Source organism: Tasmannia lanceolata, unplaced genomic scaffold (assembly GCF_043159265.1).
Source record: "Tasmannia lanceolata isolate RefF3 unplaced genomic scaffold, GAP_Taslan_0.1 ptg000003l, whole genome shotgun sequence".
Classification (NCBI taxonomy): domain Eukaryota; kingdom Viridiplantae; phylum Streptophyta; class Magnoliopsida; order Canellales; family Winteraceae; genus Tasmannia; species Tasmannia lanceolata.
Genome location: NW_027518680.1, coordinates 2,672,711 through 2,788,700, shown reverse-complemented (window position 1 = coordinate 2,788,700; position 115,990 = coordinate 2,672,711). Strand labels below are relative to the sequence as shown.

Genomic DNA, 115,990 nt, shown 5'->3' with positions numbered 1-115,990 from the left:
GACTCAACAAGTTCACTCAGAGGGCAAATACTCTGTGAAACTGGGAACAATGTCTCCATTTGTGCTGTTATGTATAAATTGATATCTTCAAACAGATGAGATGGAACTGTAATATATTGACAAGAAAAGGAGGTCCTGATGAAACTATTATTAGCAATAAGCAAGAATTACAGGTGTTAAGTATTTAACCACCACAAAAACAAACCATGGAACCAAATAAAACAGAGCTGTGATAAAACATAAAAATGCATCAATCTTCAGAGGAGCATACCATTCAAAAAAAAAAAAAAAATCTTCAGAGAAACATGAATGAATGACTCAAATCAAATCAATGAATATGGCATAAGTTACTGGGTACCCAGTTTTGATAATATAGATTTGGTCATGAAAGTATTAGTCCCCTCAGCCACTTTCATAAGTGTAATCTTATGGATCTTTGATAAAGGAGCACATTTGTTCACCAAACATAACAAGAAATTCCCAAACTTCAACGATTTTGAAAATCTACTGGCCATTTCATCAAGCATAGATATGAGACGATCAACTGAATCCGAAGTCAAATAAACATTCTGATTCAAGATATTCTGAAGCAACGTAAACAATGCTTCAGTCCATACCAACACTTCAGATACTAAGCATCGGTGGCATGGAAGGCACATGACTCTCCTTGCCCTTTCTTCCCCACAGAGAAGCTTCTGACAGAATGCCGAAATGTGAGCCGGATGCAAGCATTCCCTAACTATCCTAGTGAGCACATCACACAGTGGGGTGTTGATCCCTTCCTTGTGAAGGACCAAAGGAAACAAGAGCGAGTCCACTGCCGCTCTCTTATGGACATTGCAGTACTCAATTATCGCAGTCACCAGCACTCGAGACGCTGGTTCGTGAAGAATCAACAACTTGGGCAGTATGACTGAGCACAGAACCTCACCTGACCATGGAAATTCTTTAGTCCCACCTGAAAGATGAGTTAACAGAATTGATGCATTCTCATCGTCTGTTTCCCAAGGTTCAGTGAGACCCAGAACTGCTAACCGATCACCCACTTCCAAGTCACGGCAGAGATGGTGTATTTCATTAGCCAGTGATATAGTTTTAGTTGCAGAATCAAATGTCAAGAGCTGGGTTTTAAAAGCAACTGCTCTGTTTTCAATTTCAGGGTCAAGAGTAGCAACACAATTTGATTCAAACCCAATTGGGACAGTCTCAATTTCAGCTGATTGGGTCAAATCTTCTTCTTCATTGTCACTTTTAATGACAGGGATTTCCACTATGCTACCGTCTAAAACATTACTGCATTGGAAATTTGTGCGTAAATCTCTGGGGGAGAGAGGGAGCCAAGGTAGTAGGGAATCCGTGGGGGTAAGACTAGGGAGCCAATTGGGTAATGCCTCAAATTCTTCTTCTTTTTCTTCCTCTTCTTCTTCAGAAGAAGAACTGAGATTGAAATTAAGGATTGAATTGGACTTAGAATTGGATTTCTGGAGCGGGTTTTCGGGAGAGACAGCATCGAGCAGGTTGTGGGCGGCTTTCTGGACCCAGAAATCATGTTGTTCCGATTTCAAAATGTTGGTGGCGAGCAATTGGAGGGTTTGGGAGCAGAATCTCCGGTTCTCGATGGTGAGGAAGGAGATGATGCGAGACTGAATGGAATGTGGGAGTGTCTCTATCAACATGCATCTGGATTAAATAATAATGAGGGTCATGAATGAAAGCAAGGAATGTAGAGAAAGGAAAGAGGAGAGTGATAGTGTTGGTGGTTTACCTCTTCATAACTTGTTTGGGTGATGATGAAGGCGAAGAAGAGGAGAGAGCAATGTTTGAAGGTTTGATGAGGTGAGAGAGGAAAGAGGAAGATTGGTGCTTCTGCTTCTGCAACCAGAGGGAAGCCTCTCCTTCTGGACATGGGGAGTTGAGAAAAATTTCTAGGAGGGAAACCCAATCTTCCATGATTCTGTCCCGCCCTTTCTCTCCAAAACAGATGTGCCCAATTTTGTTGGTGCCCAATTTTGTTTTTTCATATACAAAGAAAGACACAAACGAGATAGGCGTTTTTGTTCGCGGTGACTTCTTAATTTTTTATGTTATGTGCTCATGGAGTCTAGTAACAACTTCACTTCATAGGGTAATCCAAACCGTTCATTTGTTGTGGCACAATGGAAATAGGCCGTACCCAGTAAATCATAATCCTCGGTGCATATATATAGAATTTATAAAGTTTTTTTTTTTTTTTTTTTTTGAGATTTAACCGATTGTATTTATATTCCAACCATATATACATAAAGGCGGGACCAGGAGTCCCAGATAGCTAAAACATAAGATGGCCTAGGAAGTGACATCAGGCCCCCAAAATATTCCTCTATCCCATAACATTACCCATTCCAACCATTAAGTACCTTCTTCATTATCTACCTCGTATGCTATTCGTAAAGAGACCACCAAAAAATTCCTATGTTCTTAAAAATCTGAAAACTAAGCAAGACCACCCTTTTTCCACATAAAAGTTCCTGAGAAAACCACAAGGAGTTTCTCCTCTAGGAAGGGCACTTCTCCAACTCCTCCAAAAGGTGCTGGATTTGATAGTCCGGCATGTCTGTGCGGGGGTCATCTGGTTCCATTTCCTTAAGGCCATGACTCTTTCTACTGGCAATCGTTTCTTCCACCAGTCGAATTCCCACCACCTTATAAAATTGAACAATGTTTTACCTCAAAGTATCGATACGTCCTCTCCTTTGTCTCCATCGTAACACTTGAAACCATGCGACAATTCCTAATCCTACTCCATATCCCAATCCCATTGATAATAATGGCCATTCCCTCTCTGATCGCGAAGCCACTTCTTCAGAAGATGGCGATGGTGGAGGCTGTAGCACTTTGCTATTTTCACATTTCCTTGACAACGGAGTCTCACATAATCAGGGGTTTCCTCGAGGTATTCTTCCCACAAGGAAGTTATGCGAGAGGTCCAACACTGAGAGGAATGTTAGACTTGTCAGTTGTTGAGGAATTTTCCTTGAAAGCTTGTTCCTAGATAGGTCTAATGACTCGAGCTACGATAAATTCGCAAGTGATTTAGAAATCTGTCCCGCAAAATTGTTGCCTGACATGTTGAGCACGTGGAGAAAGTTTAGCTCCCCAATTGCTTCAGGAATGTCCCCATGGAATTGGTTGTGGGAGAGATCCAGGGATCTGAAGACCATTAGGATCTTCGGTAGTTTCATATTTTGCACCTTTGTTAGTCACCATGGCCGTAACTTGATAGTAATGGTTGGATTCTATAAATGAAAATCCAAAGTTGTATTCTAGAAATCCAAATCCAAGGATTTGGTTATCGTCCTCATTTACCATTGTAGTCATTGATTTCCAGCTCTTGAAGACTTCCGAAGGTAAATTCCCCATGAAACCGTTGGAAGATTTGCGGCATTTGGAAGGCGTAATTGGTTTTGTCATCTCCAATAAGGCCATAGAATCTATTGTTTCGTAGAACATGAACAGCCAAGTTGGATATATTCCATAACCAGGAAGGGAAGGTATCACTTATCATACTGTTTCCGAGGTCTAAAACCTGTAGCTCCCTACACTTGCCCAAAGATCCTGGCACCTGCCCTTCTAATTGGTTTTCATTAAGGTTGAGTATTCGTAGATTACATCTGTCTGCAAAAGTCTGAGGAATTGTGTCACTGAAGAAGTTTCCCCTTAGATTCAGTACATCGAGGTAAACAGAGGTTTCAACCAAACACTGCGGAATTGAGCCATTCAAGCTGTTGTTAGAAAGATCAAGGCCTTCCAAATACAAGGTATCGCAGAAGGATGGAGGGATTTCTCCTGTAAGATTATTTCGTGAGAGTGAAAAGAAGATCATGGAGGTGAGGTAAGAGCCAATGTTAGATGGGATGACAGATGTGAAATTGTTGTTCGAGTGATCGAGAATGTAAGTGTTGGGTGGTGGCAATGGAATTGACCCTTGTAGCATGTTGGAATGGAGGTCGAGAAAGTTCAACTGAGTTGAGGATGTAAGTGTTCGATAGAATATGAACACCGGCAACGGATCTTAGCGATTCAACATTGAGAAAATCACATGTAACAATATGGAATAAATTGAAATGAGAAAAAGACATACCGGAAGCCATGAATCTTATTTTTCTTTCTCTTAAGGTTTCTCTTTGCTACACAATAGTCGGTGATGGGGACCGGTTTCCTTTCTCTTCAAGCGTGGATTCTCAAAGTTTGGAAACAAATTCGTTGTGTGCAAATAGGACTCAAGAGTACTTTTTATAAGCGTTTGTGGGAAGAGATGCGACTCCTCATCGCGCCGATCCCTCTCCCCAAACGTCTCTTTACGTTTATACATTTTCACATAAAGTCTTTTCATTAATGACTTTTCATAAAAGTAATTAACTAACCAAATGATCTTGACTGTCGATCTTGCAAAAGCCACATCCACCATTAGGATTATTTCCTAACATTCTCCCACTTGGCTAGCAAGATCTTTGAGCCAAACATAAGGATCATAACTTAAAATTAGTTAGATAATAAAGTCAACATTCCGTTTAGCAAAAACTACCAACAATAAACCATGTAACCATTGGGTCACCAACTCTACCCAATAGCCTACCCCATGATTATATTATTAGTAATTCTTACTAACATGAATGTAAAAGCATACATGCATAAGATGTAAACATGGTCCAAAATAGTCTACAGACATTCTATCTCTTACTCACAATCCATTTACGTAATGTGCACAAAATGGAGCGGTAGAAAATAATATATATCAGAATCATAAAATAAAATGTGATCACAACAGTGTATCTCAATACCTAATGCAGACTCCCACTGTCATAGGCTATCAAAAGTGTCAACCAACCTTATGCGCGCTACATGCTCTCTGAAGAGCTTTGGTGACAAGCCCTCAGTCAAAGGATTTGCCAACATAAGTGCGGTGCTTATGTAATCTTCAGATACACACTGATTCTGAACTTCCTCACGACAATATGTCAATACATTGACCACATTACTTGATTTGTCGTTCTTGGAATTGTAAAACCGCAGCGGAATTATCACAATACATTCTCAGTAACTTGTCGACTATCAACAAGATAAAACCCTGAGATAAAATTCTGCGACTTCAAGGCATAGTACAAGGCCTTGAAGTACACAATAAACTCCGTACCCAAGGTGGAAGCAACTGAGTGTCAATTTGACATTCTTCCACGATTTAGGACTTTCTGCAAAATATATTATAGCAGAACTCTAGGTGTTCCGACAACAGTCGGAATTAGATTAACCAATCACACTAGGGTTATCTCATTTACTTTATGTGAGCATTAAACCTTTAGTCCCTTACAGACAATATATAACATTTTGGCAAATTTCCAATGATCCATACACAAATAACATTGGTACTTTCTAAATTTGCCCACCATATAGGTTATACACAGATAGGTGCAGATTTAATTATTCAATAGACCCCAATTGCGGAACTATTATGGAACCTCTTTATCTACTCCTATAATGAATCGATCCTGGGACCTTGGAACTGACTGAATATATCACCCTTAACTATAGGAACACTACAAATTGAGTAATTTATCCATGTTCAATACTTAGGACTTTACCAAGATAGACTTTCTGCAATCTCAGCAATCCTCGAGTCCCAACTAGGTGAATCTAAACTCCTATTATGTAGGATGCTTCACCTGAATTCTTTTGTATGAATATCATTGAACATGGCTAAGTACTACTAGCAAGTAGTATACCATCAACACATAACACGAGGAAAATAATATTACTCCTCCGACCTTAAGATATATCCATTATCTTGTGACAATTCCTTAAAACTTAACATAGAGAATACTTGATGAAACTTTATGTACAATTGTCGAGAAGTCTGCTCTAAACCTTAAGCAGAATCTCTAAGTCTACAGACTATGTGCCTCTTTCCTTAGCCTCAAGGATTGTTCGGTAGTTGTCACCACCAAAACATCTATAATGTGGGTTGTTAACTTATATGTGTCTTTTAATGTTCCAATGAGCATTGGTACCACCTTATCTTGGATCACCAGTACCGGTACTACAATCTGGTTCTCCTTAAAGGTGATTTTACTAAAGACACTACACTCCCACTAAGGTCACCATCCTTTAGAAGTCTTGGCACATTTAATCCCGACAATATACGTACTATGGGTCAATCAACAGAACCTAAAACCCTTAAATACTTTAACATAATCTATGAAATTGCAACTTATGGTCATAGAGCTTAATCACTATATTCGTGGGTTATAAACTTTTGCCTCATGTAAACAACCCAAAGTTGCATGTTTCCCAATTTCAGCTTCCTTATGACCTATAAATCTTAAAGGGTCTTAGGCACAGCCTTACTTGGATCACAAAATACATGGGTGTTTTAAGAGTTTTAACCCACAATCTTAGGCAACAGAGAGTTGCATAAATGACCCTTATTGTTTTGATCGTTTATGTCAAGTTAATTCTCGACTCTTACCTTATAGATCACAAACAAAGATAGGGCCTCTACTTTTGATTAGAGAGACACATTTAAATATGGCTAGAAAATTTAACCAAAAGGGTAACACCTTCCGGCACCAACTGTCAGAGTCCAAAGATCCAAGATGTCATTGTGAATGACCTTTAGTAGATCAATACTCTTGGTAACACCCTAAACCGATTAATCTTTGTATATTTCTCCTTCAATGTACCCCGTATCATTGTTTAAATCGGTAAAATCAAGTGAATCTAGAATTCTTCTTTCACCCAACTATCCTCAGATATGTGGTTAAAAAACTTAACCTACTGATTGGATAAGTTCTTGTTCACGCGATTTCATTTATTTCTAACAATACTGATTATCTTATTCTAATGCAAGGTAGGCCAAGTCTGACCTTGAGAGAAGTGCAATCCAAGTCAATAAGGATTGCCCTGAAGAGAACCAAAATCACTAAATGGGAAATGAAAAACTAGAGAGAATCCATTATACTTCCAAACCTTGATTCATAGCCAAAGGAATCAAGTTTTTCTAGAATAAGATTTCTAGTTCATATGAAACCAAAATTTCAGAAAAGAGTGGCGAGTAATAATGGATTCAACAGCCACCTTTATTCTATTTTCCGATATAATGGTATACTCTCCTCTACTAAGCACCTAACTCGCACCAAGACCTCACATAGAATTCTAAATGTACAATAAGGTTCTGAATCTAAAGCCTTTCAAAGTGTGCTCAAAACTACAACTTTGGTAAATATACTTTAAGGTTATCAAAACACATCATAAGGGTATTTACAAGTGCTTCCAATGATCCTCTAAAATATTCACTAACTACATTCAAGAATTCAAGAACTCCTTTGCATTTTCGAGTCTTAAAAATATCTCGAATTGCATAAAAAATGGAGGTCTACCATTACTAATAGAGTGATACTAACATTGAACTCCCACTATTCATAAGCATCTTTTAGATGTGGGTTTAGTGAGCCTGTCATTCAATGATACATAGTCTAGCCTTTTGTAGTCTTGAATTATGCAGAACTATTCCATCACTTGCTAAGGTTTCTGACCCACTAAAGTACTCAACATAATCGGTATCTAGAAAAGACACTAAGATACCAACAACTTCAATGTCACAGACACAGACTTGCAGTTCCAAACATGCTCACTTCTTATAACACATATTCAGTCCAGAAATGGAGTTTAATTAACTCAATCCACGATTTTAATCAATCCAACTGAAAAGAATGACTAAAATGTATAAAATCATGATGATACATAAGTGTGCTTCTAATTAGATACCATATGTGCCATCGTGGGTCGTCCATTGGACCGTGCCATGATGCAGAATTGGTTTCTAGTTTAGAAAACACAATACCATGATTATGAAAAGACACCGGTGTATCACCGTGGTCGTCCGTTGGGCCGTGCCACGGCACACAATTGGTTCTCACATACAATACTCAATCAATCTATCTTAAGGGAAAATTAGTTAGATTGCCCAGAATCACAAAAAAAAACACAAAAATGTGACCCCGACGAAACATCAGACGTGTCATTGTGCGTCGTCCGTTGGGCCGTGCCACAACACACAAACGATTTTCAATTCAGGAAATCACAATACTGTGATTCTGGAGAGACACCAGGCGTGTCACCGTGGGCCGTCCGTTGGGCCGTGCCACAGCACACAATTGGCTCTCCCATGAGACCAACTAGGGCATGATAACCCTATACTTGAGGCGCACATCACCGTTGGGCAGAAGTATAACCCCAAACCAGGTTGCCCAGGCCTAGCCCTCTCACACCGCCTATTTGTGCAAAACAACAGTCATCCGTTGGGCTAAGTGTTGCTCTTGGACAAATAGTCGCAATTGAAAGTGGTTCATAGTCCATAAATGTGTCATTGTATGCGACACTGTTCTCAAAATTAACCACGTAACCTTAAGCGATTTCGTTTCCCAGTTGGAATCGCAGTTCTTTGTTCATTCATTTAGTGACCAATCATAACAAGATATAGTTCAATTTCAACTAAAAATAATGAACAACGTAATAAACTTGTGTATACAAAACCAACTTTCAAGTTCCATGATCAAACATAATTCAATGTTTTAGGATTTGAAAATACACACTATCAGTTTATTATAACCATACGTTTGGGTTTTAAGCATATCTGGCATGAACTAATGTAGTCACATATATGATTTCAACTAATCATTTTAACCCTTAAGTTATATGCAAAACATAAAGCATATAAACAACATATAGGGGTGCTTAAGTTAAGAATTAGAAACCAAAGGTGTTCATTGACTGAGTTTTAATCATTAAATAACATCAAAACTTTACATAACTGGTTCTCCATGGCATTTAGTTAATTCTTCAAGAGTTTGAAATCAAAATTAAACTCAAGGCCCACTTTAAAAAACTCAAAAGTTATAAAATTACACTGGAATTTTAAAATCCAGACTCCAAACACCAAAACAGACCTTGGAAACGGGTTCATAATGGTCTAAAATCATAGGAATGGTCTAACCCAAGTCCAAAACCCCAAAATATTTGACTTAAAATCAAACTTACAAAACCAAAAGTCTTGATTTTACACTGTAACTATATCATACAGTGCTTAAATACCAAAAATGACCTCAAAAATAGGTCCAAAACGATCTGTAACCTTAGGAACCAATCTAATCCGAGCCCAAAACTCCAAAACTTTTGACTCAAAACCAAATTTATAAAGTCAAAAATGTTAAAAATACACTATAAGTGTATTATACAGTGCTCAAATGGCAAAATGGATAGCAAAAATGATTTCAAAGGGTTGCAAAACGTTCGGAACCAGTTTTACTTGGGCTAAAACCCTAAAATATTTGACTCAAAAACCAAGTTGAAAAATCAAAAGTTTTTGAATTTACACTATACCTATATGATACAGATGCCAAATGCCAAAACTGACCCAAAAAATGGATTCAAAATGGTGCAAAACCTCCAGAACCACTATAATCTGGCCAAAAATCTCACAAAAATGGGCCAAACCGAGTCAAACACAGATTTGGGCCGTTTAGGCCTATGGGCCGGTTCAGGTCAGGTTGGGCCATGCGGTCTGGTGGGCTTAGAGGGTCTTCTGGGCCCTTTTTAATTGAAAAGCCCGTCGCGGATCCTTTAAGGGCCCGCGCGGCCCGGTTCGGCCCGCCAAGCCCGACACTATTCATCGTCTTCTTCATTAAAATAGTGAAAATTCCAGCAAAATCCGAAAAAACACTCAAAGTTCGATTTATTATTGCGGCTTCGTTTGAAGTCCGATTGAAGCTCACAATACGCCGTTGGACTCGTCTCTCAACAAACTTCGCAACCATGCCGGAAAATCTCCGGTTGGACAAGACGGTCGCCGGCGGCACACTATTTTCCGGCAAGGTCCAAAACTTCCCCAAAAGTTAAAATTTTCATCTTTAAATCACCGCCAAACGCAATCCAGGCATCGGATCGACGAACCGTTTGTTGCGTTGGATTCATGGGAACACAAGCAACGTTTCACTGCCATTTAATCATCGATCCGACTCCAAAATTGATGGCGGCACTCAAAATACAAGTTTTTACAAACCCTATTTCAATTACTTTTAATGCGATTTTCTCGCCATTTTCTCGCCGGAACCGTGGCTCTGATACCACGTGTTAGTGTTCGATAGAATATGAACACCGGCAACGGATCTTAGCGATTCAACATTGAGAAAATCACATGTAACAATATGGAATAAATTGAAATGAGAAAAAGACATACCGGAAGCCATGAATCTTATTTTTCTTTCTCTTAAGGTTTCTCTTTGCTACACAATAGTCGGTGATGGGGACCGGTTTCCTTTCTCTTCAAGCGTGGATTCTCAAAGTTTGGAAACAAATTCGTTGTGTGCAAATAGGACTCAAGAGTACTTTTTATAAGCGTTTGTGGGAAGAGATGCGACTCCTCATCGCGCCGATCCCTCTCCCCAAACGTCTCTTTACGTTTATACCTTTTCACATAAAGTCTTTTCATTAATGACTTTTCATAAAAGTAATTAACTAACCAAATGATCTTGACTGTCGATCTTGCAAAAGCCACATCCACCATTAGGATTATTTCCTAACAGAGGAAATATTGTACGGCTCAATACCTGTCAGCATGTTGTGAGAGAGATTCAAAGACGAATCTGGTATATTCCATATCCATGTGGGTATTTCACCACAGATTTTGTTGTTTGAAAGGTCTAGATGATCCAAATGATTTTGGTTTCTCAGGAAATACGGGAATTCGCTTAGGTTGCAAGAACCCAACCCCAATTCTTGAAACTGTGGAAAGAAGGAAGAATTGTCCACGCCAATGTCGACTGACAGGCTATTTCCTGAAAGATCAAGACTCAAAAGGTTCTTGAGATTCCTGAACATGGTGAATTGGATGGTGCCGTTGAAGTTGTGGGAAGAAAGGCTGAGGGCTTTAAGCCTTGGGAGTTGGAGGAATGACCTTGGAATAGGGCCTTGAAGCTTATTGTTGCTCAAATCGACTTCCTCCAGCAATGAAGAGGATGCATTAGGGAATTCACTGAGTTGTCCATAGAGTTGGTTGTCTCTGAGTTGTAACTTATGTATTGATGGAAGCGTGAACAGAGATGGCGGGATCACCCCATTGAGTGAATTGCCCGATAAGGAGAGGATTGAAAGACTCGGAAGCCCATCACCATAAGACCAAGGGATTGCACCAATGAAATGATTATATGCAAGGTACACCTCCATGATTTTCTCCGACTGATGTAGAGACGGGACCTTGCCGCTAAAATCATTTGCTGAAAGATCCAAAACAGCAAGTTGTGTAAGGTTTGCCAGCCATGCAGGAGAACCCCTGAAATTATTGAAGGAGAGGTCCAAGCAAACGAGTTGGGTATGCTTTGCCAGTGTATATGAGAACTCGCCGCTGAAACTATTTAATGATAGGTCAATATAAACAAGTTGGGTAAGGCTTGTTAGTGATGGAAGAGAACCTCTAAAATTGTTCCAGGAGAGGTCCAAGTAAAGGAGTTGTGTAAGATTCTCCAGTGTATATGGGATTGATCCAGAGAGATTGCACTCACTTAGCTGCAATTTGACCAACGACTTGAGATTTCCAATCGAAACAGGTAATCCCCAGATAATTTTGTTTTTTTAAGCACCAAAACTTGAAAAGCTAAGTCCTTAGAAAATTCTGGCAAATAGACTGAGAGGAGTAGATTGTACGATATGTCAAGGGTCTGTAACTTGTGCAGATTGAAAATATTTGCTGGGAATTCTCCCTGCAATCCGCAACCACTGAGATTGAGGGTGACCAAAGAAGAAAAGTTTGCCAAGAAAGAAAGGTCACGACGTTGCGCCGAGGTGTTTACGCCAGAGAGAGAGAGAGAGAGAGAGTTCCTTTAAATTTGACAGGTTTTGAATGAGCTGTTTTAGGTTTGGGTTTTGGAGTTTGACTAAAGGAGAGGTAGTGAGGTCGTAATCCTCTGGGTCGATAGAGATGAAATCCCTCGAAAGATCAAGAGAAATCAAGCTCTTCATACGTGACATTTCCATTGGAATTTGGCCTGTGAAACCCGAATATGAAAGATTGAGATGGGTCAGTTTCGAGAGTTGGTCTTTTGACCAACTCTTTTTTCATGTCGGTGACATGAAAAGAAGTAATCTTTTGACTCATGAAAAGAAATAATACTTGTAACCTCTTCTGACTCGTGCATGATAGTGCTGACTAGGGTGCATTGTCATGCAATGCGGTTATTAGAGAAATGATCGATGCAAATCTTTTCGTGAAAGAAATGATCCCGCCCACCCTGGTGCATTGTATTATCATGTAGCAGACCTAAGGTGGAACAACGCTTCTAAGCCATTCAATGACCAACAATGCTTCTAACCTATTATCATGTACACACTGACATGTAAATTGATCTAAGCCATTCATGTAGTAGACCTTGCGTTTTTTATAATTCAATGACCAACAATGCTTCTAATTGAGTGACACTAAGCTAAGTATTCCATCAAAATTCATAAAAAAAAATACAAAATATGTATGTATAAGTTCAGTGACCTATATAGACACTTGAGGCATGCTTAAAATGATTGATTTTTAGGGCTATAAGCAACCTAATGTGGAACCTACCTAGTGAATAGTTCATCGCAGCAATCGAGCTATATGCCCCACGTGCATGATAGGAGTATAGGACTAGGGTGCATTGTATTACCATGCATCTTGGTCCCTATCATGACAAATAAGGCTGACCATGATTGATCTAAGTCATTCCTGTACACCTCACCTTAGATGATTCAATGACAAAAATCGTTCTAATTGGGTGATCCTAACCATTACCTTCATATAATTTTTGGAGGTATCCAAATAGGGCCCAAGACTCTTAAGGTCCTATTTGGGTATGCTGTCCTGGCTTTATTGGCCGGGTCATGTCTCCAGTGCGGTTAGCTCAAAGCAAACCCAAGCTCAGAATACACTAGCATAAGTTAATATCAAAGGCTTTTGGTCTTATTATGTTGGCATTCGTATGGATTGCCCCATGTTCAATCGGAGCTGTTTATGAATTTATAGCTCCAATTTACAAATAGGATGGCCTTCTCTTCACAGGAAATTACGCCCCCATTTGTGAATTGGATAAGAACAAGCCAAAGATGTTCTTATCCCGGGCATTTGGCATCCTACACCTGCGCTAACTGAACTCATCATCATAACAAGGCAAGGCATGCAAACACAGTACAGAAGCTTTAATTTACATGAGTAGAAAATCAAGCTTCAAGCCTCTGTAGTAAAACTAGTAGCCACTTCTAGGTATGACTTCATTTATTTGTCACTATATAACTAACCAACTGCTATTACATCATGCTTGGTGTATGTATGTCTTGGTGAAGACCATCCCTAATGAAATCCAAAACGATAGAAGCTAATTCAATTTGATGCGAAGAGTAGCCATGGTTGGCTCCTTCTATAATATGCAGTTTATGGTTCGCTATGCGCTTGGCAAACTCTGAAGCATCTTCCACTGGTACAATTTCATCTACTGAGCCATGAACAGTCAAGACCCTGCTCCACATAATGTCAGTTAAAAAAAACATGGAAAAATCAAACAAAACCACAATGAGAAACATAAACGCCAGTTGGTTAACTAGGAGCCTGATGAGTAGGCCAACTTAACAATGAATATAAAAACTTGCAACCTTTGGCCATTAATCAATTGAAGTAGAATCTCGTATCTTGAAGACAGAAAATAATCATGGCACAGTCATACAAAATAATCTACGCAAGAGGAAAAAGAAAGATGCATATAGGCATGAACAGAGGACTAATATGTGCACCAGAATTTCTGTCCAGACATGAGAAATGAGAATCAAACAGCAAGAGTTTGCTTACCACTACTGAGTTCATAATTACACTTACTGTAGTTATATATGGACATAAAGAGGAGATAGGGACATTGATGCAATTACAGACCAGCAGTTGGAAACTGAGTTAAAAAAAGAGCCGTGGGAATTCCGTCAAACATGAAAGAAACTCATCAAGTAACATAGGATTCTAGTTTAGGCGAACTGAATTTTAAGAAACAGCTTTCTACTTCTATATGAGATCTTTTTTTTGAAAACTGACAATTTTATTGAATATTGGCTGGGACAAATTGTCCCCTCCATATTACAAAAATGGATCCAAGATCCAAGAACACTCCTTTAAGGAATTACAAAGGTCTAACAACTATCATTTCCTCCCTTAAGACTCCTACTTTAGCTAATCCATCCGCCTCCTCATTTGCCGATTTCCGCCGGTGCTCAATTCTAGTGTTCAGCAACCTTATAAGATCAAGAATTTTCGCTATCACATCCTAAAGGCGCTAGGGCCCTTTTAAAGTACCCGAAGCCCAGCCCACCGCATTTGTCGAGTCCCCTTCTACTATTAAAGGTCCCAGATTATTCTCGTATGCCCATCGCAAACCAAAAAGAAGAGCCTTGATTTCCCCTCATTTGCATCACAAATCCCGGCTGGACCCGAGAAAGACATAATAGTAATTTGTTTATCGTCCCTGATTAAGCCCCCAATTCCTACCCTCCCCGGGTTTCCTATCGAGCTCCCGTCGAAATTGAGTTTGAACCACCCACTTGGTGGAGCCATCCATTTTGGTGTAGTTTTAATTCGGATCGCTCTATCCCAAATGATAGCCCACCAATTTCTTATCAAGTCCCCCACCCCATTGGGTAATTTCTTTTTATTCTTGGCCCATGCAATAAGTTCTACCTTGATATTCGTCACCAATCGCCCCAAAGATACACTATGATCTTCAAAGATGCGCCTGCTTCGTTCCTTCCATATGTTCCAGACAATAGCGTAGGGGAAGGTGGCCCATAATAAGTTACCTATTTCCCCAAATGGCCCGCCTCGCCAGTAGATCAGGAGCGAACTAATTGAACTTGGGCAGACCCAGTTCATTCCAAAAGCGCCAATTGCCCTCACCCATAATTGATAAGAGAAGGGTCAGTGCAGCATCAGATGATCCAAAGTTTCTTCGTCTTGGTAACAGAGGACACAAATGTTGTGCATGCCTGGGCATCATGCCTCGTGTAAACAAATCATAGTTAAAACATTTAGGCATGCACAGCATCAAAAGAGGGAAAAGAAGAAAACAAATCAGGGATCATGGACGTTTTTATTTTTTCTTTTAATATGAGAGTGTGAAGTTTGAACCTCTGACCTAGTTATACCCTTGGATATATCATCACTGGGGGGAATGCTCAATTTCAAGGAACAAATCTTTGATTCTTCAACAAATGCTGTGAACCTCCATAGAAAATCATCTTTTTTATTTCACTCATTACAATGTGTGAAGAAGCATAAAAATACCATGTCAACTGTAAGAAATTAAGGCATAATAATATGCTATGGTGTAACACCAAAAGAGTTATCTGCAAGAAAATAATAGATGTCTGTGTAACTTTGTAAAAATACCAACCATATCCACTATAAAACGAACCAAGATAGACTAGTACAGGTTTGACATAAAAGAGGTCTCAGAATATTGTTGTACACCATTTTCAACGGGCCTTTGCAAAGCATCATGAAAGTCACAACCCAAGGTTTTGTCCATTTTTCTTGTGCTTCACTGTGTAATGTTGTAGCAATGAGGCTTTATTAATATGTTACACAGAGAGTCAACAACTGGGTCAGATACCCTTGTTAGATCCATGAAAGGGAGAGATGGTTGCAATGGACAATTGGGACTTGAGATACCATGGAGACTCAACTACTGGGTAACATAATCCATGGAAGGGAGAAATTGGTCGCAAGAAACACCAGGGATTTGACACAATATTGGTATGATTTCTTGTGTAAAGACCAAAATACAAGAGAAATTTCTCCACAATGATGACTCAATGTGAAGCTATTTTGCTTGACATCCCAAGTCTCACCAGTAACAACTGTGTAAACGGGAAATATTGAATGGAGACGTTTTCCAGATGATGGGCTATGGATTGTCATAGGGTTGGAGAAGACTCCCAAGGCTACTCCAGAGAACAAGTTGTGAGAACCACTGATTATTTGCCTTGGCGGATAAAAGTATTAAAGAAAATGTATTCTAACCTGCAGTCTTTGTCAATTGAATGGCAAGCTGCATGAATATCAGTAGTTAGGCGATCCATCAGACTTTCTTCAGTCACACGATACTCAACTTTTCCTACAATACAATCAGATGTTAATAATACAAAAAGAAAAAAGAAAGCTGCAACAGGTAATTATGAAGGAAACAAGAGTCTCTTCAAGTGCAAATCAGCCAAGAAATAAAAACAAATCTAGGAAAGATAAGGCAATGCATACTTACTGAAATACACCTTAAGAGAACTTTGTGCAAAAACTAAATCAATTTAGAGACCTAAGAAAACAAACAGAAGACTGCAGAGGATGCATATAATTTGTTGCTGGTTCGTTGAGGGATACTACTGATCAGAGATCTTGTAAGCAAATAACAGGAAAAACGAAGGCTGTACAGTAGCATGCAAGGGCATTACAATGATGACCGTGATATTAAAACCTGAATAAAAAACACCTATAAAGAAGCTGATTGCTGCATTGCCATTTAAAAAAAAAACTTATTGCTGCATATGAAGGTAGGAATCACGACATAAAAGGTTGACACTATTGAATAAAATTATGAGTCTATATGAAGAGGCCAAGCCCTTAGTTGCAGGATTCTTCAACCCAAGGCCGCTCTTGCTATGGGACCTGCACCCACTTCCTAACCTCTATAAATTTTACAAATTAAGCAGCCTTTTTAACTCTATAATTTTACAAATTAAAATATTCCAAGTTTCTACAAATGCAACCATTAAATTAGTCAAATTCTACAACAAATCACAACTAGACACTGATTAGAACACAATACAAGGCTGACTCATTCCCTAATAACTGTAGAAGAATGAAGAATAGAGGGGTTTTCTGGGATGGGGCCATGGGGACCATATCTTTGTAATGTCACAAGATAGAGAGTGAGTGTTTTTTTTTTTATTATTCTATGAAAGGACATGGGGACCATCTCGTTGTAATGTCACAAGATAAAGAGTGAGTGTTTTTTCTATTCTATTCTATGAAAGGGGCAAAGTTTTCATTGTGTTCATTCTGAACACTTAAGTCACATAAGTCGCATCACTCAAGTTTGGGACTAAAGTGACATGCCCCATCTTCGTGATTTGGGTTTTTGTGGGTTTTTACCACGAAAGAAATACAATAAGATTCGTGTGTTGGGTTTCTTTCAACCATACACACACTTTTTCCTCTATCCTTCCCTTCTCTATCTTCTTCCCTCCTTTTGCATATCTTGCCTTCTCTCTTCTAATCTTGTGTTCTCTTATTTTGATTAATTAACCTTGAATTATTGAATTTATAAATCTCCCTCTCAAGGTGGAGCATAAAATCACACATGCCTGACTTGCTAATAATATCATGCAGACAAGCTTGAACTGTATCCTTAATGAATATATCAACCAACTAAGATGCAGATTGAACAAATGGAGTGGAGATGGTCTGGGAAGACACTTTCTCATGAACAAAGTGACAGTCCACCTCTAAGTGCTTAGTCCTCTCATAGAAAACATGATTACATGCAATATGTATAACTGACTTGATAATCACAATGAAGCTTCATAGGAGAAACATCAACACCCATATCTGTGAGGAGAACGGAGACACATTAGCTCATATATAGCGTGATGCATTGGCCGATATTCATCTTAAGTTGAAGAATGAGGAATAAAAAATTGTTTCTTATTCTTCCACACCACCAAATTACCAACAACAATCATGCAATATCCACTGGTAGATCTCCTATCATCTGATGAGATGGACCAATCAGCATCACAGTACTCTCGAACATTCAATGGCCATGATTCTGATGCATAATTCCTTTACTTGGTGATCCTTTCAAATACTTTAGAATGTGAATAACAGCCTCATAATGATGAGTACATGGTTTATGCATGAATTGACTTACCCCACAGCATAAGTAATGTCTGGATGTGTGATAGTCAATAAATAAGTTTTCCAACCAATCGTTGATAGCATGTAATGTCTCAAACGATTTGAAATCTATCCATGATCCTGATGATTCAGCATGTGGCTCCTTTCCTATTTCAACACACTATCGTGACTTGCACAATCATCATCTGTAAGAAAGTTATCTAAATATATTCAAACCTAAAAAAAACTGACTGGGATCCTTATTGAAGAGAAAACAGAGCTCTCATGTCAAAAGCGACTCGCACGAGACCACTGACTAGTAGACATGTGACATCATGTGGTTAGGCTAATAATAAGAAGATAAAGTCATAATGACAGGCTTGTTTTCCTCATCCTTTTTAGGATGTATCCAGGTTGATAATTGGGAGGAATGTGTGAGCCCTTATTTGCTACATCATATATTACTTAGACCCCCATATCCGCTAGATTGGACCAGCCCAAACTCATATATTACATATGCAACCAATTGGGGACCAAGACGATGGACACATCCAATAAATCCAAGTCATGAATTGATAACAACGTGGAAGAGACTACAATGGGTACATGGTATACCGGTCAAACCCATCGAAATACGAAGAGCACAGAAGGGTCAGTCTAGCCAACATCTAGGTTGTAAACTTGTAATGCAATGCAAAAGGCTAAATCATGCACATGTTGGATACAAGAAAAGTACTACCTGTTTTGTCCTTGACATCAATAAATCCATCTTTCTTAATTCTTTTCATAAAGTCTTTACCCAAACGATCTTCAATTCCTCTTTCTAGATCAAAGCGGCCAGAGATATTGACAACAGTATGAATATCATGATATACAGAAGCATAAAGAATCACCACATCTCCTCCTGCAATAACCTTTTTCAGTAATAAAAGTACTTCACAAATCACAAGAACATACATTTCACTAGCAAAATGAAATTTCTAAACTAGAACCGCCAAATAAAGGCATATGATGCTTGGAAAATAGAAGCAATGTGGCATAAAACAAATGCCATAACGAAATATAACACTAGATCTACCATTAGACAAGCAAATTGCAAACAAAATAAATGACCAAAACTAGAACTAAAAGTGAAGGAAAATAATTTATTATAGGCCGAAATACACATGAAAAACGCAAGCATACTGCCTGCGTATCAGAAATCATTTAGCTTCAGTAACCTACAATATAACGGTTGTGTTCCTCACATGGGAAGAAGCTTCAGTCGTTGGTGCAGGAACAATGCCTCAAGAAGTCCATTAGCAAGGTATAATTAGAGAGGTCTAACACTAATAAATCAAGGTCATTCTACCAGCTTCAATCCTTCCCTAAAAAAAACTTAAAAGAAACGAAATTGAGTGCCATAATGCCATCTGATTATCAAAGCCATATACTGAATATTTCAGATAAATATGATTTAAACAATGCTGTCTCCCTTCTGTCCAGTTGCTAGCCTCTTGTCCATATACATGGCATGCGTACGATGATCAGGGCTGCTGATCTTGTGGAATACGCTATGTCCTTGGTGACTGGCAAGCATATTGAAACTGATATTTAAAACCTTGCCTAATACATGGCCCAGGAGGCCAAGTACAGGATTTGAAAAGAAAAAAACTCGTTTCATTCACAGATATATATGATACACCAAGTTCCAATCTAATTTCTAAAAAATTAAACTCATTTTAATATATTTGACCAAATAATTTTGACCCAGAGACCTTATTCATGTCTTATTGATATACATGAATTTTTTCTATACCATGCTACTTTCTAGGACTAACCCTCAATTCTAGATCATTTTTTAAGGGCAAAAGCTTGATGGAGGTTTTAGATTGCCGAGTAAATTATGATTTTGACCATAAAATTGTCAATAAAGTCATTGCATTGTCAATCCAAAATGTAGATCGTGGATGAACCTGAAGACCATAGAAGGCTTTGTTTCATTTGACCAGCTGGCCTCAAAATCTTAAACATCTTCAAAGGTAAATTTATATAAATTCAAATAAAAACTGTCCCACCTTTACTATGCCCAACAATAGCACTTATTTCACGCTTCCCCTCTGAATAATATTGGACCACAGCACGTAAATCACCAACCTCTCTTTTATAGTTACCATACTCAAATGAACCTTCACTTTCCCTGGAAAGCACAAGATTGTCACTTCCAACATATTTAGTTGAATCCCAATTCAAGGAAAAAAAAAAAATTTAGCTGAATCAATATAGAATGAAATGCAGTCTCAAATGCCGACAATTACCTAATCTATAAAGAAAGTTGAAAGAAATAATAAACTATTGCACATGAAGGCGAACCATAGAAAAGATCCATGCTATCATGCGCTTGTAGCCTAATAGCAGCATGTCAGACACTGTTGGCATTGTCTTGGACACTTCTGAAACAATTGTAATATCATAAATGAACTCATTGACTGTAGGGAAAATTGAAAATATCTACTACCTACCAAATTATAGAAGGACAATGGCAGTTCAACGTCAGAGCATATATGATGCTTTTAACTTTAAGGCATGACTCTTTGTTATTTGATGCAAATGGGATCTGAACAAGTAATTGATAATATTCTCAAATTTTCCAAACAAGAAAATGGCCAAATTTTTGCTGAAGCCCTAAGAACATTTACTTAAATTGATAGATTAAGGGTGTCCAGATTAGGAGAGAGAGAGAGAGAAAGGAAGGGCTTGATGTGGTTCTCAAACCTAAGACTTGGAAAATGTGAGGAATCCTAATAGTGAAACTTGGATTCAACTCAGGATTTTCATCAAAAGATTCTCAAACAGTTTACGTTGTAAAAATTCAAGTGAGTTTATTGGGTGTCGCCAAGATTTTCAACTACCTAATTTTTCTAGGGTTTCAAAAAAATAGCGACCAAAAAATTCATACGGGCTCTCAATCGAGTCATTGACTGCTAAGTACTCCAAGTAATCATATTTTTAGACTTTGACCCTATCTTTGTAAGTTGGTGCCAAATAGAAATAATGAGTCTTAATTCTTAAATGATAGTGTGTTATAGTCAACTCACTCATAAAGAACAGAAACAGCTCACTTCGAGTCATTTAACATAGGAAATACTGAGGTCAAGTGTTTTTACAATGCAAATATATGATATTAAAAAGTGGACTTTCTCAAATTGCACGTACCAACTGTTCTGAAACTTCCATAGCCTTATCACCAGGACAGTGAAAGGCATGTAGGCCACCCACAGGCATAAGAGATCACAAATGATTTTGGCAAACAGAGTATCAAATGCCAACTTTTATTGGAGATTAACAAATGACACCGAGGAATCTTTCTACTTGAAGATGAGATGGAAAACCTCTTTATACACATAGGACAGACGCCAATGTGAAGGCAGATTTCCTCATTCAAGGTGGTGTTGGGCGTCGAAGTTTGATTGTTAACAAACATTATCTATTGGTCAGCGAACATTATCTTTCTTTGTATCTATGTTTGTTTTGCATATTTTCCTGCCCCATAACTATCTCGATCATGTATTCCTGTATCTTTTGTGATGTCTTTAATAATATTCAATTTGACGTCATTCAAAATAAAAGAAGCAAGATATGCAGTCCAAACTAAATAAAGAATTTTGAAAGTTTTATATCCAAATGACCCCGCAATGGCGGGAGCCTCGTGCACTGGGCCGCCCTTTTTTTATATCCAAATGACCAAAAGATAAAGTGATAACCACACAAAACGTTTTCTGAAGAAACAAGTGATAAGCATAGAAAATGTATTCTGAAGAAACCTTTACTATTATTTTCCATCTTCCATTAAAATTTAGCTTACCCATTTCCAGCAAAATCGAAGCGAATGGCACTGATTCCTTCTGTAGCTAAAGCAGTGGCAAGATTCACCATAGTTTTCTGCTCCTGGAGATAGAAACATATATGGTTGATATATCATTTGTACACAAACCCAATACCATAAAAAAACATTTTACAGATGGAAGGGATATGAAATGATTTAAAGTGATAATTAAAATCAAACTGCCACTAATGAAATATCTAAAGAACTCAAAATAAAAAAGGGGGACATTTTAAACATTAAAAAACTTCTATGATAGATGCTAAAGCATGTCTTTATTTCCATTAAATTTGATCATAGAGGCAAACCACAAATATCATAGACTGTGGGCAGGGATAGGCTACTCTAGCAAGAACTGGATCAACTTGAAATGGCCAATAAATCACATCATAGAATGGAACTCTTTGAGATTGACTAGACTTGGACAAAGAATGACAACTGATATATGATTTTGGATGTTCCTGTTTTTGTTTTTGTTTTTTTGAGTGGCAAAGAAGAGTATTTTTTTTTTTTGAAGGTAAGCTGGGATTGAAATCTTGAAGTTCCGACCTCTATGTGGAAGAACAAAGACTTAACCATTGAGCTAGAGGCTCAATCCTTTGGATGTTCCTGGTTTATATACTGACTAACATGCATAATAAATAAGACTCCCAACAACAATGAGAATGACATCCTACTGTAGACACCTCATTTTGTCTTGACTGACCTGACATTAGTCAGAGGTTGTGTGGCAATGATGATCAGCGGTGTTTCCTTGAATGAGTCAAAGCATCTCCTGAACAGAGTCAAAAAACCAAAGGAATAACCATTTTGAAAGCAACCCTAGAGATAACTCCCAAAATAACTTGTATTGTCCCAGGCTTCACGAATTCTTTTATAGCCAAAATTGTCAATTGACAGCATGGACCATCGATATATAGGCTTGCCAATGATTAATGATATGGACCTCTTTATTGACGCCAGAGCCTGTAAGTTGAAGAACTTCAAATATAGAAACCCTCCAAAAAGCCCCTAAAGCCATTCTTTCCACTTGGGATCCTTTCTAAACTTCATTATTGCTAAAATAAACATCTAGGAAGGTTTAAATTCATGCAAAACCCTAGCTTTGATTCCCACCTATTCAAACTTACTAAAAATACAATCTTTTTGTCTAAAATTATTCAAGCCTTTCCAAACCAATTCCAAGCTTGTTTAAACTAGCCTATGCACGAAATTTGGTCCCACATTGCTTCTTCAATTCAATTCTCCAAGCCCTAGACTTTATAAAATGGTTACCAAAACTCAATGGAAGAGAGATTCAAATAACATGAACATCTCCATAGAGATACATGAATGTTCTCCCAAGGAAGGCTATAGAGCTTTGAAGGGACTTCTCTAAGTTCAAATTAGTATTCAAAGGCTTCTCCAGATTGGAAGACTAGGGCAAGCACACGACCTAACACCCTTCTCCTTTCTCCCTTCTCCCTCTGAGTATTTTCACACTTTAAGTCTTTCTTTTCCTAGTTTAGTTTCTTTGCTCTTGTATGTTTTGATCTCAGGTAGTTTACTTTTGTTCCAGTTTAGAGTTCTCTTCTAGATTAGTTTACTTCAATCATGCATTAGTCTTGAGCATTCTAATCTAGTCTTATTTTCATAAATTATGCATGCATGTAGTATGGTTCAGTTTTTGAGTTCGATCATGATTTCATTCTTGTTAATTGCATGTCATATAGCATTGTAGCCAAATTAATCAAATATGCTCGAAGATCACATATACAAGCTTATGGACATTAGAAGATGACTTATTTTGGAGGAGGTTGGTGATTAACACCTTCCAATACTGTAACCTGATTTTGATCCCCTCTGCTGTTGAAGATTGATGCATTGAGATAAGAGTTAAACTTTGGGTCCTACTTCTATGTCCTAACCTAGGTGGTAACTCTTCAGGAAGAATAGGTTAATTCAACTCCCAACCACACAACCAAAAAAGTAAGAAATGCTACACCTACTAAGCTAGATGGGGAGGCCATCGTAGCCCATTTGGTCCAAATTGAGCAAGATCATAATGCTCAAGGAAAATAGGAGAAAACATGCAAACCTAAAACTTAATGCACCAGTTGGCTAGATTATATCTAGGTAGCAAAAATGGAGCTCACCTGATAAAATGGAACCTTATCCAGTTAAGGAGGCAATGTAGGTTCTATGTTCTAGAGAGAATTCCTAGCAATGAAAGCCACAATTTGCTCACAAGGCACGAGTAAATATATGAGGAGGTGGATAAAGTTCAATTGTATCATAAATCAACAAAACATAACAACTGACAAAAAAAGAGAGAAGGAAACAATCAGATTAGAAGAGGTGCATCTAAAGAACAGTGAGCACTGATTAAATATAAAAGAAATAACCTTCAGATGCAACTACCTACCTTTGAAGACCGAAATCCATGGCACAAGATTACAAGCTCCTTAGAACCAGTTTCATGTAGAACTCCGATAAGCTTCTCTCCGTGACTGTTTGATATTGCAACTTTTTGTTGTTGGGTTCCTGGAAACAGATTGATACAAGATTGTAACTTACATGATGAATATGAGAATGTGGCAACGATGGAAGAAAAAGTAGCGTGCGTGAACGATACCCATGTGCCAATGATAAAATACAGCAAGATGGCATTCAAAAGACTATGAAAATGAACACCCCAAACATTTTACATCAACTACAAGAGCTAAAAGACATGGGAAGACTTAGTCTCCAGAGTCAACAGATGACAGCATCAGCATCTCTCCCTACAATGTCATCGTCAGGTTCGTTTGTTAAAATTCCGTTCACCCATTTCAAAATTAGGTTTTTGGTACTCGACCCTATTTAGGAACTGATCCAAATGTTGAAATTGAGACAAAGAAATCATTTGGGGAAAGATGGAATCAAACATAAAATGGACTAATGATCTGGGAAGCACGGGTACTCTCCCGGGGGTCCCGTACCCGTACCCCACACATATGGGATGCGGGTACGTTCGGGTACGCCCCGGGTACGTCCCGGGTCGCACCCCTCATTTTTTTTTTTAAAAAAAACATATTTTTCTGTTTTGGGTGCGTGTCGGGTGCATCGTGGGTGCGCACCCACTCGTGCCCGACACGTTTGGGTGGGTTTTAATTAAGAAGGGGGGTGTTTCAGCTACTTAAGGGGTGGCTTTATAACATATTGGGGGGGTGTTTAGAAAACAAATAAAAGGGGAAAAAAAACCCTCGATTCTCTCTTATACCCAAATCTATTCTCTCTCCCTCTCTCAAAACCCTACTTTCCTAAACCTAAACCCATCTTCTCCGATGAGATCCCTCTACTCCGGCGACATCCCTCCCCTCCGACGGCCATTAAAGGTAACCCTCTCTCTCTCTCTCTCTTTGTGTGTGATTATCTCTCTCTCTCTCTCCCCGTGCTCTCTCTCTCTCTCTCTCAGCCTCTATCTCTCTCTCTCTGTTACTCTCTCTCTCTCTCTCAGCCTCTCTCTCTCTGTGTTTCCCTCTCTCTCTGTGCCTCTATCTCTCTCTCTCTCTCTCAGCCTCTCAGCCTCTCTCTCTCTGTGTTTCTCTCTCTCTCTCTCTTTGTATCTCTTTCTCTCTCTGTTTTTTTTTTGGATTTTGTCAATCGATTTTGAGTCCAAAACAAATTATTGGGCCCTGTTTGTTTTGGATTTTGAGAACATTTTTTGGATTTTGTCAATCGATTTTGAGTCCAAAACAGATTATTGGGCCCTGTTTGTTTTGGATTTTGAGAACAGATTGTGAATCCAAAGCAGATTTTTGGCCTCACAATCTGTTGAATCTAATTTTGAGTCCAAGAATCAGCTTCGGACTGACAATCTGTTCTCAAAATCCAAATCTGATTTTTGGGTGCAATACATGTTGGCTGTTGAGAGTCCAAAACTGAGTTTTGGGTGCAATACCTATTGGCTGTTGAGAGTCCAAAACTGAGTTTTGGGTGCAATACCTATTGGCTGTTGGTTGTTGGCTGTTGAGAGTCCAAAACTGATTTTTGGGTGCAATACCTGTTGGCTGTTGAGAGTCCAAAACTGATTTTTGGGTGCAATACCTGTTGGTTGTTGAGAGTTCAAAACATATTTTTGGGTGTAATACCTGTTGGGCTATTGAGAGTCCAAAACTGATTTTTGGGTGCAATACGCCAATACCTGTTGAGACTTGAGAGTCTAAAATTGCTTCATTATAAATTTATAATTGCATTGCATTGGATTGCCATTTGCCATTTGCCATTTGCCACTTGCCTTTTGAATTTACATGGGTATGTTTGGTTGTGTATACAAATTTACAATTGGTGTTGCCTTGTAACCTTGTTTATTTCAATTTGTGTAATTGAGAATTAGAGTCCCTTGTTTTGTTGGGTTGCAACGTTGCGTACTAAAATTGTTTTTGTTGTTTAATAGATTTTAGAATGTCTTCATCTGATGCTAGTGCCGCCCAAGCCGCACATACGTCTTCTACTGATGAAGATTTGTCGAAGCCTTTGTGGAAGCATATCTCTAGATTTGATAAAGATCCTAAGGGTGGAGGGAATGTGAGGTGGCAATGTAATTTTTGTAGTAAGAGTTTCAGTAGCTCGTACACAAGGGTTATGGCGCACTTGTTGAAGATAACGGGACAAGGAATCGGACCATGTGCTAAAGTGAAAGCAAGTGATCTACTTACAATGCAAAGGTTTGAGGAAGAATGCAAAGAGCTTATGAAGCAAAATGCTCCCAAGAGAGTGTCATTGTCGCCATCATCAAGTAGTGGATCATTGAGTTGCCCAAGTAATATGTTTGTCCCTCCAAGTTTTGATCTAAAGAGGAGAAAGACAAGTGGTCCAAGTGGAAGTGTAAGTGCTATTGAAAAGGCATTCAACATGGCGGCCCGTGATCACCTACATGGCAAGATTGCTAGGATGTTTTACTCCGGTGGCTTGCCATTTCACCTAGCAAGGAACCCACACTATGCGAGTTCATACTCTTATGCGGCCAACAATCCAATTTCCAGTTTTTTGCCTCCGGGGTACAACTTGCTAAGGATGACTCTACTACAAAAAGAGAGGGCAAATGTTGATATGTTGTTGCAACCCCTTAGAGATACATGGAAGGATAAAAGGGTGAGCATTGTTAGTGATGGATGGAGTGACTCACAAAGGAAGCCTCTCATTAACTTCATGGCGGTAACCGAGGGTAGCCCTATGTTTCTCAAGGCGGTAGATTGTTCGGGGGAAACAAATGACAAACATTTCATTGTCAACTTGTTGAAGGAGGTAATTATGGAAGTTGGGCATGGAAATGTTGTCCAAGTAATTACCGACAACGCCGCAAATTGTAAGGCAGCCGGACAACTTATTGAGGCACAATTTTCTTCCATCTTTTGGACCCCATGTGTGGTGCACACCCTCAACCTTGCTTTGAAGAACATATGTGCGGCGAAGAATGTGGAAGCAAATCAAGTTACATATGACGAATGTAGTTGGATAACGGATGTTTCGGGAGATGCTAGCATCATTAAGAATTTCATAATGAATCATTCCATGAGACTAGCCATATTCAACGAGTTCAACACTTTGAAGTTGCTTTCCGTGGCGGAGACTCGATTCGGGAGTGTTATTGTTATGCTTAAGAGATTGAAACTCTTAAAGCAAGGTCTTCAAGCAATGGTTATTAGCGACAAATGGACTTGTTATAGAGAGGATGACGTGGGGAAAGCGAGGTTTGTAAAAGTGAAGGTGTTAGATGACGTATGGTGGGATTCTATTGACTACATACTCGCATTTACATCCCCATCTATGACATGCTTAGAGAGTGTGATACGGATACGCCTTGCCTTCACTTGGTTTATGATTTGTGGGATACCATGATAGAGAAAGTAAGGACGGCGATATATAGGAAGGAAGGAAAGAGGAAAGAAGAGGAGTCCAAATTTTTTGAAATGGTGCACGAGATTCTTGTTGCTCGTTGGAACAAGAGCAACACTTCACTTCATTGCTTGGCTCATTCATTTAATCCAAGGTTAGGTGACCTTAAATTTATTTAGATTATTAGCTATTTATATTTATTTCAAAGTTATAACTTTTGACTTGAAGTTTGAAGCTAAATTAGTTTTTTCTTTCTTAAAGGTATTATAGTGAGCAATGGCTCAGTGAAGATTCGAGTCGGGTGCCTCCACATAAGGATGCGAAAATTTATACCGAGAGGATAAAGTGCTTCAAGAGGTACTTCACCAATTCCGAAAACCGCACGAGAGCTAATGTGGAGTTCGCCAAATTCTCCATGAAGTCCAGATTATTCAATGATGTTGATTCCATCAATGAACGGTTCACTATCAAGCCTCATGAGTGGTGGGCCATCCATGGTACATGTGCCCCTATGCTTCAAAGCATAGCTTTGAAGATTCTTATGCAACCTTCATCGTCATCTTGTGCCGAGAGGAATTGCATCACTGACTCTTTTGTGCATTCTCTCAAGAGGAACAAGATAACTCCACAACGAGCTCAAGATTTAGTTTTCGTTCATAGCAATCTTCGGCTTCTCTCAAGACAAACTCCACAATATAAGCAAGGAGAGACAAAGATGTGGGACATAGGTGACGATACATTTGATTCCTTCGAGGATGTAGGGGTACTTGAAGTTGCTAGTCTTTCTTTGGATGAGCCAGAGTTGGAGTCCATTGTTTTTACCGACGATGTTGTCGATATTGGAGATGAGGCGACGGACTTCTAGGAATAAGGATTGATGATGCATTGATGCTTTATGTTATTTTGGTGCTTTATGTTATTTTGGTGCTTTAATGATGAACTTAATCACGTATGAAATGAAGAGTAATCTTAGAATTTTCCATTTTGGTGATGTTATTATTATTTGATTGCTCTCCTTTTTCTTTTCTTTTTTATAAATATATAATAAAATAATAAAAATATTATTATATTCAAAGCACACCCGCACCCGAGTTTTTTGGAAAATCACGTACCTGTGTCGTGTCGTGTCGCACCCGCACCCGCACCGTGCTTCTTAGCTAAAGATACACATGTACCAAAACTAGGATCCAACATAGATAACATTTAAAACACTATGAAAATAAACTATTCAATCCTCTTGCATCAAGTTCAAGAACTAAAAGACATGGGAAATTTAGTACCCAAACTTCAGAGCCAACATATGACGACAACTCTCCCTATAATGTAATCGACAGGTTCTTTCGTAAAAATTCCGCTCACCCATTTCGAAATTTTAGTTTTTGGTACTTAACCCAGTTTAGGAACTGATCTAAATGTTGAGATTTGAGATTAAAAAAAATCAAGGGCATAAAGCGAGCTGAGAGTTAGAGCAATACATAAAAAATCAAATTTAAAAGGGGGTGTATATTTCTTTACCTATGGAGTCTCCTTGCTGAGACGAGATGGATTGAGCCATTGTTGGGTGTTTCCTACAGAGATGAGAGGCAGAGAAGAGGAGGACTGATCTGCAAAAGCGGATCCTGAAAGGAGATGGTTTGGTTAATTGGGCGGAGAATGGGCCCACTGGATATGGAGCACAACCAATGGATGACATTCTTCTCTTTCTATTTTAAGTTATGGCCTTATGGGCATGCTAACAAGGAGGAACCACATGATGGGCTCCACCTTTGCTTTATTGGATATATTCGTCCATTTTCTTTACTTGGGACAGCCCCCCTAGTCTTTGATACTTGGTGGGGATACTCCAAGTGGGGGTTCAACCCGGAAAAAAGACGGATCGGGATGGGTTGAGTTCGAGTTTGGGTTCGGGTTGAGTTTTCCCACCCTAGGTTGAGTTTGGGTTCGGGTTCGGGTTGAGGGTTTGGGCAATCCGACCAGAGTACAACCTGACATTTTTTTATGGAAATTTGTTTTTCTAGGCTTAAATATTCGGGTTGTGTTGGATTGGGTTAGGTTGAACTTGGGTCGCGTCGGGTTCGGGTTGGACTTGGGTCGGGTTGGGTTGAACCCCGTCGGGTTGGAAATTGGGCCGGGTTCAGTTGGAAAAAGGGTTCCTAGGACCCGACCCGACCCGAGTTGCACTCCTCAACTAAATACACTAAACGGGGTGTCCTGAGGAAGAAAAGGGGGCACATATATATCACTAGCTTAAAGAATTTATAACGCTACCGCTTTGGTTCTCCACTTTCCAGTTGCTTCTTTTGGCTCTTTCTTCCTATTCACTATAAATTACGGGCGCTGATATCCCCACCCCACACCCTCTCTCTTGACGACTTCCTAACGTTTTCCCACCATTTGACCGGTCTCTCTCTCTCTCTCCACACGCAACAGGAACAGTTGGTGGGCCCAACAGAAAATGGTGGGCCCATCTTTGAACAACGTAGGCCCCGCCCATACCACACCATAGGATAATCCAAACCGTCCATTTGATGGGTCATAAACATAAATAGGTTGCATCCCAAAATACCATAGGCTGATCCTAGCCCTCCGATCTAAATAGAAACTACATCTTATGCAACCTCTATAGATTGTAGGGTTGTGATCATCCTACAGAAATGATTTTGGGGCACAACCTATTTACATTGTGGCCCATCAAATGGATGGCTCGGATCATCCTATGGTCTGGATAGTACACTTCATTTTCAAAAATATGGGTGGGGCCTAAATTGGTACGAACCACACCATAGGATGATTCAAGATCATCCTATGTTGTGGACAGTACGTTTCAATTTGAAAAATATCGGTGGGGCCTACGATTGGGCCTTACTGTTAGTGTACGACCAACTCCATAGGATTATCCAAACCATGGACGGCTTGGATCATCCTATGTTGTGGACGGGCCTTAATGTTACTGTACGACCACAGGATGATCCAAACCATTCATTTGATGGGCCAACCCTTTTGGGGGCACAACCCATTTACATTATGGCCCATCAAATGGACGGTTCGGATCATCCTATGGTCTGGACGGTACACTTCATTTTCAAAAATATGGGTGGGGCCTAAATTGGGTCTTAATGTTACTGTATGAACCACACCATAGGATGATCCAAACCATGGACGGCTTGGATCATCCTATGTTGTGGACGGTATGCTTCAATTTGAAAAAATATCAATGGGGCCTACGATTGGGCCTTAATGTTACTATACGACCAACTCCATAGGATTATCCAAACCATGGACAGCTTGGATTGTCCTATGTTGTGGACGGGCCTTAATGTTACTTTACGACCAACTCCATAGAATGATCCAAACCTTTCATTTGGTGGGCCACAGTGTAAATAGGTTGTGCCCCAAAAATCATTTCCATAGGATGATCACAACCCTACAATCTATAGAGGTTGCATAAGATGTAGTTTCTATTTAGATCGGAGGGCTAGGATCAGCCTATGGAAATGATATTTTGGGATGCAACCTATTTACGTTTATGGCCCATCAAATGGACGGTTTGGATTATCTTATGGTGTGGTATGGGCGGGGCCTACGTTGTTCAAAGATGGGCCCACCATTCCACCAAGTGTTTCTGTTGGGCCCACCAACTGTTCCTGTTGTGTGTGTGTGTGTGGAGAGAGAGAGAGAGGAGCGGTCAAAATGCTGGAAAGTGACATATACGTTAGATCCACGTTTAACGTTAGGAAGCCGTCGCGGGGGAGGGGCGGGGGGAGGGAATATCAGCGCCCCAAATTACCCATAAAAAAAAATTAAAAAATCATCTCTCTCTCTCCATAGAAAACCCTAATAGTTCTGTCTTTCTTCGTCCTGTCTGTAGATAACTCTCAGACAACTTTTCTGAGTGGAGGCGATTACACAACGGCCATACGTCATTGGAGATATTGGTAAGCTGTATTTTTTGGGATTAGATTTTGGTTTAAACACTGTTTCTTGCTAGGCTGTTTAAATAGACTTGATTGGTTTCTTTATAAAGATATATAGTGTTGGCTTAATGTTGGACTGAATTAGATAAGAATCTGAGTAGTAGCAAATATCTGATATTTTCATTGATTGTTATCTGTTGGAATCGAATCTATTAACTAACCAACTTCTCCAAAAGCTTAAGCTGTTGAGGTTTGAACTCAGAGACCTTTGGCTCTGATACCATGTTAACTTACCAACTTCTCCAAAAGCTTAAGTTGTCGGAGAAAGGCAGTATTTATCTTTTATACTTTAACAGAATCGATCTTCCAATTGATTTGTCTCTCAACACCTCTAGAGTAGAATTGTAGATTGATATGTTACGAAAGCGGGGATGAGAATTGAATTGATATGATTTAATCATCCTGTTCTTGGGTTTATTTTATCATCCTATCTATATTCAGAAAAAATGCTAGGCACATTGCCAATCTTGCCTCTACGGGCGCCTCCATTAGATGGAAATCTCGGCCCTCTTCCGGAATCACAAGTAACAGAAGAGAATGAAAAAGAATTCCTCAATCAGAATGCAGCAAGCCCAGCTCCTGTTTCTGTTGCGGTTCACACCACAACAATTGGAATCATTCACCCCCCTCCCGACATTCGAACCATTGTAGACAAGACTGCCCAATTCGTCGCAAAAAAGGGGCCTAAATTCGAGAAACGGATCCTTGCACATAACACTGGCAATGCCAAGTTCAATTTCTTGAGCAGCTCAGATCTTTACCACGCTTACTACCAACACCGCATCACTGAGTTCCGTACTCAGCTCCAATCTTCCTCTCAGCCTCCTCCTCCTTCACATCCCGGCGATTCTGCTCCTGAATCAGAAACTGCGTCTCCAGCTGCTGATGGCATTGAAGTAGCTAAAATGGATAGCATTTCTCACTTTAGGCCTGTCCACAAAGTTCTTGCACCACCAGAGCCTGATCGGTATACTGTTCAGCTTCCTGAAGGGATTACGGGGGAGGAATTGGATATTATTAAGCTTACCGCGCAATTTGTTGCTCGAAGTGGGAAGAATTTCCTGGATGGTCTGATGATTAGGGAGGGAAACAATCCCCAATTCCATTTCCTGAAGCAAACTCATAGTATGTTCAAAATTTTCACCACACTTGCAGATGCATACTCATTGGTATTGATGCCGAAGGATTTGACTGATAAGCTGCGGAAGAGTGCTACAGATATGACCACTGTTCTTGAGCGGTGCTTGCATCGGCTAGAGTGGGAGTGGTCGTAAGAACAGGTGAGGCGGAAAGCGGAGGATGAAATCGAGCAGGAACGAATGCAGATGGCAATGATTGATTGGCATGATTTTGTTGTTGTGGAAACAATTGAATTTGTGGATGACGAAGATGATGAATTGCCCCAGCCAATGACCTTAGAGGAGGTTATAAGGAGAAGCAAGGTGTCTGCCATGGAAGAAGAAGAAATTGTTGAGCCTGGAAAAGAGATGGAAATGGAAACGGATGAAGAAGAGGTTCAGCTTGTTGAAGAAGGGATGAGAGCCGCCAGTCTTGAAGAGTATGATGATGATAATAAGAAGAACGAGATGAAGGTTCCTGGCGAGCCGGACCCACTGATGAGAATTGTGAAAAACTGGAAGAGACCTGAAGAGAGAGCCCCTGCCGAAAATGACCCGACAAAGTTTGTTGTTTCTCCCATCACCGGCAAGCTTATCCCCATCAATGAGATGGCGGAGCACACGAGAATTTCTCTTATAGATCCCAAGTACAGAGAGCAAAAAGAGAGAATGATGGCTAAGATCCGTGAAACAACCCTCGCTCAAGATGATGAGATTTCAAGGAACATTGTGGGCCTCGCACGGACGCATCCCGATATCTTTGGAACTACGGAGGAAGAAGTATCCAGTGCTGTTAAGGCAGAGATTGAGAAGAAGAAAGTGGAGCAACCAAAGAAGGTCATATGGGATGGTCACTCATGAAGCATTGGGCGGACAGCAAATCAAGCCTTGTCACAGAACCTTTCGGGGGAGGAGCAAACCGATATTAATAGTAACGAGGCAAGAGCTCTACCAGGTCCTGTGCCTCCACCAAACCCGGTGTACCATCACTCCGTTCTCTCCCTCCACCACCTGGACTTGCCCTGAATATGCCTCATATGCCCCCAAATGCAATTCAGTATTCCACTCCAACCAGTTCTGGACTCCTTGTACCTCCACCACTGAGGCCACCTGTTATCCCCATGATTTCATCAATAAGGCCACCACCTCCATCTCTGCAATATCCTCTGCTCAACAACCCCATATGATCAACCGACCACCACCACTGCCTTCTTCAGTTTCTATTACTGTGAATCCCCCCATGCCACCTCCACCTGGGTCACAGTTCACACCTTTAGCAATTCCGCGGCCTTTCATGCCTATGCAAATCCTGTTAAGAGAGCACCGACTCTCTCTCTCTCTCTTTCTAGATTTCTCTCTAGATTTCTAGAATCCTCTCTCTAGAATTCTCTTCTTCTTCTTTTTAGACAATCCTCTTTCTAGAGATTTCCCTCTTTCTAGAGATTTCTCCACTCTTCCTTTTTCCTTTATTTTAAAACATTATTCTATATGTTTCTTTCTAGAAATATCTAATGCTAGAAGAGTGTAGCCACCATTTTAGAATAATGGGGAAACATCTCTAGCAAGTATACAAAGGAGGCATCCCCTTCCATTTGGGCATGTAGAGTTCAAAGCTTCTCCTTAGATTGTGCAAAGGAGTAATTGAGTGTGTGTGATGAGAGCAAAGTGATTGTGGGTGAGAAACTCTTGAGTGCATTGAGTGTATACAAGTTGTGTACTTTTGAGCTTTTACATTGAACAAAAGTTGTTCTTCCACAGCTCAAATTTCAACAAGTGGTATCAGAGCAGGCGATCAGGGATCGTTCTATCCGGAAGTTCTGCAACTATACAGTTAGGGACTGTGAAGCTTATTGGTCTGGGACCAGGCTTACTTGGTAGAGTGCAGGGCATCACCAAGTCACGTGGCAGATATTTCTGGTTCGGCTAACGGCGTGGAGAAGCTCAATGACAACAACTACAACAATTGGAGTGTTCGCGTACAATTTTACCTGCCCGGACAGGACTTGTGGGATATTGTCGGCGTCGAAAACACCACACCACCCACTAATGCTGACGAGTTGAAGAAATGGAAGATTAAGGCTGGTAAGGCTATGTACGTCCTTGCAGTAACTATTCAAGATGAATTATTGCAACACATTAAAAGCGCAAAAACGCCAAAGGAGGTGTGTGTAGACACCCCATTTTGACCGAACCCTAACAGAGTCGTTAGGGTAGAAACCCTGTTAAATTAGTGTTTTAATGTCCCAAATTTGTTCCTAGAATAGGTTAAGGTCTCATTTAGGTCCCCGTAAATTTTCGTCCGAATCCGTCGCGGTTTGCCTAGCAAACGGACGATGTTTGTAGAGTAGTGTAGTGTAGGAATAAGGGTGGCGATTCAGCCAGGAGCGGGGGTGTGCAGGAATTTAGGAAACCAGTTCAAATTTTCTATAAGGGGTTGTCCAGGCAGAAGCAGGGGTATGCGGATTAGTGTGTAGCATAATTAGGGGGTGTTTTATCCTGAAGCAGGGCAATTTCGTAATTTGCAAAGATGCTTTTCTTCCCCTCCAAGTCACCATTAAGGCCTAAGCTAGGTTAGTGAGAGCTTTAGGACTAGAATTAGCCAGGGGGGAATCCTATGTAGATTAGGCTTCCTTTGATCCCAGCCCTTAAACAAAAGCTGATTTGAAGGGCTAGGATCAAGGGGAGGGAGATATTTTCCATAAAATTTTCCCCCTCCGCCATTGCCCGAGGCCCCCCCCCCCCCTGTAAGTTAGAAGATGTACAAAATGCATTGATGGGGGCTGTCCAAGGGAGAGGAAAGGGGGGGCAGAATATATCACCTTTTCTGGACCATTTCTTTCCTGGGCCCCCCCTGAGGGAGAAAGGAGTAGTCATAAATATGCATAGAGGGGGGTTGTCCCGGGGGAAAAGGGATCGAATTTATCATTACCCTATATAGGCTTAACGAATTAGGGTTGAGAGGAGGATTTTCTTTTTTCGTTCGGAAGCAAAAAAAAAAAACCAGAGAGAAAAGAGAGAGAGAGAGAGAGGAAGAGGAAGAAGGAGGCAACCACTCCCATCCCCACTTCCCCTAATATCCAAACCCGCCTCCGACCACCATCTCCGGCCTCCTCATCCTCGCACCCACCACCACTCTCACCGTCCTCCTCCCCCTCTGCAAACCCCTAATCCGAACCCCATCTCCGGCCGGAGCTCCACCCTCATCCCATCACCATTTTCTTCTTTTTCTTCCTCCACCGGTCAGCACCACCACCCTTTTCTTCTCTTCTTCAGCCACTTCTTTCTCTCTAGACCCACCACTGTGTTTTTGACGCAAACCCTTTTTTTTCAGTTTCAATCCCCCATTGATTCCGGCTAGAATCTCGCCGGAATCCGACAGACCCGCCTAAACCTTCTTCCCATCTATCATTATCAAACCCTCTCAAGCTTCTTATCCACCATCTTCTCCAAACCCACCTCGTTCGACCAAATCCGCGCCACCATCTCCTCCTCCTCCTTCTTCTTCTTCTTCCCCACCTCCGACCGCCGGCCATCTCCTCTTTTTCCGCCTCCAATCACTATTCATCCCCTCTGCACCTCCCATCTTCACAGCCCCTCTTCTCATTTCTTATAACCCCGATTTTGCTCCTTTCCCTCTTATTCTCCGGTGGGATTTTCGTCGGAATCCAGCCATAACCATTAAATCCGGTCCTCCATCCTCCAAACACCCGAACCCATCTCAGCCACCTCCCATCTTCTCCTTCATTTTTCCCTTTTCTCCTCTGCAAAACCCTAACCCCTCTTCAAACCCATCTCATTTTCTACCCAAAATCCCCATTTGAAACCCACCACCACCTCCATTGAAGCCCCTTTAAAACCCACGTAGAAACCCCATTTCCACACCACCCGTAGCCATCAAAACCCACCTCTGCAATTTCCTTCTCCGGCAACTCTGCCGGAATCCAGCACCGGCACTTTTTCTTCACCCAATCTAACCCCTTCTCCTAACAGCCACCTCCTCCCACCACCATTACCACCACTGCCATCATCAAACCCCCATTTTCACTTGCAGAGAAGAGATAGAACAGTTCAGATCCATCATCTGCTTGTAAATTGAGACAGAATTCTAACTCGGAATTTCACGTTGGAGGAAGCTTGGCGTAGAATCACAAAGGTCCGAACCAAAATTGTCATGTAAGCGAGACTCAGGTAACATCTCTAACTATTCTTTACATCATTGAATTGTATGTGACTGTGCTATAATTTTCTTTTTCTTCTTAAATGGCAAGTAGTTCCCTGATGAGATAAATGCTTATTTTATAGGTTCGATCGAGATGACATATGTCATTAAAGTAATGGAGTTTTGATATTTACAGATTCATTAACCTGCTACTCTGTGATTAGCTCATGAGTGTTGAGGATAGTACCATATTTTGAGTTGAAAATATCTCTGGTACAGATTGTTTGGCATATATATATATATTTTTTAAGATGTAGTCTGTTGAAGTCTAGCATAAGCTAGTAAGATGTCGAGACAAAATTTTTTTTTTTTATGAATCCCCTTTCTATCTGTGTTGATTGTGACTAATACAAATTGATTATATTTGAGGTGTTCACCTGCAATGTCCATAGAAATATAATCTCGTGATTTTTTTTTATGATGTCTGTTAGCTGTTGAGAGATTATGATTTTTGCTTTGGTGTAAAATAGAATGAGGTGTTATATGTAGTTTTTCTTAAACGTAAGGAGCTAGAAGTTCTAGTTGTGTGGTTATTTGGATTGGTACGTGATTGTGTGACCTGGAATGAGTGTAGAACAGGAAGGTCATTTCGAATTATTAGGAGCATTGATCAAGCAGTGTTAGCATAAGGGTTTTCAAATCCATCAACTGTTGGAAAGGAGTTTAGATAAATGAATAATCTTTGTCATATTTCTAAAGTTGAAGGGAATCTGTTCCTTCCATTGGACCTTGATGTCCGAAAGATTATTGTGTGCTGATGACAATTCTTCTATATTAGCTCTTACTATCTTGAGAGGCTACTCTTCTCATCGAAGAATCACTTCGAGCAAGAGTCCCCGCTTGATCAATGAAGCGCAGAAAGTTTATATCTCTTTGTCATAAGTCGAAATGCTATTTGTTGGGGTTATAATGTGATCATTCTTTGGATAATTGCATGAGTTTATGTTCCCTACCAATGAGAATCTGTATAAAATTGATGCAATAATTCGAGTGGGATATCATCTGATGATAATAATCGTGGTTGTCTCAATTGTTTAACTATTGTCTTAGTAGTTTGGAGGGTGAAGATGAATTTGTGGATGATAATCATATAGTTGCTGTTCTATAGTATGCAGCTGATGTTTTGCAGATTATATCCTTTGTAGTTGTGATTTTTTTTATTTTTTTATTTTATTATTTTTTTTATTTTTTTTAAGAACCCTTCTCTGGGCAATGATAAGGTTACTTGGAGCCCGTCTTTATATTTTGTGGCTCACCGCTTCGCACTTGGATCTGCACAAGTTGATGTCCCCTGTAGGCACTAAAAATTTTACTAATTGGAATTATCATAATCTTTTGATATTTCTAATACTCTTCTTATCTTAAGCATTGAGTTAGGTTCTGTAGACAATAATGAATGGACTGTTCAGGTAAGACTATCTTGAGGCCTATCATACTTGTATTTATTTAAATAAATTGTTTAAGTGGAGAAGGAAATCAGATGACTACTCTATTCGATGTTATCGACATGAGTACTGTCTGATTTCAAGGCGGTTTGTAGAAATATTATGTGTATTGAAATCAGATGATTACTTTGGCATCATCTGATTTCGTTGGAGTCCCCGTATTGGGGTTTGTGGTTGGCTTTGAAGTGTTTAATATCATTTTTTTTTTACTTCATTAGGCTACCCAGCGGCTGGTCTGGGCTAATTAATGTTGTTTACCATTTTATGATTGATATTCTTACAGATTGTGCACTCTTTAGTTGTAAATCATACTTTGCGGATATTTGTTTTGTTTTTATATCAATTGATTGGAAATTTGAGATTATCTGGTATCCTTTTTCCTCTCTCTTTGGGTAGACTAGCACAGTCTTTTAGATTTTTGTTAGATTTCTTTAGATACTATAACCGGTACTAGGAGACATACTCTGTCTCGTTAGGCAATCCTCCTTTTGAGGCAAGCCTCTTTTTTTTAGTTTAACCTCAGGGAGGTTGCTTTGATTTTGATAAATGGTGTACCTATAGGAGGCATGCCTTGCCTCATTTAGAGAGCCTTTGAATCATTCGTTTGTGTGGTGATATTATCGGGGGAGTCTTTGACTCATTTGATCTTTATTGATGTTATTAGGGAGTCATCTGTCTTGGCTTTGTAAGTAGTTAGCCTTTGGAAGGCCTGCTTGGCCTTATTTGTAGATTCCTCTCAATTAGTTGTCTTAGCCTCGCTTCCCCCTTGCAAGGGCAATGATAATGTTACTTGGAGCCCATCTTTGTGTGTGTTTGGGAGACCCGCTCGGTCTCATTCTCTCGTTAGTCCTCCTCTCTGTGCGTCGTTTGGTTTCGGGAGAACACCATACTCGGCTTGGCAGCATACCCCTACCCTTATGGGTATTGGGTTGCACATTTGTTGCACCCTAGGGCTAGGTAGCTGTCCGGCCCGGCTGAGTGTTTTACCTCTGCCAAATGTGCAAATTCGTGTTTCATTCTCTTTTAGAAAGTCTTTGACTCGTCTATCCTTTAGTTGGTATTAGTGGAGTCTTTGACTCGTGTTTCATTCTCTTTTAGAGAGTCTTTGACTCGTCTATTCTTTAGTTGGTGTTAGTGGAGTCTTTGACTCGTGTTTCCATTTCTTTTAGAGAGTCTTTGACTCATTTATCCTTTAGTTGGTGTTTTTGGAGTCTTTGACTCGTGTTTTCATTTCTTTAAGAGAGTCTTTGACTCATTTATTTTTGTGATGTTGTTATCAGTGGAGTCTTTGACTTGTGTTGTTGTCAGTGGAGTCTTTGACTCGTGTTTCCATCTCTTTTGAAGAGTCTTTGACTCTTGTCTCCCTCAGTTGCTCTTTTTGAAGAGTCTTTGACTCTTGTATCTCTCAGTTGCTCCTTTTGAAGAGTCTTTGACTCTTGTATCCCTTAGTTGCTCTCTTTGAAGAGTCTTTGACTCTTGTACCCCTCATTTTGCTCTTTTTGGAGAGTCTTTAACTCTTTTATCCTTCAGTTGCTTTTATTAGAGAGTCTTTGACTCATTTATTCGTCAGTTACTGCTATTAGAGAGTCTTGGACTCATTTGCTCTTATAATGGTATTATTAGAGCCTAGTTTCTCCTTTTAACTCTAGGGTTCGTCCCTAGGATGTTGTTTTGTATTTTCCCTCCGGTCTTTGACCAAAAGGGTGAAAACATCAGAAACCTATAATCCAAAAATATTGAAACATTTGAATTGTTTTAAAATGTTCTGAGTGTAGTTAGAGAGTTCGTTTCGAACTACGTTGGCTTGATCCTCTTCCGAGGTACGTAGTGCAGCTTGGGATTTATATCCCAAGTCCAGCCAAACTTTGTAAATAAATGCTTTAACCCTTCTTTCTTCAAAACCTTGTTTTCAACAAGATCTTCCTCTAGAGTTAGGAGTTTGTCCTAGATAGAGAGTTTTAGAGTTAGGAGTTTGTCTTGGATTTGTTGTGTGCTTGTTTGTGTTTGTTTTAGAGTTAGGAGTTTGTCCTAGAGTCATAGGAGCGCCTCCGTCCGGTCAGTTGGCGATTCGCATCGCCGACTGATGACTAGGTCTAGGATGTGTTAGTGATCCCATTGTTTTCCTTAGGATGCACAGCCTAGTTACACATAGGTTGTAGGAACCACCTACATTAGCCTAGGGCTAATCTGCATTTAGCTAGGACATATAGGGTGTCCTAAAATTCACAATTCACTGGAATTTAAATAATCGTACAATAAACTTTAATAACTAGTCCGGTCTTTTAGATCGAGTCTAGGATAGAGGTCTAGGTGTCTTAGGCATCCTATAGCTTAGAATAGGTGCGAAGAACTACGTTGCCTTGATTCTCGTGGAGGCGGGGATACGTAGGCTTCTTTGGATGAATACCAGACCATCCGAGGACTCGGGCTAATAATTTAGAGTCTTAGGATTTGTTGTGTAGTTATTGTATTTCTTTTGATGTGTTTTCTTACATTCTTGTACTGATCTTATACATTTAGCTATAGCTTGCATGTGTTTGCACATCAGAATTTAGACACCCATTAGGTATGTCACTCATAACCTAGCTATGCTTATGTGACACCTCTTTCATTTATTTTTTGTGTGCTTATTATTTCTATTCTCAGGAAATGCATGCTTAGATAGACGATTCCTGAGGATCGTTCCCATTTCACATGATTTTTGCCCAAAACTCTTCGAGGTTAATAATAAATGGCATAAGAGACCAAGTGTTCGCACTCGGGCGAATTGGGGGCGCTCTTCGGACCTTCTCCATTCGTCATCAGGCACGGACCTTTTGTATCTCTGGTTATCCATTGCAAACAGAGCATTTGTTTTGGTTCCATGGCTTGTCCATGGATGGCGACTCTGAGTTATTTTTCAGATATATCTTGGTTTCGAGCCCTGGCTCCGGATCAGGATGTATCTCTTTCTTTTATATCGCCACTCATGCTATGCTGTGAGGGTGGCATCCGTTTCGAGAGTTCCTTGGCAGAGCTCTCTTCCGTTGTGGAGATCTTAGAGGATTGCTGTGGGGGCCTCGTGTCCCCCGCCGCACTCGTCCTCTCAGGATCGGGGTCCACAGCGTGGGACACACTAGCAGCTCTTTTTGCACGAACGAATGATGCTAAGCTCCAGCGGCTGGAGAACGAGCTCCTATCATCTTCACAAAAGGATACGACAGTGAGTGAATATTTCACAAAAATTAAATCTATTTGTGAAGAACTTTCAAAATTAGATCCTACAAATGCCATCTCCGAAGCACGAATGAGGAGAATAATTATTCACAGGTTGAGGCCGGAATATAACGGGCTTATTACGGCGACCCGTGGATGGGCCAAAGAGCCAACTCTTATAGAGTTGGAAAATATACTAGCCAATCAGGAGGCCTTAGACAAACAAATGTCTACAGCCTCAGTAAATGATGACAAGGCGTTGTTCAGCAAGAGAAAATGATTCAATGACAAAAATGCTGCGAGATCAAAAACTGGCGGTGATCGAAAATATCAAGAAGGATCGAAAAAGAGACCAGAAGGAAAGGGCTCGCAGCAAGGGGGAGCTCGACAAGGACGAGGCAACGAAGATAAGAAATATCATCGCCAAAACAACCAATGTTACAACTGCGGAAAAAGAGGACACTTTGCACGTGACTGTTGGTCCAAGCGAGTGGAGGGTAATGCAGCAACCTCCACCCAAAAATGAGAATGACAGTGAAAATGAGTGGGATTTTCAAGCATCACTTGCCGTTGAAGACCCCACAGAGTTGGCGGCCTCATGCGTCATAGAACCAGAGGAGGAGTCTACACTTGTTACGGTGAGTGATAAATTAATTAATTATGATGATGATTGAATTGTAGATTCTGGATGCTCCAATCATATGACTGGAGATATGGAGAAGTTCAGGGGCGATGCCACATGAGAGGAAAAGGGGGCAATTGCCCCCCTTAATTTTTTGGAAAAAAAAAATATACCTTCATGTTTTAATATTTTTTTATCTTTACCCCTTTTTTAAAAAAATATGCCCCCCTTTCCAATCATCCCTAAGATAGAAAATAAGTTTAAAATTTTAATTTTACCATTTTTATCTCCCTTTTTTGTGCAAAATTTACTATAATTTTTGCCCCCTTGTGCAAAATTTCAGATAGAAATTTTTTCTATCTTAATTTTAAGATAGATAAAAAAATTACTATAATTTTTGCCCCCCTTGTGCAAAATTTTTGGCATCGCCCCTGGAGAAGTTGACTGATATGACGGAATATAAGAAAGGACGAATGGTCGTCACGGCAAAAAACTCTAGCTTGCCTATAACTCACGTCGGCAAGCTCACAGCATCTGGAAATTATGTGGTGTTCGATGAAGCGTCTTCGTGGTGGTCATCACAAGAGGTGTTGCTGCCGAATATGAAAGAAATTGAAGAAAAGCTACAAGAAAGAATCGAAGATCAATCAAAGCCTGGTGAGGTTCCAGAAGTTGAACCCCAAGAAGAACATGAAGAGGCTGGATCAAAGACTCCTAAAAAACAAAGAGTCCTTGGCGAACAGGAGCATTGCAAAAGACACCTGAAGATGAAAGACCAAGACAACTTGAAGAGTTCGAGGAGGAAATAGATCCTCAACTAATTCCGAGAAAATCCTCGAGACAAAGAAAACCAAATCCCAAATATGCGAATGCTGCACTCACAGAAGAAGAGATAAATAAGGAGCCAGCCTTATATGAGGAAGCAGCACATATGCCAGAATGGAGAAAGGCTATGGATGAAGAAATTCAAGCTTTGCGGCAGAATGAGACTTGGGAATTGGTACCGAGGTCTGGAAATATACACCCTATATCCTGCAAATGGGTGTACAAAGTGAAGACTCGACCTGATGGGTCGATAGAAAGATATAAGACTCGACTTGTGGCTCGGGGATTCTTATAAAAATATCGTATAGACTACGATGAGACTTTCAGCCCGGTGGCGAAGATGACAACAGTACGTGTCTTAATAGCACTCGCTGCAAGTAAGTCTTGGAAGCTCTGGCAAATGGATGTGAAGAACGCGTTTCTGCATGGCAAGCTAGATCATGACATATACATGGAGCAGCTCCAAGGTTTTCAGAGCAAGAAATATCCAAGCTACATATGCAAGCTGAAGAAAGCGTTATATGGATTGAAGCAGGCACCAAGAGCCTGGTATGGTAAAATTGGAGAGTTCCTAATACAAAGTGGTTATTCTCTAGCACCGTCAGATTCTAGCTTGTTCGTGAAAGCCGGAGGGGGAAAGCACATCAACTACCGTAAGAGGAATCAAACTACAGAAGCTGAGTATAGAGCAGCAGCGATGGCAGCTCAAGAAAGCAGGTGGCTAATGCAGCTGATGAAAGACCTACATCAACCAATTGACTACTTGGTGGAGATCTATTGCCACAATCAATCAGCCATAATGTTGGCAGAGAACCCAGTCTTTCACGCAAGGACTAAGCACGTGGAAGTACCCTATCACTTTATTCGAGAGAAGGTGCTACAAGGACAAATTAAAATGAAGCACATCAAGACTGGAGGCCAGGTTGCAGACATATTTACTAAAGGACTAAGTGGCACAAAGTTTGAGGAGTTCAGAAGACAACTCGGGATGGTCACTAGATCGGAAATAAGGGAGAGTAGCCGGTAAAGAGAGAGTTGTCGTTGAGGGGGAGTGTTAAGAGAGCACCGACTCTCTCTCTCTTTCTTTCTCTCTCTAGATTTCTAGAATCCTCTCTCTAGAATTCTCTTCTTCTTTTTAGACAATCCTCTTTCTGGAGATTTCTCCACTCTTCCTTTTTCCTTTATTTTAAAACATTGTTCTAGATGTTTCTTTCTAGAAATATCTAATGCTAGAAGAGTGTAGCCACCATTTTAGAATAATGGGGAAACATCTCTAACAAGTATAAAAAGGAGGCATCCCCTTCCATTTGGGCATGTAGAGTTCAAAGCTTCTCCTTAGAGTGTGCAAAGGAGTAATTGAGTGTGTGTGATGAGAGCAAAGTGATTGTGGGTGAGAAACTCTTGAGTGCATTGAGTGTGTACAAGTTGTGTACTTTTGAGCTTTTACATTGAACAAAAGTTGTTCTTCCACAGCTCAAATTTCAACAAATCCCACCGCCTGCCATGCCTATTATGCCACCTCCACTGTTGCCTCAAGGAATGCCTCCACCACCGCCCCCTGAGGAAGCTCCTCCACCACTGCCAGAGGAGCCAGAGCCAAAGAGGCGGAGAGTTGATGATGCTTCACTTATTCCCGAAGACCAGTTCCTTGCTCAACATCGGGTAATGATCTGTACTTTACTTTCTTGTTTTTCTCACATTCGATCTTGTTTGACATTGCTACCGTTTCATATCTCTCTAGCTGATTTCTGAAGCAACGGACTGTCTAATGCTATCAAGACACCTGATTTTTAATATATTTTTTTAAATCTATGCTTGTATTTGCAGGGATCTGTTCGTGTTACTGTATCAATGCCCAACGTTGATGAAGGAAACTTGAGAGGGCAGATTCTAGAGATCACAGTACAGTCCTTGTCTGAATCAATTGGCAGTCTGAAAGAGAAGATTGCAGGAGATGTTCAACTCCCTGCAAATAAACAGAAACTGAGCAGCCGGGCAGGTTTTTTTAAGGACAATCATTCACTTGCATACTACAACATTGGACCAGGAGAACACTTGCTCTCGCTTTAAGGGAACGTGGTGGCCAAAAGAGATAAACTCTTTTTCCAGCTAGCACTGGAAGGTTTACTTTGGAAATTCAGTATGAATAAACTGGACTTGTTTTCCAAGATTATATCTCTGTGACTCCTGGTTTTGAAACTGATGGAAAGTGTGGTATTTACTGCAGATGTTATTGGCTATCATTTTCTTAAGTGCTTCTATGGGGAACAAGTCTACAATGGCTTCCTTTCTTTCTCTACAATTCTTTGTATTCATATGTCCATTTAGTTGTTTCATTATCATTAAAAAGTTTAACAGATGTTTAGAAATTTATTCTACAGAGGGCTTCCTCTAACAAGCTTGATTTATGCTAGCAACTTCTTGGGTAGTTTCTCGTCTCCCTTATGTTCCGCAGGTTTTGCTTTCCAATGATGTTAGTGGGCTTGAAGGTCTGTACTAAAATAACCAATTGTGTAAGTTTATGTTTCTGAGAGGCTGATGTTACCTCTTTAAATCTGCAGTTCCTTTTGCAGCATGCTCTCCAGGACTTGTTTGTGCTCCAGACAAAGAGGGCAGACTTTACCTGAATGTTTCATGGAAGTTAAGTAGCAGCTTTCGAGAAGTTTATGCTAGTAATTCTTGAGTAATTTCTATACAAATTATCATGTTCTTTTTCACATTTGTGTTCGGTTTGGGGGTCCAATGCAACCCAATTGCATTTTAGGTGCAACTTGTGTTCATCACACTCTAGAAGGGTACAAGGTGGAAAGGTTTTTTAGGTTGGAGTTTACACACAAATTGCACCCAAATGCATGTAGTTGCACCCAAAAACTGAACTTATATTTAGCCATCTTGTGATTACAAATTTTCAATCTTCCTTTTTGTTCTCTTTGCAGACTTCCAATTTGCAACTGTATATATTAAATCATATATCCTCTCCCATGAGAAATTTCAATGCTTTTTTATGTTTAAGTTAGGTTGGATTCTCAGTTGAGCAAAGCTGTTTGTTTCTTTTGACTGCCTCTACTTGGAACTGCAGGTATTCTTGCTGCTTCGCACCTGGAAGGCGTTTTAGGCTTTTTTTTCTTTTTCTTTGTTGCAGCTGGCTTAAGTAAATATATTCCCTTCTTTATCTTGATATTTTCAGATGAAAGAGAGGGCATTCTCCCTATTAAATGATGATCTACTGGATTTTACATATGTTAAATTGGATGTCATCTTCCTAGCTTCTATGTTGTTCTCTTTCTAGATTATTTTGCTGGAAGGAAATAAAAAAGGGTATTAAGGGGCAGGTATTCAGGATTGAGGAATGATTTAATTGCTATCAAATCTTTATAGTTTATGCTATGCCATCAAGAGTAGGAACCTTTTTTTTTTTTCTGTTTCTTTACCTCATCTGCCTTTTAAGAAGGGTATCATTCCTTGTCATGTCAAATGCACTTGGCACTTACCACATATTTCCAACACAACAAGATGGGTTGGAGTGATACGAGTCATTCGTGGTGTTTGGTGACTTTCTTATTATGGAAATATGGGAAATAATTGTCTCAAAATATTAAGTTAAGCCAGCTGGGCTATGTAACTTTGGGTTTGGCCCACAATTTTGTGGAGTTCCGTCTCATGAGTCATGACTATGGGGATGTGATCATTCTTTTGTTCTTCGTAGTTGGCAATGCAGGAAAGTGGACGCATCATTTATCTGGGGAAATGTTATCCGCAATACGGTATTTTGATGAGGGCACTCCTCACTTTATTAAAAGTACTGTATGGCCCGCACCATAGGATGATCCAAACCATCCATTAGATGGGCCACAGCCTAAATGGGTTGTGCCCCAAAAATCATTTCCATAGGTTGATCCTAACCCTCCAATTCTGAATGTTAGAGGGTTTATCCTAACCTTCTATAAATCGGAGGGTTAGGATTAACATATGGAAATGCTTTTTGGGGCACAACCTATTTAGGTTGTGGCCCATCTAATGGACGGTTTGGATCATCCTATGGTGCGGGCCATACCGTACTTTTAACAAAGTGAGGAGTGCCCTCAGCAAAATACACTAGTGTGGATAACATTCCCTTTATCTATAGGATCAATTACCAAAGGGGGACAAAAATTAGGCAAAATTATCAACTGGACCCAGGCTTTTCAGAAATTAACCAATGGGGGACAAAATATGTCTTGTCATTAAAAGCTGGATGAAAATGCCCTTTTCTTAAGCAACAAGTTTTGCTTTTCCACTTTTCCCTCTTCTCTCTTCTTTCCCTCTTTTTTTTTTTTCACTTTTCCATTTTCAACTTGTTTTTTTTGCCCTACCAGTCATCTTCTTCATCATTTTAGCCACCATTGGAGGAGGGAAAGCTCGAAAACTTGAAACGTGAGTTCATTCCCATCTCTCTCTATATCTAGGTTTTGTTTTTCATTTGTTTTAGGGTTTTGTATTTCTCCTTCTCCCTTTCAATGGAGGATGAGGAAGATGAATCGTACGGTAGAAAGAAAAAAAACGTGAAAATGAACGAGTGAAAAAAAACATGAAGTAAAAACATGTTCATAAGGCACTTGATAAGCCCATTCGGAATTTGGTAACCCCATTTTGATACTGGATAACCCTAACTCTAGAGACGTGAAAACCCCCTTCCAAAACTCCAGTACCCTTGGGCAATTTTAAGGGACTTGATAAGCCCATTCGTAAATTGGTAACCCCATTTTGATACTAGATCCCAATCCCAATCCCAAATACTTGAAAACCCCTTTCCAAAACTCTAGTGCCCTCGGCCAATTTTTAGGGACTTGATATGCCCATTCGGAAATTGGTAACCCCATTTTGATACTTGATAACCCCAATCCTAGAGATTTGAAAACCCCATTCCAAAACTCCAGTACCCTCGGCCAATTTTCAAGGACTTGATAAGCCCATTCAGAAATTGGTAATCCCATTTTTTATATTAGATAACCCCAATCCCAGAGACTTGAAAACCCCCTTCCAAACTCTAGTATCCTTGGCCAATTTTTAAGGACTTGATCACCCCATTCGGAAATTAGTAACCCCATTTTTTATACTAGATAACCCCATTCCTAGAGACTTGAAAACCCTCTTCCAAAACTCCAGAACTCTCGGCCAATTTTCAAGCACTTGATAAGCCCATTTTGATACTAGATAACCCCAATCCCAAATACTTGAAAACCCCATTCCAAAACTCTAGTACCCTCGGCCAATTTTCAGGGACTTGATAAGCCCATTCTGAAATTGGTAATCCCATTTTGATACCTGATAACCCCAATCGTAGAGACTTGAAAACCCCCTTTCAAAGTCAAAACGTGTTGTATATGCCAAAGGGTATTTTTTGTCCAGCTTTTACTGACAAGACCTCTTTTGTCCCCCGTTGATAATTTTTGAAAAGCATGGGTCTGTTGATAATTTTGCCTAATGTTTGTCCCCCATTGGTAATTGGTCCTTATATAAGGAAATGGTATTTCAACTACTTTTGTTGTCTTTTACAAATAGTAACGTGCATTCTACCTCCTTTCGTGTCTCTTTCCTAGAAAACAAAGTTATTCAGGAAAATAATTGTGTTTGCTACTGGTATTTGACCTACCATGTTTTGATGATGAGAACTTTTTTGATAATGGTACGAATAACCTCACACACTTTTTAACCAGCTGTTAAAAGCAATTACAATTCTCAAAAAGCTCTCAGCAGCCGATTAGAAAAGTGTAAAATAAGGTTATTCGTCCCCTTATGAAAACATGGTCATGAAGATACCAGTCTCCTAAGCTAAACTGCTAAAGGGCACCCTTTCAAAAACCCAGCTCCTAGGGTGCCCCTATTGGATCCAAGTCAACCAACCACATTTTTCATTCCTTTAATTTTCTATTTTCTTACTGTTGCTTAGACCCTATTGTTGCTGGCATTATTTGTAGGCCCTCGTTTAGAAAAGTATGATTGCCCAATCACTGCAATTTTTTAGGCCATGAAGCATATACAAGAGAAGCCTGATTAGGAAATGAAACCAAGTCATAACTCACAAAGTCACAAGCAACCCCTGTAAAAAGGTATTCAATCCCTTCACGGAAAGTGCGAATCCAATGCCATCATATGGGTTGGAAAGCATATATGGCATGTTAAAACTTGCCCATCATGTTACTAAGTAAAGCAAGGCATACAGACATCTCTAATATTCCTTCATCAAATGGACATGATTCTGTCTGTTTGGATGAAAGAGATAAAATATGGGAGGAATTCCATAGTCTAGTTAGTTAAAAAATTTCCAAGAAAATTAGAAAAAAAATAAAAAAAATTTGATTTATAAAATAATCTTTCATTGAAAATGAGTTACCTGGAAAACCCATTTTTCCACAAAAATTTAGCCCTCTAGCCGTGAGAAAATTTTTACATGGAAAACCCATTTTCCAAGTTAATTTTTTCCCTGTTTTTTGGGAAAATTGTAACCCTACTTGAGCCTGAAATTTTCTTGTCGTTACACCAAACTGACCACATGTACAAACCTAGGGTTGTTCTATACAAGGAAGAAAAGGTAAGAAAAAGAGAATCCAGACAAGTAAAAAGGGCATAAGAAAATAGAAAAAATGATCCTTTAATTTGGCTGCATTCAACCCAGAATCCCATCCACATGGCTTTGACCCATCTGTTGCAATTAAATATAAATATTACCGTTCCAAGCCATCTTCCTTCCCGAGTTGCAAGGAAGGCAAGTTCCTCACACCATTAAAAGCCCAGGGAAAGCCCCCCCAAAAAAAAAACCAACCCAAATCTTACAAAGAGAGAACCAAAGAAATGGCAAAGGCGAGTCGGGCGAGTCAATTCGTGATGGAATCGGACGAGGTTGAGTCGATGGCTAGGGAATCGGGCGTGTCGGTGCTTGAGCTCCTCCCCTCACTAGTGAAATCGGCAAAAATGCTAGCAAGACCCCCAATTTCAAATTACCAAGTGGGTGCCGTCGGATTAGGATCCGACGGCAGGATCTTCTTCGGCGTAAACCTCGAGTTCCCGGGCCTTCCTCTCAACCATTCGGTCCACGCAGAACAGTTCCTAATAACCAACGCAGGCCTAAACGGGTCGGCCCGAATCGAATACATCGCGGTCTCATCGGCCCCTTGCGGCCATTGCAGACAGTTCCTTCAAGAGATCCGGGGAGGATCCGAAATCAAGATCCGCATCACATCCGAAGAGAACCAAAACCCGAGTCAAACGAGTCAACTCGGTGAACTCGCCTTCAGCCCGCTCTCTCATTTCCTCCCTCACCGGTTCGGTCCGGACGATCTCCTAGACAAGGACGTACCTCTCCTCCTCGAACCGCATCATTACGGTTTGTTTCTCGCCGAAACCGATAAGAACCGGCATTGTTGTAACGGGTTTGGTGCCGGTTCTTTCGAAGAGCTGAAGAGGGCCGCTTTAGAGGCCGCGAATCGGGCCCACGCCCCGTATAGTGGGTGTCCTTCGGGGGTGTCGATAGTAGATTCGAGGGGTAGGATTTTTTCTGGGTCTTATGCCGAATCTGCGGCGTATAACCCTAGCCTGGGCCCACTACAAGCTGCGCTTGTGGCTTACGTGGCAGGTGGGGGATCGTACGATCAGATCGTGGGGGCGGTGTTGGTTGAGAAGGAAGCAGCGGTGGTGGGCCAGGAGAGCACGGCACGGCTCTTGTTGGAGTCTATCTCGCCTGGTTGTGATTTTATTGTGTTTCGTTGCCCCACGAAAGAGGAGTGTTAGATAAATAGATGGAAAAGGAGGTGATATTGATGGATTGGAAACATTAGAAGAAATAAAGTTTATAAGATTGTTGATAATAAAAACATGGTCTTTGAATCTTTTCCTTCATTTCAATATATCTAATGTAGAATCACTGATTAAAAAAATAAAATCTACTGTAGAATCTATTTTCTTTGTTTTGAGGTTTTTGCTATGTTTTACTTGTTGGATTAGATTAATGGGTATTGTTTTTTAGGGTTCTAATAAACTTGGATTGTTTAAGGGCTAATCTATTACAGAGGCAATTATTAGATCATTAGAAATTCTGCTGTCACTATTAATACTGTAAGTGAAGCTAATGATGAGTTGGGATTGAACCTCCCACCTCATGGTTGAAGAACAAGGCCATGATCAATTGAAATAGGGACTCTACCCATTTTTCTAATCTGAGTTTATTAAAAAGGCAGCTTGGTTCTATTCATCTCTTGTGAAAATGGGGAAGATTGTAAGAATTTTTGTGGACTTGCATATCACATGTTTTGGCTTTTCTAAAAACTGAACTGTTGATCAGTTAGTTTTTGAGCTGTGAACACTATAGCCACATGTGTTCACATTAGAAGGGGTATGGTAATGGGTTAATAATATGTGTGAGCATGTTGTATGCCAAATAATGTTAGTGGGCTTATTTGAGGAGCAAGAGTCGATAATGGGTGGACCCTAGACTTTCCTTTGAAGTTGTTATAAATACGGGATTGGTCTCTGCTCTCACAAATAAGGCTGTCTTTTCTTCCCATTGGAATACACATAAGGAAGTGGAGAGAGTTAAAGACCGCCTAGATTGTTCTTTGTATTGTAGAGGATCGGAATCATACCAAGTTTGTGAAACAGAGGTATTTATGCCTGATCTCTTCTTTCATTTAGTTTCTTGATTCATGAGCTTCTGATTTCATCACGCAATATTAATCTTACAAGATGGCTGAAAGCCACACTCCCTCCTTTTATTACTGCACTCTAATTATACATTTTTCCTTATTAATGATAGAAATTAAAAATAATCCGATTCCTCATATTTCTAAGTTTCTTCTTCTCCTCCTCCCTCAGCCATCAGCCCTGTTACAAGATGGCTGATGTTGTAGACAAAAGCAGGGAAACCGAGCAGTCAATCATCTCAAGGTCATTGGTATGGATATACATTCCAGGGCAATGGGTGAGTTGAAACGTTGCTGAGTACATTCTTAGCATGGAGTTGCCGATGAGGAAAAAGTGTCGAGCACTTGTATGGCGGCCCTAGTACTAGGCATCGTGGATGAATAAATGCATAACAGGGCTGATTGCTAGAATTGTGAGGAACAACAAACATGCCATCTCAACATCAGCATTAGGAAAGGGAATGAGATTATAGTACTTGTTAAGTCTTTTAGAAACAAAACTTGCACAATGATTAATGTGATTTGTTGAAGCTACTTCTTTAAGATAGTTGGAGCCTCCCAATTGTACCAAGGATTTGGGCAAGATTATCTCTGGGATTCAATTGGTCAAGCCAAACTCAACATGTATCTTTGATTCAATTTATTAAACCATTCTTTAAATTTACAACTAATTTAGGGACATAAAAAGTTACCTCTATAACTCCAGCTCATTGATTAGTTAACTCTAAACCACTCAACTCAACTCAACTCAACTAAGCCTTTGTCCCAAACTAGTTGGGGTCGGCTAATGAATCCTTTAGAAAAATTTCATGACGAAACTGAGAGGGTCTACCCGGCTCAAATTGACTAAGTATAATCCTAACACTAGTTGGGTTCGTCTACATGGATCATTTCTTCCATTCTCTCCTATTCAAGGTCATGTTCTCTGTTATGTTCCTAACCCTGAAGTCTTTCCTCACTGTTATTACCCAAGTTATTTTCGGTCTGCCCCTGCCTCTTTTTACTCCATCAACTTGGCACGAGTCAATTCTTCTCACTAGAGCATCCAAAGGCCTACGTTGGATACTGTAGGGAATTTAATCGGGTAGAACTCACCCCTAAAAGCTAGCTATTAGAGGGAGGGTGCCCATTCCCTTATAACCCATCCCCGTCCACTTCACTTTATCCGATGTGGGACTATTTGCTTTTGCGTGGAACCCCAACAATCTTCCCCTCCACGCGGAAGCAACGTGGGCAATCTCCCCCCTCCACGCGACGGCAACGTGGGAACCACGAGATACTACACCAGGGTTTTCGAGATCTTCCCTGAGGGACATTCCCGCCCTCGGAGGCAAGCCGGAGTTACCACGCCTGAGCTCTGATACCATTTGTTGGGAATTCAACCGGGTAGAACTCACCCCTAAAAGTTAGGGGTTAGGGGGAGGCTGCTCATTCTCTTATAACCCATCCCCATCCATCTCACTTTACCGATGCGGGACTATTTTGCTTTTACGTGGAACCCCAACAATCCCCCCTCCACGCGGAGGCAACGTGGGAACCACGAGAGACTACACCAAGGTTTTCGAGATCTTCCCAAAGGGACATTCCCACCCTTGGAGGCAAACCGGGGTTACCACGCCCTGAGCTCTGATACCATTTGTAGGGAATTTAACTGGGTAGAACTCACCCCTAAAAGCTAGCAATTAGAGGGAGGGTGCCCATTCCCTTATAACCCATCCCCATCCACTTCACTTTATCCGATGTGGGACTATTTGCTTTTGAGTCACTTATTCTCACTGGAGCATCCAAAGGCCTATATTGGATACCCGAACCATCTTAAGCAGTGCTCTCTCATCTTCTCCTCAAGTGGTGCCACCCTCACCTTTTACGGATATCTTCATTTTTAATTCGATCTAACCTTGTGTGGCCGAACATCCATCTAAGCACTCGCATCTCCTCTACACTCATCTTATGCACATGCTGCTTCTTGGTGGCCCAACATTCTAAGCCGTACAAGTAAGAAGTTAGTTAGAGCCTAAGATTAAGTCTCAATCAAATCACTAATCGAACTCGTAAATAATGAAGATTAAAATCTATAGACTCCATCAAACACACAAGTTTTAGTAAAAGTCATTTTATTGAAAATAATCCAACGAACATTGTAAGTATAGAGGGTTTTTATCTACTCGATTGGTAGACTTTGATACTGTAAGTAGTGAAATAGGATAAACAGTGAAGTAGGACAAACCAAATAAGAAAAGTATTTAATTAAAAAATAGTAGTCTTGGTCCTTAAAGTTAAACCCTACTAAGTTAATCACTTGTTTAACTCTTCTCTTGCGGAACTCTTAAAGCTACTAGAATTTTTTTTATATCCTTTACACTATCTTATTGTAGGCCTTATATCAACATCTCGGAGCTAGGGCAAGTTAGTTGGAAAGGGTACACCCCCTAAAGGAATGGACAGAATTTTCTGCACCCAAGAAGAGTGGAGCACGAACTATGAGGACCACTAAAATCTCGGTGTTGCTTATCGTGTTGCTCATGGTTTAGAGTAGAATCCTTATATGGATCATGTGCACCTAGTACTTTGGTCCTATGATTCCTTGGTTTTACCAGTCTTAAAATTTAAAAGTTTGCCTTTGAGTCTTGGGTCAAACTAAGTTAAACCAATTTGGACTTTAAAATGCATACAAAATATAAAGGAGATTGAATTTTATGTATTTCTTCTTACATTTTTACAGCTACTTCTACCTAGAATTCCACTTGGCTGGGAATGCAATAATGCAAATCCGAAACATTTACACAGAAGATATTCCAACCCCCAATCCCAACTTTATTATACATATAAAAGGAAAATTACAACGGGAAGATTTACAGAGATTACAAAAAGGAGATAGAAAAGAAAAGAAAACACAAACAGAAAGAAAGCAAAGACAAAAATGTTAATTAAGAGAGTTGTTTCTAGACATACCCTTGCTTATAGCGACGGAAGAGATCTTCGGTCTGTGCATTCTTGAAAGCACTACAACCAATTAAGTAGACCCAGATGAGGACCACGAGAGCCACGATTAGAATAATGTTGGCCCTCCTCCATTCCTTCCTCAGATTCCCCAATAACCCAGCCTTGCATGAGGTGCACCCATAGCACAGCTGGCTCGGATCGTTGTTCCACGCATAACAGTCCGGGTCCGCACCTGGGTTCACCGGGTTTGTCCACACCGTTGGGTTTACATACCCGTACCCGCATGCCGTTGGAGGCTTACAACAACCCGACTGAAAAACCAAGGGGGAAGAAGTGCAAAATCAGTCCAAGGGGTGTTTTTATCAAAAACAAGGGGTATTCTTTAGCAGCTCCGCAAACCTACGGTTGCTAAAAGTTGAGAAAAAAGGTTTAAGGGAGATTTTTGCAAAAGAAGCCCTCCAATTTGCTTTATTTGCAAAAAAAATAAAAAATAAACAGTGTTTTAGTTTGACAATTTACAAATAGATTATCATGTTTGAGTGAATTCTGCAAATGGAGTCATGCCATCAATTTATTAACAAATACCCATCATAGATTTTTTTTTCGTACATAGAAAAAGACCAAAATGTCCTTATATGTGAAAAGAAAATTACCTCAGCACAAAAAGGCTCGCATAAAGGCCAAATAACCTTGATGCTAACAACATGTTTTGATTGAAGGAAAATGGTGGCTCCACCTTACATATGGGCTCAGGTGGAGATCATGGCCCCTACCCAATTAAAACCCCCTCCCCCCGCGGAAAACATGAGGTAAGATGGTGGGACTCACCCAATGCATCAGTTAGAGTTTTTTGTGCTTCCTGCTCGGGGAAAGTGGGAAGGCAAGGTTGCAGCAATGGCGAGGGTGAGGGCAATGGGTAGCGAGTTAATGTGTTGATGTCATTGGAATGGCTGGGTTAGGGTTACCGAAAGGAAGATGAGATGTGATGTTTGTTCGGACAATGAGGAAGGGTTACTTGCACAGGAAGGAAGAGGAGATTTATTTCGAAAAGGAAAGAGGAGATTTCGTAAGTTCAATAATGATGGAAAGTTGGAAACCGAAAACTATTAGAAAGATTTGAGCTATTTTGATGAGAATACACCCACTTATTAACATTGATGTTATAATGATTTTGACTTTTGAGGGTATTTTTGTAAGATGATTTCGGATCGTGACTGTCCCTAAGGACTTTTGAAGCATGTCCGGATCCGATCCGAAAATTTTCGGATCGTATGATTGGGAATCCGAGATATGCCCATGGACCCTCTTGGTATGCTTATATCCCGTTCATTAAAGTTCAGATTCGGATGGTCCGATACCGTCTGGATCCATTGACACCCCTAGATTTGAGCAGGGAAGGAGAAGGGGATTTAAAAAATTCCCCGGTGCGGGGAAGGGGAGGAGAAGGGGATGGAGTTGGCCCCGCCCCGCCCTGCCCTCATTAATGCCATTTTTTTCTTGTATTTTTTTAAGTTTTTTTTTTTTTTTTTGGAAAACTACTAGAAACCGCTTGGATCGAAACATATTTACAAGATTCTCCCAAAATTTTCATAATTTCCATTAGTACAGTTTTGTCTCTGAAATAATTTTTTATGTTTTCTTTTACCCATAATTCATTGGGCATTGTCCCTCATTATATTAGTATATTACCTTTAGAAATCCCTAAAATCTCTCCATCGAACCATCACTGTAAGGCAACATTAAATTATTCGAAAATCTTCCTCCCCCAAATAAAGGCAACATCTCTCTGATAAGTGATGAGATGTTATATGGTGTGCGCTCGTATAGTACATTATTTTTTCAAAAAGTAATGTTTGGGCTACGCCATAGGATGATTCAAACCGTCCATTTGATAGGCTATAATTTAAAAGTACTTTACAGGCCACATCATAGATATCCAAACCATCCATTTGTTGGGCCACAATGTAAATAGATTGCAGCCCAAAAATCATTTCCATAGGATGATTGCAACCCTCCGATCTATAGAAGGTACCATAATATGCAATTCCTCTATAGATCAGAGGGTTGGGATTATCCTATGGAAATGATTTTTGGGCCACAACCTATTTACGTTGTGGCCCATCAAATGGACAGTTTGGATCATCCTACAATGTGCCCATCAAGTGGAAGGTTTGGATCATCCTATGCCTATGGTAGTATTGTGTGCCCATCAAATGGACGGTTTGGATCTTCCTATGGTGTGGCACGTACAAAACATTTTGGCAAGTGGGATTGGGAATTAGGGATCTGCTAGGGACTATTGATCAATTAAATGAATCTGAGAGCAACCACCTTTGTCCCCAGGTTAATAAAATGAATAAGACAAAATTTTAGCCTGTGTGAGTTGTGTGGCTACTCTCACATGCAACAGCCAAGCCGCAACATGCCTGAAGTGATTGTCCCTAGCAAATCTTTAGTTTTAAACCTAATATTTAACAAAGTAAAGTGACTGTCCCGAAGGATGCAGGGCGGGGAAAGGAAGGGGAGGGGATTCCCCGTGGGGAGGGGAGGGGGATTCCCCATGATCCCCGCAGTGGGGAGGGGAAGGCGAGGGGGAAAATTCCTCGCAGAGAGAAAGGGGTAGGCGACCCCAACATCCGACCCGACCCGCCCGTTGCCAGCCCTAAGACTACTCCTAGTGCAAAATTGCAAATACCCTTTGATTCAAAAGTATTAGTAATTTCCTTGTCGGGTACGTCATTCCCACGTCAGTTTCCACTATTTTCAATGGCACAAGAGTAATTCAGTTAAAAAACAAGGCGATTTGATTAAAGTGAAGAAAAAAGGACAAAACGCACGCTGTGCCTTACCTGCAGAGGAGAAATATCGGCCCGGAAAAACTGGTCCGGAGTAAGAAAATCCCTACTGAGCTTCTCACAAGTATCGGACTCCACAAGACAGTTTCGGATCCTAGCCCAATTCCCCGCCTTTCCAACATAATTTCTCAGCCAAGACGAAAAACCCTCAAGCCGGTATTCTCTATACACTCTTCCAGCCACGGAATAAGAACCGTCCGATCGAGTAACAACAAAAGCAAAGATCAGAAGAGCCAAGAGCAGAACAATGAGAACGGCCATAGAGAAGAGGTAAATTATGAGCAGACCCTGTCGATTCCAAAAGGCTCCGACAAAGCCCGCGAGAGAGACAAGGAGGAGAAGAATTCCGAGGAGAATTACCGGCCACCGGAGAAGATGAACACACTCGTTGTCCTGTTTTCCGGCAAGCCAAATTCCGGCACCGATGATCGGAATCGAGCAGAGTAAGGCGAGGAAATTCACGATCGCTGTTATGCTGTTGCTCACCGCCATGGTTAGTGAAAGTGAGAGAAAGGGGATCTCAATCCGCGTTTAGAAAATAGAAAAGGAAAACAGTTTGGAAACGGGATTCCGTTTGGAAAATAAAACGGGAGTGATCTGACTGTTGATTTGAACTTTTCAAGATGTAATTATTCTCTTTTGAGGTTTTGAGTTCTCTTTTAGTTGACGTGGCTCCAATGAATGGTGCTAGTTTTTTTTTCACAAAACGAATTCCCGTTTTCCTGGCAGATAAAAATAAGAGAGCGGTTGAGATGAGGTCTAGAAGGATTTGGTTTAGGTGGCACGCGGTTATACAGAATTAGTGTGTACCCTATTTGTAAGACACGTGTATGGTGATCGTGTGTTGAGAACCGCATATCGGTTAATCTCAGCTGTCTGTAAGAAGATGGCTAGCATTATGTGCTGCAGCCGCGAGTCTCATTCTTTTTTAGTCTTTTGATTATTTTTCGCCCCCCCCCCCCCCCACTGTAGGATAATACACCCCCTGTGTCGATGATTTGGCAAGTCAGACCACCACACAGGCCAACAGTTCACGTTAAAAGGGGGGTGTATTATCCTACAGTGGGGCGAAAAAATCATCTACCCTTCTTAATGGAACAGGGACAATAAATTCCTGGTTCGGTTTGCACTTTTCTCTGAGAAATATGGAAAAGTAAATTTCTGAAAAAAAAAAAAATGAAAAATGATTTACCAAACACCGGAAAACAACTTTCTATTAAAAAATTTTCAAGAAATTTTTTTTCCCTTAAATCCCAACAGCACCTAGGCTAATTGCTAGAATTTTGTTTTCCCTTAAATCCCAACATGGAATATGAAAAGTAGCATATATATGGTCCAACCATGATTCTCATTGTGTATGATTAATAAGAGCAGAGTTTTTAAAGGTTTGATAGAGATTCTAACGAGAGGGAGTTTCATGGGGGTTAATCATAAATTAACATTCATTTCACATCTCTATGTAATTTAGCTTTGATTTCATCATAAGGTCACAATTTGATCGATTGTTCGTCCCCTAGCCGATTGACTCATTGGTACTCTAATAGGATGTTTAGAGACAATCAATTTACTGATTACCCTAATCAGACCGTATGTTTTAGATGATCAACGACAAAATTTAACGGTTTGCTTGATATGAAATGTCTAATTTGAGACTGACAAATTTAATAAAAAAATTAGTTTGCCTCCATGCGAAAGGAAAGTGAACAATAAAAAAAGGGCAGTGATAAATCGTGTCTATCTCTATCCTCTTTCTCTCCCTAACCTAGAGGAGAGAGAAAGATACATGGGAGTCGATTTATCAATTTGGGGAGTCGATTTATCACTCTCCTAAAAAAAATAGTTTGCCTCCATGTTCAATAGGGTACTAGTAAGCATGGTTTTAAATTTCGACGGCGAAATCACCTAAAACCGAAACGGTCATTTATTTCAGCCGAAATTTAGGAATTTCGGTCGAAATTTCGGTTTTTCAGAAATTTTTCTCAAAAAATCTGTTTTTTTAATATTAATTTAATATTTCACCGAAATTTCGGTAATTTCGGCCAAAATTTAATATTGAATAAAATAATAATTTCGGGTTTTGTACCAGATTTCGACCGAAATTTCAAATTTTCAAGGTCCAAAACCGGTACCGAAACCGAAATTTTAAACCATGCTAGTAATCAACCTGTGACAAATGAAGAGGGGACAATGGACAGGGGTGTACCGAGTAGAGATATTGAAGTTGAAGAGGGGACAAGGTGCACAAACAACCGATGGAATTTCTTTTAGCAAAAGAAAAAAAATGGACTTAGACGTTGAGAAATCCACACATGTTTCTCCATGAATGCCTTTTCTCTTCTTTATTGCTCCCAAATAAATTACCCGACAAATCATCCTTGCAAAACCTTCAAAACTCCCTTTCGGTAGAACTCTATTCCTCAACTCCTAATCAAAACGCTAAAATCAAACCCTGCTTTGCAAAACGTTAACACCTTACCATGAAAGGTTTCTTAAGAGAAGCCTTTCATAACCTTGTTTTGAAAAAGTGTACTCTAATTAGGTGTCTATTTTGCACATGAAAAAAATGAAATTCCACAACATCTATGTATTTAAGGTGGATTAGAATGCCCTAGTTTATAATGATACTACCATTCGTGGGCCATGCATAACATGAGAAAAGAATTGTGGGCCCCACTTCAACGAAACATGAGGTCAGGTTTAGGTGGAGATGGTGGAACCCATCCATCAAAATATGAGGTGTAAAATGGTGGTCCCCACACTATGAATGGGCTTTGGTGGAAATGGTGGCCCCAACTATGGGTGTAAAATGGTGGCCCTCCATGCACCCATCGAAACACGAGGTGTAAATGCTGAGCAGTATGGATGCATGGGTTTGGGTGGAGATAGTGGGCCCCACCCCATTAAAACAGTGTGTAAATGGTGGGCCAAGTTTACCTTTCCATTTAGCCTATTCCCGAGAACTTCCACTACTTTATTTTCCCTCTCTCTTAGCATAAGATAGGATAATAGCAAAAGATGGCGAAGGTGGTGATTCACAAAGGCCATTTTCCCCCCTGTGTCTTTCTCTCTCCTCTAGGTTAGAGAGAGAAAGAGGAGAGAGATAGACAGATGGGGAGTCGATTTATCCATTAGGGGAGTCGATTTATCACTGCCCTATATTTAGTGGGATGATCCGTGCAATGGACGGGTTGTTGAAATATACCCTTCCGATCATGTCAATTTTTCCCTTATGAACTCGTTGAATTCGGTGGGTCAATCGAGCAAGGAGATTTCCTTAGAGATGTAATAGGATGAGTTTCTTCTATTTTAATGATTTTGCTAAAGTCATGATTTTAGTAAGTTTAAGGCCCTGTTCGTATAAGATTATTGCAATTGATTATGAGTCCAAAACCAATTATTGGACTCAATTAGGATTTTACCTATTTTTTAGGAAGTGGGAATTTTTGCCGGGAGTTTTTATAGGGTGTAAGCCATATATCCTGAAATTTTCGGCCTCATGTGTCCCACCCCGGATATGTTGCAGTGCAATAACCTTATGGATGTATGTATTTTCACGATGGCCCAATGGATCAACGATCTTGATTATACACATCCCATGTGGGACCCACGAATATCTTTGAATTCAATACTGAGTGATCTTCATATTAATCAGACAATGCATAAATTCAATTAATTTGCTATTCTCCCATACATGCATGTATGTATAATTGGAGCTTTTATATGGTGTAAGCTCGTATTGTCCAGTATTTTTCAAAAAAGTATTGTACGGCTTACACCATAGGCTGATCCAAATCGTCCATTTGATGTGCCCCAATGTAAATACGTTGTGCCCGAAAAATCATTTCAAAAATATGATCCCATCCCTTCACTCTATAGTGGTTCCAATATATGAAGTTCTTCGATCTATGGAAATGATCTTTGGGCACAACCTATTTATGTTTTGGCCCATCAAATGGACGGTTTGGATCAGCCTATGGTGAAATCCGTACAATACTTTTGAAAAATAATAGGGGTTTACACCATATAAAACATTGTGTGAGATAAGTGGGAAGACATTGAAATAAGGACCACTAACGCTCTTTGATTTTGTCTTATAGCTAAAAAATGTTTTGAGAGAAGAAGAATCTCTGAAAACATTTTTATAGGCACCAAAAGTGGAGAGAATTCCGTGTATATTTTGTGGGAATTTTTTTTTAAATTTAGAATTGCAATCTAGATGTTACGATCGTAAGGCTCAAAGGCTACGATTTTGGCAACAATTTTTGATTGTAAGTAATACCAGCGTAATGCAAGTTGAAGTAGTTTTGGGTATTTGCTGGTTTATGAGAGGAGTATGTATATGTGTTCTGGAGTTAGCAGATGCTGAGCTAAGTTTGGGTAAGTTTCTAGGCCAGAGAGTAGTATGGGAATTCTTTCACTTTTCTCTTCTACAAAAGACAGACAATCAATTTATCCGGACTCCGGAGTACCAAAGCATTCCGGACTCCTCATTGGAAGCATCCTCACTGCGACCTATTGTTAGTCCGAACTTGGAAAATGGGGTGTCTATAATTATCTTAACCGTTGTCTGATATGTGACCATAGTTAGCAAAACTCCATTTTATTGGCATGGGTGCCGTTTAAAACTTTTACAACCAATAAAACTCTGTTTTTTAGGCAAACGTTTTAAACATGTTTAAAATGCGTTTTAAACATCTTAAACACGTTTTTTGGGGCCAACTATCTAATTTTACCCCCACCATATTTTGTAAATGATAAAATTCTAAACTCATTTTCTTGTGTTTCCCTTTTTTTTTTACTATGGTTTTTTGAACCAGTACCGTATTAAACTCGAATTTTTGCCATCCCGTTTTTTTGGCGAATCACGTTTTGCTAACTATGTCGATTCAAACTTTCTAGGCTTGCATGGGCCTATCTTCTTTAATGGAGACTTACCTGTCCTGACTACCCTTCTGCACTACAAGCAGGTGGCAAGAAAGAAGAGGGAATAGATTTCCCCGTTTAGAAATAAGACATGCATTGTCATCATGCTTATCTTTGAAAAAGCTAAAAATAAATGCCCAAAAATCGTTTCAGAACCAGAAAGATTTCCCTCGATCAGAAAGATACCACCTTCTCTATAAATAACCCGGCCTATCTCTCTTTCTCCCTCTCTCTTTCTCTCTACAATGGGTAGGAGATGTTCCTTGTCATCCTTCTTCATTTCTACCTTTGTCATAACCCCTTTGATCACAACAATAGGGCAGCAAATGCCATGGACCACCATGTTGCCACAAGAGTTGCTGGGGCTTGACCTAGCAGCGAGGCTCCGGGTCGATCAGAATGCCATGACCATGGCCTCAACCGACTACGGTGGGTTCACCCATGTCCTCCCAGCAGCTGTTCTCTACCCATCATCAGTCCAGGACATCATCACCCTCGTAAAATCCTCTTTCTCTTCTTCTCGTCCATTCTCCATCGCCGCAAGGGGTAATGGTCACTCTACTCACGGCCAGGCAATGGCTCACAACGGCGTTGTTATAGAGATGGGATCCTTAAAACATAACCATGAAATCCGAATCAATGTTTCTTCTAGCCCACCCGATTTTTACGCTGATGTGGGTGGAGAGCAGCTCTGGATTGATGTACAAAAGGCCACCCTTAGATATGGGCTTGCACCCGCATCTTGGCCCGACTACTTGTACCTAACCGTTGGTGGTATACTCTCTCATGCTGGAATTGGTGGTCAAACCTTTCGTCATGGACCTCTGATAAGCAATGTCTACGAAATGGATGTTGTAACCGGTATAAATTTCATCCCTTCATCTATAATGCGAGTCTCAAACATTTATTGATCCTTACCGTTCATTTGATAGGCATTACTTTGGATCTCCTATGGCACAAAAATCCCACCATTAACATCGAATAATCTTTTTTTTTTTCTTAGTGGATTTACAGTTTTAGTGACATTGAATTCATCCATGTACTGTAACAGGAAAAGGAAAGATTGTGACATGCTCCAAACACCACAAGCCAGAGCTATTCTATGCTGTTCTTGGTGGTTTTGGCCAGTTTGGTATTATCACTAGAGCAAGAATTGCCCTCCAGCCAGCTCCACAAAGGGTAATGAACTGTAAAGAAAGATTAAAAAAATTAGCTGATTGAGTGTGGATTGTCATTACAAAAATCATGGTTTTAAATTTCGGTTTCGGCTAAAATTTTGGTCTTATCCAAAACTGGAATTTTAGCCGAAATCCCTAAATTTCGAGTGAAATTTGTTACTTACGCAAGAAACGACGGTTTTGTAGGGACGAAATTTCGGCAATTTCGTTCGAAATTCTTTAACCGAATAAAAAATATATTATTTTATCACAAATTTGACCAATGTCCGAAAATTCTGAAATTTTGAATGAAATTTGGTAAATTTCGGGGATTTCGGTTTCGGTACGTTTCGGTTTCTGTCCTCACCGAAATCGGAAATTCGGGACTGAAATTTTGGATTTCGGTCGAAATTTAAAACCGTGACCAAAAAAAAAAAATCATTTCTCTTTTGTCAATAAATGCATCTCATTAACCAATAAAAAAAATGCGTCTCATTACATAAGTGCATCTCATATTATTACCCCCCATTAAATATGAACTTAATGATATAGCTATGCATAAATTCAGCTACATATATATAGATGTTGAATTAATGCATGGAATCGAATGGCAGGTGAAGTGGACCCGTTTGCTGTACACAGACTTTTCGGCTTACACGAGAGATCAGGAATATCTCATATCCTTGAATAATGGGGAAGGATTTGATTATCTGGAAGGGACTATTTTGAGAGATGAGAATGACATAAATAATTGGATATTTTCTAGCTCAAAGAAGGCCAAAGGGAAAATACGTTCTCTTTTAGACAAACATCACTTGATTTATCATTTAGAAGTCGCAAAGTACTACGACAATGTCACAGCACCTATTGTTGATCAGGTATTTGATATTTCTTCAATAGTATTGATATGTACACCCGCCTCTAATTCCTTCCTTTGGGCAGTAGATACACCTTCTCTCTTTATTTAAAACCTATTTAGCTCATTGGGAATTGTAATAACTGATTAAAAGTAATAAAATAAGTATAGGGCTTCCTATAATAATAATAATAATAATATTAGGGATTTGTTAGGACCATCGTAGAAGGCATTTCACAAATTGTTTGTCGCATGTCAGACCAGCCACAGAAGCTCACTTTTCAGCAGATTTCGTGATCATTCATAAGGTGGCAGGCTCACTTTTAGCAGATCTTGTCATCATTCACGAGGTGGCGGCACACTTTTCAGCATATTTTGTCATCACGGTGGCTCGCTCACTTTTTGTTGGTGGTAATGTCCTTCAGTCAAGGATATGAGAAAGAAGAAGATAAGCTTCAAGGCGCGTAATCGCTTTCCTTAAGACAATATTCGCCCCCAACAATTGTGTGCAAAGGGGATTTGAGAATTGCCTCCAAGATTCAGTGAAGCCTTGTAAAACAATTCTACAAATGTTTGATGATGCTTTGCACAAACAAAATCAAACCAAAAACACTTTTTTTAGAACTTCAAACCTTAGAGAAACTTACTAAAACTATTTCTGCAGAAAACAGATTTTAGTACACTGTTTTATGAACAAAACTATCATGAAAATACAAGTGAGAGAGAGAGAGAGAGAGATTCCTAGAGAGAGGAAAAACTACAGCGATAACTGTTTTTTCTCATTATTTAAAAGACAGGTTTTTGCTTCGTTTATAGAATCCTTGATGTCTTTTCACTAAAAGGCACGTCTCTTAAAAACATCCCTTTGATTGGTTTGAATAATGACCATTTGATCACAACTCTTGGTGATTTAAGTGTCTTGGATCACCCACAAAGTGTCCTTTGTGTTTGAAAAACATCCATGACTCTTGGGAAGCAAAAGACATGAAAAAATGATGAAAAACGGAAGTGAAAAGTCATGTCTAATTTCTCCCAACGGATAGTTTTTCGAACAGCCGTAGTTGACCGAGCTACCGCGGTCGCACGCTGGCATGCGCCTGTCTATTTTTTTTTTTAAGATCCAAAGAACCGCGGTCGACCGGTCTTCCGTAGTCCACCTCCGACACCTCCCTGGAAATCAATTACGTTTCCAGTAACCAATCCGTGGTCGCTCGGGAAACCCCGGTCGACCGGCCCTGTCTTAAAATTCTTTTTATATTTAAAATTAAAATCTTGTAAAAACATTTTAATTTTCAAATACTACTTTGCATTTTGAAAATTCTCTAACACTTTTCAGCATATTTTGTCATTATTCATAAGGGGCACACTCACTTTTCAGCATATTTTGTCATCATTCGCTAGGTGGCTGGTCTGACATTCGTCAAACTATCTTTGAAATGCCTTCTGCGAAAGGATTTGCTAGAGACCATCGCAGGCATTTTGCAGTCTGTCGCATGTCAGACCGGCCACAGAGGCTCAATTTTCAGCAAATTTTGTCATCATTCATGAGGTGCCAGGCTCACTTTTCAGCAGATTTTGTCATCATTCACGAGCTGGCAGGCTTCACTTTTCAGCAGATTTTATCATCATTCTCGAGGTGGCAGGCTTTATTTTTAGTAGATTTTGTCATCATTCCCGAGGTGGCAGGCTCACTTTTCAGCAGATTTTGTCATCATTCATGAGGTGGTTGGTCTGACATGCGACATACCATATGTGAAATGATATTTTTACCCTCTTTTCCAGCATTTCCACTCTTTTGTTTGTCTCTTTCTTAAAATGACTTTATTTGAGGTGGTTGGTCTGACATGCGACATACCATATGTGAAATGATATTTTTACCCTCTTTTCCAACATTTCCACTCTTTTGTTCGTCTCTTTCTTAAAATGACTTTATTTGAAGGAAAAGCCAAACAAAAGAGGGTGGAAGTGCAGCTATTTTCAATAAATTAAAAAAAAAGAAACAAAATGGGGGTGGCAAAGGGCGTCTCTATTGGTCAAATCCCATTTGAGATGGCATAGAAAATTTGCAAGGGATTTGACCAATGGGGGCACCCTTTGCCCCTTTATTTGCAAGGGCGCCTGTGAATCTAGCATACCCCCGTAAATGTATGTGTGTGTATATGCAAGATATATTATTATTATTATTAGGGATTTGCTAGGTAATTTTGCAAAATGCCATTGGACGACTCACTTATTCAGGTCAGCACAACCCCCTAAGAGCAGATTTTCTCTTATTCATTTGTTTTTCATCTCAGGTGGCTGTGCTCTCCTTAAAAACTGAGCAGCCGAATGGCATTTTGTGAAATTGCTTAGCAAATCCATTATTACTGTTATTATTATTATTATTATTATTTGAATATGATTATTTAGTAGTACATTTTCAGAAGTTTACGATTGAACTATTAGGAGCCATTAAGAAAAACTGTAAAAGGGGATGATAATCAAAACACTAGTTTTGATACGGTATCGCTTTCTCTATTTCAAACCTTTCCTTAGTGTAATTTTCATTATATTCTTTAGTTGTAATGCCTTAATATTTGTAAGGATAATTTGCATTAGACTACCCAGTAAATAAAATTGGAAGGTATTGAAGAGTCATTTGAGTAAAATTTTAGCAATTTTACAGGAAGTTGAGTTGCTGCTCGAAGAATTAAGCTTCATTCCTGGGTTTGCTTTCACGGACGACGTCTCGTATGTAGGTTTCCTCAATCGAGTACACAATGGAGAGCTAAAGCTTCGCCGCAAGGGCCTTTGGGATGTTCCCCATCCATGGATGAATATCTTTATACCCAAATCTAGAATTTCAGACTTTAATGAAGTAGTTTTCAAGAAAATCCTCAAGGGAAACTTGACGATGCGACCAATTCTCTTCTACCCCTTGAACCGAAACAAGTAAGTTTATATGACTTAATATACCTAATAATGGAGAAGTCATCAGAAAACTCTAAGGAGCTTTTCGTTTCAGATTGTGAGCTCCCCATCCGATTGTGAGCTTTTCGTTTCAACTTGTAAATTTTGAGCCAATAATCGGATGGGGAGCTCACAACTGGCTGCCACAATCTGAAACGAAAAGGGCTTAAGGCTGCGTCTGGATTGTTGGAATCAGGAATCGAAATTGGCATCCGATTTTGATTATCCTATAAACGGAATGGAAAAAATTAAAATAAAAGTTAATTCAGTAAAATTCTAATAAACATTGCATACCGATAGGGGTGGAATTTAAGGGTGCAACTCGAGTCAAATTTTCTAATTCAGGTTGAGCTTTTACCATAAAATTGGTTGGGTTCGGATTGATTCAAATTCATTTTTTAGCAATAGCTCAACCCAACATGACCCAAGTTGCACCCCAAACAAAATTAGAATACCACTTCTTCGGGCCAAAATTTAATTTCGGCACATTAGCCTTTTAATTCTGCCCCAACGTCAATTCTGTCCGTATTTTGTTCTTTTTTTTTAACCAAACGCCAAAAACGTGTAGAACCACCTATTCATATACCCTTTTAGGTAGGTAAGTTGGATTGAACCTGTGACCACAAGGTTGAGATACAAAGCCTCGACCATTGAGCTACATGCCTATTCTGATACTTGATTCCAGCAATCCCAAGGCACCATGAGGGCTTATAGGGATTACGTCTAAAAACTATTTGCATATAATTTTAATTGCAACTGGTTTTGTAGTTAAATACTACTATTTGCAAGCTAATATTTAAAGAAGATATAGTTAATGGCTTAAGAAGATACAAAAATACCAATTTTTGTGGTATTTTATATAATCAGGGGCCATAAATTTTAAGAAATATGTATTGCAGGTGGGATGACAGGATGTCGGCCGTTACCGCCGACGAAGATGTTTTCTACAAGATAGGATTCTTGAGATCAGCTATGAACGATTGGGAGTACCTTGAGGATCAAAATAAAGAGATAGTTAGCTTTTGTTTTAATGCTGGGATCAAGGCTAAGCAGCATTTTCCTCCTTACAAAACCAACACAGAGTGGAAAGATCATTTTGGACCAAAATGGAACAAATTTCTAGAGAGGAAAAAGAGGTTTGATCCAAAAGGACTCTTGTCTCCAGGGCCGAAGATTTTCACTCCCATGCTTTTGCAAGGAAGTAATTAACTAAACTCTACCATACAATGAGATTAGTAAATATAGAGAAAGAATATAAAGGAGTGGCATAGAAATATGCGTTTGAAATGAATGATGCATGAACTTAACTATTTTAAGTAAGCTATGGAATGTTTCGATGATTTCACTGGTAGTAATTAAGGGACCATTAGGGGCAAATTTATCAGCTCGCTATGTATAGAGTGTGCATTGTCAATTTCACAAAATTAATTTTGTGGCCCCTCGATCTTTTCCAGGCTAGAAGTGTCACGACATATGAATGAAATGAATAAGACAAATTCAGCTATTAGGTGGCTATCCTCTCTTGAAACAGAGGGGCCCGAAGAGCCAGTGTGCAAACTTGCCTAGACAATCCCATATAAAAAACTGAAATAAACAAACAAAAATGTTGTGAAAGTTGCCCTGTTTCCCACGATTCAGTGGAAAGGCAAAACGGAAAGAGTTTCTAACTTCTGTTTTTAGAAATCTTAGGTATAAATGTTCTTAGCCTACACAAATAGTGTGTGGGCTGTCGGGAGTGAGAAAAAGAGAAGGAAAGAGAAGAAGAAGAAGAGTGTTTTTTCTTGGGGTTTTCTCTTTGGGTTCTTCCTCCGGCTTATCTTGTGTACGATCTTGGTTAAAAAGCAAGAAAATGGTTGCAGGTTTGTGGGATTGCGTTAATCCATTGTAATCCTTATATATTGTTTTTCTCATAGTGAAAGATTGTGTTATCGTCCGTAGAGGTAGGCATCTTGGCCGAACCACTTAAAGTCAAAGAAGCAACCCCTAACCATATTGTGAAACATCCAATTACTCTAACAACTTAAGCTTTTGGAGTAATTGGTTGGTTCACAAGGTATCAAAGCTATTTCCCCATGGTAGGTCCTAGGTTCAAAACCTAACAACTCATTGATATTAAAAATCCACGTGTATGGCCAGCCCAAAAGAGAGGATAAGATTGCCACGTGTACGACCAACCCAAAAAAGAGGAGTCATACAAGAGGGGGAGTGTTTAAGCATAAATGATTAAATAACATCAACTCTAACAACTTAAGCTTTAGGAGTAATTGGTTGTTTCAAACATAAATTTTTTAAAAAGTACTTAGTTTGTATTCTACCGTGGGTGTGTTTACATTTCACTTGGGATAGAAAAAAATCTTAAATTATGGGATTTCTTTACGTCGATTTTTCCTGATTTGTGTCCCTCTTTTTAGTTATTGTTGAGTAGCATTTCTCTCTCTGTCTCTGTCTCTGTCTCTCTCTCTTTCTACTAACCTTGTAAGTCAAAGAAGCAACCCCTAACCACTTAAGTCATCCACATTACTGACATGAGAAAGCTCCACTGACCCCTTTATTCAAAGAGCAACCCCTAACCATACAAGTCATTCATGAGAGAGAGAAAGAGAGCCCATAAGTCGTTCACATTCAATGACAACTTATGTAAAACAACAAATACCATGTGATGATCGATACATCATTATTCCTTCATTGATTGTTGTTTGTATTGATTGTTGTTTGTAAGCCTGTTGTGGTTAGGCCCTGTTGTACTTCAATAATTTTAAAGGGTGAGGTTATCCGAGAGAGAAAGAGAGCCCATAAGTCGTTCACATTTAATGACAACTTATGTAAAACAAATACCATGTGACGATACATCGTTATTCCTTCATTGATTGTTGTTTGTCTTGATTGTTGTTTGTAAGCCTGTTGTGGTTAGCCCCTGTTGTACTTCAATAATTTTAAAGGGTGAAGTTATCCGAGGGGACCAGCTTCGCAATATATTTGACATTGTTGTTTGTAAGCCTGTTGTGGTTAGCCCCTGTTGTACTTCAATAATTTTAAAGGGTGAAGTTATCCGAGGGGACCAGCTTCGCAATATATTTGACATTATCCGAATGCCAAGCTCGTGTACTAAAGCCTATATCTAAATTAGTTGAGCTGTAGCATTAGCTAATTTGTGATATATGGCTTCTTTTGAGAGGTTTATGAAACTAAATTGCGACCATGAAAGATACCAAACCGACTGGTGGATTTCCTACTATTAATTAGGAAAATCAGCCCAAACTGTATTGGAAAATGCAAGCAAATGAAGATTGAGATGGCAAGTGTATGGATCTCCATTTGGGATCTACATATCATGTTGTAATTCTCTTCTTAACATTATAAAAACTACTAGAATAAAAGATTCCTTTTTGCGGTGAAAAACCAATTTCTTGTCTTTACCAATGTAAGTTGTAACACACTGTTAAACTACAAGTAACTCCAAAAGCTTAAGCTGTTGGAGAAACGTGTTATTTAATCTTTTATAATTTAACACTCCCCAACACATGTGGTCCACTTGGCAAACACGTGGCACATGTGGTCGCACTTTGGGCCTACCATCGCATGTGGATTTTTGCTATCCAAGAGGTTTGAACTTGAGACCTTTGGCTCTGATACCCTGTTAAACTACCAGTAACTCCAAAAGCTTAAGCTGTTGGAGAAAGGCGTTATTTAATCTTTTATACTTTAACAAGGCATATATCTCTTCCTTTACACTTCCTTTTGTGATAAATTACTTTCGTTTCGTGCTTTACCCCTTATTTCTATTATACTTTATTTAAGGTTTGACCTGAGTTTGTTTTCACACTTCTCTTGGTTGCTCATTTTGGGGAGATTATCAGAAGATCATCTTATAAAGATCTCCCCAAAGCATGTTTGGTTGCCTAAACTCCCTTTGACCGCCAGATATGTTCCAAACATCATTATTAGCTTTTTCTTACTTGGCTCCGACGTGGCGGCAATGTTCCCCCCTCTAATCTTCTCCCCATCTTCCATCATTTTGGGTTAGGAGAAGATTTGTCTTAGTCTCTTTTCTCTCTTTCTCTCTCTTCCACCCTGTATTTTGGTAATACATCTTCCGCTAATCTTACTGCGCAACCAAAGACTACTCACCACTCTTCTTCTAATCTCCTGCCCATCTTCCATACTTGTCTAATTTCCTTTTACTTCTTCTTCTGCTAATCTCCAAGCCAACTTCATGCAACCAAACAGAAGAGTCGACGAGAAGAGAAATCTAAGAAGATGATCTTAGGACTGCATGTCAGGTTTTAGGCAGACTTTTAGGAAAAAAAGAAGGATAGTTAGACAGCTACGTAGAGATGTACGACTTCATCCACTGATTGATGGATGTTGAGGTGTAAAGGTAGAAGTGTAAAGATCTTCATTTGAAGTGTAAAAGAGAATGAATACAGAAAGGTGGAAGAGGAGCAGAAGCAGACAAAAGGAGAAGTTGAAGAGGGAGGGATTTCTCGAACTCCAGGCTGACTCTGAAACCCATGTGCTGCCGGTTGCTACGGCCGGGTTTTTTTTAAATGCACTTCTAGACATGAAAAATCAGCAACCACGTGAAAATTTTGAATAAAATAAAATAAAGCATCGTTTTGTTCTCACAAGTCACAATAGTCTTTGGACCACAGTACAGCGTGGGCCCGGATCCCCTCACAGATCTTCTGGTCGGGATCCCTACCGAGATCAACCCTATCTTAATTAAGTAATAAGTAGTGCTCTCTCTCTCTCTCTCTCTCTCTCTCTCTCTCTCTCTCTCTCTCTCTCTCTCTCTCTCTCTCTCTCTCTCTCTCTCTCTCTCTCTCTCCAACAGGCAAAACAACAACAAAATTAATGATGTTTTTGAGGGTGGGCCTTACACCACAAAAGCCTAGATAGCCTAGGGGTTTTGCCTGGCCGGCATTTGGGTACCATGTCATCAAAACTAGCTTGGTTGCCAATTTAGCATTGACATCCCAGGAGGCTACCAGGGATGTCTCTGGTTAATCATTACATGTGCTGATGTGTCACCCTTGTCCCCTCCATTTGAAATCCATGCCAAAATCCACAAAAAAGGTGGAATTTTGCATTGATTTATCGACAACGACGCTTTTCCTCTCTTTCTCTAACGCAGCGGATCAAATGGGAATCGCAGCCGAAGCCTACAATCCGAAGATTGCCCTAAAATCTACTAGGAAGAAGAAGAAAAACCCTAGAATCCACTGGGAAAGAAGAGATAAATATATAGAAACGAATTTGATTATTCCATTGTTGTCATAATTGACTATTTACATCCTTTTCTATAAAAGAAAGTGGTAAAAAGAAAAGAAAGAAACTATGATTGGAATAGTAATCATGCCAATTTTTAAAAAAATCGATACCAAAAGAAAATTAAAAAAATACTATTCCTATTGAAGAAAAAAATAGAAAGCTGCTAATCATAGTATCCTACATCATTCTCTCTCTTGGTAATGGCACTCCATAGTCCATACCACCACTCTACAAGGTTGACAACCAAACACTACTTACCATTATTCTACAAGGTAGGTTCTAGGTAAATCCAATGCTTGTCTCCTCCTTTATTGAGTATTTACACCATTAATCTACCTAGGTAAATACTTGCAACCAAACAGCATGTTTGGACACAGGAGAAAATATTTTATGAAAATTTTCAGTGTTTCGTAAACTAATTTTCCATGGATTTTTTTTCCAAAAATTGAAACTTTTACATGTTTTTAAGGGAAACAGCAAACCTGACTACATCTTGGAATTTTATTTTTATTATTGGAAAATCTTATATTTCCCAATTTATTTTCACTAGATTGAAACACCCCCCTGGATGTCAATGCATGTGGTATAGGTTCTGATTTGCCTTTATAAGTTGTCAATTATTAAAGTTTTATTTGAGTGGGGCCCAGTTGGCACCATTAAGAGTCTATTTTTAATTTTTGAATAGAAGTCTAACCATATCATTTCTCATGTAGTAATTAGTAATGCAGTGCAAATTGGGCATTGTTGTTGTGCATCATTTAAGTTACACTGCACAGCATGGGGCCCACCTTGATTAGATAATTGTTAAATTCCCAATGTTTCTCTACTTGGACAAGTCTAACCAGCTGATCAACAGCCAAGAGCTAAGACATAGACTGCGAAAAAGTACATTGGTGATAACCCACATCTACTAGTCAAAGAAAAATGATACGCACTCTCTAGCTAGAATGGGCTCATTTCGAGCAACCCAAACCCAATCAGATCCAACACGATCGACTCAACCCGATCCAATTTTGGAAATGGGGTTTTGCAAGTTGGGTTAGGATTGATATATTTAAAGATGGGCTGGATTAATTAGGGTTGGCCCACAGCAACTTGACGCTCGATCAAGTTCGTTCAAACTAGGGTTACGGTTTTGGATCCTGGGATTGAGGTAGAGTTGGCCTCAAACCGACCCAACCCAGCCCATGTTGCACCCTAGATGTTTGAGACAATCCTAAGGCAAGCGGAATCCCTTTCCTAAATTAATGATCGATATCATTTTCCTTTACAGCAGTATGCCCAATCATATTCCATGTTATGGTTCGAAGGTGTGAAAGATTGAGGGGAGGTTGGAAGCATTTTACGACCCAATCTCTAATATTTCAAATAACACTAAGGGCCTGTTTGGATGCTGAGAAGATTTGGATTTGGATTTCTCACACTTGCAGCCCTTTTTGCATTGTAATTTGGATCCGAACAAATTCTTGGATTTCTAATTCAGCAGCTGACAGTGAAAAAAATCAGATTCATAAATATGTTGTGGAAATAAGAAATTGGAAATCCACAGATCTAGCAGTTTCCTTCGCCCTCTTTACTCCTCAACCTCTCCCCTCCTCTAGGAAGTACCCCCTTCCCTCCCTTTCCCTCAACATCAGCTGCCGGATCTACTCATTTTGTATTCAAAACTCAATTCCAAATCCAAATACAAAATGGGAGGTATCCAAATGGGCCCTAATTGAAACATTGACGAAATTCCTTCACTCCAGTTGGCTTCATAGCATAGTGGGGACAGGATATTGACCTAGAGCTCTTCATATCTTGACCGTCGGCTAATATGGACAGCCCAGATTCAATTTAAACGTTCTTGATTTGCATGGGCCCTGTCTTAGTCAATACAGACCTAGGCTACGTCGTCGTCCTCTTCCCTAACGTTTAGAAAACATGTGAAATATTTGGCCCCTTCATCTTCCCTGGCCAGCTCCACTAGTGTAATACTAGTGTATTACGACTACCCTTTTATATTACAAGCATATGGCCCATGTAAGAAAAAAGGTGCGAATATATCATCTCCACATTTAAAATACGATAGGGACTCACACCCTACGTAGCTTTGAAAAAGCAAATAAATAAAGGCCCCAAAAACCTTTCCAAATCAGAAAGTTTTCCCTTCTGCAACTCAAGATTTCATCAGTATTTCTACCCACCACCTTCTCTAGAAATACCCCATTCATTCTCTCTCTGTCTCTCTCTCTCGCCAATGCTTAGGAGATGTTCCTTGTCACTAGGGGTGTTCATTATTCGGTTATAACCGAATAACTGAACTGAACCGATTTGGTTTGGTTGGTTCGGTTCGGTTTTTTTCCTTTTCGGTTCTGTTTCGGTTAATTTTTTTTTTGAAAATTCGGTTATTCAGGTTCAGATTCGGTTATCTCTAAAAAAATTCAGTTAACCTAATAACCGAAATTATGGACAAAAACTATTATTTTCCAAAAAGAGTGCTATATGGGCACTCCGTAGGATGATCAAAACCGTCAATTTGATTGATCACAACTTAATTAGGTTGTGCTCAAAGACTCATTTAGATAGGATGATCCTAGCCCTCCGATCCAAACTGAAAATTTGCTTTTTTTTCCTCTCTTTCTCCCACTACTATAACCGAATTTTTAATCGGTTTCGGTTTCGGTTTGGTTTTTGGAAAGTTCAGTTCGGATTCGGTTATCGAAATTTGATAACCGAAATTATTTCGGTTATCAAATTTCGGTCTATTCGGTTCGGTTATAACCGGACGAACACCCCTACTTGTCACTCTTCTTCACTGCAACCTTTGTCATAAGCACTTTGATCTCAATACTAGGGCAGCAAAGGCCATGGACCACCCTGTTGCCACATGAGTTACTAGGGCTTGACCTCCAGTTTGATAAAAATGCCATGACCATGGCCTCAACCGACTTTGGTCGGCTCACCCAAGTCCTCCCAGCAGCCATTCTCTACCCATCATCGGTGCAAGACATCACTGCCCTTGTTAAATCCTCCCTCTTCTTATCTTCCATTCTCCATTGCCGCAAGGGTCATGGTCACTCCATTCATGGCCAGGCAATGGCCCACAATGGCGTTGTTATACAGATGAGAGTCTAACCATATCATTTCTAAACGGCAATGGGAGTCTGATGGGAGTCTGACCACAATGGCAATGGCCCAGTTGGCACCACTTAGAGTCTACTTTTTAATATTTGAATAGGAGTTTGACCATTGCCATTGAGATATGTACGATGGAGCAGTAACTAGTGTCTGAACCATGGATGGCACGTCCAGTGAGTTTCCAATTACAATAGGACTGCACCAAGGATCAGCTCTAAGTCTTTTTCTTTTTACGCTAGTTATGGATGAGCTTATAGAGCGTATCGAGGATGAGGTGCCGTGGTATATGTTATTTGTAGACGACATAGTATTAATCGACGAACCCAAAGCAAGAGTAAATGCTAAGTTAGAGTTATAGAGAACTACTTTGGAATCCAAAGGTTTTAGACTAAGTTGGACTAAGACAGAACATATGGAATGCAACTTTAGTAATGTAAGGAGGCGGGACGAGGATGTAGTAAATATAACTGGACAGGAGGTACCTAAGAGGGATATCTTTCGCTATCTTGGTTCAATTCTACATAAGGAATGAGAGATTAAAGAGGATCTTAACCATGGAATACGAGCAGTTTGGTTGAAGTGGAAGCTTGCTTCAGGAGTTTTATGCGACCGTCAAATCCCTACCAAGTTGAAGGAAAAGTTTTATAAAATAGCTTTGAGGCCTGCCATGCTGTACGGCTCAGAATGTTGGGCCACCAAGAAGCAGCATGTGCATAAGATGAGTGTAGCGGAGATGCGAATACTTAGATGGATGTGCGGCCACACAAGGATAGATAGAATTAAAAGTGAAGACATACGGAAAAAAGTGGGGGTTGGACCAATTGAGGAGAAGATGAGAGAACACCGCTTAAGATGGTTTGGACATATACAACGTAGGCCTTTGGATGCTCTGGTGAGAAGAGGCGACTCATGCCAAATTGATGGAGTAAAAAGAGGTAGGGGCAGACCGAAAACAACTTGGGTAGAAACAGTAAGGAAGGACATGATAGCTAGGAACATAACGAAGAATATGACCTTGGATATAATAGAATGGGAAAAAATGATTCACATGGAAAAACCCAACTAGAGCCAAGATTAGAGCCGGGAACATTAAATTTTCTAAAGAATTCATTTAGCTAACCCCAACTAGTTTGGGACAAAGGCTTTGTTGAGTTGAGTTGAGTCTGACCATATCATTTCTCAAATAATAATTAGTAATCCAGGCAAATTGGGCATTCTTGTTGTGTATCATTTAAGTTACACTGGACAGCAAGGGGCCCACTTTGATTGGATAATTGTCAAAAGTCCCAAAGTTTCTCTACTTTTGGAGAAGCCTAACCAGCTGATCAACAGCCAAGAGCTAGGACATAGACTGCGAAAAAGGACATCGGTGACAACCCACATCTACTAGTCAAAGAAAAATGATACGCACTCTCTAGTGAATGGGCTCATTTCGGGCAATGCATTTAGTCGCGACCCGATCCAACCCGACTCAACCCTATCCAATTTGAGAAATCAGGTTTTGCAAGTTGGGTTAGGATTAATAGATTTAAAGATGGGCTGGATTTATTAGAGTTGACCCACAACACCTTGACATTCAAGTTGGTTCAAATTAGGGTTACGGTTTTAGATACTCGGATTGAGGTAGTGTTGGCCTCAACCCGACCCAACACAGCACATGTTGCACCCTAGATGTTTGAGAAAATTCCAAAACAAGTGGAATCCCTTTTTTGAAATTAGTAAACGCAGATATCATTTTCCTTTACAGTAGTATGCCCAATCATATTCCATGTTAAGGTTTGGAGGTGTGAAAGATTGAGGAGACGTTGGAAGCATTTCTCTAATATTTCAAATAACACTAATTGAAACATTGACGAAATTCCATCACTCCGGTTGGCTTCATAGGATAATGGGAACAGGATATAGACCTAGTGCTCTTCATATCTTGACCGTTGGCTAGTCAATACAGACTTAGGCTACGTCGTCGTCTTCTTGCCTAACGTTTAGAAAACATGTGATATATTTGCCCCCTTTATGTTCCCTGGCCAGCCCCCCCTAGTGTATTTATGACTACGCTGTTACATTACAAACACATGGCCCGTGTAAGAAAAAAAGGGCATCTCCACGTTTAGAAATAGGATAGGGACTCGCACTCTACGAATCTTTGAAAAAAGCAAATAAAGACAGGCCCCAAAATCGTTTCCAAATCAGAAAGTTTTCCCTTCTGCAACTCAAGATTTCATCAATCTTTCTACCCGGACACCACCTTCTCTATAAGTAACCCCATTCTCACTCTCTCCTCTTCACCTTCTCTCTGTCTCTATCTTTATCTTTCTCTCTACAATGCTTAGGAGATGTTCCATGTCACACTTCTTCATTGCCACCGTTGTCATAAGCACTTTGATCTCAATACTAGGGCAGCAAAGGCCATGGACCACCATGTTGCCACAAGAGTTACTAGGGCTTGACCTTCGGTTCGATAAAAATGCCACGACCATGGCCTCAACCGACTTTGGTCGGCTCACCCAAGTCCTCCCAGCAGCCGTTCTCTATCCATCATCGGTGCAAGACATCACCACCCTCGTAAAATCCTCTTTCTCTTCTTATCTCCCATTCTCCATTGCCGCTAGGGGTCATGGTCACTCCATTCATGGCCAGGCAATGGCCCACAATGGCGTTGTCATACAGATGGGATCCTTAAATCATACCCATGAAATCAGAATCAATGTTTCATCTAGCTCGTCGGATTTTTATGCCGATGTGGGTGGAGAGCAGCTTTGGATTGATGTATTGAGGGCTACCTTACGACATGGGCTTGCACCCCCATCTTTCACTGACTACTTGTACCTATCCGTTGGTGGTACACTCTCTAATGCTGGAGTTAGTGGCCAAACCTTTCTCCATGGCCCTCAGATAAGCAACGTCTACGAACTGGATGTCGTAACAGGTATAAATTTCCATCCCTCCGGTTGAAGTATAATGATTAAATAACACAACTCTAACAGCTTAATCTTTTGGACTGATTGGTTGTTTCACATGGTATCATAGCTATTGCCTCAAGGCAGTTCTTGGGTCCAAAACTCAACAACACCTTGGTATTAAAAAAATATATCAACAACTCCTTGGTATTAAAAAAATATATCAACAACTCCTTGGTATTAAAAAAAAATCCACATGTAGGCCAAACCCAAAAGAGGGACGATGCCACCGTGAGGCGTAGTGTTGAAGTATAAATGATTAAATAACATACAACTTAAGGTCCCGTTCGTTTAAGATTATGCCAACTGAATGTGAGGGCCAAACTGATTATTGGACCTCAAATTTAAGTGTAAATTTGGGTCCAGTAATCTCTTTGGCCCTCACAATCGGTTGGCATAATTTTAAATAAACAGGGCCTACGCTTTTAGAGTACGTAATTGGTTGTTTCACACCTCCATCTAATGCAAGTCCCAATTTTTTTTTATTTTTTTTTTTTTGTTACCATAAGCTGCCAATGGATTTTGGGTTTTAGTGACTGAATTCATGCATGATTACTACAGGAAAAGGAAAGATGGTGACATGCTCCAAACATCACAGGTCAGAGCTGTTCTATGCTGTTCTTGGTGGTCTTGGCCAGTTTGGGGTTATCACTAGAGCTAGAATTGCACTCCATCCAGCGCCACAAATGGTAATGAGCTGTAAATTAAATAAGATAAAAAGAGTCGCTGATTAATTAAGTACAGAGTGTCATTACCAAAATATCATTTCTCTTTTGCCAAACATGCAACCAAAAATTGACAAACATAAGAATTGCACCTTTAGGAGACGCAACATGATCTGGATCATTCATCCGGTGGGCCCCCATCATTCAGAGGTCCTTATATAAGAAGGTGCTTTCATCCGATGGATCATTCTCCCAAAAAGTAGTAGGCACATGGGATGAACGATTTCATAAATGTCTCCACAGTAGGGCCCACCAGGTGACCTGTATGCTGACACGTGAGTAGATAGGTCACGGGTCTAATTAGAGTCTTCCATAAGTTCATCTCATCTATTTTATTAAAGATTGGAGGCATGGCGCCCTTGCAAAAATCAGCTTCAAGGGCGCCCTTATTGCTTGATTTCTGCAGAGTCAACACGGTTTTCACTTTTATAGGAGCATTCCACTTTTTTCGGCGCTACGTACACTCTGCAGAAATTAACCAATAGGGCCACCCTTGAAGCTGATTTTTGCAAGGGCACCCTTCATTCTATCATTTCTCTAAAGATTGATATATAAATATAGCTATGAATAAATCCTGCAACATATAACTAGATTTTTGAATAAATGCATGGAATCGAATGGCAGGTGAAGAGGACCCGTTTGCTGTACACAGACTTTTCGGCTTTCACGAGAGATCAGGAATATCTTATATCCTTGAATATCGGGGAAGGATTTGATTATGTGGAAGGGTCTCTTATTAGAGATGAGACAGAGATAGATACTTGGAGATCTTCTTTCTCAAAGAAGGACAAAGAGAAAATACGTTCTCTTTTAGCCAAACATCACTTGATTTATCTTTTAGAAGGCACAAAGTACTATGACACTGTCACCGCACCTACTGCTGATCAGGTATTTGATTTTTCTTCAATAGGTATTCATATGTAAGACCTATGCCTTCCTTTTGGTAGTAGATACACCTTCTCTTATTTAAAACATGTGTAGCTCATTAGGAATTGTAATGACTAATTAAAAGTAATAAAATAAGTAGAGGGCTTATTTACTAAAATAAGAGGGGAGTGAATATTTGCTTCCTAATATTACCATTTAGGGATTTGCTGGGGACCATCGCAAAAGGCATTTCGCGGACTAGCTGTTGCATGAGAGAACAGCCACATCACATGAATTAAATGAATAAGGCACAATCTGTTGAAATATGAACCTATGTGGTTGCTCTCTCTTGCAACAGCCGGCCAGCGAAATGCCTTTTGCGATAGTTCCTAGCAAATACCTTCCTATTATTATTATTATTATTATTATTATTATTGTTAGGAAAATGATATTTTCACCCTCTGTTCCAATATTTACACCCTCCATTTTCCCGCATTCTCACACTTTTTTGTTTGTCTCTTGCTATGAGAATGTCTTTAATTTAAGGAAAATTCAAACAAACGAGGGTGGAAGTGCAGCTATTTTCAATATAAAAAAAAACAAGAAGGGGTGGCAATGCTAGATAAGGGGTGGAAATATCATTATTATTGTTAATTTTATTACTACTATTATTTTTATTATTTTCATTTCCTAGGTGTAAATTAGTACCTATTAATTTAAATGTTGACCTTGCTACTTACACACCTCGCTGTTTCTAGGAGTTGCTTTTGCACATGCTTTTGCACATGACAATAATTAGTGTCTTATTTCAACCAAACAAGGTAGTCCTTATGATAATTAAATGTGCCGCATGAAATTGTAGGTTGTGAAATAACTAGACTTGTGAAAACAACCGGTTACTGCAAAAGCTTAAAGCTTCTGGAGAAGGCGTTAGTTATTCTTTTATACATTAACACTTCCCCTCGCGTGTGGCCCTTCTTTCTTTGGGCTGGCCTACAAGTAGGGGTGCAACTCGGGTTGAGTTTTAGGAATTCGGGTTGAACATTTACCTTAAAATCAGGTCGGATTCAGGTTGATTCCTATTCATTTTTTTAAAAAAATCTCAACCCGACCCAACCCAACTACCCAAGTTGCACCCCTACCTACAAAAGGAACATGTGGCCCCACTTTTGGGTTGACCACTGCATGCGAATTTTTGACATCAAGGATGTTTGAACTCAGGACCTTTGCTCTGATACCATGTGAAAACAATCAGTCACTCCAAAAAAAGCTTAAGCTGTTGGAGAAAGCGTTTTTTTTTGTTTTATAGTTTAACAAGGCTCTTCTTTAATCTAATAGCTAGCCACTTCCGCAGAAAGCCATTTCGCTTCCGGCTTTTGCATGTGATGACATATGCACATGTTGACTTTTTGGCAGATTTTTTTCGTACTCTTTTAATTCTCATCACATGCAAAAGCCGGGGGCAAAATAATGGCTTTCCACGAAAGTGGCTAGCAAATCCCATAGGTGCTCACATTTTCTTGGATCGATAAGTTATCTGGTCCGTCAACAGGAATAGGGTGGGCCCACATTGTTTGGGTGATCCAAACCATTCATCTGATGGGCCCTAACATAGATAGGGTGCCCAAAAATTCATCTAGTGTTGTATTTTTATTTTACAAAAACGGAGTCGATAGTCAGAACACTTGTTTCGATATTGGAGAAATTATCGCTCTCTCTATTTCAATCCTTTCTTTATTGGCAATAACAATCAATTAGAGAGATTCAAAATAAATGGGTGCCAATATCAAAACAAAAAAGTATATATAAGAATATTAGTGTAATTTTCATTATATTCTTTAGATGTAGTGGCTTAATTTTTTTAATTAAGGATAATTTGCAATAGACGGCCTAGTACTTCATCTTTTTTGTTTCTAATTTTGACTATTCCAATAAAATTAGAAGGAATTGAAGAGTCATTTGAGTATAATTTGAGCATTGTAACAGGAAGTTGATTTGCTGCTCAATGGGTTAACCTTCATTCCTGGGTTTGCTTTCAAGAACGACCTCTTGTATGTAGGTTTCCTCAATAGAGTATACGATGGAGAGCTAGAGCTTCGTCACAAAGGCCTTTGGGATGTTCCCCATCCATGGTTGATTATCTTTGTACCTAAATCTAGAATTTCAGACTTTAATGAAGGAGTTTTCAAGAAAATCCTCAAGAGAAACTCGACGATGGGACCAGTTCTCGTCTACCCCATGAACCGAAACAAGTAAGTTTATGTGAATTAATATACCAAAGAATGGAGGAGCTAAAAGAGGACTCTAAGAGGCTGAGGCTGCGTCTGGATTGCTGGAATCAGGAATCGGAATTGGCATCCTATTTTGATTATTGTATAAATGGAATGGAAAAAATAAAAATAAAAAAATTAAATCTAGATAAATTCCAATAAAAATTTCATTCCATATGGGTGGAATTTAGGGGTGCAACTCGGGTCAAATTTTGAGAATTTGGATTGAGCTTTTACCATAAAATTGGTCGGATTCGGGCTGATTCCAATTCAATTTTTAGCAAAAGCTCAACCGAACACAACCAAATTGCACACCTAAAGGAATTAGAATACCACTTCTTGGGGCCAAAAATTAATTCTGACATTACCCTTTTAATTCTGCCCGATGTCATTTATGTCCTTATTTTGTTTTTTTAACCAGATGCAAAAATCATGCAGAAGCAGAATATGATGCCTATTCTGATATTTAATTTTGGGTAGGTAAGTTGAGATTGAATCTGCGAGCTCACGGTCGAGATACAAAGCCTCAACCATTGAGCCACAGGCCTATTCTGATACTTGATTCCAGCAATCCTAACACACCCTGGGGGCCTATAGGGATTACCTCTAAAAACTATTTGCATCTAATTTTAAATGAAAGTGGTTTTGTACTTAAATATGATTACTTGCAAGCTAGTATTTAGAGAAATGATATAGTTAGGGAATGAGAGGTCTTAATGCCCAACTTGAAAATTAGCTTAAATTGTTAAGATTTGTCAGATCAGACCATTGGATTATCTTGGTGTAGATTAGGCAATAAATTAGAAATTAGCCAATTATAATTAGGGGCCATAAATTTTAAGAAATATGTATTGCAGGTGGGATGAGAGGATGTCAGCCGTTACTCCGGACGAAGATGTTTTCTACCATGTTGGATTCTTGAGGTCAGCTATGCACGATTGGGAATACCTTGAGGATCAAAATAAAGAGATATTAAGTTTTTGCGTTGACAATGGGATCAAGACTAAGCAATATTTTCCTCATTACACAACCAATACAGAGTGGAAAAATCATTTTGGACCAAAATGGAACAAGTTTATTGAGAGGAAAAAGAGCTTTGATCCAAAAGGACTCTTGTCTCCTGGGCAGAAGATTTTCACTGCCATGCCTTGGCAATGGAAGTAACTAAACTCTACCATACAATGAGATGAGTAACTTACTATTATAGAGAAACTTACTATTGTAACTTGACAGGAGATGACTGGAAATTGAAGAACAAACTATTGTAAGAGTTTGGAAATGACTATTTATAGAGAAACTTACTATTGTAATGTTGGATAAACTTGTGTACTGGTTCAATCTAAGAAAAGATAAGAAGATAGGAAGATGCTTCAAGGCGCGTAAACGCTCTCCTTAAGACGATATTCGCCCCCACCAGTAGTGTGCAAAGGGGACCACGAACTCGCCTCCAAGATACAATGAAGCCCGGTTTCAAACCGATTGCTTGACGACGTTCTGCACCGAACAGAATCAAGCCCTGAATCACCTTTGAATTTTGCAAGTATTTGAGACACAAGTGTTTGTTTCTGCAGAAAACAGAACACTTGAACAAAACTTCTAAAACAGTAAAACAGAAACTTTGTAGGGAATTAGATAGAGAGTATTGTGCTGGAAATAGCAATTTTGGGTATACCAAAGTAGAAATCCGAATAATTTAGAATGGACAATTTCTACTGTTTTTATAGAGCTTGTGGTGGCTTTTTCCGTTGGAAAATACCCTTTCTGTGCATCCTTTTAGCGGGTTTGAATTCTGATCGTTAGATCGCGTCTAATCGCGACTCTACTGTTCAGATCAATCCTGGAGTGACCATTGGCTTATATAAAAACCCTTCCAACTCCGTAACCGCTAGATCTTCCATCCACGGTGCAGATTGCACCCTTTAGGAACTTGACCGTTGTGTAGAAGAGACACAATCCAATGGTCATCATCCACTAGCTGTTACACCACGATCCGACGGTTCGGATCGCACCTGCTCACGCACTATCCATTGGAGCCCCTAGGCCTGCTGGGCTAACCGTTGGGCTCGAACTCGGGCCCAACTTGACCGAACCATTTGGTCTATCCACTTGACTGATCCAAGTCGATCTTGATCCAATGGTCCGGATCATATCGGGAAAAATGAAAGGCTACAATCGCTCCTCGCTACGATGCGCCCAATAAAGCGCCCTATAGCCCATTGCCCACGCCGCGCGCGCGCATGTGCGAACGGTGCGTTGCACCATCCCGCGGTTCAACCTATGGCCAACACCCGTTGTGCACCATACTAAAGAAGAGAAAAGAGTAAAGCTTTATAAGCCCAATTTTTCTTTTCTTATGATTCAGTACGGGACTATCTTTCTACATTACTTTTGCACTCTTCTCTATCTCTTGCAAAAAGCAAATCTTTCCAAAGAAAAGTTTTTCTTTTTTCAAAACACAATTAGAAAATATTTTCCAAATAGTTTCTTTCGACCAAAAAATAAGATTTTAAAAATCAAAATCTAACATGTAAGAGTTTGGAACTTGACAGGAGATGACTGGAAATTGAAGAACAAACTATCCAACATGAGAACTGGCCATTAAGTTTTAATTGAAAATTAATAAACCGTTCTCTTTACAATGCGTGAAAAAAGAGGTGGCATAGAAATATGAGTTTGAAATGAATAATTATGCATGAAGCTATAGGGAATTCCTAGCGTCCATCGCAAAAGGCTTTTGCGGATGGCCTGTCGCACGTCCGACCAGCCACCTCGTGGATGAGGACAAAAGCTGTTGTCTCCATTCGATGGACCTTAGCAAATCCCCCCCCCCCCCCCCGCCCCCTTTACACACACACACACACACAGATATATATATATATATATATATATATATATATATATATATATATATATATATATATATATCTGTGTGTGTGTGTGTGAGAATAGAGTTCCTGCGCTAGAGCGCAGCTAAGGTTAGTTGCGTTCGAGCACAGAAACAGGGTGGGGCCACATTTTGGGTGGGATCCAAAGGATTCATTTAATGGGCCCTTTCATGGGTAGCGTGTCCACCAAAAATCAGCTCCATTGGATCACCTTAGGGTGTCCATTTGTGGGGCCAAAAATGGATAGATACTGTTTGTCCACAGTATCTGTCCATTTTTGGCCCCACAAATGGACACCCTAAGGTGATCCAATAGAGCTGATTTTTGGTAGGCCCCCATCCATGATGGGGCCTTCCAAATGAATGGTTAGGATCACCCCCACAATGGCCCCACCCCTTGATTTTGTGCTCGAGCGCAGCTAAGCCTAGCTGCACTCGAGCGTAGCTAAGCCTAGCTGCACTCGAGCGCAGGAACTCTCTCTCTCTCTCTCTCTCTCTCTCTCTCTCTCTCTCTCTCTCTCTCTCTCTCTCTCTCTCTGTCCGGTTCGGTTTGGGGAGGTTTTTTAAACCGAAACGATCCCATCGGTTTGGAGAAAATCTAAACCGTAACTGAACCGATGGGGGTATAACCGAACCAAACCGAATCGATTTTGACCGGTTTGGTTTGGTTCGGTTCACGGTTTATCTGGTTTTTTGTTCAGCTTTAATACAAATCCAGGATTGACACTCCAACCCTCTCTTCACTCCCCTCCTTCCCTTCTCTCCTCTCTGTTTCACTCTCTCCCTCAACTCTTAGCTCTTTCTTCTGCTCGTTCTCTCTCAATCTCCAACTCTCTCCTCTCTCTGCAATTTTGTAGCTTTCCACCTTTAACCCTCGCTCCAAAAAAAAAAAAAAAATCCTCCCTCAAATGAGGCTTTGATGTTGCATTTATGTCGAGGGTTGATACCCTTAGGGTGACTACAATGACAGAATTACCCCTAGACCAAAATGGCAAAAATGCCCTCTAATAAGAAGACAAAAGAAAGGAGGTGCAATTTTGAGTTAAGGTGGGTGGCAAAAAAATGGGCGTCTACTAGACCCGGCAAACGGGCGGGGTGGGCCGGTTTTGACCCGGCCCGTATGGGTCCGGGTCAAACGGGCCGGGTAAAAATGACCCGGAAAAATTTACGGGTCACTATGCTTGGACCCGGAGGCTCGGATTTTTGACATATTATTTTTAAGATTTTTTTTTAATAGAGATTCGCTAGCCACCTTCTCCGAGTCTACTTTTCGGCTTGTTCACATCCTTCGCTACAAAGATCTGAAAGAAGTACGAGTTGCGCAAAGGTGGCTAGCAATAAAATAATAGCAATTTATAATAATCATACGGTTGGTAAGTTTTAAATGAAAAATTACGGAAAAAGGGAAGCAAAGTAGAAAAATTACCAAAATAATACCAAAAGAATGTGTTAAAATACGACAATTACAAAAAAAAAAAACTACAAAGAAAATTAGAAAAATATGACAATTATGGAAAAAAAAAGTCCAAAATAAAACTATTGTAATTCTCTACGAGCACCCGCGGGTCCACCCGGCCCGGCCCAGTTTTGACGGGCCTAGTGGACCCGCGGGTCAATTTTAATCAGGTCACAGATTGGTGACTCGGACCCGGAATTTACTGGCGGGCCGGGTGGACCCGCGGGTCCGGGTGACTTTTTGCCAGGTCTAGCATCTACAAGGGAGTGGCCAAAATGGGGTGTCTACAGTTTCCCATCGTTTCAATTCAATTTATTTTCAGATCAAAACTCAAAAACTGTCAACCGAATCGATGGGGTAAAAGTCTTAACTGTGACTGAACCAATGCCTAAAAAACCCGAACTGAACCAAACCAAACCAAACCAGAAGGCCCGATTCGGTTTATCGGTTTGGCAGGTTTTAGTGAAGCCCAACTCCAATATATCAAATGACATTAATTGAGACATTGATGAAATTCCATCTCTCCAATTGGATTCATAGGTTAGTAAGGACAGGATATTGACCTAGAGCTCTTTCATATCTTGGCCGTTGGCTAATATAGACAGCCCAGATTCAGTTCAAACGTTTGATACTTGCACGAGCGCCATCTTAGTCAATGCAGACTTAGGGGACGTCCTCGTCTTCTTCCCGAACGTGTAGAAAGGAAGTGATAGATTTGACCTACCCTTTTACACTGCAAGTAGGTGGCCCGTGTAAGAAAAGGGCCGAATATATCATTTCCAGGTGGAGTAATTGGATATCAATTCTTACCCTTAAAATAAAACGCAGGCCCATTTGGATATTACCGGATTTTCAGGGATGACCATTGACCATGTAGGTACTAAAAAGTTAAAATCCCGTAAAAAAACAAGGATTCATTCACATCTTTCCATCCGCCAGCTTCAGTATAAATACCCCAATCTCACCTTCTCCTCTTCAACCCTCTCTCTCACTCTCTCTTTCCACAATGCCTAGGAGATGTTCCTTGACATTCTTCTTCCTTGCCACCTTTGTCATAAGCCCTTTGACCTCAGTAGTAGGGCAGCAAAGGCCATGGTCCACTATGTTGCCACAAGAGTTAGTAGAGCTTGACCTAGCCGCAAGGCTCCGATTCGATAAAAATGCCACAACCATGGCCTCGACGGACTTCGGTCATCTCACCCAAGTCCTCCCAGCAGCCGTCCTCTACCCATCATCGGTGCAAGACATCTCCACTCTCGTAAAATCCTCTTTCTCTTCTTATCTTCCATTCTCCATTGCCGCTAGGGGTCAAGCTCACTCCCTTAAAGGCCAGGTAATGGCCCACAATGGCGTTGTTATACACATGGGATCCTTAAATCAGACCCAAGAAATCAGAATCAATGTTTCATCTAGCCCGCCGAATTTTTATGCCGATGTGGGGGGCGAGCAGATTTGGATTGATGTATTGAGCGCCACCCTTAGACATGGGCTTTCACCCCCATCTTGGACCGACTACTTGTACCTATCCGTTGGTGGTACACTCTCTAATGCTGGAATTAGTGGCCAAACCTTTCTCCATGGACCGCAGATAAGCAACGTCTACGAACTCGATGTCGTAACAGGTATAAATTTCCATATTTCCATCCCTCCTGTTGAAGTATAAGTAACACCAACTCCATCCCTCCTGTTGTTTCGCTTGTATCAAAGTCATTTCCTTACGGCAGGTCCTGTGTTCAAAACTCAACTCCTCCTTGTTATTTTTTAAAAAAAAAATCCATATGTAGGGCCAAATTCACTTTGGAGGGAGTGATGAAATATAAACGATTGAATAAGACCAACTCCAATAGCTTAAGCTTCTGAAGTAAATTGGTTGTTTTCACAACCTCCATCAAATGCGAGTTCCAAGTTTTTTTTTTTTTTTTTTGAAGTTCCCATAAGCTATCAATGGACTTTGTGTTTTAGTGACTGTGAATTCATGCATGTACTGCAACAGGAAAAGGAAAGATTGTGACATGCTCCAAACAACACAACTCAAAGCTGTTCTATGCTGTTCTTGGTGGTCTTGGCCAGTTCGGGATTATCACTAGAGCTAGAATTGCACTCCATCCAGCGCCACAAAAGGTAATGACCTCTAAAATAAGATAAAATATAGCTGTTGATAACGTGTTAGTGTCATTACTAATTTGGGACAGAAATTTGTTTATTCGGATTAAGTTTTTTTCTTTCCATACCTAAGAGGGGAATTATATGATTATGCTTAATTTAGAGGATTATCATAAAAAATTGAAGGCATTTCACAGGCCGGCTGTTGCATGAGAGAGCAGTCACATAGGCTCACTATTCAACAGATTTTGTTTTATTCATTTAATTCATTTGACGTGGCTGCTCTCATCCGCAACATCCACCCGCGAGATGCCTTCTGTTATGGTACCTAGCAATTTTCTTTTTAAAAAAAGGAAATTTTAGAAATATTTTTCCTTTCCAAACTTTTCCCAAAAATCCTGCAATCCAAACAAAGCCCGAAGAGACACAACATGATCTGGATCATTCATCCAGTGGGCCCAGTTATTCAGATGTCCTTATCTAAGAAGGGGCTTTCATCGGATGAATCATTCTCCAAAAAGGTAGGCACATGGGATGAACGATTACTCTAGCAACTCCAAAGTAGGGCCCACCAGATAATCGGTCCAGATCATGATGGGTCACGGGTCTAATTAGAGTCTTACATAAGTTCATCTCATATTTTAAAGATCTATATAGTAATATAGCTATGAATAAATTCAGCTACATATTGATGTTGAATAAATGCATGGAATCGAATGGCAGGTGAAGTGGGCCCATTTGCTGTACAAAGACTTTTCGGCTTTTACTAGAGATCAAGAACATCTTATATCCTCGAATAATGGGGAGGGATTCGATTATGTAGAAGGGTCTCTTATTAGAGATGAGAGTGACTTAGATGATTGGAGGTCTTTTTTCTCAGAGAAGGACAAAGAGAAAATACGTTCTCTTTTAGCCACAAATCACTTGATTTATCATATAGAAGCCACAAAGTATTATGACAATGTCACAGCACCGACTGTTGATAAGGTATTTGATATTATTTAGTTGTAATGCCTTCAATTTTTCAAGGTGATTTGCAATAGACTGCCTAATTCTTTATCTTTTCCCTTTCTAATTTTGACCATATCCGATAAAATTAGAAGGTATTGAAAAGTTGTTTGAGTATAATTTGAGCATTTTTACAGAAAGTTGATTCGCTGCTTAAAGGACTAAGCTTCATTCCTGGGTTTGCCTTGAAGAACGACTCCTCGTATGTAGGTTTCCTCAATCGAGTACACGATGGAGAGCTAAAGCTTCGCCGCAAGGGCCTTTGGGAGGTTCACCATCCATGGATGAATATCTTTGTACCCAAATCTAGAATTTCAGACTTTAATGAAGGGGTTTTCAAAAAAATCGAGAGAAACTCGACGACCGGACCAGTTTTCGTCTACCCCATGAACCAAAACAAGTAAGTTATGTGAATTAATATACCAAAAAAATGGAGTTAGCAGAAGACTCTAAGGCTGCGTCTGGATTGTTGGAATCGCGAATCAGAATTGGCATCCTATATTTCGATCATCCTAGAGAAAATTAATTCATAAAAATTCTAATAAAAATTCCATTCCGGAGGGAGGGGGGCGATGGATTTAGGGGTGCAACTCGATCTGGTCAAATTTTGGGAATTCGGGTTGAGCTTTTACCATAAAATTGGTTGGTCTCGTGTTGATTCCAATTTATTTATTTATTATCAAAAGCTCAAACCAACATGACCCAAGTTGCACCCCTAACGGAATTAGAATACCACTTCTTGGTGCCAAAAACTAATTCCGACATTTACCATTTTAATTCTGATGCCAATTTTGTCTTTAATTATTTTGTCCAATTTTTTAATGAAATGCCATAATTGAGCAGTATCAGAATAGGCATCCTATTATGCCTATTTTCTGATATATTTTTTTTGGTAGGTAAACTGGGATTGAAACTACAACCTCAAGGTTGAGATACAAAGCGTCAACTATTGAGATACAGGCTTATTCTGATACTTGATTCCAGCAATTCCAATGCACCCGGAGGGTGCGTTTGGATCGCCGGGATCAGGAATCGGTATCGGTATCGCATGCCAATCCAATTCCAATTGCCCCGGTAAACGGATAATGATTCCAATTCTAGTGTTTGTGTAAGTCATGGAATCAATCGTGATTCCCATTCTAGTGTTTGGTACCGTCTAGAGCAATGCTGGAATGGAATCAAATTTTCAACAATTATTTCAAATAATGTAGGAAACAATCTTAAAAAAACTACTTATTTCAACTCAACCAAATGAAAATTATAAAACTACAAATTTTAAAAGGGAAGCTTCATCTTTTTCTTGCCGCCTGTCTCTTTGTAAAAGAGATACTACTTTTAAAGAGCAACTTTTAAAAGGGAAGCTTCATTTTTTTCATGCTACAAGTCACTTTGAAAAAGGGATACTTCTTTTATCCATTCTTTACTGTTGAGATTCTTGTGAAACTATTGTAATTGACTACATGTTGTATGTATTTCTATTCTGAACTTAAAATAAACAAGTCAGCTATTGGTGGGTGGTTTAGGTTGGGCATCCAATTTCTCTGCTCTTGTGTGGTTTAGAGCCTTCTTTTTATATCTCTCTTTCATTCCTCTAATCTTCCATGTTATGGATAGAATAAATTAGATGCTACAGATAGTGCTCCGTGCTTTTACTCTTGAAACAAAAGGGAGGCTGCCAATATCAAAACGAGGAGTGCAATCTAAAAAGATTTAATTACATGGTGTTTTCTGTTTTGGCGTTATAAAGCATTATCTGATCTTCCTAGGAAATTTGTCGTGTGCAATTTTTGTACATGATAACTACCTGATCAAGATCCACCCGTTGATCCATAAATAGATCACAGCACATCCCTGCTCATAATAGCAATAAAAGCAGCTCACTCTGTTTTTTGTCCAGAAACGGGGGGGGGGGGGGGGGGGGAGATAGTTGTACCTGTTAGGCCTAAAATCGGTAACAGGTACGGCAGTGACGTAAGAGCTGAGCTGGATGACCAGAGGAACCGAAGTGAAGGAGTCGAGTTCGGCGGGATTGAAATGAAGTGGCTGTGTTCTGCACATGAACAAACGAGGTCAGAAGACTAACCCGGGTGTTACTCCGGACAGGCCCTTCGATACTCAAGTCAGTATATGAGCAGGAGTGCAGAGCTAGTTTAAGAGTTTTTGGAGGAGAGGAAGGATATTACCTCTGGTTTGAACTTTGAACCCCCTTTTATAGGGGGAAACTCGATGACGTAAGATGACCTACGCCAGGACAGGTGTAGGCCTGCGATAGGCTTGAGTTTACCTACTCCAGGACAGGTGTAGGCCAGTGATAGGCTTAAGTTCACCTACTCCAGGACAAGTGTCAGCCAGTGATAGGCTTAAGTTCACCTACTCCAAAACAGGTGTCGGCCAGTGATAAGCTTGAGTTTTTACACTCCATCAGTACCCATATCTGGGTTTCATAGGATCGAAAAACCACTCTATCTTGCGTTTTGGAATCGGAGGGGAGTTTCATAGGATTGAAAAATCAGGGCTCGAGCTGGGTTCTGGAGGTGGATTTTACAGGGTGAGAGAGAGAGAGCTTCATACCTGGTAACTTGGATTTGCATAGCAAGCCGGCGTGGAGAGATCCGGATTGATTTGCAGTGACGAAGAAATAGAGGAGAAGAGATGAGATTTAACGCCTATTTTTTCGAGCCTAAATCGTGCGGAGATTAAACGCCTATTTTTTCTCTCATTTCCGGGAATCAGAATACCACCCCCTGAGGCGGGTATCAAAACGCACCTTATATTCCCACGTTAATTCTGGTGGGAGTCAAATATTCTTTCCCATTCCATTTAGTAAATGCAACCAAACGACGGAATCTTCCAAACCGGTATCGGTGGTATCGATTACCGATTCCAGCGATCCAAACGCACCCTGAGGGTTTATAGGATTACCTGTAAAAACTATTTGCATATAATTTTAAATGCAACTTTTTTTGTAGTTAAATATGATTATTTACGTGCTAATACTTAAAGAAATGGTATCGTTAATGGCTTAAGAGGTCTTAATGCCCTACTTGAAAATAAGCTTAAATATTTTATTTTTTTAAAGGAAATGATATCAGCACAACAATGTTTTAATAATTGTACAGACTGAGCTTATCTTTTCTTTTTTTAATTGGCTTGTAAGAGCTTTTTGGTAACTGTAATAACCTTTCAATAGCTCTTTAAATAGTAAAATATCAAAACATGGTTGTGTTGATATCATTTCCCTAAAAAATAAGTAAGGACCAATTCTTGTGGTATTCTATATAATTAGAGGCCATAAATTTTAACAAATATGTATTGCAGGTGGGATGAGAGGATGTCAGCGGTTATTCCCGAAGAAGATGTTTTCTACAATGTATTATTCTTGCGAGCAGCCAAGAACGATTGGGAGTACCTCGAGGATCAAAATAAAAAGATATTAAGTTTTTGTGTTAAGGCAGGGATCAAGGCTAAGGAGTATTTACCTCATTACACAACCAAGAAAGGGTGGAAGGATCATTTTGGACCAAAATGGAGCAAGTTTGTAGAGAGGAAAAAGAGCTTTGATCCAAAGGGACTCTTGTCTCCCGGCCAAAAGATTTTCACATCCATGCCTTGGCAAAGGAAGTAACTAAACTCTGCCATTGTATGAGAAGTGGCCATTGAGTTTTAGTTGAAATTTAATAAATATCGTTACAATATGTGAAAAAAGGAGTGGCAAAGAAATATGAGTTTGAAATGAATGATTGATGCATGAACTTACCTATTTTGAGTAGCTGGCAATGGAATGTTGATGATTTAACAGGTTATCAGCTCCCAATGCATACTGTTCCTTGTCAATTTCGCAAAACTAATTTTACAGCCCCTCTTTTTTTTTTTTTTCGATAGGTAAGTTGGGGTTTGGCGGAGACCCCCTATGCGTTTATTAGAATGAGAAAGATGATAGCATGCAAACACTAACGCTATCACATGAATAGGGATTCATACCAAGAGAACAACAACAAGACCTATCCTTAGAAGCGGTATTTAAGGGAAAGAGGAAGCACAAAGAATCTCAAGAACTCCTAATAATCAAGGGTGTCTATCATCATCTGACTCAACTTCCTATGGTCCACTTAAACGTGCATGCCAAAGCAGGCACTGACTATTGTCAATGAATACGAGAGAAAGGTAATAACCTTGATAGCTCTTTTCACAATAAAAGACCAGATGGTTTGGTGCAATTATAAAAACATGGTTGTGTTGATATCCCAAAATTGAGGAACGTTTGAGAAGAGACTACAAAGAAGAGAGAGCACACAGATGCATGAAGAAGTGCTTTCAAGAGGGATCTGATTAGGGTTTCTCTTTCTTCTCTTCTATTTTAAATAATTCGATTGATTTTTTTTGTTTAAGTTTTATTTCATCTGATAAGTTTGATCAGTATATTAGAAATAGGAGAAATTATATGGTGGACGCCATTTACATATAAAGGGCGGAGAGAGAAAAAATCAATGTGCCACATTGATTTTTTATGAAGGTAAAAGTCAAAAAAGGGTTGTTTGACTTGGATCAAAAATCAAGGGGGAGGGTTTTTTCTCTCTCTGCCCTTGTTGTTTGACGGTCGGCTACCATATAAAAACTCTAGAAATAGTTACTGTGATGTGTTAACATGATTTGAAAATTTTGTAACCTTACATGAAATTCCCGAGTAAGACTAGGTCGCTCTGGACCAATGCCGGAATTGACAAAAATGGGCAAGAAATGGGTCACAATGGACCAATGCTGAAATAGGCAAAAATGGGCCTCGATGGTGTTAGGATCACTTTCCTTTTTTAGAAGATTTTAATTAAGATAGATTAACATATTGCACTAGATTTCTATTTTCTTATTTCCTATTCTGCTGATCTATGTTTCCTTATTTTGCTTCCCTTAATTTCTATATAATGTAGATGCCGTATGGCTATTTAGCAATGAATAATCAAATTTAGTACAGTTTTCATCTTGGAGGTCGAGTTTCCTCGAATTAACTCATTGGAGGCCTGAGTTTTCCTCGATTTAACTCTTTCTTTCTCTTTTTTCTATCTTCTTCTTCCCTATTTTCTTTTCTGATAGAACTCCTATCAGATGGGCAAGACATCATGGATTGTTTTTTGTTACCGTTCCTCATGGAATTGGGAATCCTCTTTCAAGCACGCACTTCAAACGAAATGAAAAAGAGTCAGGCACGCACCTTAAGAAAGGTACCTCAACTAAAATAGGAGAATCAAATAAGAAAGAAATTGAGAGAAGAAAAAAAAATAGAGAGATGAGGGTCGACTTGTGATCCTTAGACATTTGTATAGTGTAAAGAAATTTTGGGGTGTACACATCAAATTTTAGGGGTTGTATTTTGTAATAGACAAGATTGGTTGTAGAAAAAATCGAGGGAGCAACTAAAATGCAAGGAAAAGGATGAGAAATTAGAATGGAGGAGGCGCACAGATCAATTTTGCGTAGTTATTTTTCAAAGGACAAAGATAAGTAGTGTGGTGAATAGAAATTGAGGGTGCTGATTTCACTCCTTCAAAGCCTCTCAATATAAAGCACCCCCAACATTCGAAAGGGGGGATGACTTTCACTGTGAAAGCTAGGATCTTTCCAATCATAGCTGCTGCAGAATTTTTTGGGTTGAAAATTCGGCAGAAGAGGTCACGACCCTTGAAGATTTAATAAAAAAAAGATTGTGTGGGTCAGTGATGATTTTCAAAGAAAAACCTAGTTTGCCCTCTAAAGCACTAGAACTGAGATGGAAAACAAGAGCAAAATTGTTCTTAATGGGAGGGCACAACAGTAACCCAACTTTGGCGGACGGCCGGATCGGCCATGGAGAAAAGGAAAAGCTAGGCTTGTTGTCAGCCCTGGATGGGTGGCATAAACATAGAATCCCAAATCTTGAATAAATACAATCAATCCCAAAGTGTCCATAGATAGAGTACTTATGGGGATAAACATAGAATGAAATCTTGACAATTATGTATAAAAGGCAACAATACTAATCACATCTACTTTCCTATTCTATAGAAACAAATCTACTTTCCTAATCTCTAAGATTTCCTCTTCTAATCTACTTGCCTAATCCACCAACACAATGATCTGACGATGATATCTCATCCTAATCCAACGGTGAGATCTCACATATTCTAACAAACACTACAAGCAGGTGGCCCGTGTAAGAAAAAGGGCCGATATATCATTTTCACATTAGAAATAGGATATCCATTCTTCCCCTTAAAATAAAAGGCAGGACTATTTGAATATTATGGGATTTTCAGGGATAATAAGCATTTATTTAGCCATGAAGGGACTAATCAGATAAAATTCCTTAAAAATTACAAAAAGATTTCAAATCGTTTCCAAATTAAAAAGATTTACCCTGTGCAATTCTCATTCATATCTTTCCAAATCCCTTAAAAATCACAAAAAACTTCAAATCGTTTCCAAATTAAAAAGATTTACCCTGTGCAAACCTCATTCATATCTTTCCTTCCACCACCTTCTCTATAAATACCCCAATCTCACCTTCTCCTCTTCAACCCTCTCTCTCACTCTGATGCAGCTGTTAACGTGGAGGATGACTTTCCAAAAATCCAACAGAAATGAGTCATTCGGAAACCTGCACATTTCAGTGATTTTGCTGCCTTTTTTTTATATCCTTTGCATGCACGTTACTGCTATTTAGAGAGTTTTAAAGTTTAGAAACTTATGTTTTTTATTAAAAGTCAGAGAGGTATCTTTACATTTCTTTGTTGGGTATTATTAGAATGTTTTTAAGGATTCTTGTATTGGTTATTAAGAAACGGATGACTAGTGAATGAGTTGATTATTATGGAATAAGAAAATTTACAGTTCTTGATAACTTGCTTGAAGCATCTTCTCTTGTTGTCTCGGTTTTTTTTTCAAACCGTAGACTTTGAGACCGAATTGTCGAATCTTTCATCTTCTACTGCCTTACACTCTCTCTTTCCACAATGCCTAGGAGATTTTCCTTGTCATTCTTCTTCATTGCCACCTTTGTCATAAGCCCTTTTATCTCAGTAGTAGGGCAGCAAAGGCCATGGTTGCCACAAGAGTTACAAGAGCTTGACCTAGCCGAAAGGCTCCGATTCGATAAAAATGCCACAACCATGGCCTCGACTGACTACGGCCATCTCATCCAAGTCCTCCCAACAGCCGTCCTCTACCCATCATCGGTGCAAGACATCACCGATCTTGTAAAATCCTCTTTCTCTTCTCATCTTCCATTCTCCATTGCCGCTAGGGGTCAAGCTCACTCCCTTAAAGGCCAGGCAATGGCCCACAACGGCGTTGTTATACAGATGGGATCCTTAAATCAGACCCATGAAATCAGAATCAATGTTTCATCTAGCCCACTGGATTTTTATGCCGATGTGGATGGCGAGCAGCTTTGGATTGATGTATTGATGGCCACCCTTAGACATGGGCTTTCACCCCCATCTTGGACCGACTACTTGTACCTATCCGTTGGTGGTACACTCTCTAATGCTGGAATTAGTGGCCAAACCTTTCTCCATGGACCACAGATAAGCAACGTCTACGAACTCGATGTCGTAACAGGTATAAATCTCCATATTTCCATCCCTCCTGTTGAGGTATAAATAACACCAACTCCAACAGCTTAAGCTTTTGGAGTAATTGGTTGTTTTTCATGGTATCAGAGTTTCCTTGCGGTAGGTCTTGTGTACAAAACTCAACTACTCATTGATATTAAAAAAAATCCACATGTATGCCAAACCCACACATGACGGAGAGATGAAATATAAACGATTGAATAGCTAAAGCTTCTGAAGTAATTGGTTGTTTCACAACCTCCATCTAATGCGAGTCCCAAGTTTTATTTTTTATTTTTGAAGTTCCCATAAGCTATCAATGGACTTTGTGTTTTAGTGACTGCGAATTCGTGAATGTACTGCAACAGGAAAAGGAGAGATTGTGACATGCTCCAAACAACTCAACTCAGAGCTGTTCTATGCTGTTCTTGGTGGTCTTGGCCAGTTCGGGATTATCACTAGAGCTAGAATTGCACTCCATCCAGCGCCACAAAAGGTAATGAACTGTAAAATAAGATAAAATAGCTGTTGGTAAAGTGTAGTGTCATTACTCTTTACCAAAATATCATGTCCCTTTGCCAAACATGCAAGCAAAAATTGACATAGATTAGAATTGCAATGTGAGATGCACACTTAAAAGAGGGGAATTATATGATTATAGTTAATTTAGAGGAATACAACTCAAGTTAACTCAACTAAGCCTTTGTCCCGAACTAGCTTGGGTTGGCTAATGAATCCTTTAGAAAAATTTCATGAAGAAGGTGAGAGGATCTACTCAGCTCAAATTGACTAAGTCTAATTATGACACTAGTTGGGTTCATCTACATGGATCATTTTCTTCCATTCTATCCTATCTAAGGTTAATTTAGAGAAATATCATTAAAAATTAACACGCATAAGGCATTTCACAGGCCGACTGTTGCATGAGAAAGTGGACACATAGGCTCACTTTTCAACAGATTTTATCTTATTCATTTAATTCATTTGAGGTGGCTGCTCTCATGCACAACAACCGGCCCGTGAGATGCCTTATGCAATAGTACCTAGCAATTTCCTTTTATAAAAGGAAATTTTAGAAATATTTTTCCTTTCCAAACTTTTTCCAAAAAATTCCTGCAATCCAAACAAGGCCCCAAGAGACACAACACGATCTGCATCATTCATCCAGTGGGCCCAGTTATTCAGATTTTCTTATCTTCCATCAAATGAATCATTCTCCAAAAAGGTAGGCACATGGGATGAACGATTCCTCTAACAACTCCAGAGTAGGGCCCACCAGATAACCGGTCCAGATCATGATGGGTCACGGGTCTAATTAGAGTCTTACGTTCATCTCATATTTTATAAATTCATAATTAGTCATATAGCTATGAATAAATTCAGCTACATATTTTATTTTTTTTAGAAGGTAAAAGGTGTTTGAAAGGTAACATGAACCAACCCTATTCAATTAAATTGATCATCTACATATTGATGTTGAATAAATGCATGGAATCGAATGGCAGGTGAAGTGGACCCAACTGCTGTACGAAGACTTTTCGGCTTTTACTAGAGATCAAGAATATCTTATATCCTTGAATAATGGGAAGGGATTCGATTATGTGGAAGGGTCTCTTATTAGAGATGAGAGTGACTTAGATGAATGGAGCTCTTCTTTCTCAGAGAAGGACAGAGAGAAAATCCGTTCTCTTTTAGACAAAAATCACTTGATTTATCATATAGAAGCCGCAAAGTACTATGACAATGTCACAGCACCTATTGTTGATAAGGTATTTGATATTATTTAGTTGTAATGCCTTCATTTTTTCAGGGTAATTTGCAATAGCCTGCCTAGTAGTTTATCTTTTCCCTTTCTAATTTTGACTATATCCAATAAATGGGAATTGCTAGCATCCATCGCAAAAGGCATTTCGCGGGCTGGTCTGTATCACGTAAGACCAGCCACCTCATGAATGGAGACAAAAGTTGTTGTCTTCATTTAGGAGGTGGCTGGTCAGACATGCGACAGATCAGCAGCGAAATGCCTTTTGCGATGGACCCTACAAATCCCCCAATAAAATTAGAAGGTATTGAAGAGTCGTTTGAGTATAATTTGAGCATTTTTACAGGAAGTTGATTCGCTGCTTGAAGGATTAAGCTTCATTCCTGGTTTATCCTTGAAGAGCGACACCTCGTATGTAGGTTTCCTCAATCGAGTACACGACGCAGAGCTAAAACTTCGCCGCATGGGCCTTTGGGAAGTTCACCATCCATGGTTGAATATCTTGGTAGCCAAATCTAGAATTTCAGACTTTAATGAAGAGGTTTTCAAGAATTTCGAGAGAAAGTCGACGACAGGACTAGTTTTCATCTACCCCATGAGCCGAAACAAGTAAGTTTATGTGAATTAATATACCAAAGAAATGGAGTTAACAGAAGACTCTCCTATTTCGATTATCCTAGAGAAAATTAAAATAAAAATAATTCATGAAAAATCTAATAAAAATTCCAACTCGATCCGGTCACATTTTTTAATTTGGGTTGAGCTCTTACCATAAAATTGGTTGGGTTCGTGTTGATTCCAATGTGTGTGTGTGTGTGTGTCTATATATATATATATATATATATATATATATATATATATATATATATATATATATATATATATATATATATATATATCTATATCTATGTATGTATGTATGTATGTATGAGGAAAAGGATTGTACGCTTGACCGTACCTAGAGTTAGGTACGGTAGAGTGCCAAATCACATGGGTCCCCCATTTTTGGTGGGCATCTAAACTATTCATTTGTAAGGCCCCATCATAGATAGGGTGCATACCAAAAATTAGCTCCATAGGATCATCCTAACCCATCCATTTGTGGAGGTCAAAATGGACAGACAATGTTTGTCCACAAATCTGCCCATTTTGGCCTCCAGTTTTAGAGGGGTTAGGATGATTCAATGGTGCTGATTTTTGGTATGCACCCTATCTAAGATGGGGCCTTGCAAATGAATGTTTAGATGCCCACCAAAAATGGGGGACCCATGTCATTTGGCACTCTACCATACCTAACTCTAGGTACGGTCGAGCGTACAATCTTATTCCTCTATATATATATATATATGATTTTTGGTACACCCCCCATCTATGTAAGGGACTTTCAAATGAATGGTTTGGATCATCCTAACAAAGTGGGCCCCCATGTGATTGGGCAAGCTAGCTCACCATAAGTTTGGTGAGCTGAAGCTCACCAACAGTTTCCTCTATATATATATTGCACCCCTAACGGAATTAGAATACCACTTCTTGGTGCCAGAAACTAATTCCGACATTTACCATTTTAATTCTTCCATGATGTAAATTTTGTCCTTAATTATTTTGTTCCTCTTTTTAACGAAATGCCAGAATTGAGCAGTATCAGAACAGTCATCCTATTATGCCTATTTTCTCATATATATTTTTTTGGTAGATAAACTGGGATTGAAACTACAACCTCAAGGTTAACAAATATGTATTGCAGGTGGGATGAGAGGATGTCAGCTGTTATTCCCGAAGAAGATGTTTTCTACAACGTATTTTTCTTGCGGGCAGCTAAGAACGATTGGGAGTACCTCGAGGATCAAAATAAAAAGATATTAAGTTTTTGTGTTAAAGCAGGGATCAAGTTTAAGCATTATTTACCTCATTACACAACCAACAACGAGTGGGTGGATCATTTTGGACATAAATGGAACAAGTTTGTAGAGAGGAAAAAGAGCTTTGATCCAAAGGGACTCTTGTCTCCCGGCCAAAAGATTTTCACTTTCATGCCTTGGCAAAGGAAGTAACTAAACTCTACCACTGTATGAGAATCGGCCATTGAGTTTTAATTGAAATTTAATAAATTTCTTTACAATATGTGAAAAAAGGATTGATGCATGAACTTACCTAGTTTGAAGAACATTTAAAAAAAGGTACCTAGACTGAAATAGGAGAATGAAATAAGAATGAAATTGAGAGAACAAAAAAAAAAAAAGAGAGAGAGACGAGCGTCAACTTGTGATCCTTAGACATTTGGACAGTGCAAAGAAATTTTGGGGGTCTACACATAAAATTTTAGGGGTTGTATTTTGTAATAGACAAGATTGGTTGTAGAAAAAATCAAGGGAGCAACTAAAATGCAAGGAAAAGGATGAGAAATTAGAATGGACGAGGCGCACAGATCAATTTTGGGTAGTTATTTTTCAAAGAACAAAGATAAGTGGTGTGGTGAATCGAAATTGAGGGTGCTGATTTCACTCCTTTCCTTCTTCTTATCCCCTACGTATCAAGATATTAAGGCAGCACAGACATGTGTCTTTTCGGGCACTTTAAAAGCCCCTTAATATAGAGCACCCCCAACATTCGAAAGGAGGGATGACTTACACTGTGAAAGCTAGGATCTTTCCAATCATAGTTGCTGCAGAATTTTTGGCGGATGAAAATTCGGCAGAAGAGGTCACGACCCTTGAAGATTTAATAAAAAAAAGATTGTGTGGGTCAGTGATGATTTGCAGAAAAAGCACCTAGTTTGCCCTGTAAAGCACTAGAACTGGCCCTGGATGGGTGGCATAAACATAGAATCCCAAATCTTGAATAAATACAATCAATCCCAAAGTGTCCATATATAGAGTACTTATGGGGATAAACATAGAATGACATCTTGACAATTATATAGAAAAGGCAACAATACTAATCACATCTACTTTCCTATTCTATAGAAACAAATCTACTTTCCTAATCTCTAAGATTTCCTCTTCTAATCTACTTGCCTAATCCAGCACAATGATCTAACGATGATATCTCATCCTAATCCAACGGTGAGATCTCACATATTCTAACAAACACTACAAGCAGGTGGCCCGTGTAAGAAAAAGGGTCAATATATCATTTCCACATTAGAAATAGGATATCCATTCTTCCCCTTAAAATAAAAGGCAGGACTATTTGAATATTATGGGATTTTAAGGGATAATAAGCATTTATTTACCCATGAAGGGACTAATCAGATAAAATCCCTTAAAAATCACAAAAAGATTTCAAATCGTTTCTAAATTAAAAAGATTTCAAATCGTTTCCAAATTAAAAGGATTTACCCTGTGCAAATCTCATTCATATCTTTCCTTCCACCACCTTCTCTATAAATACCCTGATGGGGTGTGAAAACACCAGCCTCTCACAGGCTGCCACCTGTCCCAGAGTAGGTGAGACTCAGCCTCTCACAGGCTGCCACCTGTTCAGAGTAGGTGAGATCCAGCCTCTCACAGGCTGCCACCTGTCCCAGAGTAGGTGAGACTCAGCCTCTCACAGGCTGCCACCTGTTCAGAGTAGGTGAGATCCAGCCTCTCACAGGCCGCCACTTGTCCTGGACACCTGTCCAGGACACCTCAACAGATTTTCCCTATAAATAGGGGACTAAAGCTCAGACTAATGGGTAATGCGAAAATCCCTTCTCTCCCTAAACTCTTAAGACATCTCCCCTTCACTCCTGCTCATACTGACTTGAGTGTCGAAGGGCCTGTCCGGAGTAAAACCCGGTCTGGTCTTCTGACCTCGCTTGCCTTGTGCAGGACTAAGCACTCACCGCAGGACTCATACTCAACCTCCCTCGTCGCTCGCTCTCAGCTCTTACGCCACTGCTGTACCTGTTACCGATTTTTGGTCTAACAGATTGGCGCCATCCGTGGGACAAGAACTAAAAGCTGTTCTTACATCTCACTTACAAAATGGCAGGGCGCAAGAGTGCGCGGTTAGCTTCTGCGCAGAACGACCAAGCCGCGCTACCTCGCAGGACCCGAAGCGGTCGAATCGCCTCGATGGTAGTGGCAGCTTCTGCCGACCAAAGCCTTTCTCGCTCGGAGCATCACAATCCCGTGCCCACCTCGGAGCAAGTCCAAGCCCTCTTCCAGCAGATGACGGCCCTTGTTGGTCAGTACCAACAACTACTTCAAGCACCCCCTCCACCTCCTCCAGAGGCCCCGCGATCTGCCCAAGGAGTCCACAGGGGAGAGTCATCACGTCATGGGGAGGGCAGAACTCATCACTCCGCTAGACAAGTTTATCGCCCCATAGTGAGGCACGCCCAGACAGAACCTCATCACCGCGAAAGATCGCGGTCTCGCTCCACGCAGAGGCGCCGGCCTCACGAAGATCGTTTGCCACCGGCAAAATCTCGACCTCGTCGTAGGAGTCCGGAAAGTCAGTCCGGTTCTGCGGCAAGCCCATTTGTGGGAAGAATCAGGTCCCCAGACCGCAGAACGGATCCGCTGCTACAGAGAATGGAGGAGATGAACCACCGGATAGAGGAATTGGCGAAGGATCAGAGCCGGCCCGCCTCTAGAGCGTTCTCAAGCAGAACGCCATTCACTAAGGATGTCCTGAGTGCTCCAGCACCCAGAGGATTTAAGATGCCTGCCGTCCCTCAGTACGACGGCACTACCGATCCCGTGGATCATCTGGAGACATTTAGAACAATGATGGTCCTCCACGGCGCCTCCGACGGCTTCATCTGCAGAGCCTTCCCAACGACGCTCACTGGCGCGGCAAGAGACTGGTACTCCAGGATCAAACCAAACTCCATCAACAATTTCGACGATTTTGGAGAGGACCTCGTCCGCCACTTCATGAGCAGCCGCAGGCCAAAGAAAACAACAGCTTCCCTGATGGCCTTGCGACAGGAAGACAATGAGCCCCTGAAGGTGTTCGTCCGCCGCTTCAACAGGGAGGCACTACAGGTGCCCAATTTAGATCCCTCAGCGGCTATGAACGCACTCCTCACCGGTGCAAGATCTGATGATTTCCGTCGAGCGGTGGCTCGGCAAAATCCGCACTCACTGGCGGATCTCATGGCCGGGGCAGAAGAGTACATAACAGTGGAAGAAACACTGGCAGCTCTTAATTCAAACCGGAGGATAACCTCTGAAGAGAAGAATCTGCCTAAACAGCGTAGGGAGGATAAACCTCCCAGGAAAGAGAAGTCTCCACCCCCTCAGAGAAGAGAAGAGAACTTCACACCTCTCAATACCTCTAGAAAGCACATACTGGCAGCGATCAGTGAGGAGGAGTTTGTGAAGTGGCCGCCTAGAATGATCTCCAAAGGAAACAGAAGAGATCCTTCAAAGTACTGTCGGTTCCACAAGGACCACGGCCATGACACAGAGGATTGTTGGCAGCTCAAGGGAGAAATTGAGCAGCTGATCAGCCGGGGTTATTTGAAAAAATACATCCAGAATGACGGCCGCACCCAAGGGCGCAAAGGAAAGAGTCCCCAGGGCCGTAGCCCTCGAAGATCACCGCAGCCCCCTCCTCAGGATAAAACTTCTCAGGTCACCGACGCGCAGCCTGAGGCACCCCGATCTCAACCAAGGGGGGTTATCAATACAATCATGGGCGGACCAGCCGCCGGGGGCACCTCCTCTGCCGCTCGAAAAGCATATGCACGGCAAGTTAACGCCGTTCATACAACCAGCAAAAAGTCAAGAACGGAGAATGAGATCTCCTTCTCAGACGCAGATCTGGACAGCCTTATTTTGCCCCACGACGATGCATTGGTGTTAACCATGCTCGTTGCCAACTGGGAGGTAAAGAAAATTCTTGTGGACAACGGGAGCTCAGCGGATATTCTATACTACCATGCCTTCGAGAAAATGATGATAGGCGACGACCGTCTAAGGCCGGCGAACTCAGATTTGTTCGGCTTCTCCGGAGAGGTCGTAAAAGTGGTAGGACAGATCGAGCTCCCTGTTCTTGTCGGAGATTCACCATGTCAAGCGTTCGCCATGGTTAACTTCCTGGTAGTGAAGGCCACCTCGGTCTATAATGCTATCTTGGGACGGCCTGGCCAGAATCTGATCCGAGCAGTCGCCTCAGCCTACCACCAAAAAATGAAATTCATAACCCCTAACGGTGTGGGGGAAGTTCGCGGAGATCAGCCTCAATCAAGGGAGTGCTATGCAATGGCACTGAAAGGAAAAAACGCAGTGGAATCACTGCCAATCGAACTGCTTGATGTAAGGGACGAACTCAGGGGTACTCAACCCGCTGAGGACCTACTCTCCATCCCACTGTGCCCGGAGGACGGTGAGAAAGTCGCTCTGATCGGTTCCTCCCTTAGTAGTAGCATTCAACATCAACTCACCGAGTTTCTCCAGGGCAATGCAGATGTCTTTGCATGGGTTCCTGCCGATATGCCCGGCATCGATCCAGAGATCAGCACTCATAGGCTTGGTGTCGATTCAACCTGCAGACCGGTGAAACAGAAAAGGAGACACTTTGCTTTTGAAAGGCGACAGGCAATAAAAGAAGAAGTGGAGAGGCTTCTGAAGGCTGACTTCATTCGCGAGATTCGATATCCGGACTGGCTAGCAAATGTAGTCCTAGTCAAGAAGACTAATGGAAAGTGGAGAACCTGCGTCGATTTTACTGATCTGAATAAGGCTTGTCCCAAGGACAGTTATCCGCTCCCGAAGATCGATCAGCTCATCGACGCCACAGCGGGTCATGAACTGTTGAGCTTCATGGACGCCTTCTCCGGATATAACCAGATCAGGATGTACGAATCGGATATACCAAAGACCTCATTCGTCACAGATCAAGGGACTTATTGCTACCGAGTCATGCCCTTCGGCCTCAAAAACGCCGGAGCTACTTACCAAAGGCTGGTGAACAGACTGTTTCAGAACCAGATCGGCCGAAACATGGAAGTTTATGTGGATGATATGCTGGTCAAAAGTCGAAGTGCACAAGACCACGTGTCTGATCTCAGAGAAACATTTCAGGTCCTAAAGAAGCACAACATGAAACTCAACCCCACCAAGTGCACTTTTGGTGTCAGTTCGGGGAAGTTCTTAGGATTCATGGTGAGCCGGCGAGGGATAGAAGCAAATCCCGAGAAGATCAGAGCTGTGATAGAGCTTACCGCCCCAAGAACCATCAGAGAAGTTCAGCGGCTCACAGGAATGATAGCGGCGTTGGGTCGCTTCATCTCCAAATCGGCGGAGAGATGCCTGCCTTTTTTCAGTGCGGTTAAGGGCCTCAAAACTGCGCCCTGGATGGAAGAATGCCAGATTGCCTTCGACGAGCTGAAAAGGTATCTGTCCTCCCCGCCATTATTAACAAAGCCGGAGCCAGGTGAGGAGTTATTTCTATATCTCTCCGTTAGCTCCACGGCACTGGCAGCTGTCCTCGTCCGCGAAGAGCACCGCCAGCAAAAACCAATCTATTATGTCAGCAAGGTTCTTCACGACGCAGAAACAAGGTACCAGCGGGTCGAGAAATTGGCTTACGCGCTGGTAATGGCTGCAAGAAAATTAAGACCGTACTTTCAAGCTCATACTGTAAAGGTCTTGACTGACCAGCCGCTTCGGCAAGTACTCCATCGACCAGATATCTCCGGACGACTTGTGAAATGGGCCGTAGAGCTGAGCGAGTTCGACATCCAGTACGCTCCAAGGCCAGCCATCAAGGCCCAAGTACTGGCAGATTTCGTAGCAGAGTGCACCATCCCCCAGCAAGTCGCCGACCCTGAAACGGTACTACTCCCAGTTGCAGAGAAAGCGGTTCCTGACGAATGCATAGCAGAAACTCAGACAGAAATCTTGCAACCGCCGGCTGAGCAGGACACCATGACCAGCACACCAACTTGGGAAGTATATGTCGACGGTTCTTCAAATAAAAACGGCTGTGGAGCAGGCCTCATCCTCACTGGGCCTGAGGGGTTCACTGCGGATTATGCTCTGAGATTCGGATTCCGTGCGTCCAACAATGAGGCAGAATATGAAGCCCTCCTTGCCGGAATGAACCTAGCAATTCAGACCGGCGCCCGGAAATTAAAAGCATACTGCGACTCACAGCTGGTAGCAAATCAGATCCAAGGGGTCTACGAAGCACGAGATGAGCGTATGGTTAAGTATCTTGCCAAGGTTCATCAACTCTCCAGCCGGTTTGCCAGTTTCGAGGTCATCAGAGTACCACGAACAGAAAATGCCAAAGCAGATGTACTGTCGAAGCTGGCTGCCTCTGGGTACACCACTCTTGGAAGAATATGTATGGAATTCCTACAAAGGTCTAGCATCGAAAGAGAAGCCGCAGAAATAATGCAGGTGGAGAACGAGCCGTGCTGGATGGACGAGATCATTCACTACTTACGGGACGAAAAACTTCCCGAAGATAAGAAGGAAGCCCGTAAGGTGATACAGAGAGCCGCCCGATTCTCCCTCAGCAGTGACATTTTGTACAAAAGGTCCTACACTCTCCCGTACCTGAAGTGTCTGGGACCAAGTAACGCCGCGTACGCATTGCAAGAGACTCATGAAGGAATCTGTGGAGAACATCTGGGGGGCAAAGCCCTGGCGATCAAGGTACTCCTCAGAGGATTGTATTGGCCCACCATACGACAAGACGCGCTGAATCTGGTTAAAAAGTGCGAGAGGTGCCAGAAATTCTCCCCCACCATCCACCAGCCTGCTGTGGCGATGGCCCCAATTATCAGTCCACTCCCTTTTGCAGTATGGGGGATGGACATTCTTGGTCCTTTTCCACCGGCTTCCGGAAAGCGCATATTCGTAGTAGTGGCCATCGACTACTTCACCAAGTGGGTGGAGGCAGAACCTCTAGCCCAGATCACTGAGCAGAATATACAGAATTTCTTCTGGAAGGCAGTGGTCTGCAGATTTGGGATTCCCCGTGCCTTAATCACAGATAACGGCAAACAGTTCGACTGCCGGAACTTTCGGAAGTTCTGCTCTGACCTAAAGATTGAACAGAGATTCACTTCGGTTGCTCACCCCCAGACCAATGGGCAAACGGAAGTAACCAATAGGATCTTGCTTCAAGGGATAAAGAAAAGGCTGGATGAAAAGGCTGGCCGATGGGCAGATGAGCTCTACCATGTTCTGTGGGCTTACCGCACCACTCCTCGCACGACGACTGGTGAATCACCATTCAACCTCTCTTTTGGAACTGAAGCCGTGATACCTGTTGATATAGGCACCCCATCTCCCAGAGTCATCAGTTTCCATGAGCAACTGAACAGCGACGGACTCCGCGCCAACCTCGACTTACTAGAAGAAATCCGGGAGGAATCTCGAATCCGGGTCGCCGCTTATAAGCAGAAGGTGTCGAATTATCACGACTCCAAAATCCGCCCCAGAGAATTCAGGACAGGGGATCTGGTCCTGAGAAAGGCAGCCGTCTCCCAGCCGACGAAAGTAGGGAAACTTTCCCCAACTTGGGAGGGACCCTATCGAGTGAAGGAAGTTATCCGGCCAGGAAGCTACAAGCTAGAGACACTGGAGGAGCACCTATTACCCCACGCATGGAACTCCAAAAACCTCAGGAAATATTATCAGTAGTCGAATTATCCGGCGTGAAAAGGTGATCTTATAAATTTGTATATTTGTTGTTATGAATAAATAATCTTCTTGCAAATTCAGTGTCACTTTTATATCTGGAAACCCAGTTCACAAAACTTGGGTACTCACTGGAAACCCAGTTCTTAAACTTGGGTACTCACTGGAAACCCAGTTCACAAAACTTGGGTACTCACTGGAAACCCAGTTCTTAAACTCGGGTAAGAACTGGAAACCCAGTTCTTAAACTCGGGTACGCACTGGAAACCCAGTTCTTAAACTTGGGTACTCATTGGAAACCCAGTTCACAAAACTTGGGTACGCACTGGAAACCCAGTTCTTAAACTTGGGTACTCACTGGAAACCCAGTTCACAAAACTTGGGTACTCACTGGAAACCCAGTTCACAAAACTTGGGTACTCACTGGAAACCCAGTTCTTAAACTTGGGTACTCATTGGAAACCCAGTTCACAAAACTTGGGTACGCACTGGAAACCCAGTTCTTAAACTTGGGTACTCACTGGAAACCCAGTTCACAAAACTTGGGTACTCACTGGAAACCCAGTTCACAAAACTTGGGTACTCACTGGAAACCCAGTTCTTAAACTTGGGTAATTGTTAAAAGACCAGTTCGTCACAATTCGACCATCAACAGCCTCATTCACAGGTTATCAAAATTAAAAAGACAAAGTCAAGCAAATCACTCAGTTGAGAAGTATCAGAGACAGACAAATGTGATTTCATTGAGCAGAATATGTGGGGCCTCGAGGGCCATTACAAAATTCACTTTAAAACTGGTAAGAGCTGTAGGGTCTCAAGGACCATTACAAAAAGAGGTCAAAACAAAAACAAAGAAAAAAATTTCTAAGCATCTGGAAGAGAGGTGATGTCAGCAGGAGCATCAGCAGGAGTATCTGGCTCCTCATCAGTAATCTTCGGCCTGGCAGGGAGAGTCATGTTCTGCATCAATAGGTTTGGGTTGCAGGCCTGGAGCTCCTGGAGGCAGTCGTAGTATCCAAGACTATAAGCCTCGCTCGACAGGCTGAAAAGTTCAGCCTCCTTTGCCTCTGTGGCCTCTTTCACTGCCTTCTCCTGCCTTTCAGTAGCTCTTCCTCTTTGAGCCTCCATGGCTTCAGCAGCCTTGGCCAGTTTCCTCTTCTCGGCGGCCAAATCCTCTTTCAACAACCTCTTCTCCTCTTCTATCCGCCCGATGCTCGTTTGAAGCTCCTGCACCTCAGCGGCCAACTTTCCGTTCACCTCTTCAGATGCAGTAATGGCTTGGGAGAAATTCTTACTCTTCTCCTTGAGGTCATTATAGTAGAGCAAGATCTGAAGAAAGAAACAGAAAGAAACAGGCATCAGTATGGTGAAAGAAAGAAATGGGCAGAAAGTTTGCAAATCGAAGCACCACTTCCTTACCTGATAGGCTGAGGATAACACAGCCTCCTCTCCTGTAGCTGGCGGCTCGTAAAGGACCTGTTGCTTGTCCTTCCGCAGCAAACACTTGCTCATGAGCTCTGCTGCTACTCGGCTCTCGCCTAGGGCAGTGTCATCCTTCAAGACGGCCCAATTGGGTCGAAAGACATGCTCACTAAGTCCCGTAGAAGGACGAGCCCCAGAACCGGCTCCGGTAGAAGCACCACCGGATTTAGAAGAGCCACCGCCCTGAGCATAGGGGCCTATTAGCTTCACCGTAGTCTTGGGCCTCTGAGATGGGGGTGGAGTGCCCCGTGACGGGGCCGGACTCCCCAGTACAGTCGCCTTTCTCTTCTGGCGCTCCTGTTGTGCCTGTGCAGCACCCTCCTGTGCCCGTGGCTGGGCTCCTTGCCTGATTTTCTCGACGGTTGATTGTTTCTTCATCTCTGCAAGACAAATGAGCAGCCAACGGTCAGAAGCAAGTATATAAAAAATAAACAGATTGCATAGACAAGTCTAGCTACATACGTTCTGGAGTCGCGGCACTCACGCCCAGCCCGACCAGAATCGCCTCTTCAGAAAACTCCTTACAACGGATGAGGCCCGATTGCTCAATCTCCTTCCGCATCAAGGCGAAGGTTATCCTGTCCTCACCTTCGAGGAGCGGCTTTCGACTCAGTTTTGAGGTATCTGGAGTGTCCCACACTAGAGGGACGGACCAGGGCTCACTGGCCTCCTGATCCACAACATAGAAGAATCTATTCTTCCACGAGTGAATCGACGAAGGAATGCCAGTGATTATCTTCCGTTCAGGGCGCTGGCTAATGTAGATCCAGCCCCCTTCTTTATGCTTCTTCAGGTGTGCACAAGCACGGAACAGTGACAAAGTCACGCTCCTCTCTAACCGACCGTGGACGAGGTATAAAAACCCAACTAATAATCTCCATGAGTTCGGAGCTACCTGGGCCGGGGCTAGTCCGTAGTATCGCAGCACCGCTGAGAAAAAGGGGTGCAACGGAAATCGGAGTCCTGCCCTCAGTGACTCCTCATAAATACAGAGATCCTGGCTCTCGTTGCAGGCTCTGTCTCCCTCTATAGCTGCCCTCAGCTCAAATCTCGGGGGCACACAGTATTTATCCCTGATATCTCCCAGCATAGACCTGGTGAGGTAGTTCTCCTCGACTAGAGCTCGCAAGTTGTATTTTGGATCGGCATCCATCCGCGCTCTAGCGATCACCTCCACCGCCCGGCCAGGAAGGAATGTTGTGGACGCTTCAGCAACGTCGCTCTCAACACTCCCTCCTGCTCGCGGGAGACTGCCAGTCAAGGGTGGAGTGGCATTCAGATCTAGGATCACTTCATCCCTATCCCCTCCGTCGTCACTATCTACAAGGTCTATCCTATCAGACGCCCTAGCCACTACAGGCTCCTGAGGCATTATAAACTCCGAACTACTGCTAGTGGAGGACCCCGTACCGGACTCGGAAGTGGAAGTACTACCAGACATAGTAAAAGGAAGGGCTGAGAGGAATACCGGTGAGTAGAGCTCGTAAAGACCTTGGAACGCGACTGCGAGCTACGGGCTGCGAACTACGATCTGCGATCTGCGGACTGCGAGCTGCGAACTGAGAAGTGGAAACTCCCAGAGCAAGAAGAGAAAAAAGATGAAAAGTAAAAAGTAAAAAGTGAAGGGGGGTAAACCTCCTTATATAGTTTTTAAGAGGCGGTGGGGCAATAAATGCGATGCACGCATCTCGAGGTCATCCGGATTGCGCCACGTGTCCCCTATTTATGACGTACGCATTCTCCCACCATCAATACGATCAAGCACGCGCTTAAACATTCACGTCCCAAGAATGGATCTCCGCACTCCGCACTCCGCACTCCGCACTCCGTACTCCGCATTCAGTCCGGAAAAAACCGTACTGGATATAACGCGTTCTTATAAAACGACAAAAATCAGTCCGGTCCGCACCGAACTGGCCGCAAGACGACAAAATTCAGTCCGGAAAAAACCGTACTGGATATAACGCGATCTTACTAGAAGACAAAATTCAGTCCGGAAAAAACCGTACTGGATATAACGCGTTCTCACAAGACGACAAAAATCAGTCCGGTCCGCACCGAACTGGCCGCTAGAAGACAAAATTCAGTCCGGAAAAAACCGTACTGGATATAACGCATTCTCACAAGACGACAAAAATCAGTCCGGTCCGCACCGAACTGGCCGCTAGAAGACAAAATTCAGTCCGAAAAAAACCGTACTGGATATAACGCGTTCTATGAAGCATTAGAAGCCAGTCCGGTTGAAGCCGTACTCCGGACGCCGGACTGCGAACTCCGGACTGGATATTTGACTCTGTGTTGCGCCAGGAGCCAGTCCGGTTGAAGCCGTACTCCGGACTGCGAACTCCCAACTCCGGACTCCGGACTGCGAACTCCGGACTGGATATTTGACTCTGTGTTGCGCCAGGAGCCAGTCCGGTTGAAGCCGTACTCCGGACTGCGAACTCCCAACTCCGGACTCCGGACTGCGAACTCCGGACTGGATATTTGACTCTGTGATGCGCCAGAAGCCAGTCCGGTTGAAGCCGTACTCCGGACGCCGGACTGCGAACTCCGAACTCCGAAATCCGGACTGCGAACTCCGGACTCCGTGCTAAATTCTTCGATTCACCCCCGAACCACGTCTCCCCATCCAGAAAAACGAGTGATCACACTTTCCCAAGTCCTTCAATGACTTGGAAAACTGGGGGGCAACTGATGGGGTGTGAAAACACCAGCCTCTCACAGGCTGCCACCTGTCCCAGAGTAGGTGAGACTCAGCCTCTCACAGGCTGCCACCTGTTCAGAGTAGGTGAGATCCAGCCTCTCACAGGCTGCCACCTGTCCCAGAGTAGGTGAGACTCAGCCTCTCACAGGCTGCCACCTGTTCAGAGTAGGTGAGATCCAGCCTCTCACAGGCCGCCACTTGTCCTGGACACCTGTCCAGGACACCTCAACAGATTTTCCCTATAAATAGGGGACTAAAGCTCAGACTAATGGGTAATGCGAAAATCCCTTCTCTCCCTAAACTCTTAAGACATCTCCCCTTCACTCCTGCTCATACTGACTTGAGTGTCGAAGGGCCTGTCCGGAGTAAAACCCGGTCTGGTCTTCTGACCTCGCTTGCCTTGTGCAGGACTAAGCACTCACCGCAGGACTCATACTCAACCTCCCTCGTCTCTCGCTCTCAGCTCTTACGCCACTGCTGTACCTGTTACCGATTTTTGGTCTAACATACCCCAATCTCACCATGTCCTCTTCAACCCTCTCTCTCGCTCTGATGCAGCTGTTAACGTGGAGGATGATTTTCAGTGATTTTATTCCCTAATGTTCTTTCTATCCTTTGCATGCACGTTACTGCTATTTAGAGAGTTTTAAAGTTTAGAAACTAATTTTTTTTGTTAAAAGTCAGAGAGGTATCTTTCCATTTCTTTGTTGGGTATTATTAGAATGTTTTTTAGGATTCTTGTATTGGTTATTAAGAAACGGGTGACTAGTGAAGGAGTTGCTTGAAGCTTCTTCTCTTGTTGTCTCAGTTTTTTTTCAAACTGTAGACTTTGAGATCGGATTGTCGAATCTTTCATCTTCTACTGCTTTACATGTTAAAGTATAAAAGATAAATACTGCCTTTCTCCAATAGCTTAAGCTTCATGGAGAAGTTGGTAAGTTAACAAGGTATCAGAGCCAAAGGTCTCAAGTTCAAACCTCCCGGATAGCAAAAATTCACATGTGATAGTCAGCCAGAGTGGGACTACATGCGCCATGTGTTTGCCAAGTGGGCCACACTTGCAAGGGAGTGTTAAAGTATAAAAGATAAATACTGCCTTTCTCCAATAGCTTAAGCTTCATGGAAAAGTTGGTAAGTTAACATAAGCTACATGGAGAAGTTGGTAAGTTAACATGGTATCAGAGCGGGTCGATCGGAGTATCAGAGCGGGTCGATCGGACCTAGTCTTGAGCACAACCTTAGGGATCCCGTCTTCCGGTGGAAGGCCAATTTCGTCGTCCGCCTTGTTACCATCACTGCTGCAAAATACAACTCTTTCCTCTTCCTCGGCGTTTCCACCCCTTTTGTCCGTTGGCTGCAAAACCCTTCTCTCTCTTGCTTTGTCCTAACCGAACCAGTTACCATCTATCTCAGAGAGCATCTCCAGCACTGTCTGCCACAAGGGTCTCTTGGTCAAAACCATGTTTCGGCAATCCATGTCTCGATTCTATTAACAGAGATGGAGGTGTGATTTCAGCAACTAGTGCTAATGTCTAAAGGTCTTCTGCAACCTTTTCCTTTTCCAGTTGCCTATAAAGAGATTTGACATGCCCTTTTTTTTTCCCTAAAGTTTACTTTGGAGAATCTTATTTCTCTGTTCATTTCAACAAGCAACATTTGCTTTTCTTTTCAAGGCACCGCAACAGGGCAGCGGTTACAAAGATATCCTCACCCAGTTTCCTCTGAGTCATCTCTTTTTTCTTCTCCACACCTCTTTCCTCTGTCTAATCCAATCTATTGCCCAGAACATTGGTAATGACACCCCTTTCCATTTCAAATGTTTCCAATTTTCCATTAAAAATTTTAAAGTGACTAATTTTCCTGAAAATATCTCCTCCATCTCTTTGTGGATGAACCCAAATTTGATACCAACACTCCTAAGAAAATCCTACCATTCATAATTGTTGAGATTTGAAGCTAGCCTTTGTTGTCGCTTTCTTCTTTATTTTTATTTCTCTAAATTATTCCTCTTTTTAGTTGTGGTGCTTCATTTATTTTGAAGCGCGTGCCTGTAAAGGAATTTTAATTTCATGAGGATCGGTAATCAATGCCGACCCATGATGTCTTGCCCATCGAGGGCGTTTCTTGCCCATTCCGGCATTGGTCCATTGTGACCCATTTCTTGCCCGTTCCGGCATTGGTCTATTTTGACCTATTTCTTGGCCATTCTGGCATTGGTCGATAGTGACCCAATTCTTGCCCATTCGGGCATTGGTCCATAGTGACCCATTTCTACTCGTCCATCAAGGCTTGAGTATCATCTAGTCACATTGAGGCTATGATCTATTGGCTTTTAAGCCCTCTTCGTGACACACCAACAAGCGGCATCTTCTTTGGCAACCATCATCAGTTGATTTTAATTACATTTGTAATTTGGGGAATTCTATTGTATCGGGAATTTTTTTTATTATTATCAAAAGTATATCGATTTTCAATTCATATACGTTTGAGGGGGCATGTTATAATATGTGGGATCCAACAGTTGGATTGGGTTAAGATCTCACCGTTGGATCATCTTGGAGGCAGATTGGGTAAGTTGGCTAAATGAAACAACTAGATAAATTAGCCAAGTGGATTAGAAGAGGCAAGCAAGAGAGATTAGGAAAATAGATTTGATTAGGATTATTTCCTTCTATAATTATCTTAATTCCATTCCATGTTTATCAAATGTATATCGATTTTCAATCCATATACGTTTGAGGGGGCATG

General features: G+C 40.8%; 9 protein-coding genes and 1 pseudogene across 11 annotated transcripts; 6 read left to right on the top strand and 4 right to left on the bottom strand.

The window, feature by feature from the left end:
* Positions 1 to 314: 314 nt before the first annotated feature.
* Positions 315 to 2,125, bottom strand: LOC143860026 (uncharacterized). The gene is made up of 2 exons (XM_077370534.1): positions 1,766 to 2,125; positions 315 to 1,680 (listed from the first exon to the last, which is right to left on the bottom strand). The coding sequence occupies exons 1-2, from the start codon at positions 1,948 to 1,950 to the stop codon at positions 348 to 350; spliced, it is 1,518 nt and encodes a 505-aa protein (XP_077226649.1). The 5' UTR covers positions 1,951 to 2,125; the 3' UTR covers positions 315 to 347.
* A 1,212-nt stretch (positions 2,126 to 3,337) lies between these two features.
* On the bottom strand, positions 3,338 to 12,063 carry LOC143859161 (receptor-like protein 39). The gene is made up of 3 exons (XM_077369847.1): positions 11,965 to 12,063; positions 10,641 to 11,595; positions 3,338 to 4,050 (listed from the first exon to the last, which is right to left on the bottom strand). Exons 1-3 carry the CDS (start codon positions 12,061 to 12,063, stop codon positions 3,338 to 3,340), a joined length of 1,767 nt encoding a protein of 588 aa, XP_077225962.1.
* Positions 12,064 to 13,233: 1,170 nt separating this feature from the next.
* Positions 13,234 to 29,428, bottom strand: LOC143847590 (putative uncharacterized protein YDL057W). Of its 2 annotated transcripts, XM_077356521.1 has the most exons (7): positions 29,217 to 29,425; positions 24,247 to 24,365; positions 21,825 to 21,907; positions 20,038 to 20,159; positions 18,720 to 18,884; positions 16,112 to 16,205; positions 13,234 to 13,570 (listed from the first exon to the last, which is right to left on the bottom strand). In XM_077356521.1, the coding sequence occupies exons 1-7, from the start codon at positions 29,392 to 29,394 to the stop codon at positions 13,363 to 13,365; spliced, it is 969 nt and encodes a 322-aa protein (XP_077212636.1). In that variant the 5' UTR covers positions 29,395 to 29,425; the 3' UTR covers positions 13,234 to 13,362. The 2 variants fall into 2 exon arrangements, with proteins under 2 accessions (XP_077212636.1, XP_077212641.1); XM_077356526.1 differs by lacking the exon at positions 18,720 to 18,884 and having other exon boundaries at positions 29,217 to 29,428.
* A 2,007-nt stretch (positions 29,429 to 31,435) lies between these two features.
* Positions 31,436 to 46,486, top strand: LOC143847581 (putative splicing factor 3A subunit 1 pseudogene; annotated as a pseudogene).
* Positions 46,487 to 49,785: 3,299 nt separating this feature from the next.
* Positions 49,786 to 51,017, top strand: LOC143860016 (cytidine deaminase 1-like). Its single transcript, XM_077370528.1, has one exon. It carries the CDS (start codon positions 49,931 to 49,933, stop codon positions 50,864 to 50,866), a length of 936 nt encoding a protein of 311 aa, XP_077226643.1. The 5' UTR covers positions 49,786 to 49,930; the 3' UTR covers positions 50,867 to 51,017.
* A 3,548-nt stretch (positions 51,018 to 54,565) lies between these two features.
* On the bottom strand, positions 54,566 to 58,178 carry LOC143847574 (tetraspanin-2-like). The gene is made up of 2 exons (XM_077356497.1): positions 57,567 to 58,178; positions 54,566 to 55,028 (listed from the first exon to the last, which is right to left on the bottom strand). Exons 1-2 carry the CDS (start codon positions 58,062 to 58,064, stop codon positions 54,717 to 54,719), a joined length of 810 nt encoding a protein of 269 aa, XP_077212612.1. The 5' UTR covers positions 58,065 to 58,178; the 3' UTR covers positions 54,566 to 54,716.
* A 4,447-nt stretch (positions 58,179 to 62,625) lies between these two features.
* On the top strand, positions 62,626 to 68,767 carry LOC143860008 (cytokinin dehydrogenase 5-like). Its single transcript, XM_077370518.1, has 5 exons — positions 62,626 to 63,356; positions 63,547 to 63,674; positions 64,267 to 64,530; positions 67,174 to 67,439; positions 68,357 to 68,767. Exons 1-5 carry the CDS (start codon positions 62,741 to 62,743, stop codon positions 68,664 to 68,666), a joined length of 1,584 nt encoding a protein of 527 aa, XP_077226633.1. The 5' UTR covers positions 62,626 to 62,740; the 3' UTR covers positions 68,667 to 68,767.
* Positions 68,768 to 77,975: 9,208 nt separating this feature from the next.
* LOC143859999 (cytokinin dehydrogenase 3-like) lies at positions 77,976 to 84,041 on the top strand. The gene is made up of 5 exons (XM_077370507.1): positions 77,976 to 78,774; positions 79,367 to 79,494; positions 80,155 to 80,418; positions 82,384 to 82,649; positions 83,525 to 84,041. Exons 1-5 carry the CDS (start codon positions 78,171 to 78,173, stop codon positions 83,829 to 83,831), a joined length of 1,569 nt encoding a protein of 522 aa, XP_077226622.1. The 5' UTR covers positions 77,976 to 78,170; the 3' UTR covers positions 83,832 to 84,041.
* A 3,958-nt stretch (positions 84,042 to 87,999) lies between these two features.
* On the top strand, positions 88,000 to 93,878 carry LOC143859987 (cytokinin dehydrogenase 3-like). Of its 2 annotated transcripts, none has more exons than XM_077370495.1 (5): positions 88,000 to 88,629; positions 89,001 to 89,128; positions 89,834 to 90,097; positions 90,310 to 90,518; positions 93,437 to 93,878. In XM_077370495.1, exons 1-5 carry the CDS (start codon positions 88,014 to 88,016, stop codon positions 93,741 to 93,743), a joined length of 1,524 nt encoding a protein of 507 aa, XP_077226610.1. In that variant the 5' UTR covers positions 88,000 to 88,013; the 3' UTR covers positions 93,744 to 93,878. The 2 variants fall into 2 exon arrangements, with proteins under 2 accessions (XP_077226610.1, XP_077226602.1); XM_077370487.1 differs by having other exon boundaries at positions 90,256 to 90,518.
* Positions 93,879 to 97,101: 3,223 nt separating this feature from the next.
* Positions 97,102 to 101,514, top strand: LOC143859152 (cytokinin dehydrogenase 2-like). The gene is made up of 5 exons (XM_077369834.1): positions 97,102 to 97,708; positions 98,070 to 98,197; positions 99,207 to 99,470; positions 99,810 to 100,072; positions 101,208 to 101,514. The coding sequence occupies exons 1-5, from the start codon at positions 97,102 to 97,104 to the stop codon at positions 101,512 to 101,514; spliced, it is 1,569 nt and encodes a 522-aa protein (XP_077225949.1).
* Positions 101,515 to 115,990: the final 14,476 nt, after the last annotated feature.

Bases quoted from the DNA above. Each gene is read 5' to 3' on its own strand.
- LOC143859999 (XM_077370507.1), top strand. From the start codon at position 78,171: ATGCTTAGGAGATGTTCCATGTCACACTTCTTCATTGCCACCGTTGTC. The intron at 78,775-79,366 runs GTATAAATTTCC...TGATTACTACAG, and splicing joins CGAACTGGATGTCGTAACAG to GAAAAGGAAAGATGGTGACA. The intron at 79,495-80,154 runs GTAATGAGCTGT...ATCGAATGGCAG, and splicing joins TCCATCCAGCGCCACAAATG to GTGAAGAGGACCCGTTTGCT.
- LOC143860026 (XM_077370534.1), bottom strand. From the start codon at position 1,950: ATGGAAGATTGGGTTTCCCTCCTAGAAATTTTTCTCAACTCCCCATGT. The intron at 1,681-1,765 runs GTAAACCACCAA...TATTTAATCCAG, and splicing joins CCCAAACAAGTTATGAAGAG to ATGCATGTTGATAGAGACAC.
- LOC143847590 (XM_077356521.1), bottom strand. From the start codon at position 29,394: ATGTCATCCATTGGTTGTGCTCCATATCCAGTGGGCCCATTCTCCGCC. The intron at 24,366-29,216 runs GTAAAGAAATAT...ATCTGTTTCCAG, and splicing joins TCAGCAAGGAGACTCCATAG to GAACCCAACAACAAAAAGTT. The intron at 21,908-24,246 runs GTAGGTAGTTGC...TTCTATCTCCAG, and splicing joins ATGGATTTCGGTCTTCAAAG to GAGCAGAAAACTATGGTGAA.
- LOC143859161 (XM_077369847.1), bottom strand. From the start codon at position 12,063: ATGGAAATGTCACGTATGAAGAGCTTGATTTCTCTTGATCTTTCGAGG. The intron at 11,596-11,964 runs GTCAAACTCCAA...GTCAAATTGCAG, and splicing joins ACCTCACTACCTCTCCTTTA to CTAAGTGAGTGCAATCTCTC. The intron at 4,051-10,640 runs GTATTGAGCCGT...TGAATCGCTAAG, and splicing joins CTCTCACAACATGCTGACAG to ATCCGTTGCCGGTGTTCATA.
- LOC143860008 (XM_077370518.1), top strand. From the start codon at position 62,741: ATGGGTAGGAGATGTTCCTTGTCATCCTTCTTCATTTCTACCTTTGTC. The intron at 63,675-64,266 runs GTAATGAACTGT...ATCGAATGGCAG, and splicing joins TCCAGCCAGCTCCACAAAGG to GTGAAGTGGACCCGTTTGCT. The intron at 64,531-67,173 runs GTATTTGATATT...GCAATTTTACAG, and splicing joins CAGCACCTATTGTTGATCAG to GAAGTTGAGTTGCTGCTCGA.
- LOC143847574 (XM_077356497.1), bottom strand. From the start codon at position 58,064: ATGGCGGTGAGCAACAGCATAACAGCGATCGTGAATTTCCTCGCCTTA. The intron at 55,029-57,566 runs GTAAGGCACAGC...TTGGTTTTTCAG, and splicing joins CCGATATTTCTCCTCTGCAG to TCGGGTTGTTGTAAGCCTCC.
- LOC143860016 (XM_077370528.1), top strand. From the start codon at position 49,931: ATGGCAAAGGCGAGTCGGGCGAGTCAATTCGTGATGGAATCGGACGAG.
- LOC143859987 (XM_077370487.1), top strand. From the start codon at position 88,014: ATGCCTAGGAGATGTTCCTTGACATTCTTCTTCCTTGCCACCTTTGTC. The intron at 88,630-89,000 runs GTATAAATTTCC...GTACTGCAACAG, and splicing joins CGAACTCGATGTCGTAACAG to GAAAAGGAAAGATTGTGACA. The intron at 90,519-93,436 runs GTAAGTTATGTG...TATGTATTGCAG, and splicing joins TACCCCATGAACCAAAACAA to GTGGGATGAGAGGATGTCAG.
- LOC143859152 (XM_077369834.1), top strand. From the start codon at position 97,102: ATGCCTAGGAGATTTTCCTTGTCATTCTTCTTCATTGCCACCTTTGTC. The intron at 97,709-98,069 runs GTATAAATCTCC...GTACTGCAACAG, and splicing joins CGAACTCGATGTCGTAACAG to GAAAAGGAGAGATTGTGACA. The intron at 100,073-101,207 runs GTAAGTTTATGT...TATGTATTGCAG, and splicing joins TACCCCATGAGCCGAAACAA to GTGGGATGAGAGGATGTCAG.